This window comes from Trachinotus anak, unplaced genomic scaffold (assembly GCF_046630095.1).
Source record: "Trachinotus anak isolate AG129_WGS33_773 ecotype Australia unplaced genomic scaffold, CSIRO_AGI_Tana_v1 ptg000011l, whole genome shotgun sequence".
Lineage (NCBI taxonomy): Eukaryota > Metazoa > Chordata > Actinopteri > Carangiformes > Carangidae > Trachinotus > Trachinotus anak.
In genome coordinates, this window is record NW_027273862.1 from 14,536,622 (window position 1) to 14,679,191 (window position 142,570).

The window sequence follows — 142,570 nt, forward strand, 5'->3', positions numbered from 1 at the left end:
AACACTGGTTGAACCACAGTAAACACCTTACAGTACATGGAACATGAAGTCCTGCAGAGCATAACGCAATACGTGTCCAGTGTGGGTCATGCAGCAATCATACTGTAAGAACTGTCATTCCCATAGATCAAGGCATTTTATGAAAGAAAGAGCAAATTCTCATAATAATATTGTATTTTTGAGGCCATAATGCGGACAGTAACTCATATCACTTCCTGTCCGTGTAAACTGATGCACAGACCGTCGCATGATGTGTAAGATGAAGATGCTGAAAATTTAACGTCGAGGCAGTTTAAATGATGTGTGTTCAGACCTAAGCGCCATGTTTACCTCTTTAATATGAGCAGTCAAAATCTAACTTGTAGCCCACTTCACTGTTCAGTGATTTCAGGGATCTCGGCAAACCTGAATGTGTTTGGTATTTTTATAGAATCTTTTTCATAAAAACATGAATCACTGGAGTCATTGGTGCTGCCTCTTGCTGGCTTGCTTTCATAAAATCCACCTGTCACTTAAATATAATATAAACCATCATAATTATACATAAACTATTATGATTATTATATAAACTTTTTTCTCCTAAACCTATTTCAACTTAGGATATACCATTGATAGACACAATGTCAGACAAAATATTAGAAATTGTTATTTTATTTTTGCAAGAGCTCACAACCAGAAATCTGAATCGTAATTTTAATTCAATATAGTACATTAATGAGAATAAAAGACTAGATTCCATCAGTAAAAAACCTGCCTTTACTTCTAGCTGTATTTTTTTTAGATTTAATGAAACAAAACAAGAGTTACATGCAGTATCATTGCTGTCGAGTGAAAACTTTGTAACTCTTGTTTTTGTGATTTTAATTTTTAATTGAAATTAAGCAGATGGATATTCTCCTTGTAGCTGAAAAACGTTCTTTCAAGACAAATTTCCACAGTGAAATGTACAGTCATCAAACTGAAAACTTGTTTAGAAAAAAACACGGAACATTTTGGAGATACAAGTTTTCATTCTATGACAGTGACAGTGTTTTACCTGCCTTAATTAGAAAGAAATCAGTACATCAAGAATTCAATTTACATGTGATTTTCTTCATGGATTATCCTGCATATCACATCTGCTTTATCAGCTGAAATAATACTAGATGCACACACATACTGTACATGCACATACATCCTCAGGACAACAGTAGACGGCCCTGCTGAATGCTGCTGTTTTCTGTTGGTCGAAAGTCTTCGCAGCATAGATGATGTGAAATAAATTCTGGTCCTGAGAGGTAAATCACTGCAGCGCTCGGGGACTGCAGCTATTCTCTGTCACCTCGCCACTTTTAGCAGACCGTAGCTGATTTCCTTCCTTGCGTGACTCCGGAGTGTAAACACACAGCCAGAGTGACTCATCACTATTTCTCACTTCCACGGTCTGATATAAACACATGAAGGGGTCAGGGGTCATTTTGAGGTGGTGAGTGGGTGGGTGGGGGGCCAGTATGTCTCCCCATAAGACATCTTCCATTCTCCAAAGAATTCACAGCTTCCTGTGGCCAAAGCCGCACGCCTGCCCACTCCAGCCTAGAGGAAGGAGAAAGAGAAACACAGTTAGAAATAGGGAGAGAGACGGACGGACAATTTGGATGATAGATTACCTTTGCTGCCACACTGCTCTTCAGCAAAATGGAAAGAATGCGGTCATGATGAGCCTGTATCTCTTTTCACCCCAGAAAGAACAAGAAAAAGAATGATGGTTGGAGACAAGATGAAGGGATAAACTTGGATTCAAGTGCGTGGCATAGATTGGCAAATTGATTTTTAAGTAATGAAACCTTTGTTATATGCGCCTGCCAAATTGTCTTTTGGGCCGACTCATAAGAATGTGATGTCTAAGTCCTGATCGGCATTCTGCCTTCTTGAGCCCTGCGTTATTGCAGGGTAGTCGGGGTGGAAGGGAGGGATAGCCACTTCCTTTCAGGCCCCAATCTGAAGACGGATCCAAATACAGTCCAACATCAATCACTTTGCACTCCACAGCTTTCCCAGTACCATTGTTATAGAGCAGACCAACGGAAAGAGGCCGGTAGCAGGTGGAAATAAAAAGCCCTTTGACAAGTATTGGGTAAGATTCCCTCCCAAGATCGTCACAACACTTACACAAGCCAAAGAGAGCGGGACACACACACACGCACGCAAATATTTAGTCAGCAACATTCTCATATGCACTGATACATGAACACATGCAGCTATGGGCAGACAGATGCACAAAACCAAAGACATAATACAGCCATGGACACAGGCCTACATATACACATGTGCACAGAAAAAAAACACAGAGACAGACAAACTAGACTCCTAATATTATTATTATTAACAAATAAAATTACAAGTATGGTGTACAATATTATATGCTGGATCTCTCTAAGAAGTTACATTACAATGTGGTTTATTGTATGTATCAAATATGCAACTCCCTTTGCAGAAACATGAAGATTTTCTTGGAGGTGAATGAATATGAATACGATTAGAGAATGTGCTCTGAACAGACACAGCACCTCTATTTTTGCAATATTTGTTTTAGGGTTTTTTTTTCTATCACCCAGTTGACACGGTTTGCCACAAACGTCACACCCCTTCCTCCCACAGTCATAACTCAGTCAAATCAAAACACACACAATACACCACACATCTCTCTCTTTATAGTTGTGTCCATTGAGGTTAAATGTCCATAAATCATGTGAAAAAAAAAATTAAAAAAAATAAAAAAAAAATAGGCACAAATCAAGGTGATCATCATCTGTACTTTGCAAACAGGAACTGCTAATAGCTGAAGCAGCATAACTTTCCATGTTGTGGATCTGCAAAAAATCAGACAAATAGTCCACAGGCTAAAAATACTGAGGTGTGTAAAGTTCGACATTCAGACATTCAACAAGAGTCAACCTCAATAACTTTTCATAGGTTTCAACCAGATTTGTTTTGAAGTGCAGGATAAAGTTTAACTGATGCTGCAGAGGTGTTGTTTTGAACTCATGATCCAATACATGGCACTTTGGTGTCTTGACGGTAAAGTGATGAGCTGAAGTTAGGAACTGTCTCAGAAATGTATGCAAAATGGCGAGGAGAGTTTTTTGTTGATAGCTCTCTTATTTTTTTCATAGAAACAGTCTTTATTTCTGATTATATTGCCAACCTCCAGTTTATATATAAAATTATGCAATACGGCCCAGTGCCATTCTGACATATTTTCTCATGGTAATATCCTCTGCTCAGTGTCCTTTATTCATTTCCACTGGACCATTAACATTTACTGATTATATTTAGACTCAGTTTACCCTTTCTAAAAAAAATTGTTTTGAAGGTTTGTTCATGTTTTATCATTTGATTATTATGGTACACGATTAGAATATTAATGATATTTTGTGTGTTTTGTTAGCAGCTTAAACATATGTGTGTGAGGAGTATAAATGGCAAAAATAAATTTAACACAGAAAAAGAAGCAACCTAGACAATTTCTAACAATTTTCAGGGCATGCCTGGCATAAACATATTGAAATGTTGTTAAATAAACATACTGACACAGATACAGTCAATAACTTTCATCTCTAATTTCTTCAACCTTCCACTAGGCCCTGTGACTCATCTTCATTCTCACTCTGTCCTCTGCTTTCTTTCCCTGGCAATGCCCACTGCACCCACCAAACCTCCCCCACAGCTCAACTCCCCCTCACTCCTCTCTTCACTTGGGATCATAGGCTAAAACCTGGCAGGATCCCTGTCACATGATGCCCATGCGTGTGATGCTTCGCTGGGACCCCCCTCCACTCAGGAAATGCTCTCGGCCTTTTTCCCACCCTAGTGTTCCGCTGTGGAGAACCGGGCATTACAACCGAATCCAGTTACCATCCCAAAGCATTCCTGACTGATTCCAACCACTGGCCTGGCTATGGGTTCCCACAGACAATGAGAATATGCCCTCATTTCAAACCGGCTGAAGCTCTGGGTATCAAGTTGTGAACTACCAAAGCTGTTTATGGCAGAACAGAGGAGTTTGAGCTCCACAATAGACAATTACCATACCCACTCATCCCCCTCCCCTTCATTCAATTTGTGGTTTGTCTGTAGGTGGGTTCAGTTCTGCGCAGATTAAAAATAGCCAGACCATTCCAGACAAAAACTGCAAGGGACATGGAACACACATTGCACAAAATGATATCTCCCATTGTGGTGTACTGTTTGGGAATTCTTAATTGCTTTTTCCGATGCAGCTTGCCACAGGAAAATCCCCCTTCAGAGTAAAGAAAAAAAGAGTTGGTGAGCTGTGCGTAAACACCATAGATATTATGTAAACATGCATGTAAACACATACGTATAAACCCATGTCGCCCCATGTGCACCCATCAAACTGCCATCAAGGCAGTATCAAAGGAGCTAACCTGCAGCAGAGCCGGTTGTGGCCTGCGTCTGCCCTCCCTCTCTCTTTTGTGTTCTCTACTGTGGTTTCTGCTTCAGCTCTTATTATTGATGTCTCTCCCTGCATCAGACAGACCATGATGGACTGGCCCTGGGAGGTGTGCAGGGCTGCAGGGTGGGGCACCAAACAGGCTCCCACACAGTGTGTGGGACTGAATCTCAAAAAGGCCACAGCAGAGCAGAGAGGAGCAGTGATGCCGAGCTCCAAGGAAGCGTCTTAAGGAAAATCTCTTTGTGTTTTTTGGCCTTATATGGGAGCGGATAGCAACGTGCAATGTGTTTTTATCCATACCCATCTGTTGTCATTTATGCGTGATATATGCAGAGGTGGTCACTGGGATAAGAAAAAAAAAACATGAGTGCTTTCATATGGGCAAAACACATCTTCACATCTACACATAATAAATGTAATCCATATTAAATTTCAAATTTACTTTACTGATGATTTATATATTCTACATTATGAGAGTATCATAAAAAAAAACTTTAGAGAAATAATGATCCCTAATTACTCTTAAAACATCAGTTACACAATCATTCAACAATCCAAGATAGTCCTGGTTTAAATATTCAACATCGAGTTTAAATGAAGCTTTTATAAAATTACATCAAGCATTAGAAAACATTCAAACTGGTAACTGGTTTTAAGGTTGTGGCTGATCAGAGTATACAAGTTCTTCACTTAACTGGATTTAAAGACCACACACAATCACTAAAACACTGGAACATAGGGAAACCTAATAACTTCAGGGATGTCAAACATTGTCATTCAATATTTAGCTAAAATGACTTGGTGTCAAAAAAATTCATTAACTCTGTTAACCAAAGAGTGGAAACCAAAGAGTTGAACTTTTTCATTCTATCCCCGACAAAGTCTGATATTTTTTTTAATTTTAAATTAGAATGTTGTCAATAAACCATAAACAAATATCCTGAAAATCAGCATCAATTTCATTGCAAAAATAATTTGAAATATTGTTATATAATTTTTGTTGTATTATCATATCATAAATTGAGCTTGACTTCAAAGACAAACCATCTGTCAACTAGAACCTGCACTAAACCCACAAACACTTTTTTTTGTGCATTAACCTTGAGGTCTAAGCTTCAAGTAATTCAAATCAGCTCATATTTTTTTTATTATTTTAATATTTTTCTCTATGCATTGTATGCCTGTTTGTCTGTCCTGTTTTACACAAAAATCAGCTTGCCACCTTGCTGAAACACCAATTTTCTGCAAACAGGTATTTAAAATTATGGAAGATTTTCTCTGCAAGTGCTAACCGCATTTGGACAGTTTGGAATTTGTAAAACCTCTGGACCTGCCAAATCCTCCCCACTGCTGTCCTTCATGTCAAATTATGTGGTACTGCCTATGATCACAAAGTAAACCAGAAAGAATTTTACATATGCCTTTTTTCTTTCTTCATTGTCTGAAAGGCACGTCTTCTTTTCAGTGTGAGGCTGTCAAAGGGAGATGACTGAGAAAAAGAACCTAATCTGCTTTAGCATGTGACAAACAAGTCAGTAGGCTACAGAAATAAGAAAATGGCAATCTGGCTATTTGAGTGGGCTATCTTTCATTTGACATTATAGGACACCAGAGACTGTTGCGGGAAGGCATGTGAGGTTTCGCTGAGGAGGCCGGGGTTCTCACAATCACGTCAATGACTCATGTGTTTTGGCATGATGGGCTCTCTCTCTGTAGCGCGTTGGCTGTTCTTAACAAAATAAAAAATACTTTGTGTCGAATGCTCCATGATCTTAGATACAAACGTCAAAAGGCTACCAGACGACTTCCAGCTTAAAGCCCTCGACTGATAATTTAATGATCACTGCTGTGGAACATCCTAACGAGGTCTGAGATCGGTTTAAATGACCAATTTCACACTGTGACCTAATATCTAACCACGATTTTCAGATATAGACACTAATAATTGCATTCGTTGTCCAATCATGAATTGAATTTGATTAAAGGTCTGCAATAATCAACACGGTCAATTATCAATATCGCTACTGATCACTGCATAGCTTTTACTGCAGATGTGCTGCGCAGACAGACAGGTGAGCCTTTTCACGTGTGTGAGATGTGACGCGTGATTTCTACTAACCAATGGGAAACAGCATCAGGGACTCCCAGCCAACTATTTAGTTCTTCAATTAACAATATTAGCGTTTTCTGCAACATACAAAGGTTATTAAAGAGAGAACATATAGCTAGTGATAGGGGAGGTAAATGTAAGTTAATAGGTTTGCAACCTCCAGTCCAAACATTCCTAGGAGAAAAAAAATTAAAACGCCCAATTTTTTTTTTTTTTTTTCTATTTCAATTCCATTATTGTAACAGGTTGTTATCAGCCGCCCTATGTGATAAAGTCCGCTGTGAAACTTGATTAAATCAAGCTGTTATATATATTATTATATATATATTACTATGTTCAATTATAAAGGCAGTGTATGGATATATCATCTACTTGAGTCGCGTTAGACATTTCAGAGAAATTCAATTAAACGAAAGAACATCTTACGGTTCCCATCAGACTGCGACACCTGCTACCTGCGAATATGAACCGATTTCACAGCACTTAAACTCTACTCAGTCAAACAGCTGGGTCCGTAGTGCTAATATGGCCTATTATAGCTGGTTGGGGCTAGTGTCTTGCTCAAGGACACTTCAGTAGAGAGGGATGTTTGCAGACCAATTCAAGTGACTTTGCATATTTCCATAGGCTGCCAGACATGGACAGCGCCGTGCTGTGAAAAGTAGCAAACTAATTGACATAGAGGGAATTCTTTACTTCGCGCCTTCACACAGAACACGGCACGGTGCAGATAGCTCGGCGAGAAAATTAAAAAGTCATATAGCGCACTGCTGCTGCTGCTGCTGCTGCGGCTGATTACTGGAGAGGGTGGTGCCTATCCAACACGCTTCAGATCCATGCAGCGGCCCGGTGCGTGCAATCAGCGGTCTGCTAGCAATCCCGTCCTTTCTCCTTCACATAAACACTACTTAAACGAAAATATACACGGCCACCTACAGCGCAGGGAAAGTGATCAGGGGGTGCCCACCTCGACATTACACTGTTTTCAATTAAAGCGACAATGCTGAGTGAACTGCAGGCGACACTTACAGGGACGAAGAGCCAGGAAACCAATTAGGATGCCTCCCAAAAGAATTTGTTGGACAAATAGTCGGTGACACTAAAACGTCTTGTTTACACTTAAAATGTCGACAAATTAAAATCATTTCAGAATTTAGTCTACTTGAGATTAATATTTTCAGAATAGCATTTTTAATTCAGGCTATCAATATTAGCTAATCAAAATAAAAAAAGAGTAAAATGATGAACATCACACTTGTTTATTGCAGAATATCTCAGAAGAGATAAACCAGCAGCACAGGTTTGTTTTCACTCCTTTTTTATCCTTTGTGCAAAACTGACAGCTTGCCACTTGTATGTGCAGAACACAGATAGCTGCTTCCATCGTTTACATGCTGGTCCTTCACACTTTAACTCCTATATAGCGTGGGAGGAAAAGTAGCCTAAATAAAATCTGTCAAACCTGTGTGTTATTATCAATAACGAATCTATTCTACTACCAAACTACGAATCATTTGCAGACTCTCTGACTTTATGTTCATCGTTTGTAATTCTTACCAACATGGCTATACTGTTTGAATTTTTTCCTTAATCCTTATGGCATGTTTTAAAAGAATATTTTAATATTCATCTGTTTGAAATAATATTAATAAAAACGTTTTGACGTTTAAACATTCATAATATAATAAATCTCCTTTTTTAAAGAGCTTGCTTTAAAAACTTGATTCAAGTTCAAGTCGGATGAACTTACGACCAGCTGATCGATCACTCCGTGGCACTGGCCTCCAAACAAAGTCCCTGCGGCCTCTCGATGACCCTCTGCGGCCCTCTTTCACCACCGAGGAGGGGAACTGTCTTATTTCTCACAGATGATCGTTTGTAAAGAAAATGCAATCTGAGTTTAACACTTAAAATTCTCAGAATCGCTTTGGACCGAGCCTCATCTCTCCAACAGTTTTATCTGTTGCTGTGAGGCCAAATCAAATTATAGGCCCACTGATCACCGCTGCAACTGCTGGATCTATAATCCGCCGGGTGCATTCGCCTAATTGGTACGAATGAGCAACAATTTTGAAGTTAACCATTTCGTGTCTTGCTCTGATGAAACAGGACAATGTAGCTCTATGGGGTCTGGGAGAACACAGCCTGTGATATCAATAAGATTTTAATGTACTAATATGAAAATCAATCCTTACAAGACAAGCTGAACGCACGGAAATACGATGTTCAGATTACAGGCCTACGAGAAAAAGGCCTAAATTATATGTTTTCTGGCCTGTTGACATAGGGCACCAGCATTGTATGAGACTTTAAGTAAAATGAAACCAATAATAAAACATTTACAGTGTACAGTCCTGTACACATAAATGATTTTGAGGGGTCCAAAACTGGTTTCGGTGCAGTAAATAACGGTAAAACGGTCCGGAAAGGCTGTCAGGACTGTTGCACTCTGCGGTGTACCTCCACCTAAGTGGCCGAGCATTCCTGAGGATGCAGCGCTGTCAAATATTTCATGATGGGACGTCATGGAAAAGTGCATGACTTCGTCTGCGATGGAGCAACAGGGAAGCTCTGACCTCGGGACTCAAGCCTCAGTAATGACGAACACGATCATTGCCACCGATGCTCTAATTGCACCCTTTTATGTACGAAGGAGCAAAATGTTTTTAAAATATGAAGGAGAAACATGTTTTTAAAAAATATGGAGAAATCAATTGGAAAACATGGATTTTTCTCTTTGATTTTTTGTTGATGCAAGTACATTATGATATTATGAGGATACCTGTTATTTTCGATTTCGATTGGTGAATTGTGCCTACTTCAATAGCTTCAATAGTATGTGAAACAATAAAAAAAATAACAGATTTTGCTGCTTTTTACTGAGGAAAGAAGAATGCAGCAGGGAGGAGCGCATCACCGCCCAACACTGATGGTTTGCATAAACATTGTAGACACTTTGGATGGACGTGCAAGTTAAAAAATATACAGGTCTATAAATAACAAAGAAAGAATAACATCGCATGGGGCGAATGAGCTTGTGAGAAGAAAAAAGCGCCTTAATGGAATGAAGTCATCAGCGGTAATTAAATGCAGTGGGCAGAGGGAGGACGGGAGCGCGCCTGCCCCTGGTGCGCGCTGGGTGGTCCCTTGCGCTGATAAATGTATGGCCCTCACTCCAGGCGAGTGGCCGAGCAGGCACCGGTTAAAACAATACTTACATTCATTTATCCATGGCTTCAAATCTCCCCTGCAACAGCAAAAGCTAACAGTGGCACGTCTGTCACCTTTGGGTTGACAAAGAAAATTTGACAGTGAATTGTTTTCTCGCTTCCTCTGTGGCAACGAAAGTCATCCATTTGTGTTTTGGAACTAGTCAGTTCCGGTAAACATCAATAAACCATGTAATATTTCTGTTATATGACATTTGATTTAAATATGCCTATTTAAAATTGAATACACAAATGCTCTCGCATTATTTTACTCAAAAAAAAAAAATAAAAATACTGTAGGAGCTTTACGCACAGGCAATGAAGTCGCCAAATATTCTCTGGTTACGCACAGCCCAAACTTTGCAAAGTTGCTCATCCACTATTTCCTCCGGTATTATATTCCACAGTGTCAAAACCAACAGTCATCATAAGCATCCACTAGAAACAGTAAGGCAGAGATCAAAAGCACAGCAAGCTCATCTAACTGAACCCGCGGAGAGGCAAAAGGTTGCAGTCAGCAGCTATCGAGATCTCCAGGGAACAATAAGCAACCTACTGTCAACAGTTTTGGGTTATGGACTGATCGCCTTTCAGTAGCTCCAGCACACAGCTGTACAAAAGCCAGTAAATCGAGCTAAAATGAAGTATTTCGATTTTGGAAACACAAACAGATAAACAAACTGGTGCGCATGCTCTTCTGACTGAATTACAACTTAGTTTCAGCAAAAACATTCTGCAGAGCTTGAGGCATAATTTAGGCTTCGCTGCTCTAATTAGCCTATAAAGGCATCATGTCACATTAAACAAACCAAGCATCTCAGACTTTCCAATGTGGCACTGAACTAAAGCGGCCACACTTCTGCTGCTGATATTGGAACTGAAAAGTGTTAAATCCACCTTACTTTAATTCCTGGATCATTCGATGGTAAAACTGCCTGCAGGAGTCGATCTCAAGTCCCAGCCCGAGTTTCTGTGCTCAGAGTTCGGCAGTCCGGTGTTCACTCCTCCTGCGTCCCTGCGTAAATATTATGACTGCATTACACAAACAATATTCACGTGTAAAAACGTCCAGTATCTACACAAGACGCTGCGAACAGGCGGGCATATCGCATCAGATTGAGTATTAGCGGATCTAACGGGGCTTTTGCTTGATTTTTTATTTAAAGAAGGCCAGGGAAAATGTTTACATTTTGCTGTATAAACATCCTGCCCATGTTCCTGTCTATCTTTTACAGAAATCAGGAGGGTGGTTTTGAATACGAGGCGCATGTTCTCTGGCAAATGCTCCACGCGCTAAAAAGGTTTTATAAAATATTTCAGGACTATAAATAACAATAGGTATATGACCTATATGCCGTGCTGGTGCATCAACCGTGTTGGCTTGAAATGGAGAGAATCTGTTTACACTGCAAACTTATGAATATGCACTGTTTATATCACAATAGTGTCAAAAAAAAGAAATAATAAATAATAACAATAAAATAAAATCTTATTAGAAAATTGGGCAATCAAAATCAGCATCTAAAGGCCCTCCCCAGTGAAGTTACTATCAATACTGTATGATCATGTGATACATTGTAATCCATTTGAATATCTTAATACATTATTTCAAATTACACAGATAGTTATTACAGACTATACGGGATATATATATATATATATATATATAGCCTATATATATAGATATATATATATATATTTCCTACATAAATGCAAGGAAGGGAAAAAAAACATTTCCCTGAAAAGTGAACGCACACAGATGTGCATGCTCACAGCCCACCACTGGAGTAGGAGGGAACTGGGCGGGTCCCAACATTAGGATGGCCAAGACATCCAGCTTCCAATGGCAACAGATAAGTAAAAAGTGAGGTCCTCGGACGCACGACAACACACCAACTGAAGTGGAAAGCGGCTCCTGTTCTGCTCTTTATCCCATTTCGGACGCTGCGTACAAGGCGGTCCGGCTTCAGACTACTGCAGGACTGAATCAAAGGGAAGAAGACAGAGTTAAGAAGACAGTCTCGCCTTTGGCTTGCGCGTTAAGTTTGCCTACGTTTAATTTTTTTTTTTTTTTCTTGGCTCTTTATGCCAGCGAATTAGTATCCAACTTTGTTGTGTTTATAGGTGGAAAGGTGGAAAGCAACCGTTTTTGTTTACTATCTCGAAGACTAAACTCAACTAATGACGGCAGAGGTCCAGCAGCCCCCAGCGCAGACTCCTGCCCAGAGCAGCCCAATGTCTGCTCCGGAGAAGCCGCACGGACAGACGGCGGTGATGGAAACCGCCTCCTCCACGACGAAAACCAAAAAGACAAATGCAGGGATCCGTCGACCAGAGAAACCCCCATATTCATACATAGCTTTAATAGTCATGGCTATCCAGAGCTCTCCAACTAAGCGCTTGACGCTTAGTGAAATATACCAGTTTCTACAGAGCCGCTTCCCGTTTTTCAGAGGCTCGTACCAGGGATGGAAGAACTCCGTGCGTCACAACTTGTCTCTGAACGAGTGCTTCATCAAGCTGCCCAAGGGCCTCGGCCGGCCGGGGAAAGGCCACTACTGGACTATCGACCCGGCTAGTGAGTTTATGTTCGAGGAAGGCTCCTTTAGAAGGAGACCCAGGGGTTTTAGGCGCAAGTGCCAGGCGCTGAAGCCCATGTACAGCATGATGAACGGGCTGGGATTCAACCACATCCCCGAGTCCTACAACTTCCAGGGGAGCGGCGGTGGCCTATCCTGTCCGCCTAACAGCTTGTCTCTGGACAGTGGGATTGGGATGATGAATGGACACTTGGCAGGTAACATGGAAGGGATGGGTCTGTCCGGGCACTCCATGTCACACTTGTCGACCAACAGTGGACATTCCTACATGGGAAGTTGTACAGGATCCACTGGGAGTGACTATCCTCACCACGACAATTCCGCCTCCCCCCTACTTACTAGCGGGGGAGTCATGGAGCCTCACCCCGTGTACTCGAGCTCAGCCTCGGCGTGGGCTCCTGCCCCCACGGCCTCACTGAATAACGGGGCTTCCTACATTAAGCAGCAGCCTCTGTCTCCTTGTAATCCAGGGGCGAACCCGCTGCAACCAAGCTTGCCGACACATTCCCTAGACCAACCTTACCTGCACCAGAACGGCCACAGTACCACAGATTTACAAGGTAGGCTCAATGTAACTATTTCACCTCTGATTTCACCAATCATCAAAATGTTGAGTAAAATAGCAACTGATTTTATAAAAGAGACTTGTGGGGGAAAGTGAAATTGCAGGGACAAATGTGAAGCATGGATATTTATTTCCCATTTATACCAAACCTTTTAATTAGCCTATTAGATAGCGTAGTTTAATATTCACTATTTACTACATATGGTCAACCCTAGTGGTATTCAGATTTGTAAGCAATTTGTCAAATTGGGCCTAATGGAAATAGTGAGCAGCCCCGGAGTTTTTGAATTGCGCTGTATTTTGCAATCGCTGACTCACAGGCTTATCTCAGCTGTACAAAACGGAAGACAAATTCAAATTAAGACCATTAAGGAAAATGATGCAACAAAACATAAAAACACGCACATTTTCTCTCAATAAAATTACCCAAGCTTAGTCACTGTCCTGCTCCCAATTAAATAGAACACAGTTCTCCTCCAAATAAAACTAGATATCAGGAGTCTCAAACTCGCTCGGTTTAAATTTCTGGAAATGGTAAAAAAAAAAAAAAAAAAAAAAAAAAAAATCTGGGAGAGTCTGCCGGGACAATTTAGAGCAGTGCCAATCTCCGGGCAAGAAAAACAAGCGCGGTTACATCCAGCCTGCCTTGCCCCGCGGCCCTCAGTCCTCCGGGACTGGCGTGCAAGAGGGCCACTGTCAATTAGCCCTGCAAGCCCGCCTCCCCCTCTGACTATCTTAATCGTGCTTGCTAAATAGACTTCGGGTCTACAAGAAATATAGCCTACACATGCATTCGAGTCAGTGAAAAAGGTTGAAGCTCCAGAGGTCTGTCTACAAATTAAATGCAGGCCCAAATTTTATGTTAAAATACAAATGGCACACTAAAAATATGCTAGACTGGTAGGTTATCAGGCACTCCATTTATTAAAGCACTAATAATACCACAATTCTATTGTTATTGTTATTATTATTATAGTAATGATAATAGCAATAATAATAATAATAATAATAATAATAATAATAACAATAATAACAATAATAATAATAATATGCTATGAAAGTGAAGGTAAAGGCTCTCAGAGGAAATGTCTAATATCTTGGTTAATTGACAAAAATCAGAGTTAAAGTTTAAAGTATTTAAATTACTCTATTATTTTGAGTAATTTTCTAAGAAGTATCTTAGAAACCGAGATGATATAGGGCTTATGTTTTTAATTCATAGACAAAGTGTCAGTAAACCTACTTGTGATATTGCCGATGATCATGTTTCTAAATACCTTTGTGCAGGTATTCCTCGGTACCATTCCCAGTCTCCCAGCATGTGTGACCGGAAGGAGTTTGTCTTCTCGTTCAACGCCATGACGTCCTCGGCGATGCACTCACCGAGCAGCAGCTCGTACTACCACCACCAACAGGTCTCCTACCAGGACATCAAGCCGTGCGTCATGTGATGCCTCCGCGGACAATCTGCAGACCAGAAGACGGTGTCACAGACTCGAGCCGCGCAGCAGAGTGAACTGAAACGAGAACAAACGAGTAAATAACCACTGAGAGACACGAAGGCCTATGCCCCGGCCCTGGAGAGTTGCTTACTGCTTCAAGTAGACCGGACTACTTTTCTGTACTGTTTCACACTGCGACAAAGACACGGAGACAGGCCCAATCACAAAGCAACCACATAATAATAATATATAATAATAAAAACTTTTCCATGCCATCGACATCGACCAGCGGGGAGAGACTGTGCGTATGAAACCCTGCTGCTGTTTGGTACTTAGTCCTGCAGAGCGGATGACTACCACTTCACACTTTTGTTCATGTTTATTCTTCTTTTTAAAGTAGGCCAATGTAACAAATGCACACTCATTTTCTTCATCTGAAGTTTTTACTTTTCTTTTCTTTGACAAATTAGACTGACGCTCTATTTGGACGTACATACCAGCGTTGAATTTGAAATGAACAATTATGGACATTACACATATACTGTAGGTCCATATATACTGTGTAAAAACGATGAAGGCACTTTTTGAATAGCCTATAAGCGCAACTTTTTATTTATTCTGTAGGCCTGCATATTTTAATTTCAGGCGAATTGGCCAAGGAGGTATATGCTTTATTGGCAATATTTGTCAGAACGCTTAATATTTGTTTTAAAATGAAAATTGAGGATATATTGTAAGCACTGTTATGTCGTTTGTGGTAGATATATGTAGACCATTACTTTCAGCACTGTATACTTATATATTGTTAGGAAAATTAGCGAGGGTCCATCAGTGAGGGCTAATCTTTTGGCTATATTACAACAAATCATTTGTTGGACTGCTGAAGCCTAAATCCACAAAAAGAAGACACAATTTCGATTTTATCACACACCTATAATCTCTGGCTTTTTTTTTTTTTTTTTTTTTTGCAAACAAATATGCCACCACAAATGTAGATGTCAAGACAGCGGCCATTGTTACACACTCAACCCAAAAGTAAGAGTATTTAAAGAAAGTGAGACAATTTCCTGAAAAGAAAAAGTAACACAATATTTATAATAACTCGGCAGGATTTTTCATAAATGTATAAGCTTGTACTTAATAAATCTTAGTTTATTGGGTAAACTGAGTTCTTGTGGGTCTGATCTAGGCTACATCTTTGGTGATACCGAAGCCAAAAATGTAAAGAGCATTACGCACAGGTCCACAGTAGGCTACTATTACAGTAGTAATACAGAACAATGTAACAGGAATGTCACGGCGGTGTCTGTATAATGCACTTCTGACCAAAGCCTGGCAGTTGAACCAATCAGCGCAGCAGGAGCAGGTCGCGCCTGTTGTTGTAAACTGATGTTATATGAACATCTGACCATGAAAGTCTGATTTTCCACAGAACAGTGATTAATTGATGTAGATTAAAAATAAATGGTTTGAAAAGTTATTTGTTACACGCCTTCTATGTGGAGACCACAAGCGGCAGTTGGGGAGTACAGAGATCTCGCCCCTGATTGGTTACAGGATGAAGACCTGCAGCTCTCCTGTTGTTCTGGTTATTGTGCCGTTGTGTTCCTCAAAAGCATTTTTCGCGTAATACCCTGATGGAAATGTAATAGATGGTGCTGATCTAAATGCATGCTTTACCTCCTGTAATGAATAGTTCAGGGGTGTCAAAGACGCATCAATCTCTGGAAATCTGCAGAAAGAATGAGCTTTGAGAAAATAAAAATCCCAAATTATCAATTTATGAAGAGGGGAAAAAAAAGTTCAATAGGTTTTATATAAAATATGAAGGGATGCTTGTGCAGGCAAAACATTTTACTTCTTAAATATTAATCTCAATATGTACAACAAAGGCACAGGTATAAAGTGCAATTAAATATGCATACAAATAAGTGAATCCCTGAATGTCTTGGAAATAGAACTTTTTTAAAAATATAACAAATAGCACATAAGCTAATTTTCCTAGCTGCTCTTTATCAGATTCCTAATTGTTCATCCTGGCTGTTGCAAAAATCATAGTTCTACCATGTTAACATGATAAACTTGCTGCATATAGTTTAAGGCTAATGCAGGCACAAGTAAAAAAGAGGTCTAGATATCTTTTAGAACTTGAATTGTTTTAGTTTCAGAAAAGTCTGTGGTGTTGGAAACAACAGTTGCTCCTCATGTTGAAAAACATGGCAGGCTGAAGTATATTGTTTAAAATCAACATAGTTCTCTCAGATTACTCTGATCTACCTCATCTAAGTTGGATAACTGAGCCGTAATTTAAGTTGTCATCTTGTTAATGCTGTTGAGGTTTGTGTGCAGACGTACGGTACCTCTTTATATTAAGGTGTATTACATTCTGTTTCGATACTTGTGTAGCTTTGTACCCTCACAACAACATTGACCACTGACTGAACCCCAGTAAAACCAGCATACCACCAAGTACAGGGGTTGCAGGCTCAACAGCAGTGGAACAGCACATTAACAAACTGATGACATTTGCTGAGGTTCAGCACTCTAGCGGGGCTGAGGGAGAGAGATGGGGCTCTACAGCTGTTCCCTGGCCAGGCTTGGATGACAGCTCCATAAAAAGCCTGAGGCCTGCCCTGTGCAGACAGACACGCTGCGTGCTTGTCTCAATACAATCAAGACCTCAGAGAAAACAGGACAGTTCTCTGGCACTACAGAATGACACGGGAGGGACCATTTATCAGGTAATGCCTATGCAGAGGGCTATGCAGAGGCTTAACCTGTTGTCCTGCCTGCAAACCAGCAGTACTAATGCAGACAGAACTGCTTTAAAAATAAGCGTCATGAAGAAAACCTCAATCTCTAACATTTGCTTAAAGTCAGTGCTTATACAGTTATGGTAATTCAAAGTCTATAAGTTGACTTTTAATGATTTGTGTCCAATTATCACACCTCCAAGTTTTGTCAAAATTCAGTGGTCTGGTGTACCATGCTGAAGTTAAGCATCCAACCTTAAATCACTGCCTCGTCAGTACAGCGATCTGTATCTTTTTTTACATTTTTTTTTATGAGAGTCTGAGGCAGTAACAGGCTTTGTTACAACTAGTCTTACATCTAAGGTCTTACAATATTGAAACTTCAGAGGTTTGCAGTCTGGTCTCCAAATAGTGCAATCAGTGATTCTAGAGCCCCCAAATATTTGTCAAAATCAAAGTGAGATACAATTGTTTAAAAAAAAAAAATAAAGACAATAAGGCTGAACAGGTACAGTCAAACAGTTTAGTAGAGAATGTTTCTATGTAACATCTTACAAACATTCAGGCATCTACTATCCATTAAATGCTGGCACCATACCCAAAATAATCAAACCAGATGTGCCATGAATAAGTCAGTAAAGGTACAAATATCACTGCTTGAATGCACAATGTCTACTTCCAAAATATTCAGAAAAAAAACTTAGGGTGCAAAAAACACAGAAAACAGGAAGAAATAAAAGGCTATACAAGCCTCCAAATTTGTTATTTTTAAATAAAATAGCTTTAGAGGTTTATAATCTGTGTAACGATATTTTTATATAATACATTATGGCCATTTAAATGTATTATATTGCTGTAGTCTGTGATATGTGTGTATGTTCACATCTAAATTTGGTTGAAACTGCTCAATATGTTCAGGATTTATTGTAGTTTATGTCAATAAGACCACAATTATTTAGCAATGAAATAGAAAAGAAAAAAAAAACATGCCTTTAGAGTGATTCAGATGTTACAGATGTGGTGAGAATTGGATGGAATTTGTAGGAGTGGTGAAAAGATGTGCTCTGCAAGAACAAAAAAAAAAAAAAAGAAAGAAAATTGCGGAAAATCTTTGTGGTCAAACATTGTGGCCTATATGGATACATAAATGTTAGACTAATGAAGTTTCAATTTTACTACTATGACTCATGGGTCTGGGACAATCAGGATTGTATAAATTGTGTAAATGGCCACATGTTGGCGCTATCTACAACCAAAACTAACCAGTTCTGTCTTTGGCCCAAGTCCTCAGTTAAAATGTTTTTTGAGATAACTAACAGGACTTGACCTTCTTTGAAAAGGTAATTATTTTGTATTTTAATGAATAGACTGTATGTACAGTCCATGATTTCAAAGAAAAAAAAGGAAGTCTATTTTTAAGAATCACTCAAAAAAGCACCTCCAATGTACAAAGGGTCTTGAATTAAATGAGGCACATAGGTGTATTAGTTAAGTATTATGAAATGGTAAGAACTAAAGACTAGCATTTCGCTAAAATAAATTTCTAGTGAAATGCTTTATGATGCTGTAATTCAGCAATGATATTTTTAGGTATTGCTATTGCATATTTTATTCATTTATTATGTCCATTAGCAGTCAGAGCCTACAGTTTATACGACTGAGGTCCTCTTGTAATAAATTCAGACATATTAAAAAAAAACAAAACAACTAGTCTTCTTAAGGCATTAAAGGTTGTTCCACTGTTGCCTATTACTAGTACTGCTCCGTCTTTTCATCTGTGTCAGCCTTGGTACCTGGTGATGCCGTTTTAGATTTTGGAGCTGCTGATGCTCTTGGTCTCCTATTGGACTGTCCAGACCTCTTGCCTCCTCGTTGGCTCTTGGCCAGTTCAGCCTGCAGACTGTGACCATCCAGACTGAGACCCTGCAGAGCCTCTAAGGCCTGCTCTGCAGCCTGAGGATCACTGTAGTCAAGGAAGGCCCTGTGTTGAGCCCCCTGCCAGGTGAGCCTCAGTGGAGCAGCCTCTCGCTCTCTAAGGGCAGTTTTCAGCTCACTAACACGCAGCCCGGCAGGGATTCCCCCCAGGTATACTGTGGTCACACTTATAGGAAGCTTACGTTGAGACATGACCTCACTTCCCCTTTCATCTGGGCCCTTCTCCTTTATGTTGCCTCCACTTTTTCCCTTTCCTTTCTCATTGATTTCTCCCTCTTCACCGCCTTTGACATCTCCTCTGCCTTCTTTTCTCACTCTAGCTGGGCGCAGTCTGGCTTTCTGTTCTCCCTCTGCTCTTTTCTCCTGTTTGGAGTCCTGCATGAATACTCCCTCAGCATCTTGCTGCATGTTCTGCCTCGGCCTCCGTCTGGTCTGCTTCTTGGGTTGACTGATCTGCAGACCAGGCTCTGCTGCAGCAGGCCCCGCCCCCAGTGTTACATCCTTTCCAACCTGTTCCTCCAGAGCACGCAGCTTCTTCAGGATGGGGATCTTCTCCAGCTTTTCTGTGTCCAGCTGAAGACACAAAACTTGACAGGCTCAGTAAGGCTGAAAGGGGAGGGGTGTCACACACAGCAAACAAATAGCCCTGCTGAGAGCCAAGACAGCATACCGACAGAGGAGTTAAATTAATACCAAAGCGAAAGCTGACAAATTAATTGGTATTATTCCATCCTGCACAGCCCATGCTATAGTAATAACTTTCTTTATAGCAGCAGGACATTTCATTTCCCAGGCAGTTAAAAATAAAGACCTCTCTTGATTTGTTGGGTCCTCAAGTGTCTTGGCATCCTTTGATGCTGACCAGTCCTGTAAAGGATATACAGGGCTATTGTTTTTACAGTGGCCTGTTTGACCTGTCGTTCCCCTGCCCCTGCAGAGCCAAACTGGCTGGGCAGAGGAGCCTTTGATGATCAGACATGGCCTTCCTGCCTGTGAGTTCACTGGGTCCTGTTTACTTACATGCGTGTCTGAAGGAAACCCAGAGGTTACACACAAACTCTCCACATGGTAAGAAGAATATCTCCATCATGTCTAATTAAAGACAAATTATCAGGTGGAAAAACACATGGCATCTCTCTGCCAGCGTCAGTAAATAAGGAGCAGTTTAAGGCCCAGGTTCTCATTAATATATGGACAGATGATGAAGAGCAATTTTAAAAGTGTACTGACACAGTTAATCATTTATTTTGTTTTGTTGGCTTTCCTTGAGATGATTTCACTCTTTTGTGTTTGACAACTGATTGTTTGTATGTCTTGGTACAACACACACACACACACACACACACACACACACACACACACACACACACACACACACACACACACACACATATAGGTACTGTATATAAAAACTAAAATTTTAACTCATATCATTATTATTACGGCTGATTAAAAAAGTGAATAGAAAATAAAGAAGAGGAATGACAAGAAAGGAGTAAGTCATTAGTACATAGTAATAGTAATAGTAATAGTGCAAACAGAAACAGAATGAATGTAGGGGTCCTCTGATGAGGTGTGGTGTCATTACATGTCCATTAGAGGGCACTGTTTCTAAGGAGCGGAGCTTAACATTTTGATAGGACCATCTTTGTACAAGCCCACTTTTTAAGGTTAATGATCCTATTAAAGGGTCATGAAGATGTGTGTTTGTTAATCGAATCAGAAGAAACCTGAAATGGAGGACTGGGTTAGAATAGCCGGTCTAGAATATAAAACATACACTCAATAAACAAAACAATCTGCTGTTTGTAATAGGTTTTATTTTCAGTGGAATAACTTTTGTTTTACTTTTGTTTACTTTTGTTCAACACAAAGTTAATAAATTTTAACATCACAAACATTATCATATTGTGTTCAAAACAACCCAAATGCACCTGTATGTTGGCCCATAAAAACAGTAATTACATAACATTTCAGTTATCACTTCAGTTTTCATTGGCAAGGCCTTTCTCACAGCAGATATTTTAACTGGTCAAGACATTATATTGCTGTAGTCTGTTATATAACCTAATAGTGTAACCATCATAAGCCAGCACTAGGACCCTGAAACTACAGCAGCTAAGTCGAATTCAGCCATCATTCATTTTATTGTTGACACCTATGATTTTCCAACTGTGACTTCCAACTTCAGATTTTAAGATTTGTTTAATTTTACATGTTTTATTTGTCTCAAGTTATATAGGTTGAACCATTATATTAAGTACAATAAATGTATATTTAATGCATTATTTATCCTTATAAAAAAAAAAACCCCTCCACCATTTTGTTACACCTCAAATTCATGCAATTTGTATGACTGATCCACACAAAACACTTAATCACTGAATCACTGATAAACTAAATTTTTTCCTCACTGCATTTTTCAGTTCAACTGTTTTTTTGTTATGTTTTTGGGGCATTTCATGCCTTTGTGGGATTGATGGGTCAGACGCAAACTAGGGAGGTTTTGGTTCATGTTGGCGTCCCTTTGAATCAACTTCACAATGACATAACTGTATCGTGAACTTACAGTAACACTTAAGAACAGAAAAAATATTTAAATTTACCTTGGTCCAGATGATTCCCTGTGGCTTGGGTAACTGGCAATTTGTTTTAATAACTCTGGTGGGAGTGAGGATGTAGTCCACAGTCAGGTCATGGCTTTCTATTAGCTCCTCTGGAATGTCCACCACCTGAAAGCACAAATATCCAAATTAGCCATGAAACAACAGCTGATGTCTTTCATCAAACGTTATAATAATTTAAAATCTTTTTGAGAGAAGGAAAATATTAGTTAAAATGATATTTTCTAGTTAAAAGGATTACTTTTGCTACTTACAACTTCTAAAATATGAGCGTACTCACATCTGTAAAAGTTTTTTCTAAGCATTTGTCAGGTTTTCAATTGATAAAGTGAGTCAAACTGTAGAAACTGCAGCTTTAATCAAATAATATTTCACCTGTGCTTGACGACAGAGAAAAAAAAACAAACAACTGTCATATAAAACAGCTGGTTTGTTAATTTAGTTCAACCTAATCAAACTAACCTGGCAGTCATGGACAACAGTAACCACAACAGTTGCCTCGCTCACAGCTCCCATTGAAACCATCATGCCATACTCCATGTCAGCGAAGCCCTCTCCTTTTCCAATCCGGAAGCCTAGAGGAGGAGGCAGAAACAAATATTTTATAGGTAGGTTTTACTTTATGTGAAAAAGACAACAGCAGTCTACACCTAATCTTTGGGGTAGCATTTTCTCCCTTGTCCGGTATCACAGATTTACTCAATGTGTGTAAAGCCGAAATAACCAACATCTGCATTACATTCAACCTGTTAAAAATAGTGCAAAAACAGAGGATTTTAATCTTGAAACTGCACTGAATTATAACATGCTGACTTACATGTTAAAGGCAGCTGTAGTAATGTTTTCAATTCATAAAAAATAACTTAATTATATGTAGTCTGATGGGAACATGGATGAACCAATGCATAGAAGGGAGAACACAGCAGAACCCACAAGGAGCAAAATGGATCTGATTACACACATCTGCCCTCATTTTCATTTCTGTTCTGTTTCTTCGTCAAATCTCCCTGACAGGATGTCCTGGTGCTGCAGTGATCCCAACACAGTATTTTGTCCAACAACTTCCCTTAAGTCTTTTGTCATTGTCTACATTGTAATGAACAACCCTCAAAGCATATAATGTCTAATATTCAAAGTACTGGTTATTAGAGTCAGTATTTAATAACAGACTATAAATCATGGGTCAGTGTCAACATGTTCTGCACCACAGTATTGCAGGAAACAACGTACTAATTGCTTTTGCCTCTCACGGAGTCTTATCAGTCATTAACACATCATACAATACATACAAACAGAAATACGTCCGTAAGGTGAAAGCACTCACAGCACTGTTGATCTACTGTAATTATAAAATAATCTAAAGCTCCACACATAAATAGATACATAGGTTTGTGCTAACTGATCATCTACTAGAATTTTGCAATATGTTAAGGCCCCCACATTGGCGGAAATGCCAACTGACAGTCACCTTTCTCTGACACCGCCACCGAGCCAACCACCACCAGGTCTACCTTCACTTTTGCATCCAGGCCAACAGGCACGCTGAAGTCTTTCACACCCTGAAGGAAGAGGACAGAAGACAGGAGGAGAAAAAAATAGGAATATGCTAAATGTCAAGGGCTTGTGAATCATAAGGAAATTATGTTTGAAAATGAAATTATGTAAAATCAGCAACTTCCCACCTGAGAGGAAGAGCATATGCGTAGCTCTTCTTTGCTGGCCCCCTGGGGAGGAGTAATCTTATTGAAAAGACCAGTTCGAAGACGAGGGGTTGGCACTAATAAAGTTTTCTGTGCCTGCAAAGATTATCCCAAAAATTATCCAACAGACATTTGCAGTTATTTAACACAACTGCAGATTAATATAGGATTGGATTAAATTCAGTGAATGCTGGCGAAAATAACAAATGAGTAGGTTCAAATTCAGCAGATACAAAATATTGATATCCCTAATATGTCACTTTAGGAAGTAAAACAAGGGACTTTCTAACACTGTTTCAAATTTAAACCCTACATGTAGGTAAAATTGACATAGGCACAAAACAGATAAGAAAAAATAAAGAAATTTCTGTGGTACAGCCTGAAGCATTATGGTTTTTAGTGCTTTTTTCCACAGTGCAGTGCTACCTGTAGCACTGCCAGTCGGACACCCTCCAAAGGTTTATCAGGATCCACCTTCACCTCAGGTGTCTGGGTGAACACCTGCAGCTCAGACACCCTGGCACAGGCTGTGAAAGCACCCTGTTTGAAAGGAGAGGGGGGCACAAGGGCAGATATATTTGTTTTTACTTTCTATGAGAGTTAACTTACTTCCAGGGTGACAAAACGCGCCTGCTGCTGAGGTCTGTCTGGGTTTACTTTGACTGTCTGGCTGGACTTGAACTCCTGCAGGTCTGCAAGCCTGTTGCAAGCTTGATTTGCACCCTGGCCATTAAGTACACAGTTAAAGAGATGCATAGCTGTACAAACGGAATAGCCATTAATCATTCACAGTTCAAGAAAATCAGTCAAGAGCTGCTGTGCATACCCTTGTGTCATTATTGTAACAATTATTAGACCAATTTATTTCAGTAAACTTCCTGTTTATCTAGTTAATTAACATGTTCATTTACTTTCCAACACATGGAACACAACACAGTGACTTGAATGAGTGTGTAGTTTGCTATGTCTGTCACTTAGGAGAGACCGTCACTGTTACGGTTACTGTTAATTTACATACCAGTTGAGGGAAAGATTACTTTAAAATAAATCATAAAATCATAAAATCAAGCTCTGGAAAGCTTTTATATTTTGCTTAAAGCAAAAGTAGAATACTAAAATGGACCATCTCTTCTTCTTTTGATTTTACAGTCCTCCATTAACTGTACTTATGAGTGATATGAATGAATGTGAATGAGTGATTCTACACAATAGGCCTGCTATGCAATTTCACAACCTGTTACTGTTCTGTAAGTCTAGCTTTTTAGTCTTGCTATGTTTTATTATTTTATTTATACTGAAATTTGTAATATGTACTGTCATTAGCCTAATTTTATTTTCCAGTTAACACTTGGCCCCTATGCAAATGGCAGTTAACAAGTCTAAGTGAAAGAACCAGCCTGTATGAGTAAAATCTGAATGAATAACAAATCAGATAATTGCTCAGGGCCTTAGTAACAGCCTTTAGCGACGCTTACATTAATGTCATTCTGTATTTGAGTTAACAGTTTAGTTGCTGCTTCACTCCTCCTTCACTTTAATTGGTTTCACCTGCCTTGAAATTTGGGATCCTGTTGTGAACAGGTCTTGGGAAGTTGGCCAGATTCTTTTCTTCGATGTAGTCCCAAACTCTCTGACGAATGTCCCATTTGGACGCTCCTGAAGAGAAAACGAAGCAACATTAGCCAAAAGTTACCAACATTTACATCTGCTCCACTTTGGCATGTGTCGACATTCATTTTAACGACAAAACAAACGACACAACCGGCATTTAACCTACCAGGACTTATTTTTATACCAGGCTCCATTATGTTATCCTTGAATACAAATTAGTCTGTTCAACAGCGCCTCAAGCAGTAAAATCTTACACGTGAGTCCTGTAACATAATACTGAAGGAACAGCTGCTTGTCATGTTTATCATTGCTACGGCGGCTCGGGAAGGACCGTATTTACAAAACGCGAAAGCGACAGCAGCACAAAGTGGCTCGCATACAGAAGCATACGGGAGTACGTTCAACGAAAGGTCATCTGTACTAAAGGTGACTTTTTTTTTACTTCACTGTTTTACCCCTTTCTCTAATAATTACGTGCTTTGGAGCGACACAGGGATGATGTGGTTTTGCAGGCGAGCCTGGAAGTTAGCATAACCCCGGTTCCCTTGACAAAAAGCCAATGGGATTTTTGCGTTGGCTTTTTGATTATTGAAAAAAAAAAAAAAAAAAAAAACTCATATAGTTTTTGACGTCTAAATACATTCAAACTTCCCGATTCAGTACCTCAGAACTAAAACGTTGTTTGGGCACAAACAAAGCCTCTTTCCTATCGTGGTAAGGGAGACAATAAGCTACAACCCAGTTTTAACTCGAGAAATAACATCGACTTCAATGAGCAGCCGGCTGTGGGACGAGTAAGCAGGGACCGTCTACAAAGTGCAATACCGAAAACACTTACTACATAAATATTCAATAACTTCCGTCTTATACACTGTAGTGTTACAAACATCATGTCAGACATTAATGGGCTGCTGCTTGTTATACTGCAACACTTACTTTGGAGAAATGTGCTTTTATCTAATTTTGGGGATTTTTTTATTGGGAACATTATTCAATAACTTACCTCTTATACACTGGTTGTGTCACAAAAAACATGTCACTCACTAATGGTTTCCCTATGGTTATACTACAACACTCAGTTTGGAAAAATGTGCTTTATCCTAATGTTATTTTTCAAACTCTGATTAAAGCTAGGTTGTAGCTTATTGTCTACCTTACCAAGATAAGAAAGAGGCTTTGTTTGTGTCCCAACAACGTTTTAGCTCTGAGTAATTGAATCTGGAAGTTTGGATCCGTGAATATCTTTCCAACTTACCCCAAGTGTAGAATAAAGTGTCAAATTGAGCTTGAGCTTGTGTTAACATACCTTATTTCAGGCATCTAACCAAAAACCCATTCAGAAAAACTTAAAGGCTGCAGTTGAAAATTCAAAATAATCTCCTAAACAAAGCAAAAGTCATGAAGTCAAGGAAAGATATGAAGGAGAGCTCATAAGGACTTAGGAAAAGACAACTGCTGTGCTGAGAGAACCCAACAGCACTTACACTAGGGTTTTTTTTTTTTTACACATGCACGATAAATAGGCTACTCCTTTCCAAACCACAAAAACATAGCAAACAGGATTGAAACGTTAAAATAAGATGATATGGAAGAAATACACAAGTAGAAAAAGTTGGGCCATTCAAAATAATTCAATAAAAATAAGGAACTGAGCAAGGGATCAGAATAAATTATATACAGACATAGAGTTTCCTGGCATTGGCACTTTTAACATTTTTATACATTTGTTAACTGGAGAAAATTCATTTTAAGTGCATTCCACAATGGGGGGGGGATTCAGCGAAACAACACATGTATATAGTATTTTGCTATGATGATGTTAACATTGTTAACTATGTACTCACTATGCTTGTTCGTCAAGATGACAGATTTGAAAGTGAAGGAATATTTACGTATGGATTTGGAGCTCAGTCAATCATCGGGAATTTTCATAAGTGTTGGAAAGTGTCTCTATATTTATGTGGGTCGACTGTGGTGAAACTACAATGGTACGTTGCTTTAAATGGTGCAGCAAGGAATTGTGGGACGGCATTTTCTCCTTTCCCTTCGGAAAGGAAAATCCAATGTTTCCTATGTTAAAGGAGATGAGATAGGAAGCAGTGAAGCTCTTTTACTTATTATTTCCAGAATTCGACCAGCTTATATCATGGCTACCACTCAGGTACTTCCGGGTCGCTTCAGTCAGTTATGAACCCTCCTAAGCAAAAAAGACTTTTCGACCGTAGCCATAGGCCCACTCCCAATCTGGCCTCAGAGACCATGTGGAGTTACACTGGCACTTCATTAAGGTGGAGGGTACAAATACACTGGCAAGCTTTGGAACACTCTTGCCTTTCTCAGATGGAAGCAGAAAATTCACTGTTACCCAAAATCACTCAGAAAGGATATAGTAATTACAAGATAATCTTATACACGGCACTGTCTGTATTTCTTAATATTTAGAGACTGAGCGGGAATAAATAATTGCCCCCTGACTTTTGATGTAGATTGGTCCAGTCCAGTTTTTCTCCTTCATTGGATTTTGTGTGAGGAAACTGTATAGATCTGAGCTGATCACACAGACTTTGAGTAATTAAAGTACCGTAGCATATCAGAATTTCTGATGAAACCAGACCACAACACAAAGCTATACAGCATTAGCCTGCTAAATAAAACTGGACTCACAGGGAGCTGTAGTCCTGAACCCACTCTGCTGCTCTGCTCCTCCTGCAGAGTTACACCTGGACCACACTGCCTGTGTTGCAGGTCATGTCCCCATCTATTTTTTCCAGGAGCTGCATGCGTCAAGTGTTATAGAAAATTAGACAAAAGGCAGAATCTCTCGATCACGTAACGCATATGTCACACAGGCAGTGTGTCCGCTGTAACCCAATATCATGGGTGCAGAATTAAAAACAAATATGTTCTGCAGCTGCTGTGGCCTAACAGAACCACAGTGTGCCACGCAGTCTGCCCCACTGGACTGACCACCACACAGCACAATTAATCTCTCTCTTGCTCCCTCCCTCTCGCCCTCACAGCCGAACAACCAGCTTGGCCAACCAGGAATCTTCCTGTGCCTTCCACTACATACTCTGGTCACATTTTTGAAAATGTGACATTAAAGATGAGTCATTTCACCACCCGCAACCCATCAGCTCTAAATCAAAAGGGAGCTGTGTTCAGGACCACAGCTCCCTGTGAGTCCAGCTCCCTGTGATTTTTATGGCCCAACCTGCAAATTAACCGCAGTGCCTGTGGGATAACTACTGTCCACATACAAGCTATGTTAACAATCTAACAAAAAAGACCATAATGATTTATTGAAATTGTCTACATTTATGCTCTAGCTAATTTACTCACACAAAGCCAAGGCACCTCCTACAGGGTTAGCTAAGAAGCAACATTACTAAGCAGGTGGTCACGGTTTCAATTCAATGCCTAATGAAAAAACACACCCATTAAAATTTGTTAAGTTACCCTGGACTTAAGATTTGAAGGTCTCTCAGTGGTTACTCTGTTTTGTTTAATCAGCACAACATATTTGCAAGGTCCTGCCAGCAGGCTGTGACTGAGGGGTTATGAGTTTTGCACCTGAACATTCGTCTCGTGCTGAGTGATAGTAACTATAGTAACACGAAGAGAACACCCTCTCCATTGTAGTTACCATTCAGCAATGGTTTAGTTTGTCATTTGGCAAATGATTGTTTAATAGCAAGAAATGAAAAATTATAAATATCCTTTTGTCCCAGGTCAGATCTCTCACATTTTCTATCATTTGTGGGACAACAGGCTGTGGTTGGTCTCGAGACCTGTTTGAATTGTTTGTATGCTGTTGGTAGTCATGACAGTATGGTCTTGCAGGGAGCAGGGAGTGCAGGAAATATATATTGGATAACATACAGTATATTTACTACTAAGATGAAACATTTTCAATAACAGTAGCTGCTAACTTTGGCCATTAAACATGCATTTTCTATTACAATTAAACCTTTTCAATAATATAGGGTCAATGACAAATAAAGCTTTTAAAAGGTATTTTTAAAAAGTATTTTCAAAATGGATATAATGCATATTTTTGAAACTGGAACAAAGCGTTTCAACAAGTCTTATTTGTGTAACAACATTTCAAAGTTTTTTAATTCATTTTTTGACTGTATTTTTAACTTCACCACCTGAAAAATGTCAGGTGGCGGAACCAAATGTTTATAAAAAATATATATACTTTCCTTCTATCTATTCTAAGTGAAATTTTTGGCAAGTATACACTGTGTCCGGAAAGTATTAACAGTGCTTCACTTTCCCCACATTTTGTTATGTTACAGCCTTATTGCAAAATAAATAAAATTCATTTTTTACCTCAAAATTCTACACAAAATACCCCATAATGACTAAGTGAAAAAAGTTTGCAAATTTATTAAAAATAAAAAATATATATATAACATGTACATAAGTATTCACAGCCTTTGATCAATACTTTGTTGGAGCACCTTTGGCAGCAATTACATCCTCAAGTCTTTTTGAGTATGATGCCATGAGCTTGGCGCACCTATTTTTGGGCAGTTCCTCCCATTCTTCTTTGCAGAACCTCTCAAGCTCCATCAGGTTGGATGGGGAGCGTCAGTGCACAGCCATTTTCAGATCTCTCCTGAGATGTTCAATCGGGTTTAAGTCTGGGAAGATGAACCTTTGCCCCAGTCCGAGGTCCTGAGCACTCTGGGGCAGGTTATCATCAAGGATGTCTCTGTACATTGATCTGTACATTCATCTTTCCCTCGACCCTGACTAGTCTCCCAGTTCCTGCTGCCAAAAAACATCCCCACAGCATGATGCTGCCACCACCATGCTTCACTGTAGGGATGGTATTAGTCACATGATGAGCGGTGCCTGGTTTCCTCCAGACATGACGCATTGGGACCTTCAATGCTGCAGAAATTTTTCTTTCCCTTTCCCCAGATCTGTGCCTCGATACAATCCTGTCTCAGAGGTCTACAGACAGTTCCTTGGACTTCATAGTTTGGTTTGTGCTCTGACATGCACTGTCAACTGTGGGACCTTAAGGTGTGTGCCTTTCCAAATCATGTCCAATCAACTGAATTTACCACAGGTGGACTCCAATCAAGCTGTAGAAACATCTGAAGGGTGATCAGTGGAAACAGGATGCACCTGAGCTCAATTTTGAGTGTCATGGCAAAGGCTGTGAATACTTATGTACATGTGATTTTTTTTGTTTTTTTATTTTTAAATATCCTAATAATTTTGGAATAAGGCTGTAACATAACAAAATGTGGTAAAAATGAAGCACTGTGAATACTTTCTGGATGCACTGTAATATTGATAATAAAAGTATCAAGGCAATGAGACAGGAAATAACCCAGTTTATGGGTAATATGTAACCCAGCAATACAGTTAATTTAATTTACCAGGTTGGGTCAAATGAACAATCCAGCATCTGAAATCTGGGTCTCCAACCATGTCTTTTGGTATTACTCATAAGAAGTTACAGGTTGATACACTTCTCAGTAGCAACCCTAAGTGACAAATCTGGATACATAAAAGCCCCCACAGTGTTTAATGTGAGTATACACTTATTGATTTATTGCATGTAGAAACTATCGTTTAAAAATCCCTTTATGAAATGAGTTCAATAACATAGGTCCTTTGTTTAAAGGCATCGGTTAGACAAGTATAACCAAGGAATATAGTTTGATTTGTTGAGTTGTTAATTAGTTTGATGTTTAAAAAAGTAAAAAATAATACTTCACCACCAATTTAAGATTTTTGATTTTACAGTAACTCAGTTAAAACTGGTCTAAACTAAATATATATATATATATATATATATATATATATATATATATATATATATATATATATATATATATGAGGGCCGTTTTGCCATCAATCAGAAACGTCAGCATTTCCGCGGCCAGGGCAGTCACAGGCGGTCTCCGGGCTGCCTATGTCGCCCCTATGTGCAGACTAATAAAATATATGGAATATATGACCATCCATCATCATCCCTTCAATTTTTTAGGCAGTCTGCAGGTATTAGCTATTAATATGACACTGACCATTAAGTCCTGTGAAATAACCCAATCTCTACACAGTGCACTTCACCTCCTTTAAATTACTGCATTAAATCTCTGCAAATGTATCCTCATGGAGCTTGAGTTATGTTTCCCACAACCACCAAGACTGAGGTTCCAGTGAATAGCTGTGTTTGTGGTGGTTTTGAAGTAGTTGCAGATGGTCTGAAATAGCCTTTTTAGGACAGAAGGCTTTAAGAACCAGAACTGTTTAACATTTTTCCTCCGATGCTGAGAGCCTTCCTTGAGAAGTTGATGAGTCCTCCTTCGTCAGCTCTGTCTATGTGGGCAAAAGATAAAAAATGTTTGTTTTATAAGTTAAGTTCACTTTGTGTTTACATTTTTGTTATTATTATTCATTGGCTAAGCGGGCTAAATTGAGCTACCCTTACCCTTTCATAATAAAACTAATATTCAGTAATGTAAGATAAAAGGAAATAAAAAGACAAGACTTGCTATGGCATGTCTGCTCTTTCCTGTCACCTATCCATTTATGTCTGTTTGGTTTTTGTCTTGTGCATTGGCAGCTAAACTATAGCTTCCCCTCAGACTAATCAGACTATTTTGGGGTTTATTAAAAATGTTTTATGACTAGACAGGGGTTTCAATTACTATTTGTTTTTTTACTACTTCTTGTGGTAGACTCTAATCATAGAAGCAGACAGTTTACGTTTGTGAACCTACTCTGCTGATGGTTGTATAGTTTGTGATTTCTGGTGGTTCTCTGGCATGACAACATAATCTCATGACTACCTGACGGTGTCAGAATCCACCACTAGAGGGAGAGCTCTACTTGCAGATTCTTCTCACCAGAAAGAAGCACCATTTCCTGCTTTTCTAAGGGTGCAGAATTCAGATTTCCATTAAGCATCACAGGCAAGTAATGATGGGTGAATTAGTTATTTGTCATTCCTCTCTTAAATTGCACACTCAAATGTAAATCCTTAAACTGTGTTTTTAATTATATATTTCTTATTTTTCTTTTAATCATTTGCCTTTCTGTCATCTAGGCACCATTATTTACTGGGTATGTTTGGGATGAACCGCCCCATCATCAGGTTTAACAACCTGCCTATAAGTATATCTACACATTGTTATGCCACATTCATGCATACACATACACACAAGGATACTCATTCACACACACATACACACAATTCCCCCCTCCAGTGGTCCATTACCCTCCCTGACTCCCCATTCTCTGTCTCAGTCTGGGCAGGCTGCCAGCTCGACCCTCCCTCCCTCTCTCTCTCTCTCTCTCTCTCTCCCTCCCTCGTTTGCTCTGGATCTCTCTCTCTCTCTGTATTCTGTACATATCAAGCCAAGCCCCACAATGCTGCGCTTAGTAAACCAAGTGGCTTAGAAATGTGAAGTGATGTCGCTGTTCCCAGACCCCCCTCATTGTGGTGGAATCGCTCTGTGAGGCAGTGCAGCACTCAGACAGCTCTGATGGCAGAGTGGAGCAGGTGGACTGTGCAAGAGCAGAAACCAACATCACCTGTGTGGGAAATCTAGAACAAGAGAGGACAAAAAAAGGAGGAGCAGACTCTTTGGAAAGCTGAGGTCTCGCTGTATCTACCCACCCCTGCTCTTTCTCTCTCTCTCTCTCTCTCTCTCTCTCTCTCTCATATGCACACACACAGACACACTGTCCCCCTTGCCTCTCCCTTCTTCCCTTCCCCGTTTGTCTCCTCCACTCTCCAATGCTGGTGTGGTGAACAGCAGGACACTCTCTGCTAAGCTGCATGGAGGCACAGGGAGGGGCAGGGAGCCCAGGTAAGAGCCATTTTCTGTTCTTTCTTTTATATGTATCTCAGCCTTTGTCACATTACAAGAGCATGGCATGGTTGTTGCACTGTGTCTTTGTCTTTTGAATGACTTGTGCTGTGAATTGCCTGTCTGCTGGAAGTGTCTCGTTATGTTCACAATGTTTGAAATATGGGAGACCCCATGAATAATGATTGTCATAAGAGTTCTTTTATGTCTGTCAAGTCAAGAGTTACTGATGTAGATTTAAATATAGCAGTGCACTGGTACTCTATCTTTGATCATTTCCCCCACCTGGGATCCAGTTGTAAAGAGTTCATCTCTGCATTTGAGCTTCATGTTTAATCTCTTGCCTAGAAGTACAGCTCTTTCTACATCTATACACCATAGGTCAACCACAAAAGAGCTGGACTGATAAAATACAAATTGCAGAACAACAGTGGATGCATATGGCCTTTGTGTAAAGGCCATTCAAAGAAGCTAGTGCTGTGTGGTAGCACTACACAATGCATCAGTGCCACCATTGTACTGTAACATTTAAATATTGAAAGGGTTGATAAATTTAACTGTTTAGATAAATTGTAGACTAAGTACTGGCACCTATCTAAGTCTTTAGTTTTACTCTATTTGTACCTTGGGGTAAAACAATGTCCTGAAGCCACTACACATTACAAGTTTTTGTTGGTTTTTGTTGTTTTTGTCTACCTTTTGCTTATATACAGTATCTGATGCTGAGGGCCAGAATGACCTGCCCATGACAAATTGGGATATTACTTGTCCATTAAGATGAGATTGAATTATTGTGATGTATCACAGAACAGGGTCACCGAGTCTGACTTCTGGATAGCAATATTTGTATTGTGGTAGACACAACTATTCAGAACCAACAGACGTGCCCTATACCTGTGAGGATTAGAGTTAATACTAATAGATATGCACCAAACACACAGTAAACTGTTACGATAAATGATGCAAGACAGAGAGAAAGCAGCAAGCTTGATGCCCTGGTGAAAAGGGTGTTGAGAGAGCATGTTAATTCCTCCTGCCTGGGCTACACAGTCAAACCCTGATTGATTTATTGAACCAAGACACTGAGTTTGATTCAACTTTTGGCAAACGTACAGTACCTCACTCTCACCCCCCTCTCTCTCTCTCTCTCTCTCTCTCTCTCTCTCTGTTTGTGTGTGTGTGTCAATATCTCTGTCAACATCTCTGTCCATCTTAGGTGATTCACAGACAGTCATGGCTGACAGCTCAAGACATGGTCTGTGAAGGGCACATGTGTGATAGCTGACTGTCCTTTACCAGCAGTAACTTATATTCTCATTGTTTACTTGATTCTTCACAGTCATTTCAGCAGGTGGTGACTACATGAGACCATCTGTGTAAACTTGTCCTCCTTTACATGTGACTAATACTCTCAATTGCTTGAAAGCTATTTTCTCCTATCACTGTTGGAGCCAGTGTGGCTACATAGACATTCTTGAGAGATTTATTTAATCCCAAGTCTAATATCTTGAGCATATATTGGAAAGTATGTACATCTTTTGTCACTGAAACAATGTGACATACAGTAAAAGCATAAAGAAAAGTCATGTTAAGTCATTTAGTCTGTGCTACATTGACAGAGTGTCTTTAAGTGTTTTGTTTTTTTTGCATTTTCATATGAAGCAGAAATAACTGGTGACTCTGGAACGCTGCACGTCTGATAGCCCAGTCCTCTTGTGGGAGCATTCAACTGGGGAAAAATGGTTTTAAGGTTAATGAGTAGGGTTTGGTCATAGATGGATGGATGGAAGGTCAGGAACAATAATTCAGCTGGATCTCTTCAATGACTGTTTGCTGAGGAAGGTTATGGAAAGGGAAATCAAAGCTGTTGGTAGATAGTCTAAATATTGAACAAACACTTCATTATAGCAGCTGAGGTGAAGGTATAGTCTTTCAGTTTGTGTGGCTCCTCACTGGAGAAATCAATCAATATCTAGCAATGAGATTCTCAGGGTGAAATCAAAATCTATCATGTTCAGGCTTGGCCTTGGCTTTAACACACATTTCATCTGAAATGAGAATTTCAACTGTCTAGGAACATATTGCAAGTAGAAACACTACCAGCCATCTGGTGAGGCTCCTCAGGAAGCCATGCTGTGCTCCCACACTGCTTTCCATCAGCTCTGCATGCTATCATAAAACAGCCATGCCGCCATCATTTTTGTTGAATGTTTCCCCATACACAGTCTTTCTTTTCTGGTATTTTTTCTTTTTAAATGTCAATGCTTTTTATACAACATGCTTGAGTTGTAGCAGTTGAATAGTCTGTCATCATATCACTAAAAAGAATTTCAGTTTGGAAATTCTAGGTTGTAATTGTAATTCTAATTTTGAGGATTTATTTTTAATCAAATGCGCAGTGCTTCTGTATTCCTCTCCCTTCCTCACGCCTTCTCGCACATCCCACTGTTATTTTTTCTGTGTCAAAAAGGCAGATATTTAACCTTGATCAGGTTTAACCAAATTAGAGTTTGTGCATACTCCTGCTTTTGAAAGGATATTTTAAGTACCTTCTATTTTCAGACTTTGTTAATAGCCTGTGTGAACATGGATTTCTATTTTGAATGGATATCTGAGATGTTTTGTCAGCTGGCTTGAGTGTGGAGCACGACCAGGCTCTCCGAATGCATTTTCTTTATAGAAACATTAAAATGACAACACTGTGACAACTGTTGAGTGAGATATCTGTCCACACCCATGTAAACCAATCTCCTTTCAAGGAATCAGACATTTAACACCATCTATACAAGGACAAACGGATAGTAAAATGGAGATATTAAAGGGTTATGGACAGTTGGGAATTAATGTCAGGTTTTGATTTGGTAATTGAGTGGGAAAACATAACATACAACAAAGATAATCACCGAACATTACAGACAGACACTGGCCTAAACACTGATTTCTTTCAGTATTTGGGATCTCTTAAGTAATTTGTTCCTCTTCATTACTCCAATATGTGTCTTTGCAGATTTACAGATTAGCCAGTAGAGCAAATAAGCCAGCGTCTCTCTAATAAATGTTCTATTAAAAAATCTAAAAACCTGTTTCTGTGTCTGTGTCTGCTTATAGAGCCCAATAAAGACATTCAGAAGCTGCTGAAGCCCTCCAGCTCAGGCGACCTATCCAAGGAGTTGTTCCAGCACCCAGCAGGGGAGGAGGAGGGCAGCCTGTCAGGGCACACCGCTAGCCTGCTGCACATCACTGAGAAGAGACGTAAGTACCTGGCAAAGGGGTAAACAGAGGGATATATCAACAGTGATGAATATTCATTGGTGGTAAAGAGGTGTTTCAAGCTAATTATAGGTGGAAATGCTTTGAGCAAGATCCCTGATCAATAGCAAGAATCTTAAATAAAGAAGGAGATAAGGAAGGAGGGCAGAGGATATCCTGCTTCTGGTAAAGAGAGTCTTATCAGTGACAGACACCACTGGATCAATCTACAGTAAAACACAGTAACACATAATGAATGGATGGTGGGGTCCATGTTGATCTTCTCTGATCTTGAAACCCACTGGATGATCTCTGCCTATCTTAGGTATTCTAGTCCCACATTCTCAAAGACCACTGCGGCTTAGCCTTGGTTGAAAAGACTCATTGTGCATCAGTCCTATACAGAGGCTTCCCTGTACGTGCCAGACTCAGAGACCAGGGCACAGAAACACAGAGACGGATACTGGGGCTACATGGGTGACAAGGCAGCCTTTATCTGCTTCACTAACTAAACACTTTTTCAGGGAGACAGCTCATCCAGAGGCTAATGTCTGTCTCTCTGATTTAATGTGACCCACTAACTAGCCATGCCACCTGCCAGGTCAGCTAATAGTATGTGGCGAGAGAGGGAGAGAAAGACAAGCCAAAACCGACATAAGGAAAAAGAGCATTGCTGCTTCAAATATTTGTAAAATGCTATTAAAATCCCATCCTGAAAGAACATGATGTCAACAAAACTATCAGCCCTCTTCCTCAGTCAGTGTCATCACAATATCACCAAGGGACCAGGAATCAAACTCAACATTTCACCCACTTTCTTCTACATTTTCTGGAGACATTCATTAAGGTTTTGCCCACAGTGCCACAGAACCCACATTGCAGCTTCAGTCTGAATGGTGCAGAAACAAATTCATTCCTAGTGCTGCAGTTTTAAATTCAGGAGGGGGACCGGAGTTGCTCCTGAGTCATCTGCAACACTTATTTTTAGGCCCAGAGTAAACAAGCTACCTTAAAAAGACATACATCTTAATATCCCAGAAATGAGAAAGTTGTCATTTGGTTTGTGGCAACTGAATCACTGAAAAAAACACAGTACTAGTACTAGTAGAACAAATAAATACAAACCCATATAAAACTGAAGAGCAGAGAAATTGCATTTTGGTATTGTGATTGCGTACATGTTCAGAAATTGGAGATTGAAAATGTATGGTGACTGCTGTGGAGTAGTCAGAGAACACTGACCATTGCATTAATCTTCAATAGCAGAAACTGGGAGTTAAGTTAAATCCTGGTACGGCTTTTTTCCCTCAAAATTAAAACATGTCCTGCAAATTTTTTCCAGTAAATTGCACTTTATTCACCAAGCATTTTCAGCTAATGTGCCTTCTTCAGAGCGGTGAATAAAGCATGATGTACTGGAGAAGGGTTGTGTGACATGTCTTAATTTTGAAGGGCTTGCACTGAAGCATTCATTGGCCTGCAGCGTCCTGTGTGTTCATTCTCAAGGTTAGAAACTACAGCTGATTTACCTGTTTGGAACCTGTTACAATATTTATGTCAAATAATATATGAAGAGCTGCCTGTATGCTCAGTGAGTAAAATACAAAAAATCAACACATGCAACAGAACATATTCTTTAGAGAAAATATATTTTGGCATTGCATGTTTAACATTCAATCTCAGTAGTTCAGCCTTGTCTCAATTGTCTTCACTCCGTCAGAGCTCAGCCATCATTAACAAGTGGTTCAGGCTGGATTGATGACCTCAGAGCCCTGACGGGCCAGAAGAGAGGGGAAGGGATTACACACATCTAACATGCAAGGCACATCCCTTTTGCTCTCTTATCCCGTCTCCCAAACATGAACTCCTCCCTCCTACCCATCCTCCCTATTCTTTGTTCCTTCAGTTGAATCCATCTGTACCTCTCTACACACAGAGAGAGAAAATATGGGAAAAACTGAACTTAACTGGACTTAAAATGAAAGGAAAACCTTTTTAATAGGATTTCAAATCTTAAAGGAAATGTTACTTTTCAGTGAATTGAAATTACTTAACTACAAAGGCATGAATATTAAGTCTGTTTTCAAGGAAGAGAAACAGATCACACAAATTAGACTTTATGGGCCACCAGGCTGTACGCTTGCTGTAAGTAGAGGCAGTCGTCTTTTACATCATTCATCTGCTTTAGACACACAGGCCTCGTTTTCTTCTCAGCGTGAATTCTCTCTTGTCAGTCCTCTCCACTTGGTGTCTCAGAGCTCCTCTGATTGGCTTTTGAGATGGAGGCAGTTGTTTCAGTGTCTGCCTGGGAGAGAAAACGTACTGATCAATTATTCAAGGAGAAAGGGTGTGGGAGAGGAAAAGGGAGATGGGGGAGATGTGGTTAAAAAACAAGCCCAGCAGAATGGGAATAACCTTGCAACCAATTCAGAATAAATGACAGAAAATGATGCAGGAAATGTTTTCTTTTACAAAATGCCTTACTTCCTCTTCATCTACTCTTCTCTTCCTGTCTTGTTGTTTTACATTTACCTTCCCACCAAGCTTCATCTCTCCCTCTTCTCTCATCCTCCTCCATCATCTCTCTTGCCTCTTCATCTACTCCTCCATAATTTCCAGCCTCCCTGTTTCACTGCTTTCCATTTCTTCACTCTTCCTGAAAAGGGGGTCAAAAAGACTGAGAGCTGGAAACAAGCACCTTGCAGCCTGAGGGGAAAGTAAAAATATATTCACAGAAACATTCAAGCAGCAATCTGAAGTATTAAAAATATTAAAATGAATATAAAAACAGGTGGTATATAATTCTTGTTAACCATATTACATATTGCAGTGTTTGAATATAAAACCACTATCAAACATCCAACACAGAAAAATGGCTTGGGATGAAAAATAGTTGTAAATGTTGACTGCTGGTCCTGCCAGTTTCGGTTGCTGCTGTTTAATTATATGTGGCATGGTGTTGAGTGGTGTAAGGATGGAAACTGGTTAGATTAAGCCTTTAATGAAGTGGCATATAGTTCCCAAGCACTTTAAATAGCTAATAGGTGAAGTAATGTTAGAAAGGCAATTTTTTCCTAGTCCAATATGCACCTTGGATGTCCGAATTGTATCAGGAGCAAGCTTTATTATAAATTATTGGTGATGAAATGCTAAAATTGGAGGCTGGTAAATATCTTTTAATTGCAGGATAATTAACCAAGCAGATGCAAGAGACAAATTGTGAATAAGACAGGGATAGATAAGTCAAAACCTATGTGGTCTAACCACAAACATTTAACATCAAGGACAATTGCTTTTTTGTTTTTTTTAAATCTCTTTCTTCGAGCTTTACGTTGCAAAATCTTAAAACAAGATTTCAGCGGTTATAGAGCAAATAGGATTCATTACAGATTTTCTTCCATTATGTTTAGTGACAACCAACAGTCATTTTCTGGGATGCAGGTCTTTAAAATCAGGACAGAAATGGACATATTTGTTTTCCAATATTTCCAATTTGGAACACATAGAGGAAAAAATAGATATTGACTAAAATGGACCCCTGAGGGATCCCACATGTGATTACTGCAAAGGAAGAAAAGAAATCACATGTTTTAATGGAAAATGTTTTATTGAGAGGTAAGATTATTGTTAGTTAGTTTGTCTTAAATGTTTCAAATATAAAACTGTTACAATGGCAATATCACTTCCATTCCTATCTTTCTTGCATCTTTCTCTTATCCTAGTCTTTCCTCACCTTAACTGTTATTCTCTGTCCCCATTTCTCTCTTTTTGTACACAAAAAGTCATGGGCTCAGGAGGTAGAGCGGCTTGTCCACTAATTAGTCATCCTCCAGTCCACGCGTCAAAGTGACCTTGGGCAAGATGCTGAACCCCAAATTGCCTCTGATGGTTGCTCCATCAGTGTATGAGCGTGTGAATGGTAGAAGTGCTCTATGTGTAGATGTAAGTCCTGTATGACTGAATGGGTGAATGTGGCTTACATTGTAAAGCGTTTTGAGCGGTCGATGAGACTAGAAAAGCACTATATAAGCAGTCCATTTTTTACCATCTAATTACAATTTCTAATATTATTTCGCGTTTATATGCTGGCCACATGCTCACTGGCTTTGTAAATATTCATATATGTCTTATCTACCTGGATCATGGCCAGCCCTGACCCAATCCTGGTTCTGAACATGACATTAGAACTGGTACTGACTGTACATCTGGAGTAGAGCACAAGGTTTGTGGATGAAAACAGGTGAGGTGGGTCTTGGAGTTTAATCGCCTTTAGTTAAAGATGGTTCATCAGGACTTCAAACTCCAAAGTCTCTACATGTTCATTGCCCGTTTCTTATTTGTATTCTGTCATAGTCACTGCTTCCTTAATTTTTCATTCCACGTGTCTCGTGGAATTTCTGCTGTTAAGTATTTTTAGTATATTTGAAACATGGGACAATGACCAGCCACTGCTTCAGCACGATGATCAGCCCTCTTTAAATCAATATGTGCTCTATCAAGAGGACAATGCTGGGAATTAAATGTAGCAGCAGATGAAGGGCAGAGCAGCAGGAGAGTGGGCTCCACTTCTTCAGCCTGAAGCGTTGCCCTAAACAGCCTTGAAAACAGCAGGCAAATGAGCTGGGATAATAACAGCTTTCAACCTGTCGCATAACCCATCGTTTTCTTCACAAAGTCACGCCCACAAACAACCAGGGAAGTGTTTCATTCAGACTTGATGTTGCACGGCAGACGGACATCCACTGATTCATGAGGAAATACAAACGCATTTCCATCTGTCTCAGTGAAATCCCCAAATCCATTATATACCACTATAATGGTAGATTAGTTTAGCTTTATTACGCATAATTTGTTTCTAACTTGGGCGATGTTCGGACAAGCATATGTTCTTGGACCCTTGCTACAGTCTGTGAATAAGTTTCACTTTACATACATTACAATAGTAATGTATTACATACATTACAATAGTAATGTATGTAACAATGCTAGAGTCTGGCACGGCGATGCAGAGCACGTGTGATATTGACCCTGTTGTGTGCAGTAGTAGGTAGTAGAGCACTGCCTGCTAAAGAATCAGATATCATCAGAATCAGACTTGTGCAAATATTTAAAAAATGAGATAAACGAAGGTCACAATGCTTTAAAGAACTAGTTTTCATCACCACTGACTTTTGCTCATTTTTCAATTCTTCAGTCACTGCCTGTGTGAACTCTCTAACTACAGTGACAGGCTCAGAGGCAGATTTAAGACATTCACCTTGAATGAAATATTTCTGAAGAAGAGAGCACTCAGCTTCACGAGATGTGCAGATATAAGTGGATAACAGAGTGAAAATTATATTTGCTGAAATCGATTTTTACAATAGTACCACAAGAGCAAGATATTGATCTGATTGTGAGCATGGTGGAGAGTCAAGAGCAGTACTACACGATGGTTTGAAGAGCTCTGTGCTCATAAAAAGGGCAGTTTATCCTCCACTTTTCTTCTGCACCGTTAGCAAAAACAAGTGGATAATGTTAATCTCTCAATTTACCTCCAGACTAAAATTAAGGTGTTTTCTCTCTCTGTTTCGTAGAACCACTGAGCAGTGTATCTTCTTTAGAGGTGCACTTCGACCTCCTGGATCTGACTGAGCTGACTGACATGTCTGACCAGGAACTGGCTGAAGTGTTTGCTGACTCTGATGAGGAAAACCACAACGAGTTCCCAGCAGGTAAGGCCTTTTGAAATCCATATGTATTTAAACAAGTATAACAAGTAGTCTGTGCATGCCATGTGGCATTAAAGAGTATTCTCACAGCACATTCTCACTGAATGTGGACTATTACAGTAAGTTCAAGCTATAAGTTATGAAGACATAAAAACAACAGACTAATGTATTAACATTTTAAGTTTGGTGTTAAGGTGTGCAAACAGATCTGCTGACCCATGGTCCATGCACAGATTTTGATTTATGATTGTGCCAACAAGAATGACTGTGAACAACTGCCTTTGCTTACATGATGGTTTTGCAACCTTTTAGAGTGTGTGTGTGTGTGTGTGTGTGTGTGTGTGTGTGTGAATAGGAGAAGGACTTTTATATCATTATAGCCCAGCAGGGTCCTAAAAGGCCTGCTGAGCTATAATGATTTGTAATGTCATGACTTTCCCAGAGCATCATGGACAAACAGCTCCTAAACTGAAAGGGGAAGTTTAACTTTTTAAATTGTCTATGTTATGATTCTTATGAGAAACAGTCTTATTTAGATTAGATTAACTAACAACACTTAGAATCACATTTCATTATGGAAAGGAAACAATGAGGTGTCACTAGTCTATAACAGTCAATTAGTCAGATTAATCAGTTACTCTATAAGGGCCTCATGCATATATGCATATTAAAGAGGTGAGACAGTTCACTGCATGTGTGTCACAGCGGCAGGTACAGAATAAAGGCTGGCACATCTTTCTCCTGAGTTGCAAAAGTAAGCACAAAATCTTTCCCATGTTTTATTTATGATCTGTGAGCCTCATCCTGCATGCGGACAGTGAACTCTCTCCTCCACAAACACTCCTGCGTCTCACCATGCACACAGGATTTCATGGCAGCTCAAGATTTAAAGGTCTACTGACACAGTTTAGACAATATTGTATGTTTTGCACATGGATTGTTAAAAAAATTGTCAGACCATCATCATCTAGGGGTGTAACCAAGTGTCATACTTTGTTTTGCTGAGAATTCATAATAGGTTCAAAATAGACATTCATCATTCTGGTCTTTTAGAGGGCGACAGTGGTGACAGTCACATAACACAGAGACTGTCATCTTAAAACTTTATATAACAGGGTTTTCCTCATATTCATTCTACACGCTGCCTTCACTCAGATTTCCTTGTACATTTCTTATTATAGCATCTCCTCCATCTTCAATATCATCTCTCTCTCCCTCCATTCTCTTTTCTGTGTATTACAAATGTTCCTTATCATGGCACAGCTTGTTAAGTGTGAGTTATGGTCCCAGTGGGCCATCTGTACTGCATGCTGCTGTCTTTAGCTCCACAGCTGATTAAATTAAACATGTTATACAGCACTTAGTGCAGAGGTGCATCTTATATCCAAGAAAGTACAAATAAATAGACTACTCATGTAGAAGGCTTTACTAAAACTTAAAACAGACTTGCTGTTTATTATACACACAGAGGAGATTCTCACTGCTGCTAGTGTTAAGACAACTGTAGTGTATGACAAACCGTGGTTGCCCAGATAATCACCATTATGGATTTACATTACTAGCTGGGCTACACTAGATGGATCATAGCAACAGATTTATTTAAAGTGGATGGAAAACAATTATCAGTGTAACTTGGCTGCACCTTCTTGTTTTCCAGTGCAGAGATCTTCATTGTCCCTCAAGGGAAAATTTGATTTACAGTAGAAGGCACACAAACACAACATACAAGCGGACATCGAACATGAGTCACAGTAGCTACAGCAAATAACACAATACAAAGATGTATCTGTTTGTTAAAGCCATAATAAAGTGCTGCTGAGCAGTGCAGTCTAGGTTTACTGCAAAGGAATATTTAAACCTATTGCTTTCAACACTGGGGGACCTGTATCTCCACCCAGAAGGGATACAAGATGCCAGATCACTACTGCCTGTCACAACTCGCACAGCACCATGAGCATCAGTTTCTAATTTAAGATTTAGATTTTATTGTCTTCAATGAAACTCATGCAGGTGAGTTGCTAGTCCAGTTGCTGTTCAAGAATAATTAAATCAATCACTTATAGTTGGTCTTGATGTTAAATATATAAAAATGTCAATCAGTTACTTGTGACATTGTTTTATTCATGACTTGATGACTCCACTCTTATGATTTTAAATGCTTTAATTGACAACCTCAGATCTATGAGAAAAACAAAAAACCCAATGATGATGAAATGTTTGCACTCTGAGAATGACATATTTAATTGTTCATTAGTGCAATTGACAGTTTCACAGTGAACAGGGTGTCATTCACTCTTCTATTTTTACCTGCACATATCATGAATAAAAATAGATCAGTCTTCTGAGAACGTGGGAAACATTTCTTCCTGCTCAGAGTCTTTAACCTTTTGACATGAGATGTAGCAGTTTGTGCTGTGAATTTCTTCAACATGCTTCTGAAAATCTCTCACGTCTGGAAAATCTCTCACACCACAGACACAATCCTCCTCACTCTCATGCTCTGTGTCTTAGCTTGCCTTTATCCTTCATTCCCAATCTCTCTCTCCATGTCTGCCTCAGATATAGCTCTTACAGAGGGAGGATAACAATGCCAGATAGATGCAGTCACCAAGATGGCTGCAGATGACTTTGAGTCTGCAGATAGATACTGTAGAACAGCTGCAAAGTGTTTTGCATCATATGATCATATGATCATGAAAGTCATACGGTACAAGCAGTTTCTACATATTGTTTTCTGGTATGAATAAATCATTTGCATTGAGGCCATGGAGGAAGAAAAGATGATGTACATGATGTTGCACAAACAATTGCTATTAAAAATGTTAAAACTAAATGTCATCAGCTAATGATATAACAGTACAGTTTAGAGCATTTATTTGTCATTTATTTAACCTTTGTTTATCCAGGAAGTCTATCAAACTGTGTTGTGTCTACCCGTACGTGGTACGTATGTTGGTGAATCATACCTACGACTGCGAGGGTCATGGGTTTGACGTTCACTGGGTCTGAATGTGCAAGCAATCGAGCTTTGGTGTATTTGGATAACTGTTGTAGTGTGCAAACTGAGAGTGGTGTGTGTGTGTGTGTGTGTGTGTGTGTGTGTGTGTATGTGTGTGTGAAAAGGATTTATCCAGACCTTACTGCACAAATCTCAGCTGTGAGAACCAGCTGTTCTTTTTCATCTGGATTCCCTAAAATCTCCTTCATTATTCAGCCTTGTTACTTCATGCATAGCAATTTTTTTTTCTTGAACAACCTTGCTATAACTATACTTTGACAAGGGAAGTGTAATGAAAGATAGTTGGTTTATTTGTACATAACATCATCAGTGAGTCCAAGGTTGGGGAGGAAGAGAAGGACTTTGATTTAACTAATCTGCATCAAAGTTTGCATTGTAAATGTGGGTCAGGTAGTACTGAGTTGTGCTGTGTGAGCATTAGGCTCTATGGGAAACTGCTGAGTGTGTACCAGTGTGTGGAGGCCATGTAGTAGTTGAGGGAGAGGTTAAAGGAAGTACAGAGAGGGGAGGGGAGAGGAGCATGAGATGGGTAAGTGAGTTCATGCTAAATGTAGGTTACTGAATAATTCACTTTTCCCTGCTAGAAACAAGGTCCTTCAAAAGCCATTTGAACACTTATCATAATCTGAGTAACTACACTAGTGCGTTATTTATTGATACTTGTGTCTTGTTTGTTTTTGTTGTGCTGCTGTCTTTCTTTCCCATTTTCCCATTGCCCATTCCCACGTTCCTCTCTTTCTCTTTCAGCTATTGGCAGCTTACATTTTATCCTTTCATGGACATTACAAACAAAAGTAGTGAACATGATCAATTGCACTTCATGACTAGACTCCAGAAAGCTGGGAACACAGAGTAATTAGTGTTTTATCAGGCGTCTCTTTCTAGAGCCGCTCCAGAGACCAAACAAAAGCCTGACTTTGTGCAGATTGCTCTTTGTTTTAAAGCTCAAATAAGCTTAATGAACCATAAAGTTTACCCACAATCCTGAAAAAACTACCAGAGCCATGGCTTTTGCTTTCTATTCTTTGTCGTTGGAGCACTAACAAGGTTTCAGCTGATGACATTGCAAACCATGACCTATTGTGCTTCTGTTGTTCATGATCAAGTAGTTTTAACTGTGTATTAGAGTGGATATGTGTTTTAAGGATTTGGCCAAAGATTTCTTTAGTAGACATGTGACAGGGTGAAGTCATGCAGAAAACAGGGAACAATGAGGTTTGGAGACAAAGGGTGAAAACAGGAAGCAAATTCAACTGATTGTCCATAGTTTGTTTACACCACAGCATATCCATATCACTTTCATTTGATCATTGCAGTAGACAATTTTGAAACATCTAGTGTGGTGTCAGCAGTGGAGCAGAGAGACAGAGAATATTCTCCTGGAAACACAATCCCTCATCATAGCGAAAAAACTACGGCATTAGATAAACCCTGGCAAAAATACAATGGGCCTAATCAGTGATGTCAAAGCCAGTGTTTCCAGTCTCCTAACACCTGCAGTGATGTCACTGCTTTGGACACAGCCAGGAGGTGAAGCATGTTTGAAGTTTTAGCCCACAGAGAGGCTGTGCAACAGCAGCAGCTTTCTGTCTCTGTGGTGATTCATCTTTTAAGAGCACTAAACCACATTTTATAGCCCCTCTGTAAAAGTTCCTTTAAGTATAAAAGGTCAGGCCCCGGTTTAACCTGCTGATCTTTGGGGCTGCTCCAGGCTCTTAATGATCAGTATCTTTGGAAAATACTTGCCCCAGCTCACTAACACTGAGTTGTGCTAGGATTAGCATGTTAAATGAGTGTTGTTTCCCTTAAATGAGTTCAAAGAGATGGGCATTGTCGTTTGTATTGTTAGTTGTATGTGCATGTGCACACATAAAGACAAAGTTCTACAACAGTTGTTTTGCCGATTCCTTTTACGGGTTTTCTGCAGGAGAGTCTAGTGTCTCAGTTATGCAGCAACATGCTGACTGAAGAATCTTAATGGCTGCTAGCCAGCAGCACAGAAGGAAAACAGCACAGTACCACATAGCTTAGGGTATTCTGTGAACGTGACAGCAAGAGAGCAAGAGACAAACAGGAGGAGAGAGAAGAAAGGGAAAATCCATTAATGTTGCGAGAAGGCATGTAATTACTTTGGCTCTTAGGTGTACAAGCATTCCTCACTGAGTGTGTGTTTCAATTATTTTGCTGAATTAATTTTCATCAGTCTTTTGATGGGATGTCAGGGCAGAAACAGGTCATCAGCAATCTGAACCATGCACACAATGAATGGAAAAAAGATAGTCGTGCATTACACAGACACATTTAAAATACATAAATACAGTATGTACAAATTGGAGAGAAACATTTATCTAACTAAACAACAGTCATCAGTAGGTGATTGTGACAGTCATTGCAGCAGACTCCTTCACGCTGCTGAGGAGGTTGTTGTCCTGCTTAGTAAAATCCAGCGGGGACGCTATCAATCTTCTAAAATCAATATGTCTTTTCTCCCTTCCCCTCTCTCTGTCTTTGTCTCTCAGTTTCTGATGTGTGTAAGGATATGGGTGTGGCTATCAGGAAGACATATCAGCCAGATACTGAGTATAACATTCACTTAGGAGACCTAAGGTTAGACTGATATGTGCAGCATATGTGAGAGGCAGAGTGAGTTGTCAGCTTTTTCATCAGTCATTTCTGGTGCTGCCTTGCCTTGCTGCCTCCTGCTAGGTTGGACATCACCACCAAGTGGTGTAAAGTGGCATTGGCCACAAAACTGGAAGAATGTTCATTTTTATGCCTAATATTAAAAGTACCACAAAACAAACATTTGTCGTAAAATGGCAAAGTTGTTGTGAGTAGCAGCAAAAAGATTATATATGGTATTTAAATGTTTACTGGTTTATACAAAGAAAAAGAAGAAATATGTACAAGCAATACTCTTGTGTATCATTTCAGAGGCATCAGATGATATAAAAACTTTTCCCCATCTGAGATGGTCATTATCTCACTTGCCCATTCTATAACAATCCCTTAAAATGCAAGCAGCGTGATCCTGGTAATCTTGAATGAATGACAATGTGTGGCCTGTCTAGAAATGGCTGGTATGTATGTTTGTGTGTGTGCATACGTGCTTCATAAACTGGAGGCTTTAAATGGCTGGGAGAAAAAGCAAGAAGCCACTGTATCCTGCAAGGCTTCTGTTGCATTTTAACAGCTGAGTTCTGGAGACTTTAGCAGGTGTGGAGCTATATATACTGACGCCAGTAAACATTGAGACAATTGTATTTTTTCAAGCTCAAACTGTGAAATATGACAGGTGAGCAGAGTGAGTTATGTCTATTTATATATTTAATAAAAACATTGCATCTGTATTTATGTCTGCCAAGACTGTGGACTCCTGTAAGTAACAAGTTGCTTTGTGTTTGGTTTCCAGGTTCCCAGCAGCCTGTGCTGCCCAGAGGTGGGTACATGCGCTCCCCCTCATGGACACGCTGCAGCAAAGTCGAGTCCCCGCGAGAGAGAAAACACCACAGCGACTCAGACACCGCAGAGCCCTTAATGAAGCTCGAAAGGCCAAAGCAACCATGATGTCTGATGTGAAACAGCCGAACCGCAGAGAAAGAAAACCCGGAGCCAGACAGACACAGCCAGAATGGGAACACAAAGCGGACCAAGAGGCCCCCCCATCTACCACCGTCCACTCACATAATGTTTCATGGTGCTGAATAGATGAGTTCAGGTCGAACTCTGGACACTGTGCTCTGTACTCTAAAGATGTTGAGATGTGCAATACACACTCTCCTTCTCTCTCCCTTTCCTCTCTTTCTTTCTCTCTCACACACACAAACACAATTATTGTGCTGTTCATGCAAGGGGTAATCAATGCACTCCGGGCTGCCAGAAGATTTTCAGTTTTGTTTTTAATGATAAGACAGGGTACGAGGTCAGCAGAGTAACAGGACCTCTGTCCTCACAGCCTCTCAGGGTGGGAGATAGTGGCTGGACATTGAGATTGGCACTAAAAGTTGTGTCCACAGCATGAGGCCAGACCTTCCATGTGAAGTTCAGACGCTGGGATTCACATTGAATTACCGGGACATGAGCCGAAACATTCATCAATAAAGTTTTTTCAAATAAAATATCACACCATGGCTGTTACTTAATGTGCTGCTTAAAATTGTTGACAGGGTTTTCTGTTGCCTGTAAAGATGGTAACTTGAACAGTAGGTGTCAGTGAGGCCAAGTTTTATCCATCAGACCTTCTCCATCTTAATGAAGAATGTGTGTAGTTATTTTAAATGCCTAAAAAAAACATTGCACTTCTCTCACTGAACTGTATTTACAGTGACGTCCAGAATTATTGGCATTTGGTGCAGATGACTAAAAAGATAAACAGACCAAGTAGCAGTTTGGACTTTTTAATACTCAAGTTAGTTTTTTGTTTTGTTTTGTTTTGTTTCAAACATTTGTTTAGATTAACTTTTTTCTATTTTCCTTATCATTTTGAAAATGATGGCCGCCACAACTGCTGCTGCTAATCTAACTGAAGTTGGTAATCCAAAGCTGGTAGTCAAACTCCATTAACAGACATGCATTACCTAGATGGGTAACACTTGGAGCAGTTAGAAATAAAGGTAGAATTGCACCATAGTTGAGTGAATTTGCATGAATGCCAAAAATACAACAAAGTGCCAACAATTTTGTAATCATCTTTTATGAGATGAATTTAACTTATGATGCAATATTTCCCATCTTTCTAAACAAAGGGAATAGCTGATTTCTTGATTTATTTATCTCATGTTAAGCTTGTCTATACCAGGAGTGCCAATAATTCTGAATGCTGTGACACGAGCTTTGGTGTAAGTGACACTGGGAAGATAGAAGAATAAATAAAAGCCTTGAAAAAGTGTTTGTGTGGTTTATCAAGTTACAACACCATGAAGGAGTCACATTCTCTAAGGTGTGCCATACACAGTGCATACTGTAAATATTTATTACATATGATTTAAGTATTCAGTAACTAAAAATGATTTCCTTTATATGAAATATCAGTGATGTGGCACAATGGAATAGGACAAGCTGCAAAAATTGCATTGGATTCAGTGCCAGTGGGAATGGGTTTACAACTAATCTTGTGTCCACAGTAGATACTGTGTTCTGGTAATAGCAAGGAAAAACCAGGCTTAAAGAGTGTCTGTTATTGCAGAAGCGGAGTGGTCTGTTCAAATTTTCGTGATGCATCTATATTTCTCGTGTTCAACGTTTTTCATTCATTTCAATTTTGTATTAACATGAATTAAGGTTTCACATAAGACTGGCGCACACTAACACCACAATAAAATGTTACAACTTTACAAGAATCATGACATTTTTAGTGAGTAAATTATCCCTTAAAAGAAGCTGGTCTAACACATTGGAATGAAAACACTGGAAAAAAAACTAGACAAAGCAGTGGAGTATAAAAACTGTTTAATATTGGTGTGATCCACAACAACCTCACATTTCATATTTTTGTTTGTCTTCACATCTCAATGTAAAACCAATAATCCTTGCTGACATGTAAAGAGGAATATTCATCAAGCAAAAACAGTACAGTATCAACCAGGCACGAAACACATAATATTTATTGTACACCCTGATATACAACCAGCTTGCTCATCATTTATTAGTTTTTTTTTTTTTAAACTCTGGATGACAAATGATGTTGCAGTGTCAAGCTGGTTCAGGTCTTTTAACCATCTCTCGGACAAACTGATTCAAATTTTTAAAAAAGCCGACTGCTAATACTGCAAAGCAAGAGTTCAAGTATTTTTTTTTTTTTTTTTTAAATTAAACCTGTTTACTCAGCACAGGAGCATCTGGCCTAATAATTAATAGACTATTAACATTTAGTTAACAGCGCTACAAGCCCTTCAAGGAGTGGTTCTCAAATACAGCAAATGAGAATGCTACATGAATAGTTATCTAGCTTATCTTGGTTGGCTCATAATTAGGAAATCATTCAAACATTGACTGAAAGACTGATTTCCTGAATAGGAGCAATTTGTTGTCACATTAATAAATGTTGGAGGAGGGTTTCAATGTCCTAGAGGGAGAGGGCTGCATTAATGAAAAAGCCAATTAAGCCTCACTTTATTTTGAACACTTACTCTTCTGTTTTATCCATATTTAACCCCCATAAAGCACAGCTGAAAGTCTAGCATAGCTAGAGTGCAGTGTGACTATTGAAACCAATGAATAGTTCAGAGGATATTTTATGAGGCAGTAACACACAGACTGTGAGGTAGTGTGACTGAAGAGTTAAAAATCTGCAGCAGTGTGTGGTATGCCATATTTAAATATTTGATTCTTCCTCAGCTTGTCTCCAGTGCTACGTTTAACTATCAACTCAAGTTACTGATGTCTACATCAATACATGTGATCCAAAAAATATTTGTAACGTGTCATATGTGCACAGATTTAGAAACACTGACCTCTAACAGCTGCCTTTACTGATAAATTAATGATAACAAGGTGGAGGAACGTTGAAGTCTGCAGGAAGACTATGCAGGAATTAAATGTATTGATGAATGGAAGCTGGGGAAAAATCCAAGAAGTGTAAGAATGTCTTCATTGTACTTCCGTGTAAAGACAGTTTAAAAAACACATACTACATATTCAGCCACCAACATAACGAAGTGGTGGCTGAAACTGGAAGCATCTTCATTAGATTTATTGTTTTAGGGAAATTTGTACCACAGGCTTAAGAATAAGCACCTACTGAAATTGAAACTAGTAAAGTTGAGAACCCAGCCTCAGAATAAAACGTAACTCTATATGATGCCATCATATGATACCAGCACGGTGTGTTGTCCAAGTTACAAATGTAACTAATGTACCTTTCACATAAGGTCAGGTGAGTCCTTCTCTTTCTTTTCAAGAACTTTCCTAACCATGACTGCCAACTGTGGCATGTTGGTCAGGGTTATTGCATTAAAGGACTGCATCAGAGTGTGATAGGGGAGTATAGAAGGCACCTCTAGTGAAATGTAAGCCACAAAAGGCACCGTTCAAAGGGCTTTACCTCACTGGATTTTAAATGTCCTAAAATTAATTATGACTTTTTGGAATTCCCGTTGGAATATAAAAACTACAATAAACGTTTTTCAAATTGCATAATTTTGGTCACTAAAGACCTGTGCAACACATCACCATGCCTCCTCTCACCCGACGGTGCTGCACTTCAGAAATATTCAACTGAATCCAGTGGAATATTTGTTTTGAGGCAGCATGTCCACCTACAGGTAAAGGGCTGATTTGTTTTGCTGATTCTGCAAGTGTTTTTCATCACCTTTGCTCTTGTTCCAGTCCTTTAGCCCTTCAGGAAGAGAGGTGTCCTCTTCAAATTCCCCCAACCCTTCAACAAACTCCTCATATGATGACTTCTCTTGAAATGGACGCGGTCCTAGCAGCTCCACCATGTCAGCCTTGTCTAGAATCTCCTTTTCTAGAAGACGTTTTGCCACCTGCAACATGTGTCAAAAATAGTAAACGATCATTTTAATGAATTAACAATATTAAGTAAAGCAATAAACAGGATGTGTTATTACTAAAGACGTACTTTAAGAAGAGTTTTCTTTCACCCTCAAGACACAAAACAGGCTGTGAAGCAGCAGTAGCAGTAATAGTTGCAACTAATAGTATTAGTAATAGTAGTCTTTTTTAAACAATGATTTTTATTTTAATAGCACAACTAGTTGTTCAACTTTAGGGAGCTGATGTTGCCCATCTTACTCACAATGCTGATTGTTTTTAAAAAAAAAAAAGGTCATTTAAGCAAACCACAAAGGAGCTGTCAGTTGCTGCATCATGCTGTTTGGTGAGCTGCTTTGGCGGACGGCACTCCTCGTCTCTACCTCTCTCCAACAGTTCTCACAGGTAAAATAGTTCTCACCTTCTCCACCATTTCCTTCTTGTCAGTGACAAGCTGAAGTGTTCGCTGGAAGGCAGCCTCTATGAGCAAGCGCACCTCCTGGTCTATAAGCTGGGCTGTAGGTTCACTGAAGGGTTTCTCAGTGACTATGTTGCCCTGCTGAGGGAAGTCAAAGGAAACCTGACCCACCGCCTCATTCATTCCAAACTGTACAACCTAAAATATGAAGATAAATGGGCACTGTTAAGAGGGAACTGAACAGTTATAGTCTGTAAACACTGAATAAGTTTAGTGACTTTTAACTGAGCACCTGCACAAAGAATCAGGACTATATACTAAATCTGCAAGGCACTACTTGCTCTTGGAGCTCCACTGAAATAATAATGAAGAATACACTGACAGTGCTGCTATACTTTTGAGAAAATCAGACCTAAAACTTACTAATTGTTAATCTTCGACTGTAGTCTTCTATTTCCTCTTTTTTAGGCATTCATATTTGTCATCACTGCACTATTAAACAACTCTTTGAATCCAGAATCACATACAGTACCTTACAGCCTTCTGCTTGCAATTACAGCAAGCATGGCCATGAGCATGCTCGCTGTTAAATGTGTTGATTACCTGTGCATAGGCAGACTGTGTGACTTTCCTGAGGTCATCTTGCGCTCCCGTGGTGACTCTATGAAGGAAAACCTGCTCAGCCACTCGACCGCCCAGCATCATGCACATTCTGTCAAACAGCTGCTCCCGGGTGAACAGGTACTGTTCCTTAGGCAGATACTGGGCATAACCCAAACCTTTCCCTCTGGGAACAATGGACACCTAAGGGAGTGCATTATAACCAATCTATAATCAATATAATCATTTGGTGAGATCCTACTTTGACTAAAGATGATTAAAAAAAAGATTATACAGGTAGTCACACAGCACTGCAGGAGAAAACAGGTAGGAAATGGTTTGAATACCTTAAGTAGGGGGTCTGCATGTTCTAGGAACCAGCCCGCCACAGCATGTCCGGCCTCATGATACGCCACAGTAGTCTTCTCTGGAAGCTGCAGTACCTGAGTCTTTTTCTCTAGACCTGAGAAAAAGGAGAATGTTTTACAAAACAGCACTGTGTGTGTGTTTTGTACAAGCGGTAACTTATCCTGGTTTATGTGTTCCTTAAACATACAGTAGATGTCTTTGGGTTAGGACATGAGCTAAAGACTTTATCTTTGAGAAATGCATGAAATCACACTCTAATATATTAGGATATTAGGATATACTGTAAGTTACTACATTAACAGCCTGTATCTCAAATCAAAGCATCAAATTCACATTTGTAGATCAATATCAAAAATGAATCAATATAAACTGAGAGTATAAAGTTTATCAAAAGTTCATATTACAGAAATGTTTAGCAAAACTTACTGTTTCAAGACCAATTCTTTGGTGTATAACATACACCCAGCAGTCATTCTGTGATTACTGTTATAATATTAATGTGGCTGCTAACTTACCTCCAATAACTCTTTCAATTGCCTGTTCAAAGTGATTAGTGTTGATATGCTGCTTGAGGTGGCGTGCAGCAATTAGAGCTGCCTCGTTACACACATTAGCAATATCAGCCCCTGAGACACACAAGAAGACACCACAATCAAATCAGACTGTGAATCTAAAGACCGAGTTGTGTGTACATATGCAAACGTAATCACATATCTCTTATTCTTACCAGTAAAACCTGGGGTTAGTGCAGCTAGCTTTCTGGCCAAAACCTCGACTTCTATACTGGAGTCCAACTTCAGAGGTCTTAAATGCACCTTAAAGATTGATGCCCTTCCTTTAATGTCTGGTGGGCCTGTTGAAAAAAAAATGCCTAGTGAATGTTCTGATGTTTACAAATCTTTTCTTAAACTGAAAGCTGGGAATGACATAAAAGGTAGAAGAGTGTGTGTGAAGGAGCATTTGAAGGACCAATATGATCTGAATCTTGAGGGAATGGTTGAACCTGTTGCCTGATAAGAAGATGTTAACACAATGCATTATTCATGCAGGCTAAACCCACATATTTTTTAATGAGTGACATAATGATGTTAGAAGCTATGTAACTGATTACTAATCAAACATTAATTAGAAATGTGACTGCTTTAAAGCAACTTTATCTCAACATTACTGTTTCCATGGAACCACAGAAAGACAAAGGGAGAAGTGAAAGTAAACAACACAGAGAGGATCGGTGTGTCCCATCCCTGATGCTGGCCTCCAGTTATCTAATCCTTCCTTTATAGAAAGCCAGCACTCTCATTTTGACCCAGTTTTCTTTGTCTGGGAGAAAACTGCCCTGCCCACCATTGTCCAGCACTGCTGGCACAAAGCAAATTAGATCTTAGCAGGCAGAAAAAGATCAACCATTTCAAAGAAAAAGATAAAAGCGCACAGCCTGCAACACAAGTGAACAGGTGCGAAAAACAGAACATAAGCAAATCTAATAGGCTTGAAGCATATGAATGATGGTAAATATAAACCATCTGAAGCAGGCAAAAAGACTAGAATTACCACCTCACGGCTGTATGCTTCTGCCAAGTTGCAGGAAATCTCCAGTTCCTGAGTCACAGCATTGAATAATGGCCATCATTGTTTTTGCAGAACATTATGATTTGACAGTGAAGTTGATCACTTCATCATTAATACTGGACATTTGTGTTAAATTGTGTCATAATTAGTGTATGGATTTGTGAGTTATGGCCAAAAAGTCTTGTGTGAGGTCAATGTGACCTTGACCTAAACTAATTCATCCTTGAGTCTAAGTGAATGTTTGTGCCAAGTTTAAAGAAATTCCCTCAAGGCGTTGCTGAGATACCTCGTTCGTGAGAATGGGACGGACAAATGGACGGACGGAGAACCTAAAAATATAACGCCTAAGGCCGTGGCTGTCGCCAGTGCAGAGGCATAAAAACTAGTGAAGTTAAATCTGGGTCTGCAAGCACATTAGTGCCACTGAATTGCACTTGACTACTGAGGTGGCATGGTAATACAGCCATGCATCTACATGGAATTATAATACACCAGTGGGAAAGAATAGGGAAAATAAGAATAAAACCCCAGTCCAAGTCCAAAGAAACACAAATAGGATAAATAAAGGATACATGTCATTCATGAGCCACTTACCAGAACAAAAAAGAGAGCCACAAATTAGTGGAAATACTCAGCTCAAAATACTGACAACAGACAAGTGCTACACTTATGTATGTATATACCTATGTATATATGTCGATCGAAGCGTCCAGGCCTCATCAGAGCTGGATCCAGGATATCAGCTCGATTGGTGCCAGCCATAACAACGACATTGGTGCTACTGTTGAACCCTGTAAAGAAAAGAGGTGTTCTGAAATTTTACACCAGGACTGGCAGAAAGCTCCAAACTTTGAAAGAAGTAAAACTACTGCCTACCATCCATTTCCACAAGCAACTGGTTAAGGGTGTTTTCCTGCTCGCTCTGGTCGCCAAAGTTCCCTCTGCCTCTCTTCCTGCCCACTGCATCGATCTCATCAATGAAAAGGATGCAAGGGGCATTTTTTCTAGCCATGGCAAACATATCCCTTATCTAATACCATAGAGAGCAAAGAAAAGTCAGAAAAATGGTTTTAACATTCACAAAGAAAAGGTACAGTGGCCTGTATATATCCTCAAGACTGTAAAATGAAAAGAAATATTGGATTACAGATGATTTAGCCAAACACAAGCACAGACTGCATGTGAGCCATCATTCAGTTTCCAGACTCCTTGACTAAATCCTGCATTCAGTCCAGTACTGACCCTTGCTGGTCCCACACCAACAAACATTTCCTGGAACTCTGAGCCGCTGACGGTGATGAAAGGGACATTGGCCTCCCCTGCAGTGGCCTTGGCTAGCAAGGTCTTCCCAGTTCCAGGTGGCCCTGATAACACTGCACCCTGAGAACAAAGATATTACAGTATGTGAAATTTGAGTTGTATTTACTATATACTATATAGCACACTCTCTTGTGCTATGTACTCTAGCACAAAATGAAAACAACAGTGATAGTGACCTTTGGGATCTTGGCTCCAAGGTCCTGGTACTGACGCGGATTCCTCAGGAAGTTGACAAACTCCAAGATTTCCAGTTTGGCTTCTTCACAGCCTGCAACATCCTTGAAACGCACACTGATGTTGTCTTTGATTATCTTAGCTTTGGACTCACTCATTCTAAATGGGTTTGCTCGCCCCCTGCTTCCACGTCCACCTGCCATCGGTCCCTGCCGCATGGCAAAAAGCAAAAAGCCCACCAGCAGCAAGGCTGGGAGAACACTAAAAAGAAATGTCCTGTGGAGAAAGAAAGAGACATTCAATTATACCAGGATCCACAGGAGCAAACCCAGTATGCACAGGACTCAAGTTGCTTTAATATGAAAATTCTGGTTTCTCACCCGTCGCTTTCAGTGCTATAGAATACAGGTACTTTGTGTGGGGAGTCAAGACCCATTTCCCGCTGGGCCATCTCCAGCTTATGCTCAAATGAGTCAACGCTGCCAATGTTGAACCACAAATAGCTCTGAAACATTCAGACAACGCAGAACATGTAGTAACATACAGTATATAGAGCTATATACTTCCAAAATGTCATGTAGCAAGTTTTGTGCTTTTTGAGTATAAAGCAAAGTCTTTGAATTTTTATTTGAACAACAGAAACAAATGGGAATGTGTAAAAGGAAACATGCATGTTCTTGATTATTTTATGTTTCAGCATTTGTTAGTACCTTTCTTAGCATTGTTCCTGGTTGATACATGCAATTCATTTACAGAGGAGAGGTCTGGTCCAAAATCACATATGTTTGTATTTGTTCATTATGGTCATATTCCATTATGATCATTGCCCATAATACCTGGTTTTCTCTACTTGGTTCATCTCCCACGTGCACATACGTAAAGAGGACCGAAGTGATATATAAAAGTGTGCAGACCTGTATATTTTGGGGGAAGCTGTAAGAAAAGTAAAACTAAACGGATTTACTCTGCACTAGAGCCTGAGATCTTACTGGGAGGTTACATGTAATAGATGTTGTTCCATCTAATGTAAAATGGTAACACGAAATGAAACATGATTTCTACTGCTGATAAGAATCAGTCATGCACGCAAGCTTTCATCTTAATATGGGAAATCTGTCCTGCTACATGTTTCTTCCAAACAACCCCAAACAACATTATTTACAGGATTACTGTAATCTCATTATAACCCGGGCAGTCCAGACCCTGTCACAGTTAATCTAATTTTATTAAGTCATTACAACACTGTTGCAACTAACCACTTCTGATGTATTCACTCCGTGAGCAGGAATGACTTTGACATATTGTTTGTTGACAACCTCCAGATGATCCACCTGTGTAGACAGCACAAGATCCAATTGGCCCACATGGTTGCAAACACAAACATAGAGAGATAAGAGACACTCAAAGTCAGAGGATATTAAAACACAAATCTCTTCCCCTTACCAAGCCTCTGCCCAAGTAGTGATGCACAAAATCCTTCCAGGAGATCTGGACCCCCGTCTCTCGAAAGTAAAAGTACAGAAAAGCTGAGGCCATGCCTGCTGCACCGATGGCAAGATTCCGTATTAATTTTTCATCCAAGGGAAAAACTTCCTGTAAAATAAAGAAATGTCGAAAGAGAGAGAGAGTTGATGGACTGATTAGTTGATTCTGCAAGAGACTCTGTCAACATGCAAATAAATAATAAGCGACTATTCTCACACTGTGGCAGAAGTATGCTGCCTCTTGAAACAATGAGCTTCCTTTTCATCCTAGTCACTGGTATGGTACTACACAATTTATGAAAAATATCAATTTCAACATCAGAATTTTTAAAAAGGCTGACAACAATAAATCAGCTTACACTTATTTGTGTTTATTTTTTTTTATAAATTATGGAGAATGCAACTTGCACCAATGAGTAATATGAGCAAAATCTGGCTTAGACTTTACATTTAAAGATCTCAGCATTTTAGTGAATACATTCCACTTTATTGGTGTTTGTGTGTAGTGCGTTTTAAGAAGCTGCACAATGTGAAGAAAAGACAGTTATTCGCACTTGAAATTGTGTCCACCAGTGTGATTCTTCCTTTTTTCCTCCTCTCCGTCTTCTGTCCTCATCGTCATTTGGGTCCTGCCCTTCCCCTCCCACAGACTCTTTAGTATTTTCATCTAAAGAGTAACAGAGAACACATCATACGCTGCAGCAGGACTGGGATGAGAGGACATAGACACAGAGCTTCCAGTAATGACACACTTCTCACCTTCAGATGATTTACTGACACCAGTGCTTTCTTCGCTCTTTGGGAAAAACTTTTCAAAACCTAAACAAATTCAACAACGAACTTAAGTGCAAATGCCGAATATTGACCTAAAAAGATTTAGTTCATCATGTACTCTCATTTAGCTACATTATACAGAGTAACAGCAGTAGGAGGTACATTACCTCTTGGTGGTTTGTTTGAGCTAAGTAACCGAGCAAGTGAGAAACTGTGTTGATAAAGTCTTCCACATTTCCTTTGGATTAATGATGTCTTCTGAAAAAAAAAAAAAAAAAAAAGGTACAATGAATATGTTAGCAGTGAAGGCAGAGAGATATGAAATCAACTTTTTACATGTAACAGATGTTGTTACACCTAATGTAAAATGTTAACACAAAATGAAATGCAAACATGATCCAATCCAATCTCATGGTTTCCATCATGCCCTATAGCTTTCATCTTAACATGAGAAATCTGCCCTGCAAAATGTTTTTTCCAAGCAACTCCAAACAACATTATTTACAGGATTACTGAAATCTCATTATAACCCAAGCACTCTGGACTCTGTCACAGTTAACCTAATTTTATTAAGTCATTACAACACTGGTGCAGATAACTCACTTATACTTGACACTGAACGGGTGCTATACAGTTCACATGGTATTTACTTGTGTATCTGTCACCCTTGCAGATTTAACATGAAAGAAAACTGTCTTAAAAGTTACACACTTTATCATTAGAATACAACTGGACCTGGATTTTTGAGGCCAATACCATTACTGATATTTGAGAATGATAAAAATTATGTTAGCTGATCTTTTTTTTTTGTTTACAAATCAACATACAGACAGGTGACAAAGTAAAGGAAAAACCAACATAAGGTGTCTTAGTAAGGTGTTGGGCCACCACAGGCTGCCAGAACAGCTTCAGTGCTCTGTGGCAATGATTCTACTGGAGGGATGAACACCATTAAAGACATTCCCGCATTTAGTGTTTTGATGATGGTGGTGGAAAGCACTTTCTTAACACATATGACTCACATTATTTTCATAATCATCAAACATTTCAGTGACTCTCTTGTGCCCTATGGATTGGGGGCATTGTCATCCTGGAAGAGGCCACTCCCATCAAGTTGAAAATGTTTCATGATCGGGTAAACGTGATCACTCAGAACAACTTTGTATCTACTGCCATCCGTGCCCCAACTATGAACTCTCTTTCAAAGTCACTTAGATATTTTCCTCTTGCCATCTTATGGTTCTCCACTTATTTATTCAGGTTTTTCCTTTAATTTGTTACACATCTTTAAAAGTTAAGTCTTTAAGAAACTATTTTGAGATAGTTTGAAATATGGACTAAATAAAAACAAAATAAATTAAGAAAACATTGAGTCAAATGAACATAAAAATGCTGGCAATTTCTGCCCATATCTGCCCACATAGAAACCAACACCAGTATATATGTAATAACCCAATAACGGTGAATAATATCATCCTGTCAGTGTGTCAGCTGAACATTTTCCCTTGCAAAGTCCAGCAGAGAGAAACAAATCCTACAAAAATTGCACAGTGCATGGACTGTGTTAGAATAAAAGAAAACTCAATGCACTACATAGTTTTGTTTTAAAAGAAGTGTGAGCGAATTAAAAATATTGTTCATCTGATACCAACAATATACACTACCTCAAATACATTTTCACTCAGACAATAGGGTTTGGAGCACAGTACTCAGTTTTGAAGTGCAGCTCTTTATCTGGTGATGATCAAGAAAACATTCACAGTCAGAACTTTTAAGTTCCTCTGATTTGATTGTTCTTTAATAAAATAACACAAGGTGTACTGAAGCAGATCAGAAGTGTAAGATACCTCATCTCAGCCAGTGAACCTAGACTACCTCTTATCTTCAAGGTATTTTTGAAACTCCTGTCACTGAGAAATCCAACCTCCAATTCAAAATGTTCAATACTTTTAGCAGCCAACTCACGCACAAGCAACTTTCAATATATATTCAACTTATAAGCAGGTCTGCAAATATTTGCTTAACCCATTTTTAAAGGTAAATGCAATTAAATGAATGACTGAATGAATGAATATGACTGAACAAGCATGGGCCCCCTCCCCAGCAAATAAACCACGCCTCCTTCAAAGAAAACATGACACTGAGGAAATCGACTTCTAAACTCAGCATTATCAAACAGACACATCGCGAGAATACAAACAACTGAAGAATGTCACACAAACATTGCTGCAGTTTGTTTATTTACATTTCTTTAGGGGGGCAGGGGGTCTGCTGTCTGCACGCAGGAACACTTTGTTCTTTCCCACGACAGACCTCCAGCACAGTTACACAACTCCTGCAATAGCCAGCTGTCCAACGCATATAAATACTGTAGAGACAAGTTTGCATTCAGATACTTTTTAGAAGACAGTAGCAACTTTATGTAATAAACCAATGACAGTATCACCGTACCGACGGGAGAGCGCTGCTGCTGCTGCTGCTGCTGCTGCAAAAAGTCGCGGAAATTGTCGATAAATCTCGGCTCCACGTCCGAACCGTCCTCATGCGGTTCCGAAAGGGCCCGATACTGACAGAGAAGAGGCCCATTGTGTCAGCTTCGTCCCTCCGCTTCACTCACGGGACTGTGCGCCGAGCCATCAACAAGTACCATGCACCCACAACCCAACCATCACCGCAGTATCGCGAGACTTTGGTTATGAAAGTGCAACGAGATTTCGCTTGAGATCATGGATGTGTTATCTGTTGAGATACCAGGGGGCCCCTCTGACGAGTTCGTTTCTGATTTTCTAAGGTACATGTTAAACTGACTTTATGAATAGTTCATAAAGTCATCATCATGTTGCAGCTCACTGATTTACAAAAAGAACAGGTTACACTAATTCTGCCATAGCGGATTATGTCGATATTGTCTCAATATTGTCCCAACACTGATAGAATAGGTGAAAACTGAACATGACTATAACACAATACTGCCGCCTTAATGAACTTCATTACTTTATTCATGCTGTACTCCACATGCCTTTACAACAGGACATGGGTTTAGCCAACACCATGTATGTCCATTAGTTTGAAAAAAAAAAAAAAAAAAATACAGTACATCATGCTGACAGATATCACAGCCAAAACTCATTGAACAAGTACTTAAGAACAACATTTACACATTACCAAACGTGTCACTTAACATATTTGTCATCTCTGGCTGGACAAAATGTGGTACAGATACTTCAAGACTGAAAACCATTAACATGAAGGTTAAGTGTATTAACACGTTTGGATAACAGCTGTATATTACCTGACAATCTGAGGCACACAATGTTCATGAATATTCACATCTATTTACTACACACTGCACTAAACTGAACCAGATTAAACACAGATTAAACCGTCTGAAAAGAGTTCACAGTTTTGAATAAATGGAAAAGCATATAACTCCCATATTCCTTTTCTTTACCAGTTAGACAGTTCTCCCTACAGGAAAATGTATTGGTAATCCATGCTTTAATTATGTAACTGCTGCCAATACAAGTATTTATATTTCAAATTATGTTTTTATTGATTGTATATACATCTTTCTTGTCAAACAATTACAAGCTATAGATTTTTTTCCCCAGTATCCAGGGTGGCTAATTGAAAAATTAACAAATTCAGAGCAGGCCTATACTGTGTGGTAAGGTGGAAACAGGATGCTAAAAAGAAATATTGCTTTAAGGCCTAGAAATGTTTTTAAGACATTGTGAAACAGATCAACAGAAAAGGAAAACAGGTATATAACACAGGTATGGATGGCTTTAAGGATAGTACTTGTGAAATAAACTGATGATGAAATATGTGTAAGTAAGGGGAAAAAGAAGTTCCAGTGATATTATGACCACGCAGTCTCACAGCTTTAACTCATTTCTTATTATAAGCTAATTAAACACTATGCATTTTTAGTGTAAGATTATCTTATATGACCTAATAAACTTGGAAATGACTGCTCAGTACATGGTTACACATGTATCCTGGGCAGTAACAATTAATATACAACTCCTGTATGCATAATCAGCTAATTACAAGGTAGCTTTTCTCTGTAGGGCATTTATTTTGTACATTTATACAAGCCACACACTCTGATGTGAATACCTCACAGGAGCACTCCTGCACAGTCTTCAGTACATCTAGTTTTAGTGTGAATTAAAAAGTTTGATAAAAAATATATATATATTAATTTCCAGATGGGTTTCGAAGTACCCTGCTTCATAATGTAGTGCACGAGAAGATAAAGACACTACAGTATAAACATATGCACAAAACAAACCAAAGACGAAGATGAAAAGCTAGTCTTCTCTCAGACTGTCTTGATCGAGTATAACACAATATGAGGAAATTGCAAACATCCAGTAACATCATGTGGTCCTCCTCAGAGTTATGCATCTTTCACATCCAACACGTCGTCCTGCTTGCGCTCAGTCATTCGGGCACATCGTGGACAAGTTGTGGAGTTGTCATAGTAACAATCTCTAAACAGACATACAACAGAGAGAGAGAGAACAACGACCAAAAATATTTGTTACATAATACATTTTAGTAATGGTGTCTTTTTGAGTAATGCATTGGTCATCCTTTTTAAGTGATAGTTTGCTGTCTGAGAAATTGTGCTATTTTGCTACTAGCAAAGTGGGATAAACTCATTACTGCCTTTCTTATGTCTCTGGATGCAGTTTAAAAGTACAACCCCATTTCCAAAAAAGTTCGGACACTGTGTGAAATGTAAATAAAAACAGAATGTGATGATTTGCAAACCATGTAAACCCATATATAACTGAAAATAGAACAAAGACAACATATCAAATGTTGAAACTGAGAAACTGTATTGTTTTATGAAAAATATATGAATAATTTCAATTTGATGCTAGCAACACGTTTCAAAAAAGTTGGGACTAGGGCATATTTACCACTGTGTCCAATGTTGTCCCATTCTTGCCTGATACAGGATTTCAATTGCTCAACTGTTCAGGGTCTCCTTTGTCGTATTTTTCGTCTCATGCGTCAAACGTTTTCAATGGGTGACCAGTCTGGACTGCAGACAGGCCAGTTTAGTGTCCAGACTCTTCTACTACGGAGCCATGCTGTTGTAATCCATGCAGATTGCTGTTTGGCATCATCTTGCTGAAATATGCAAGGCCTCCTCTGAAAAAGACGTTGTCTGGATGGCAGCATATGTTGCTCCAAAACCTGTATATATCGCTCAGCATTAATGGTGCCTTCCCAGATGTGCAAGCTACCCAAGCCATGGGCACTAATGCCCCCCCACACCATCACGGATGCTGGGTTTTGAACTGTGCACTGATAACAAGCTGGATGGTCCCTCTCCTCTGTAGCCCAGAGAATGCGGTGTCCATGATTTTTCAGAAACAATTAGAAATTTTGATTTGTCAGATCACAGGACAGTATTCCATTTCACCTCAGACCATTTTAAATGAGCTCGAGCCCAGAGAAGTTGGCGACATTTCTGGATCATGTTTAGATATGGTTTCTTCTTTGCATGGTGGAGTTTCAACCTGCATTTGAGAACGAAGCAACGAACTGTTTTCACAGACTGTGGTTTTCAGAAGTGTTCCCAAGCCCATGCAGTGATTTCCACTATAAAATCATGTCCGTTTTTAATGCAGTGCCGCCTGAGGACCCAAAGACCATGACCATCCAGTATTGATTTTCAGCCTTGTCCCTTGCACAAAAAGATTTCTCCAGATTCCGTGAATCATTTAATGATATTATGAACTGTAGATGCTGAAATCCCCAAATTCTTTGCAATTTTACATTGAGGAACATTATTCTTAAATTGTTGCACTATTTGCCCACACAGTCTTTCACAGAGTGGTGAACCTCTGCCCATCTTTACTGCACAGAGACTCTGCCTCTCTTAGAAGCTCTTTATATACCCAATCATCTAATTGACCTGTTGCCAATTAACCTAATTAGGTTGGGAGATATTCAACCAGGTTTTTGCCTTTTCCCCTGTCCCAACTTATTTTAAACATGTTGCTGGCATCAAATTCAAATTGATCATATATTTTAACAATAACAGTTCAGCATTTCAACATTTGATGTGTGTCTTTATTCTATTTTCAATTAAATATGGCTTAACATGATTTGTAAATCATCGCATTCTGTTTTTATTTATATTTTTAACAATCACATAGTTAACTGGTTGGTGACTAACCTGTGGAAGACAGCAGAGCAGTCGTGGCAGACTGAGGTGTGACTGTCAAAAGGGAACAGGATGTCTCCCTCCTTACACAGCTCGCACACAAAGCCTTTGGCCTGACAACGCTGCACATACATGCAAAACACACGAAATGTGACAGAATGTCAGAGTTTTGGGAATGTTGCACAATCACTACAATCTTAGCTAATGACACTGACAAAGAGAAATCAGCAGTGTCATCAGACTTTGTGCTTTGTGCTTTACATATGAGCTCACCTCACAATCTAGTTTGATGTGTTTAGCAAATGTAGTGTGGATCTCTGTAAGGGAACAGCTGAGTCTGCCACTGGAGATGTCAATCAAATCTTGTAGTGAGTACATGTCATCATTCTCCACAAAGTGCTGCCGATCTTGTAGCTGGAAAACAGAAACACAGTGGAAAGCTGTTTATAGAAACCATATATTAAAAAAAATAGATATATATGCAAGCAACTAGCATGCAATGAGACCTAACCTTGCTGAGAGAAAACAATATTCAACAATTTCATGAGGTCATACTGTAGTGGCCAACAAACCAAGATTAAAACATTCTTTTTACCATTTTCTGGTAATTTTTTCACTTTCCTGTCTGTTGGAATTTAACAAATGGTAATGCACACATTGCAAGGTTTTGACCTGATACTAAACTTTAAGTAAAAATAGACAAGTCAGGTTTATTTGTGTAGACTGACTAAGCCCACCCAGAGTCTCTGTGTTTTATACCAGCATATGTTAGGAACACATTTCTCGTTTCAGTGAGAGCTCTCCACTTCCACCACATAGTGGTGCTGTTGTAACAAATTACTTATGGGTTACATATGTCAGTGTAGAGGACATTTCACTTGCACAAGTCATTTTAAATTGTGGTAAATAGATATTGTAAAAAGATGCCGACCTGTAGTAGTAGCCGAGCCTCCATTGCCTCTTTGCAGGTAATAAAATAGGGTTTCATCAAGAGAATATCTTGACGAAGTTTCTGTAAAGGAAAACACATATTAACACACATATTGCTGTCAGTCTCACCTAATGCACACACCTGCAGTTGATTTCTTCTTTCACTGCATGAGCTAGCAGTACTTGATACAAAAGGTGTCCGATTTTCATCATAGCCACACCTGATGCAAAGCATAGTGACAAAGTTTTATATAGGCCATATAGCCTGAGAGTATCTTTAGTTCAAACTCCACAATTTCTTGCTGGGTCTTTACCAGTGCCTCCACAAAGAGTAAAGCTACCCACCCTGATCTCAACCAGTTCCTCCACAAAGTTGAATAGCAGCGGGTTGATTTCTTTCAGCTTCAGAACAGGTCGTGACATCATCAGGGCCAGGTAACGCATTGACGAACGACAAACCTGAAAAGGAGACATACTGTCAGACCCAAAACTGGCTGAAAATGCCCACAAGAACACATAAATGCACCTTTCATACTGACTCGGTGTTACGTGGCTTAAACATGATTTACTGAACAGCCTGGATGGTCCAAGCTCATCATCTGACCTGGATTCACCACACTCCTCCTGACCTGGGTTAAACTTCAAAGTAGGTCAGATGCTGACTGGCTTTTATAGACAGGCATTTCTATTAAAGTTTGAAATGCAATTAAATGTATGATGATATTTAAACAACATTTAGCTGACTGCCCTTGAGTAACTTCTTTGAACTTGGCAAAGCTCCACTAGGGCAGAATACATGGTTTCATGGGCTGAGTAGTACTTTTTATGATTAGTACATTCACTTTGACATGTGATATTGGTGGATTTCCCCCTAAAGTTTATTTGGTACTGTAATATAATTGTGTGTGTAATTCTATCATTGACCAATACTGCATAGGACTACAGCTGCAGATTTGAGTCTCTATCAACAGTGACAAACAGAGAATAACATACAGTATGACTGCAGTCTCCTGAAAGGACATAAAATCCTGCTTAAACACATGTTCAGTAAACCCACATCTCCTGTTGTAAGGGTTATAACTTGACAAGAACTCTCATAGATTGATATATAAAAGATGAAGGGATGGTTTTTCATGTGGAGTGTATGTTGCTATAGCTCTTGAGGATACCTTGCGTGGTTCAAACTCCCAGTTGTGAATGACACGAGCTGGGACAATAGCCGTGTCATTCCAGTGGCATGTGCTGCAGTAATACTGGCCTGTGTAGTCACACTGTCTGGCCTCACTTGGCACGCCCCCTACCAGATAAATTTTGCACAGTACAGTCAAACAATGAAACAAAAGACAGCTTGAAGTACTTAAATACATTTATAAACAGCCTCATTAAATATGTAGTATTTAGATATGTACTAGATACTAAATTTGCTGAAGATTATGTCCTATGTCAAATGTGTGTGCATATGTCTATCAAGCAAACTTTGATCAGTTCAAATTAGTCTACATATTGCTTTTAGATCACCTGTTTCCCCCGTTTCAACCTGCCAAACATGAAGCAACACAGTCTATTCATACTCACTCAGTGAAATAGGTGTGCGACATTCTGCACAACGGTAGTCTTGCCGGTCTAGTCCTATCTCAGGGCAGATGCTGAGCTCATACTCCGACTGGTGGCTGACCTTTGACCTCACACAGGGCTTAGTGATCAGGTTCATACACTTACTATGGCAACGGTAGTAGCAACCTGAGAGAGGAAATGGATAATCACATGACACGACATTTATTTTCTGTTCTAACCAGTTAACTCATTATTAAGTCAATAAAAATTAACACTCGGTCTGATTGGCTGAAAAAGTGGCACATTACACTTTATAACTTCATGTTGTATGCATGTACTGTATTGCACTGTGTGCACCAAAAACCCAAAACTATATTGGATATACTGATATATTGGATAGAGTGTCTCACCTGTGCATGTATACCATGTCTGAATAAGGCCCCAGATGATAGCGCTACACTTGTCACAGGTCTGTTTCACGCTCTTGCTCTTTTCCTTAGAGAAACGGTGCTCCAGCAGGACCCTCAGATTGGGCTCATCCTCCTCAGGGTCCTTTCAAGGGACAAAGTGCAAAAACAAAATTCACCAAGTGTAGTAGTAGTAGTAACACAGTTCATGTATGGTTGTTAAAGTATTGGTATAATGTAAATTATGTAGATTGAAACACTCACAACACCTCGTAGACTAAATAAGATTTTCATATTATTATTATTATGTGTATTTTGCCTACAAATTGTGATCTGATACAAACACAGTAAAATAGAAATATGCTGTATTCCATCTGTTCTACTCTACAAATTTCTATCCCCTAGACAAAACTTGTTCAACTCTGTTAGACTTAAATCACATGGGAATTTAACATACAGCTGTGTTATTGTACAACATAAAGTGCTCTGGGAAAAATTCCATATAGTTTACAGCATTGGACACGAGATTTAGCTGCTTCACATGATGTGGTTCAAAATGACACCACCTAAACCCTCTATATAGAGGATGTGGATGCTCAGAAAAAACTAAATGATTTGAATTCTTTTTACTAATCTATGGTTGCTGACATCCCTTAATGGTTGTGGCTTCATTCGTGAAAAAGCTCCTTTTATGCATCAGTGTTACCACAACATACTGTAACATTTCTAGTTGGTTACAGCAATCAGCCTGACACATTACCAGCATGCCGTCTAGATTGTTTTATCAGTGAGGTTTCGTGAAGGCAGAGAAATTGTTGGGTCTCGAAAACACTAGGGCTAGGCCTGGCTCTTAGGAACACAGCTCCAAAACGAAACATAAAATAAAAAACATTCTCTTTTCTATAAAATGCATTCAACTAAATAACCTACTTACTTTGTGCTATTTAAATAAAATCCAGAGAAACAGAAACTATGCTATTTGAAACCTGAGGAGGTTTTGCAGGAAGTTGTTGACTTTCATGAACTTGTTTATCAACCTATAATTCTACAAGAATGTCTGCAATGTTCGCTCTCATTTATCTCAGAGGGCAATAGCTAAGAGCCCAAAAGTGATATGTTGATCGATGAAGAAAGGCATTATTTGAAATGTGTTGTTACCATTCATTAACCACTTTGTAGTTACTCCAAACTCCAAACTAAAACCTGTTGCTACCATTAGAGTATCCTTAACCCCTAAATTCTACATTTTCCGAATTCACTTGAATACAGTATTAATCTTAAGAAATGCCTCTCCAGAAATACAGTAAAAAGCCATGCTTTACATAAACATAGCATACACACGCACAGCTGTTCATTCCACAAACTCAAAAACATGCAAGTTAAATTAGCCTCTTAAGAAATGAGAATTAATTCCACCTTAGCCAGCACCAACAACTACGACATCATGTTATCCATTCATGTATTCACTCCTCAGTTCTAACCTTCAGCTCCTGCAGTTTGAGGCGAAGGTGTATAAGTTTCACCACAGTGTCCTTCTGTCTCTCCGAATGTTCTGGTAGCTCCAAGATCAGCTTCTTACACTCTTCTATGGCCAGTTTCAGCTGTTCAATGTCAGATGCCACAAAAGAACCCTGACACAGATGAAAAAGAGCAAAGCATGTCTAAACATATAGTAAATAGAAAATGAAGGTTTTTTATGTGTAGTGCTCTAAGTTTTTCTTTTACTTACCACAGGCCTCGAGAAGTGGTCCTCAGCTAGACCAAGGTCCATTGTCCGATCTGAACTGTGGGTCCTGCTCCCAGAGAACAGCTCAGGTCTTGCTTCTAAAAAAAGAAAAGAAAAGAGGGCAACGTGGTATAAAGCACTGTTCTTCTTGTAAGCATTCAAACTATGGTCTTTTAAGTGCACTCAGTCATGCGTGCTAATTTCACGCACATGACTGTGGTCACTCAAGAAAATTCCCACATTCAAGACCCAACACTCAAGAACTGTTGAAGGACAAAACCATTAAAACGGACGACTGAGGGAATCGCAGGTCTTATGAGTTCTGGTAATGTGTAACCAAGCCAGCTGACAAGACAGACACCTACAGTGTGATTCTCACTAAGTTCAATTAACTTTGAAGTGCTGATATGCTATACAGACTGCTACTACTATCCATTATTTTCGTACAGAAATGTGCTTCATCTGTGGTACCACACAGTTGAAGGGTATGACTGTGTATCTGCTCTGATCTAGCAAAGTCCAGACAAATGTGAAATGACTCTGATCCTCATTCAGTGTTTTCCACAGGTTGAGAATGAACACAGAGGTGACCGTGTTTCCCGATGAGCCTGCAGAGACTCGGGTTGCGTCCACACTGCTACGTTTTCATGTTAAAAAGCATCTCTCTTGCTACGTATTCACCTCCCGTCCGTACTACTCCGGAGTTTCCGAGCCTCGAAAACGGAGCGTATAGGAAACGCTGCTGGTCCCGTTTTAGTTGGAGAGCTCCGGGGTTGCGCTGCAGTCTGGACGGACCAAAACCTCCGTCTTATTACTGTCGACTACTACAACTGCAACTACAACTAATACAACTGAGAGGAGACAATCCGCTTCCTGTTTACACCGGCTCAGGCGTGCCCGGTGCAGGTGAATGGTCACCTGTGCGTTTTCAGGTGTGTCAGTGTGGACGCGGATCGTTTCTGATGCGGAGCTACAACAGTTGTCTGGACGGAGATCGAAACGTATAGAAGTGTGGATGTAGCCCTCATGTAGTTACAATTTACAGATGTCCTCTAAACGCCTCACATGCAGACTGTGGGTAGTCGGTATAATTTTCTGATATTTAATAAAAGCCTCACATGCAGGCTATTAGAAAATGCTGTCTGTCTAGACAGCTGTGCACAGAGAAGCTAGTGAGTTACTGAGGCGCACACAACTCAGACAGCTGTGTAGCCAAAAATCAGTAAGTGATTTGATCTACCCAGGCAGGTCTTAATCTGCCCAAGTTTACCTACTAGGTCTCAACAGTGCATCCTGAAATGGACTATGATGACTGAAATTTTAATTTGGAAAATTTAAAAAAAAATGTGAAAATCAAGCAAAATTGAATTCGGGAGTCAAAAAAATCAGGGAGGAGAGAAACAAAATTTGAAGAGTCAAACAAACCTTTGCTTTATCATGATACGTTACAAATGATACATAATAAACCATGCTCATCACATATTTTACCAAACCTATTCTCCATCTTCCTGAAAAAATGTAGACAAATGCTGTTGTTACCTGCATACACCTCAAACGAAAACATGTTGACTGAATTGAGCTTCTCAGCGCCAGACAGACAGAAGCCACCGAAGCAGAGAAACACAGACGACACCAGTGAAATTAGCTCGGCTAGCCTTGTGTCAGGCTTGCCTGTCACAATGATTGTAATCAGACAAAAGGTTTTATAATTCCTAAATCCTAAAATACAGGAAATGTGAGTATCGTACCGCTTGCACTTATGCTTTTCATTTCCTCTCGTTCAGCCACAGGATTTCCAACTTCCTTTTCCATAAGCTTAGAGTTAGTCACGACAGCCCAGTGTTCTTGTTCTTTATGTGTCTGCCCCATAAAGTGAGTGTGCCACAGTGACATTATCTAAGCAACGAGCAGGCTCACATTTTTGGCAGATAACAGATAAAGCACAAAACACCTCCTACGGCAGCCCCTATGTGTTAAGTAAGAGAAATATAGATAAAAACTTTAAGGTAGCTCTGTAAGGGGGCTTACTAGACCAGCTTTCCACCCATAGATCAATAAAATGTTTTATCTTTATCCTAATGTTCCTACAACAAACTCCTCAAGGAAAGCTGAGTAGTTTATCCTGCTCAGGACAGACCACAGGCAGGGGACATTTGTTATTTTTACACAAAAATGACTGATAAAATTCCAAATCGATTGGCCTCTTTTCACAAACCAGTCACCGTTTCAGAGCATAACAGAGCACTGAAATGAAATAAAAGCAGACTAAACAGACTTCCTTCAAAGCCAAGGTAAAGCAAAATCAAGATAGGAATGAAAGGTGTTTGTTTCTTATCCTCACAATTTTATCAGCTGCACATATACACATCAGAACTTCATTTGAGGTGGTTCCCAAAATACACCTGAAACTAAAATGTGGTCAGAATTGAAAAAAGAAACAGAATTGTGCTGTGCTTGAGTCCTACTTCATGTGTTTTGGTAGTTTCTTATAGTGTGATGTAGCGTTTCAGGTCCATTTTCACGCTTGACTAATAATGCTCTTCACCTGCGAACCAGCTTTTTCTTCAGGATCAAAATAAATGATCCCATAAGGTGTGGGAGAATGCAGTATGTGTTGCTATCAGTCACCAAACTGCAATTTGTTTTCATTTGTCCACATGGGTCATTGTAGCGCTGATGTTGCAGGACGACAGTCACCAAAACTGTCCGATGAATTAGGTCCAATAAATGATGTCCAAATGAGTCCACATTTATACCTCTTGCTTCATTAGCTATGAATCAGAGTTTACATAAGACAGACTCAAACCCAAAGACAACAGTGTATATTTTTTCATTGAACTGAACTACATTAGAGGTGTGATGGCAACCTTAAAGTGAGGTCATACTCTACACTTAAGATGGTTGTGAAACGATTTGCCAGTAAAGAACTTTGGCAGACTTTACCGTGCTGTGGGGGCGTCTTTCCTCCTTGAGGACCATCTTCTTCCTCTCCCCGATCAAAGGGATTGAGGCGGGTTTGGCGGAAAAGTGCAAGTCTCTCATCATACTCCATTTCATCGGCTACATCTAAGGAAGACAACATGCATTACAGTCTCAATGAGAGGTTTGTTAATTTTTCTTCACTTGTGTTAATAATTTGAAGTAGGAAGAAGGCCATCTCTTAATGGAAGTAAGATACATGTCAGCATGGTTATTGCTTAATGTGCAGTGTTTTCCCTATTCAGATCCCAATTAAACTGCACGGCTCTTAAGTGATCAGGAAGCTGTACAAGGACAATAAAACCTCAATCAGAGGACCAAACAAGTGTCATGAAGTAAATGTATAAAATACACGTTGCATGGAAAGCAGTGTATTATTTTACAGTTGGTTGAAAAGCTCTGGTATGCTCATTGTGCTGCTTTGGCACCTGTAAACATACCAGGGAGACTGTATCATACACATGCCTTTTACCTGATTAAAATCAGTATGTCCAAAATCAGCAATGCAGCAATTTAGTTTTATATTTGAAAGTTGAGGAACTTGCATGAGACAGATGTTAAAAACAATGGTCAAAATGTTATGCAGCAGAAGTTAAGATATCCTGCCTTTTAGTCCCTACTTCTCAGCATAGGTCAAGCTTGAGAAACACTGGATCTTTCACTTCCTAAAATGCAACCCCTGTGTTATAAGACAGCCTTTCTCTTAAAAACTGTACCCTCCAAGGAAACACTTTACAAAGCTACTCCAGAGTCACAGAGGACATTATACAACAGTATACCAGTGTACACTGGCTGTGTATTACTCCCTTTGCCTAGTCAATCAATTTTGACATGAGAACTTGGTGGCGTGCCCCTTTAATTCTCACTGCCACCTCTTTTTTTTGTTTTTTGTTTTTTTTGTTACAAATGCTAAAAAAATTAAATAATGTGTTGCCATGTCCAGAGGATCAGAAACTGGTCCACAGCCCATGTGAAAAAAATGCATTATCAAAAATGGACAAGTAAGAGGCAACTGGTCTGCAATAGACCTGAGAGGGTTAAATGATAAAAGGGAACCTCGACACACACTGCACTGAGAAAGCATTTAGTCATGCAAGAGCAAATAAACAAGCTCACTGATTGATCTGGTTAGCCTTATACTAAAAGTGTTTAAATTAATTTTTTCCCCTCATCAATCAATACTCAATACCTTATAATGATGAGACAAAGCCCTTTTTTGCAAATTGATTATAAAGGAAAAATGAATTACATTGAAATATTCTGAACTTACTCAGTATTTAGTTGAAGCACCTTTAGCAGCAATTACAGCATTGAGTCCTCTTGGGTATGACATGACAAGCTTTGCACACGTGAATTTGGGGATTTTTTCAACCATTTATCTCTTCAGATCCAGATTTCAAGCTCTGTTAGGTTGGATGGAGACCATTTACAGGTCTCTCTGGAGATGTTGGATTGGGTTTAGGTGAGGGCTCTGGCTGGGCCACTCAAGGACAATCCAAGAGTTGCCCCTAAGCCGGTTCTGCATTGTCTGTTGACTGTGTGTTTAGGATATTGTCCTGTTGGAAGGTGAACCTTCGGCCCAGTCTGAGGTCCTGAGCTCTCTGGACTAGGTTTTCATTAACAATATCTCTATACTTTACTCCATCAACTTTCCCAGGTGTAACTTTAAGCTAAATTTCAAGTGTCATAGGAAAGGGTCTGAATACTTATGTCAATGTGGTATTTCAATTGTCCCAGTTCAATAACTTTTCATTTTGTTTTGTCATTATGAGGAAAAAAAATAATTTGAACGATTTTAGCATGAGGTTGCAGCATAATAAAATGTGAAGAAAGCGGAAGGGGTCTGAATACTTTCTGAATGCACTGTGAAAACGTCAAAAAGCTAAAGAGCTTTGGTATATGAAGAAAAGTTATATACATCATCCTGGTGTTGTGAGGAGGTGTATTTACCAAAATAGCATAAAATCTAAAACTACTATGAAAATCACTGTGCTCTCTTCAGACGAACAGTAACAACGTCGATAAGCAGGCTGCAAAGCTGATTTAAAAGACTATGTCATTTTTACCAACACATGGAGTCAATAACAGAAACACTGCAAAGACACACCAACGTTATAAACACAAGTAAAAGCACTGAAGCCTCAACTCAGCAACTATGGGTTGCCTTTGAGATTCCTCCTCTAGCGACCTTCATTATGTTGCGAGTATTACTGCTAAATATGTACAGCACAGGAGAAAATCAACCCCACAACACCATCAACAGACAGATTTCAAAAGCCAGCTAACGCTAGCTAGCTAACTACCCTTAAAACAAACCAATAATGTGTTGGTTTGATGCAGATTTTAACAAATGTTATTTCTCGGTTTTCTTGGAAACTTACCCCGTTGTTGACCTTATTTATGATAAAGGAACCGGCCCTTGCAAAATATAGTTTATGGCCGAGGCGTATGGTTAATTATGTGCAGTGGTGCCCGTGTTGTTTTGTCTCTGTCATCAGCAGCATCACAAGGCAAAAAGTGTCAAGTCATAACACACCGTCAAAACATCTATGTCCGGTTAATATTTTCAAAATAAAAAGCTTTCATTGCAACCATGCAGTAACTTTATATGATTAAGAGAGAAACTAAAGTGGAATAGAAGACTGCGTTTGATACGTTTTTGTGTTCAGTAAGAAAATTATGCTTCTATCTCTTGTCCTAGGGTTATCTTATTAAGAAATTAATAATGTGTACTTTTACTTTGAAAATAGACTGGCGTTATATTCTTTTCCCGCCAGCGGAATATCTGAGAAAAACATCACCTTCAAAGTGTTGGCTACATGACACGGTGCGACTTTTCGTCCCCTTTGATATCGCTGCATCCGATTTCTGCGACATCTAATAATAAGCACTGACTGACTTAGACTGCACTTGTGCTGGAAATTTCACATCACAATGTTCATGGTATTCAGAGGTAGGCTATATGCAATTAAAAGGTTTTAAGAGGATGGGTGTTAAAAAAAAAAACAAGTGACATTTGATTCCTCAGTTGCATCAGTTAGGCAGATGCCAGCGACTTAAAATGTTTACATATCAACTCAATGGCAACAGCAAATACAGTAGGCCAAGTATATATATTGAGATTCCAAAAAATTACACCGCTCTGTCATTCTGCCTTCTTTACCACTCCTGCAAGGCCTGGTTTTTCAGCAGACAACACACACACACTGGAAACTGACAGTTTCTGTGTGTGCTGGCTTGAATTTGAATGAAGAATCAGTTGAAGCAGTATTAAGAAATGGAAAAGAGGTTGAAGAATGTAAAGTGTTTTATAAGCACTGAACAAAGTCTAAAGGTGTGTCATGTTTGAGTTCAGGTACATGCAGAAAGAATGAGCTGCACAAGTGCAGCCAAACTCTAAAAAGCTAGCTGGCAGAGGAAGAACTTATCCCAGACACCTATACAGGTTCAATTAGGGTCAAAACGATTTGACCTTGTAAAGTAATGTTTACATATAATTCCAAGGTTTGTAGTTGTATCAAATCAACCGTTGTAAACCTGTAATAAATCTGCATGAGAAATTCAAGTTTTGAAAAAATTGTGCTTGTGCCGAAGAAATTTGTCTTTGTTAAAAAAAAAAGACTATGTGAATCAAAACTGAACAAAGATCAATGGTGAGGTTAGACAAAAACATTGAAAGACCTCCACCTCCAGCATGCAACATTCACAGTGTGTAAATACAGTGTCGCACACCGTTCGGGAACAGAACTTTTTTTCTGCTCTGTATCTCCTCACAGATTTTGACAAAACCATTTCTTCTTTTACAGTGTCTTTGTGTCTTTTTTTTCTATTTCGGGGGGACTGGCATGATGAGGAGGAGGAGATCAGACTATTAACTTACTGACTGCGGCCTGTGCTCAGAGCCAGGTACTTTCCCTGCGGCCATCATGCTTTTTGCCGTCCATATTTAAAGGAATGAAGGCGTGTTTTCTGACCATTCCCTGTATGTGGGCAGTCCATAAGCTAGTAGCTGTGCTCTGCTTCTTCCCTGCACGCCCCATTTCATGTTCACCCTACTCCCGAAACTGTCCCAGGTGGCCGGTTTCTGCTAGTGATGATAAGATGAAGCTTCTAAAGCACTGAACCAGTCCAGCAAAGTGGTTCGAGGTTCATTTGACGCTTCATGTTAACAGAGTGGCATCTACTGGCCAGAATTTAAAACAGGCAAATACAGATGCAGGATGGAATCAGCTCTTTTATAAAATGACACATTTACACAACACGAGTAGTCCTATTCTCATGGACAAACACAGAGCAAGCCACCAAACATGAAGCAAGAGTCCAGACACAAGCTCAATCCATGAAGCACTAGCTTCACGGTGCGCTCTCACTGGTCATCATGATGAAGTCCTCCATGACGTAACAGACAATCTACAGTCCCTAACTAGTGTTTCCCAGCTTTCCTGCCACACACTCGACTCCTGAACCATTGCTGCATTCTGCATCAGTCCAGTTTTCTTTTTCAGTGTTCCCCAGTTTTTCGCCAACAATCGGTCACGTATAGTTCCGCTCAATCACATTTTAGCTTTTGTAATGGGTTTACTTGCAGTTAAAGCAGCTCAGGGGGCCACAGCAAACTGGAACAGGGGTTCTTCGACTTGTAACTTCTACTCTTTTCAGCTCCAAGACTCAGGCCACCCCGAGCCAATCCAACAACTCTTCACTATCCACTTCTCCAGATGACCCTATGCAGTTGGGGGAGCTCGACTCACTCCTGCTGAGCCACAGCATCACATGAGCTTAAAACTGTGCCTTTACTGCAGCCAAGCTGATCATTTCCTCGCCTCCTGTCCCCTTCAGACAAAAGATTAGGCTCATCAGAAAGTACTGATGAGCCTAATCTTTTATACTTTTTGATACTGATGAGCCACGTCTCCACCTCTACCAAAACCCATCATCCTTGTGTGCAGTCTAATGCCTCCCTTCTCGTGAGCAATGAATCCATTTCCCTGTTGGCCCTGCTGGATTCAGGTGCAGACGACAACTTCAGTGATTCCAATCTCGTGTCTCAGACAGGTATTCCCCTAGAGCCCTTAAACGCCCCTGAGGATGTAAACGCCCTGAATGGAAAACTGACACACCGCGCTGTATCTCTGAGTCTCATTCTGTCAGATAACCATTGTGAATCTATTCAACCTTTTGTCATCACTTCTCCCCATGTACCCATTGTTTTAGGACAGCCTCGGTTAAAACTTCACAGCCCCGGGGGTGCGCCTTGGTGGCTCACCTGGTAGAGCGCGTACCATGAAGGCTTAGTCCTAACTGCCCTTTGCTGCATGTCATCCTCTCTCTCTCTCTCTCTCCCCAAATTTCCTGTGTCTCTCACTGTACCTATAAATAAAACCCTCACATAGACTGGTCCACCGCAACATTTGTTAGTTGGAGTGCATTTTGTCACTCTCACAGTCTTCAATAAGCCTTAGCTCCCAGTGCAGCTCCTGCAGCTCCTGCAGCTCCCATGCCCGAGCCCCCAGACTTCTCCCTCGTCCCTCCTGGGTACCATTATTTAGTTGAAATCCCACAGACCATATGACTGTGCCATTGTAAGTCACTGTGCTTTGGTAGTCACATTGTGTCAAAGAGGACAAAAATTGACTGCGTTCTGACAAAAAAAGGATGTGTGTAGAGTGAAATTTGTGGTTGTGAGTACGAGTTAAACAGAAGTTTTTCAGAGCAGTGGAACAGCTTCTCCCCACTCTGTCATTCACTCAGTTGTGAACATTCCACCACGTACACACTAATGTCAAAGTCTGAAAAGGTCCAAAAACTCTTTTCTGAACATTTTGACTTTTGAATGGAGTTTCTACTTGAAAGTATGAATGAGTAGAAAGGGTATGAAAAGATGTGTAAAACGAACAAAAAAGATTTTGAACATTCTGATCATTCATCTTAATGGGGAAAAATGTCAGAAAAACATTGAATATTTTGCAAGGTATGAAATATAAAAAAAAATATGATAATATTATAATGTCCTAATTGAGATGAACATTTCAAAGTTTGAATGGAGTCTCTTAGTTGAAGTATCTAGAAGGCGATACAAATCAAAAAACTGTGGAATAGTAATGACTTTTGAACCTGAGACAAACATATAGTTGGGATTTCTCACATGAAGTAAAATACATTTGGCTCTGTTGATTTCATGCTTTCATTCTTATTTAAAAAAAAAAAATACAAACAGTAGCCTATAATTGGAGTGTATATTTAGAGCATTATGGAGTAAGACGGGGTTAGGATGTGCATTAGCTACAGTAATTATGTTGAACTTCTTACCTGCAGTAAGTTTTTTTCTGTTAAAAGATGAGAGCAGCTTGAATAGTTACTGCTTTTTAAACCTGCTTTGTCAGTTGTCCTACTGGTCTAGCTACACAGGTTGGTGTATCAGTTTGTGTCTGCCACACGGGAGAAAAAAAAAAAAAACATGTCAGGTATAAACAGAAACAAAAAGTATTGCACATGTAATTACACTGTGCAGCCTAAAATTAACCAGATAATCAATTTCTCCAAGTTTAATGAACAAAAATGCCTTTGCTCAGGAGAGATACTGTATAAACCGCGTTCTCATGAATAAAGAGATCTTCTGTTCAGTGATGTGAATGCTGTTTGACAGAAGCATGTGACCCACTTCGGGAACGTCACAAATATCATTTTGTATCATTAATATGGTGGCCGAGAGAGTTCATGACACGACAACTTAAGAAAACGCATAGAAATAGACACAACACAAGCAAATTCATATAACACCTTCATGATTTTGACAACACGTGCACAGCAAATACACACAAGACTACCACATAGACAAATGTCACAGGCTGGGACACACTTCCCCAGTGCTTTGTGACTTTTGAAGACACTGAAGTTGGCTACTCTTCAGTGGTGTTTGGAAAAAGGGCTAAAATGTAAGTTCTTTTGTCTTTTTAAGCATTGACAAAGCATTGAAAAACAAGTGCGCTTCACATCCCGGCCAAGTTCATCACTTTTTTTTTGAGTCCTCTGGAAACACTTTCGCTGTCATCTGCACTACTTGCAGTTTGTTTTCGTAGTTGGTTGTATTATGAACATTTGCAGCATACACGCTGATAACTTAATAAGGCATTTTCTTAATTTGTTTGTGTTTTGACTGCTGAGATAAAAAAAATTAAGAGGAGAAATTAAAAAAAACCACAAGAAGATAACGGTTTATATAAGGTAAGATAAGGTCTATATACAATATAAGCTACCGTTATGAGCACTTGTTATCTTGAATGAGACTTTTAAACAGTGAACATGGTATGATGGATTGATAAGAATCTAAATTGTAAGATTTAAAAAAGAGAAAAGTTAAGTAATTTGTTTTCATGGTCACAAGATAATCGGCATGATAAAAGCAACCACTGCCACTCTTGGCTAATTTCATTATATTCTTTCATTTCAGCATTCAGTATTTGTAATTATTTGGCAGGCGACATTTATGCCTCGAGAATTTTTTGGTATTTGTATCAAAGTAAATCTTACTTTGTTTATATACTCTATTTGTGTCCTTCCCTGAGGGTTAGAGTCTTGGTTTCTAGCCATATTGAAAACCCTGAATCATTACAGCTAGAGTGTGTTGGTTGTTTGGATGGCAGCTGTCGAGGTTTGCCTTTGCTGAGGACAGAGCTGCTTTGTGAAGCTAAATGAAGAAAAAAATCATTACGCTAACTGTAAACATGGTGTTCGCTGCAAATTATACATACTTTGGTCATGCTTTGGGCTAACCAGCAATAATTACTGTCAAGTGAGTAGCATTCCATGACATATCTATGTCTGCTTCCCTATATAATATATTTATTAATATGTACTATGCTAATATTTATTATGGTAATAATCTATGTTATTAAGCACATCAAGTCACAAGACATGTCTACTTTTCTGTCTCCCTACCTCTCATAATCACCAACCTATTCTAAAAAGTTCCAAATACAAGTTATATAATTTTTGCTATTTCACTCTTGAGATGCTAAAACTGCAAGAGGAATGATTTTATTTAATTATTCCCAAAGAAGCACATGTGGCTGAATTAAATTAAACCTAGAAATTTTTGGAATAACTGAAAACGATTAAGATTTTTAATTCCTTCCTTGAGGACCGGATGAAGATTTATAGTTTTTCCAGCTGGAATTCCCCTTCAGAAAGAAAGATAGACAGATAGATAGAATATACATCAGAAACAGGTTTAAGAAAAGTTGGAGATTTAAGAAAAGCTGGAGTGGAATAAGACCTGTGCAAAATGGCAGTGTACATGGTTATTTACAGCAGAGCAACAGAACTTGATCATGAGTTTAAAACTGGAGCATTTTAAAAATGTTTCTGTTGTTTGTGTTATGTATCAATGACACTTTTGTCTGCTGAGAGCAAATGTTGCATTGCATAGATTTGTCTATGAAGCAGAAAAAGGAATTTGTGTTGCATGTAAATATGTTTAAGTTCAATGACATGTAGTTAAGTTGATGTCTGCTATCTTGACTTATCTGCAGATAATGTAGAGATACATGTAAACATGTAAACAATTGAGACTTTTGAAACCATGAATAAGAGCAATGATTTGATAACCTGTTTATCTATCCCCTTATTTGATGCCTCTGACACATTCCAGGGTGCTATCTGCACAGCCAAATCCAAGAGAAATTGCAGATTCTTATCTTGTTAGTGTGCACGACTGAAAACTTGGATAGGCCGATTGGTGTTCAAATAACTAAAACAACCTTCCAACCAAGCACAAAATACAATAAGTAAGTAAAATTACGGAAAATATATTGGAAGAGTGATCAGTAGTAATACTGCTGTATGATTGATTGATTGATTGATTGATTGATTGATTTACCACAAGCTTTTCTTGTGTTGGCCCCTTTATTTGAGACAAATAGATACATGTAAACAACTTCAAGGCTTACATATAACACTTCTATACAATAACTGTACAACACAATCTTGTTTCACTCCATTTCGAGTTACATGGGATGCATGTTCCAGTTTTTATAGTTACTCCCACAGCATTTACAGTAGGCTATGTGTTCAATTAGGTTTACTTTAGGGGATATACCGAAGCACTGAGCAACAAAGTCTTGTTACGTTTATAAGGGTTTATTCGGATATAGCAGATACCAGACAACCAATCCTCTTTAACGAGTCCCAAGCCAAAAAATAAAATAAAATTATGGTGTTAAAAAAATAAGACTAAAAATACCACAAAAGAAAAGAAAAAATCAGGTTGAAGTCAATTATAGTTCTAATTCAATAGTAAAATTGTATTGAAAAATATCTAGGATTTGGATTAAGTGATAAAAGTGGGGACTGTGTACATAATATATTCCCCAGCAGTAAAAACTCTGGCAAATATTATTCAAGAACTTCATTGAACAACAATCTACATTATTGTCAGTATTAACATGCATATTTCAAGCCGCATGGTTTCGAAAGCAGTAAATGAAATCATTATTTTAGGCTTTGCAGACAAGCCTGACCATAAGATCTGGGAGTCTTTTTCCCTTCATATGGAAACAACTGTCTTTGAGACCAACCCAAAGCATTTATACCCAGCACTTCATGGCTCAAATGCAGATTTATGACGACTTTTCAGTTTTTCGAAAGGAAACCAGGTCAGTTAGAGTTTTAAATGTTGGTCCTATTTACAACAAATCCGTAGGATCATAAAAAATATATGATAAAATATCGTAGTATGAATAAAGTTAAATTAAAAAGAACAATAAAATTGCAAGCTTCTTGATTTCGAGAGCCATATGTTACATCCTATGGCACATTTTATGACAATTTCATCTAGCCTATTGAAATTGTTAATAAACTGTAGGTTGTCTCAGGGCTGTCATTTTGTTCTGTATATTTGCTGGACTTTTGCATCTGCATCAGCAACAGAGCAAATTTCAGAGAACCACACAAACTTCCAGAAATATAACTTTGATATGCCTTCTTTCATAAACCCTCTAACACCCTGGGCCTCAGGCTTACCATCATACAAGGCCATCATGTGATTTTGCATCTTTTTTTTTCCTTTAATCATCCGGACATTTATTTTTAGAGGAGTGGCCTAATTCCCACACAATGCCACAAAGTAGACTGCAACAAGCCCTTTTTTATAAGTTGCATCACACCATCTAAGGCTAGCTATAAACTCGTCTTTTCATATTTCATTGATTTCCTGCTTTGTTTCACCATCTAGGATCCATGATATTGGTCAGTTTATTCCTAAATGAAAAAAATTGTTTTAGCAGCAGTTATTCCAGCATTATTCTCATGACGCTTAATGCTTCTGTTCTTCAGATGATGGGACGCACAAATATGGCAGTTATTTTAAAACAGTAGGAAGTGGACACATGGAGAAAAAGTCCTAGGATCTGGATAGGAAAACAATCAACTACTAGACTTCATGTGGTAATTACATCTCTATAATACATCACAATATCTTTAAAGCCTTGCATGTCAAAGCCTATATCAAAGCGTTTTAGTTAACTTAACCATAAATCCAACTTTTGGTCTAACACAGAGACTTTTGTTCAGGTTAATTTCAAGTGGAAATAATCCAATAACACTGATATTCAGTTTTAATGTAATAAAGAAAGAAATTCAGCTCAGAGATATAATAGAACACATTTCCATTATGCAAGTTTTTAGTTTCTTTTCTTGATTTCTCAATAGCTTTTAAAAGCATAGTTAAGATAGGAAAGATAGATCACATATTTCAACCAACAAAAAAAGGTATTTTATATACAAGAAAACTCAATTTAATTTTGGAGGTTGGGGGTTGGGGGTGGCATGAAAAGACTCTCTTCACAAAAATAAAATGATCAGTCACTATAATTCAGTCTGGTGACCTTCTGACTAAGACAGTCTCAGTTAAGAGCTTCGGCATTATCAGATTAAATATCCAGATGTTTTACAGTGCATGAACCTGAGCCAAGACTGCTGTATTGCAACAATAAATAAACACAAATAAAAGTGAAGCAATGCGTAGGAATAAGTAGTAAATCCACGACAGAAGTTTTAATCAGAGATACTGTCTTGGTCTGTTATGTGCAGTGTCAGGCATGAGCATGAAGTGAGCCGCGGCTTACTACAAATGTATTACAACATTATGTTTCGTTCAATATTTCATTATCAACAGATCATCATTAATATAATAGAATAGAATATTTTAGTCACAATTTACTAATAAAACTGTTTCTTTTTCTTCTCCCCCTATTAACATGAAATGGCTCTGACTAAAGAGTTCATTTTTTTGATTATTGTGAAAAAAAGAAAAATTGAATTCTTTACAATGATAAGAATTCAAACACTGCAATTATTTGTCCACATAATGATCATTATATGAAACGAAAACAGCCTGTAGTCTGTACTGGATGCTCGATTTGGTGACCATTTGACATGTCCTCTAGCACCACCAATCAGGCTTTTTCAATTAAATTTGGATTTTGTTTTCCATTTCCACGTTTACAGCTGGTTATTTTGTAGTATGTATAGCTACTTAGTTCACAATTCTCCTGCAGATTTTATTCTTTCATTTGCTATCATTCTGTACATCAGTGGTTCTCAAAGTGGGGACCACAGACCCCCCGGGGACAGAGGTTCTGTGGGTCCCCAGCAAAAACAGGGATCATTTATTTTCATATAATTCTATCCAGTGACACAAAGATGGAATGTATGACTATTTGTGTCATGGGTTTCAAATACTTTATGTAATAAAACATCTAAAAGCAACTATCCTATCAAATGGGGGAAAAATCTTTTCAAATGGGGGTCCATGGTCTACTTTATGTCAGTTTAGGGGTCCTTGATGTGAAAAAGTTTGAGAACCACTGCTATAGATGTTGATGCTATTTCATTCTAATTGAAGAGGTTAATGTATATTTAAGTTATATTTATTTTAAGTTATTCATTTATTTAGGAATTTTCCAATCAATAATTGTTAAAAATTAAAATTAGGCCTTTAACACGTTTCAGTTCTGCGTCAAATAGTGATCGGTGCATAATGTTGTACGCATGTCTGCAGTTTTCAGTGTTGGCATGGCCTGTGGTGGTGGGGCCCAATGTGATATCTTTTCATGTAGCCCATAATCCCTGGCGGCACCCCTGAGGAAGAAGAGATGGCTGACATGGTTGATGACCCGATTTGCCCCGTTGTTTTCTTCTCCTATGCACTTAATGTCACACGCCGAAGCACCAAGAACACATGACCAACTCCTGTAGGGTTTTGCGCAGCTCCTGGCTCCGGTACGCGTAGATGAGTGGGTCGATGAGGGAGTTGCAGATGATGAGGATAAGGAAAAGGTTGAAGTTTCGGAAGAAACAGTTGCAGAAGGGGCTGGTGGGGCAGGTGAGGATGAGGATAAGGTGGAGGAAGAAAGGGCCCCAGCATAAAATGAAGACCCCAAGCAGGATGGTGAGGGTAATCGCCCCCTTCATGCTCGTAGATTGGCGCCTACTTTTGTGGAAAGCCGTGATTCGCCGGGAATGCACATGCGCCAGGAGGAACATGTGCAGATACAACACCGCGTTAAACACCAGCGTGGTGCAAAAGAAGGTCACCAGGCACACGATGACGGCGTTGTCGGTGTGGTACACGATGAAAAGGATGCTGGAGGTGATGCTGGCCAGCCACACCACCACGATGATGGTGATTGCGCGCTGCGTGGTCATAATGCTGTGATAACGCAGCGCGTAAAATATGGTGATGTAGCGATCCGCAGCGATGGTGCACAGAAAGGAGAGCGAAGACACCACGGAGCTGCAGATCATCACGTCGATGACGTTGTCCAGGTGGCGCAGCATGCCTGGGTGCACGTCCAGTAGGCCGTGGTCGTGGAAAATCATGAACATGGTCTCCACCACGTTGCTGACACTGACGAGCATGTCGGACACGGCCAGGCAGCAGATGAAGTAGTACATGGGCGAGTGCAGATTGCGGTTCTTGATGATGGCCAGGATCACCAGGATGTTCTCCACCAGGCTGATGAGCCCCAGCGCCAGGAACAGCTCCTGAGGGATGCGGATCTGTACGCATCCTAAAGAGTGTCGCTCACCGCCGGTGGAGTTCGTTTCGTTCTCCTCCAAGAAGTCATTTATAGGGCTGAGCTCCACATGCAGGAGAGATGGGTTATGCAGGGACCCGTTGGTCGTTTCCATACCTGACTTCTGTGTGGTGACTGTATGTTTACAGGCTGTCCCGATACAACTTACTGCAGCACATTCAAACTTGGTAAGAAAGTTTCATAAGTTTTCGCCGTGATTTGGATGATGCTCCGGCATCAGCTGTTGCAGTCACGCGTTACCCTACAAGCAGCTGGAAAAATCAAGCGATTGGTCCGAGCAACCGTTCACTTGTTGGACCAATCGACACGCTGACTGTTAAATATCCACAAAGCGCAGGTGAATGAAATGTCATCAGCATTCATCTCAGCCATTGAACAGCGTCCACATTAACGCACCACGACGGGTCGGACAGCTGGCGCGTTTGTCCGTGTGAAAAGTAGGTGCACGTCTTCTTTTCTATGGATGCAACTTGTCCAGCGCAGAGATCCATAAAACGTCTGTCTCCACTAAAGCGTTGCGCTCACATTTGATGTTTGTTTCACCCTCATAATGCGCCCGACCCGCCCTTCTGCAAAACTCCTTGAATCCGTTCAGACTATTCTGACCATCATGGTGACGGCCAGCAGAGCGTCTTTGGCATCTCGGGAATAGGAGACTGCGACTTGCTTGAACCTTTCTCAGAGTGATGCTGGATCCTCGAAGACTTGAGGCGACTCCTCCTCTCACGGAAACGTCAGCTGGGCCGCGGTCCTGTCTCTGGAGCCTCGTGTCTGACGGCCGCGAAAAAAAAAAAAAAGGAGGTTTCACCGTTGTTGTGTCCATGTTTCATCTTTTACCTTTCTGAGACGTTTATTATATTACATTATATTATATTATATTACAAAAACAGTCATAGAGGCATGCGTAAAAGTGTAATCTCCCCACCTGTCACCCCTCTTGGTCATTGCTCACTGACAAAACTTTATTTCTGTACATGACCTTTAAAAAGCACTTCATTTTAAAATCCTGTATCAATCCTGTTGAGACCAATCCAGAAGTTAAACCATATTTATGGGTAGGTTCAGGCTGAAGACTGAAAAGGCTGTTGGCTGCTGTAACTGTTACCCATGTCCATAGTACTGCAGAGACCCCTTCCTCAGAGGACAAAATCCACAGACCTAGTTCTGTTTAAAACTAATTAATGTGATGCTTCAACTGTCTGACTCAGACAAATCAAGTGGCTTTCTTCCAATATTAGAAAACTCTGAACAAGGTTCCCTCTTTGTGTTTCATTTCAGTGTTTGTCCTGAGCCACAGCAGAGGGACAGTGAGAGAATTTTGTACTAAAAAAAGACAGTAATTTTGGAAGACGTCCACTTCAGTTATTCAGACTGCTGACGCCTCATATTTCCGTTCCTGGATTTTGGAACGCATTTTTGTACATAACTTCCAATGTGTCCCCAATCGCTTAGACCGAAAACTGGAACAGGAGAAACTAAAAGAGCAAATTAAAAAAAAAACTGGGTGTGTTCATGAAAAAATAGGACCCCATCCTTTAATGCAATTCCGCATTTGAGTTTGACTACTTGGGTTTTCTTGGCACTACAGATGTGCTGTTTACAGCAGTTTGATTTAAGCAGCTGTAACATGTGAGAAGTTATTTGAGTCAAATTCTGCAGTAAATATTGTAGTCATAAACAACAAACTCGTGGTTGCTTGAAGAAATCCTCAGCTGAACGAAGCATGGTAATCACACATGGACTATCTGTCAAAACTTGTGACATTATGTGGTGTTACTGAACCAGAGAAACTAAGTGGAACAATCCATTTGATGTTTTCAATTTGCCTATAGTGCTGCAACTATTGTTAAAGGACCGTAGAGCAGACTAGTTCACCGTTTCCTTCCACCATTTAAGGATATATTAGGGGAAATATAAAGAATATTTGAGTATAAACTGTAAACAGATATCCTAAACTGTCTTGTGCTGCAGTCCAGACATCACAGCTCAATTTGAGCAATATATTTTTGACCATTTTCTGGCTTAAAAGATGTCTGGGCTAGAGTGTCTAGTTTAAACCTTGTCTAAATGAGGTTGAAACGTCATAAATGAACTACCATTGTATCAAAATCATTTGAATGGTCTCTACTTGCTTCATAGGGAAATATAGTCAGTTCAACGCCTTTGACACACTGATTGAAAAAAAAAAAAACTCTCACCGGACTTCCTCTGACCCCCAACAACACACACACACACACACACAACCCCCCGACACCAAACACACAGACACAGCTCTTCTGAGGCGCTGATATGAAAGCCTTTCTGTCTTGCCGATACATCACATGAAAAGTTCTCACAGCCTCAACCATAGCTCCAGGTGAACTGGGAACAATGACATCATTTTAGCATCAAGCGCAGTCACACATCATGTGGCTCACTGAGTAAAAAAAGGTTAGTGTATAGACAGTTACAGTTTGTGTGGAGGGTGATTTGTTCAGTGCCCCAAGAATTTATGTCCCCTGTGTGACTGTGAAGCCTCTAGGTTGAATCTTGTTCAATAGCTTGTATTTTTAGTAATAAATTAATATCTAATTAAGACAAAGATGACAGAAAAGAGATATATAAAAGTAAGGGCTCCAACTGGTATTCTTATGAGACCTCTGAGTGGTTTGACTGAAAAATAAAATAAGCACATCATGAGACAGATCCTTCCATCTGCCAAATGAATTGTAAATGGACTGCATTTGTATAGGACTTTTCTGGTCCTAACAACTATTTAAAGCGCCTTACAGTACAAGACACATTCTCACACACACACATTCATATAGCACATATCTATCACACACACTCATATACTGATATTTGCACTGGATATTTTGCCCAAGGACACTTCCACATGCAGACCATGAGGAGTTGGAGATTGAACCAGCAACTTTCCCGTTACTGGATGACCCGCTCTACCTCCTGAGCCACAGCTGCCCCATGAAAACCATATTAACCATATTGACTGAAAGTACATAATATTTAAATCAATTTAGGCAAAATTTAGAAACCATTTGTCATACTCTTGCACTGGATATAACTTCATGGACAGCAGCAGACTACTGAAAAATTCCAGCCAATTCTCTGTTCTGTTTTATTGGGTGGCATAAGCCACAAATAATCAAAAACTGGCGAGTCAACTCAAACTGAAATGTGAAAATCAGTGTCAAACACAGCAAGAGTAAGGCAGCACAACAAAGCAGGAAACAGCAGACATGCTGCAGTAATGATAAGATTTATTTGTTTTTTTTAAATTTTTGTTGTTTTGCTTCCAAATATGTATTTTCTTTACCTTATTCCCTGAATTTTGAGGAATTTGTCTGTATGTTTGTTTGTTTTCTTCAATGTTTGTTTTAATCGATGATTTTAATAAGAGCTATATAAATAAACATAACTATTATTATTATTATTATTACACAAGAATAAAAAACATGGCCTGGTAAGTGACTATTTATTAAGTATTTCTTTTTAGATAAGACCAAAGAACAAATTCCAGCATTGGGATAGCCTGGATTTAGTAAATGCTCAAATTAGCAGAAGACCAGGCTAAAATTCAATTGTGTTCATGGAAAAAAACTGAATTAATCATGAAGGCTATAGAATGAGAGGTCAACTGAGGATCCATCCATTCACTGACTGAATGCATGCATGACTGGTCAAAGGAGAAGCATGTTATCAGTCCCAAAAGAATCTCACTAAGATTTGCTTGTGATCATCTGCCCAATCAGGGACAGCTTCATTTGCAACAACATTTCCTAAAGCACTGTGATGCAGTTCATGCATCACTTTTAGTAGTTGTCAAATAATTAATGTTTCATCTTCTTGTTTACCCTAATGTGTTTGCTTCCATATTTGGAACTTTTTTTTAGCAAATTATTAGGTAGGAAGTCACAGAAGTCTGAGGGGAGAATACAGTTATTTAAAAAAGAGCTTCACATACATTGATTTTTACTTGATTTTCTTCACGTAACAATATACAGCACGCTATTGGGCAAAAGTTTTAGAACACCCCCTTTTCCATTTTTTATTGAAAATTCAGCAGTTCAAGTCCCACAAATAAATGGCACAAAGGTAAATGGTAAACTGCCTAAGGTAGAAAGTTTAGTTCACTAAAAACTGAAAAATCATGGAACTCGAATAGAAAACAGGTCTTTTATAGGGATTCACTTACAGCTTTGCTGCAGCAATGGAAGTAAATTAAGTTAGTGCCCAACTATAGTTGGTGACTTACAACCCTCTGTCTGTACAAACATACTGTTTCACTACACCCCCTGATGCATTATTAGGACAATACTGTACAGCAGGAAGTAGTATTGTATATTGTTGTCAGAATGGTGAGAAAAGGGGATTTAAAAAAGGAAGACAGACTGGTTGGTCAGTGGTTCATCCCACAGCAAGATAATGAGCAATAACATTAGAAGAAAAGAATAAGACGGTGTCTTCAAATGATGGAAGAGCAGCACAGTCTCCGGACTTAAACCCCATGGAGCTGGTTTGGATGAACTGTACAGAAGGTGAAAGTAAACTACAAGTACAACATACTTGTGGGAACGTCTGCAATAGTGTCGGGACAAACTTTTCAAACAATCTTTAATCTCCATTGTAGAAAGGATGTCACGAGTGTGTTCAGCTACGGGTTATGGTAGCTATGGGTTAAACATTTAGATTAAATTTGGGATATAAGATTCCTTGATTCCTTTAAAAAAATCCTATTTATTCTATGCTTTAAATTCAGAAACACTAAGACACTGCACTATGTAAATTTCAGCAATAACTGGAAAAATAGAGGTGTTCTAAAACTTTTGACCAATATATATGTATTCCTTTTTTTTTTTTACACATTAGAGTAAAGTCTGTACAAGGTGATTATGGTTACAGCATTTCAAGCAAGTTTCTTTCTATGAAATAAAGATGGTTAAAGATAGACAGGAAGCGGATTGACTTTACTGAATACTCTTTTGTAAAAACAAATTTATCAGATTAAAAAATGCTTGGCTCCAAATTAAACCATTAAATTTTTCCATATTCAAGTAAAGCAAAAATGTGTTTAACATTAATAAGCCTTCAAATTTCACCCCTGCAGCAGAAGTCATTTTCAATGATGCATTTTAAGACAGGACCTTGTCTGCTTAAGTCAATGAGAATACAAACTTTCTCTCTGATACTGTAGCAAAAAAAGTGCTGCCAGGCAAAACTAACATTGTCACCTTTAGTGACATGACAAGTTCAACTAACCAATGTGTTTTCTGACTCTGAAGGTTCCCCAAGATCACAACTGACTGAATTACCCCTGAGTAATTTTCTCTTTTGTTTTATCGATGCCACTAAGGCGGAGAAGTGGACAAGCTCCAGACACCAAGTCATCTGTTTCTTTCACTTCAGTTGTCTGAAATTGTGACAATCCCTTAACCATTTGTTATTAATTCTTATAAACATCATTAAACAGTTTCATTTTTCTTAATGACATCCATTTTTGAAAGTTTCTTTGTCTACTTGGTTCCTCTTCATGCTCCTCAACACTCAACACAATTATTGCACCTCGTCTCTCTCTTCTCAGTCCCATTCCTCCTCATCTCTGTAGGGGTTGTCCTCTCTTGGTGGCTCTTGAAACCTGATGTTTGCCAGCATGTCCCTCATTGCAACCATAAGACGATTCACTTCCTGGTTCAGCTCCTGACCAGCACGCGCCACTTCCATTTCATCCTCCTGCCTCGGTCCACCCTTTACAAGAAAAGAGACGTAAATTAATATAAACATGCTTAGAGTTTAAATCATTTCACTGTTGGCATTTGGCTTTCTGAAAGGAACCATTATTCTGTTTTCTCATCCTTGACATGGAATTCATTGTTAGCGTTTCACTCATTTTCTGACATTGCTATGGCACATCATTGGCATATCTGATCATTTTATTACATTTTATTATTTGTTAAATGTATTTTAATAAAATCCTGCAATAGTTATCACTGGTTCAACAGTCTCACCTCAGTGGAACCACTTGATGATGTTGAAAGAAAGGATTTGTCGTACAGATTTTTGTACTGATTTTTGCTTTTTTGGAAAATTATTTGGTAAGTTATTAAGACCAATGATCAAACACAAATAACAACACATCGATACCAGGGCTTGTGTTATATAACATTATGTTCTTTTCATACATGTAACTTTAACAGTAAAGACGATATATCCCCCATTGTCTTAACCATATTTGTTTTATCCATGATGTATCTCTTCCTCTCCATAAGTGGATAACACGATCAGGATGGATGGAACTGTCTGGATGGAAACATGCCTTGGGCCCATCTGTTAACATTAAACATGTATAGCTGATCTACAAGATGTTCTGTGTGTGGGTGTACCTGATACTGTGTATGTATATAATATACATATCACAGACATGTCAAATAGGAAACTTTCAAATTATGGCAAGCTTGTTTTAGTAGAAGAATATAATAAACCAGGGCAAAATGGGTTCAGTATATTTGCTTCAATCAGCCCATTCAACCAATACCACTTACATACAGGAAATGCCCATATGATGTGAACTACATTGCTGTTTTTTGTTGCTACCGCTGAGGTATTCTGAAGTCAGAAATTTTTTATCTTTTACGACACATTAAATTCATTATCTGACACCATCCCATTTGGATTACAATAAAGTACATGTACTTATCAACTGAGATTACAATATTAAGATGCATCTATATACAGTCTTTAGCATGATGATGATTTGACATGATAAAGCCTCCCTAGTCAAACAGCTCTGCTGTTGTGAGTAACAGCTTCTGCTTGAAGAGTGGTGCATGCTTTCGACAGACAGACAGACAGACAGACAGACAGACAGACAGGTTAAGGCAAGAGAAAGATTAGATCAGTTGACTGTTGAAAGGAGATAAGAGGAGTTTACGTTGTTGAAGTCACACACTTGTATACTACAGTGGTCACCCCACAACAACTCCAGATAATTTCTATTTTCTATATCTAATGAAATCCTCTTTCAGATAATGGTATATATCAAATCAAATCTTTGTCAAATAACAACATTATTATTGTTAGGTGCAGTGCTACTGTACAGTGCTGTACTCCGCTAAGATGCTCTGAGAACTGATATGTTTACATTAAAAGGCCACAATACTTGGACTGAAATGAATGAAATGAAATGATCATTCAACATTTCACTGTCCTTCTCGACAGCAACATGTGTTTGTCACCATATGGTCTCTGAGTAAATTTGTCACACAACCTCGGCCAAACTCCAGTCTATTCTGTGGGGGTGAGCAAATAATGTGGAGTAAATGAGTGGAAAGAGCAAACAGTCATTTGGTGCTGAGGACAGCATGGACCAAGAATGACTCAAGAATTGTTGCAGTTTAATTTATGTAATACCAACCACAAAAGGAATAAATTGCTGACATTTAAAATAATTATGACACTGGTTAATCTAGTGATTTTTCTACAATTTAAAATAAGTTTGTTTGTTTGAAGTCAACTGGACTGACTGGGTAGGCATTTTCAAAGTAAAATCCACTACTATGACAAAAAGATCTCAAATAATCAACTTCTTCCAAATATGCACTCTCAATACAAAGTACTTTAAAATCTCCTAAGCACTTGATATGAGTCCATGAGACAGAAGTGGACACAGATAAACCACAGATTCTGTGTCTTTTTTTCCACTTAAAAAAAATATTTCTCTGCAATTCTGGCTGCGGGACTGTCTGACTAACACATTCTAAAGACAGAGGTTGCAATCAAGATTGATAAAATGTGCCATAATAATTAGGGGAAAGTAAACTCTGTAACTTAGCCCTATAAATTAATATAAGTATCTAACTTCACTATTAGAGAGGAGACAGCCAAGCCAAGGCAACAAACAACTTTGCACTCATGAATGTTGTTATTGTTTTGTTCCTCTATGACACAGTTAGAAATCATGGACAGAATTAACTGTAACAAGGTCATATGCCTTCTTTGATAATTTTCAGTTGTCATCCCCTTAGGGTAACCATGAGTCTTTGGAGGAAATATTTCATCAGTCAAGGATGTGTGATTAAGATTTTTCCCAGATGTTCCACCAGTTCAGATGTTTTGACCAGCCCTGGAGGTTCCTGCTACTTAATGGGTCTATCTGCGTGGTGTATTAGTAATCGATAAACAGGAAAGCCAACCGTCAGCTGTGCTCCTTCAGTGACAGTAAGCTCTACAAAAACATACTCTCATGACATCTCGCAGGCAATCAGAGCACCATAAAGAGAATGTATTACTTCTGCAGTTGACACCCTTTGAAGCAGGTCAGTTCATCGTGAATTATTCACAGACTCTGCGAACTCACACAATTTGTTAGAGACAAATTAATTTTATCTGAATGTAGGGCTTACAGCTATTAATCACATGACGTCCCCACATGCACACCATGGGCTCATTCATGTCCAAAAACATTTTTCTATTGTTCCATAGCGGCAGCACTGTGATTTGGCTTTAGATCACCAACGTTGATTCTTCAGCTTGAGAGGAGACTTTCTAAAATTCATGACTAAGATGTACAGCATAATATACATACCATATATGAACTCACGTTTTAGGGTGCACAAGTTTAGGGGAACGGGGGGAACAAGTTTATTCATGGAAGATATCTGTAATGTGTGTCTTTCATAAGACTAACTACCAACTCCAGATTTTAATTTGCATTAAACGAACCGTGCTGTTTTAAATACTATATAGTGATTTTAGTTTGTACACATTAATGACAATTCCTCTATGCATGCAAAAGTTAGACACAGAGGTCCACAAGGTTCTGTACCTTGACCAATTCTCTTCACCTCATATATGCTTCCTTTAGGTACAACACTCCAGAAACATTTGGATAATTTCAAACAACATTGTTTTTATCAATGAAGCCAGAACTTCAAACCTTGAGGACATAAAAACCTGTTTTCTGCTGTTAAACTCAGACAAAACTGAAGTTATTGTACATGGTGCTTGACCCATCAGAAATACATTATCTAAATATATAGTTACTCTGGATGGCATTGCCCTGACCTTCTGCACCACCATATGACATCTCCTTGATCACGGTATGTCCTTTAACTCCCACAACAAACTTCAAGGACTGCCTGTATTCAGCTATGTAACATTCAGGCACCTCCTCTCTCAAAAAGATCCACAAAAACTAGTCCATGCATTTTTTAACTACAACAATTATTGCAATTCCTTATTAACAGGCTGCCTCAACAAATCTCTAAAGATTCTTCAGCTGACCCAGAATGGTGCAGCACCAGACTGACAAGAACTAGGAAATAATATCCTATTTCTCCCGTGTTAGCTTCTCTGCATTCGCCCCCTGTAAAATCCAGAATAGAGTTTAAAATCTTTCTCCTCACCTACAAAGCCCTTAATGGTCCGGCATTCAGAGCTAATCATAGTAGTAATAATAAGATATGAAAAAATTATATAATTCATTAAATAAAATAAAATAAATAAATGGATAGACAAAACAAAATGGCACTGATTTGTGGTTGGAAAGCAGTGATGTATGAGGTTGAACAGTGTAACTCTCTTTATAACTCTTAAGTAACTCTCTCTGCTGCTCTCTCTCTCTCAACCCAACCAGCCAAGGCTGATGGCTGCACACCCAGAGCCTGGTTCTGCTCAAGGTTTTCATACCACTGTCACCAATTGCTTGCTTGTGGGGGATTGCTGGGCCTCTGTAAATGCTCTGTGCCCAGAGATAACTTTTGCTATGATTTGGCTCTGTATAAATAAAATTGACTGACTCCTTTTGCCCCATGTACTATTAAAACCAATAATCAGTTCATTTTTCTAGACCTACCTGGCCTGATCCATGAAACTCACCTGAAGGTTGAAATTTGGCAGCAAAGACCGGAAAAACAGCGACAATGTACTTTCATTGGACGCACCAACATGCTGCCTATATGCAGACACACAAATGTACATCTCATTGAACTGCAAAGCAAATTAAGGATATAAAGCCTGTTTGATTGAAAACCACAATATTTGCATTTTCTTTGACTCTACAATGGAATGTATGGGTCCTCCATTACCTCTCTGGTCGTGTATATGATATCACTGAGTCCAGTGGAGGTAGAGGGTCAAAGCCCATCACAGGCTGAGTGGTCACTTCCTGAGAATATCAAACAAATAAGCCAGATTAGAGTCACTTCCTCAGGGGTGCATGAGTTCAGACACATGAAGACTCCAGCGGTGATGAGCATTTTATTATCACCATTTTACCATTTTAAAGCCAAATGTGGAACCACATCACCGGGCCAGGTTCCACGAGGTTTGCAGCTACAACCTCACTAGAGGCTTTGTGAAAATCTTCTGTATGGCGCATGTACGTGCACATGGGCATGTAACTGTCTTAATGTGTTAGTAATGGTTGTCTTTTGGTGTTCCTTTTGTTATTTTGCCCTGTGTGACTTTAATTTTGATTCAGAGACACAAAAATATGTGGGATCCAATCAATTCTCAATTAGACATAACATACACTTTGACAAAACTAACCTACTGCTACAACTTTTAGTTTCCAGTAGGACTATTTGCAGAATGATGCTCTCAAACCATGTGGTTAGTTATGGAAGACTTCATCTGTGAATTTTCAATGTGACATCACTGACATCTCAAATTAGATCCCAAGAAGACTTTGCTAGCGTGAAATCTGATTTATAAACCAGGGACCATCGCAGCATGCACTCATATAAACTGTATTAAGATGATCTCAGACTGGGACCTCAGAGTGAGACCACATGTTATGTGGTGAAATTATTAATTCATTATACTCATGTGCCTTGTGAAAATAATTGGAAAATCCTACACAATAAAACTGACAAAATATCTAATTTATTACAAGACAATAAATACTGAAATCATTAAAATCATATTGATGCTGATGCTGACAGACAGTCTCTACCGGTGAGTGAATTGAGGACATTGCAGATACAGTGAATTGCGTTGAAGTGTTGTTGCTGATCATTTCTTACTAGAGGCAGACTTGAGGTGGCCTCCTTGATCTCAGAGAGGAGAACGTGGCGATGGATGTTCCTCGGTGCACTCTGATACCTCTGCTTTCTCCTAGGACAGAGTGATGAAGGTGGAGCTTTGAGAACAATTATCTCAACGATGAAGGCATTTGAAGCACAGTGGTAACTCCCAGTTCACTGGGTAACAAATTATTTATTTCTTAAGCCACTTAAACTTTTTCCAATGCATAATTTCTTTACACTTTCGGACGTTTATTGCACATTTATTATACTATTTTTTGCTTGCTCTAGTGTGTAATGTCATTAATGAATGTCTCTATCGCTGAAAAAACAAAGCATGGAAATGTAAATAGATCATTGAGATCTAACTTGTTTTGGCAATCCTCCAATAAAGGGTCTTTGGCATCAACTCGACGCAGCACTTCCGTCACAGACTCTTCCAACCAAAGCATTACTGCTGCCTCCCTCCACACATTGTAAGTCCTTCCCACATACAGAGCTGTCAGTTCAGCCAGAGCTGGGGGCTGCCTAGAAACAGAGAGGACAGGGTTACTTTTTAAACACAGGGTTGAAGAGGTGGAGACAAACAGAAAAGAAAAACAGATGCAAAATAAGGTTAAATATAAAGGCCATTACAAGATTTATAGCAATAATACAATGTATTTGTTGTAGTTAAAGGCTAAACAATATTGGACGTTAAATGATAAATGACAGCATGATATAATAATATAAATTAATTTTCATGGCAATACATGCTGGATTAAGAAACGCCTGAGGAAACAAAGGAAGCATACATTACCCTATCTGACTCTTTGGGCCAAAGAAGGCATGTGAGGTGACTGTTGCATCTGGCTGCACAGTGCACAGATCCAGTAGAGGCATCAAGACTGCAGAAAATACATTTACAGCAACACAGGTAGGTAAATACAAATTTACAACTTGCTTGATGTGATTAGGAAGTTGGCAAGAAACCCCTACTATTATATAGAAATCAATTTAGCCGTAACATAAACAATGTGAAGAAATGAAGGGTAATTATTTCTAAATATTCATATGCTGGTGGTCACGTCCTTGCCGAACCTCCAGGGAACATGATGAGAGCATTCTGCAGCATCTGGTCAGCCTTGCGTCTCTGTTTGTCACTCTCTTCAGGATCCATGTCTTCCTGCTGACTGAGATGGAAATGGCAAAGCGCAGTGGAAAATGCAAAGTTTGGCAGCTGGGATAGATTTCGGTGCTCCTGAAACGCAACAACAAACCATTTCTGTATCAGACTGAAAAGTTGACTTTAAATTTCAGTTTAAAATCATATGTAAATACACACTTATGCACATGACAGCACTCTTTACCTCCCAGTCCTGATATAACTGAAGGAGAGACTGGTACTCTCTGGTACGCAGCATCAGGAAATCAATGAGCAGGAGCATGCAAAGTGGGTCAGAGTCTGGGTCCAAACTAATAAAAGAGTGACAAATTAAGATTATAGGCAAATGATTAATACAAGCAATTGGCCAAAAAACAGAAAGACCAAATATCTGAATCCAAGTGCAAGTCTCATCCCATGGTCCAGGGTGAAACAGAAAAACAAACTCTTAACCTCCTGGAAACATTGCTTGGCCCTTATTAGGCACTGTTGTTTAGCCGATATTCATCGCAATCTAATGTTTCCACTTTTGTGTGAAATGAATAACACATCAAAAACCACTGCAATTTGCCTTTAGTGTAAATTTTGAAGCCTGGGCCACTGAGAAAGAGAAGTAACCATGTGGCGCCTTTTCTCCAACTTGTCAGTCTGTTGTAGCACAACTGCTACTGACAATGACAGTGAAATGGTTTCCTTCAATGCCCAGCACAATATATTTAATACTAACTGAGCATGCATGATGATACACAATATAGTTTGTGTTCAAAAAAGGGAATAAAATTACAATTATTGATTCTTTTCTCCAAAACAGCAGATTGACAGTATCAATCATATCATACAGTAGAGGCACTTCTTCAAAGAGGGCTTTTTAAGATTTGTTCATTTATCAATCACATTGCTGTTTTAAGCAGTGATTTAATCACTACTGGTTGGAGGGGCCATCAGCATCTGGTCCTTACAAAAGGACCAGAACATAGTTGTCATGAAGCCAGGGAGCCAGAGTTTGATAAAAATCATTGATAAGCATTGATCATTATATGGACAGGCTGTAAAGTTCAAGCTATGGCAGACTGATGGTAGCAGTGTGTGGGAAAACAGCCCTCTTTGTGTGTATAAAGCCTTATGTGAAGTGATACTAGCACCACCATGACATGGGAAGTTTTATGTTGAAATGTAAGATTTAAACACTGAATGTCCCCAGATATCATTATTATATTATTATATGGTCATACACATTATCTTACATTTGTCTGTGTGTCCCTTTTATATAGCGTAATAAATACTGAAAAACATTAAAAAAAACCCACCACCATCAAAACAGCACATATTGGGAACTTGGAAGATCTTGCCTCAAACACATGTTCAGTAGCTTTTCACCTTCCAAATAATGTTAAGGGGTACATTGGTACATCAGTATCAGTATAGTCACAATCATCACCCAACAGACTAAATGTTACATTCTGACTTCCCCCTGTCCCTGAACTGGATAACCACTGGCAGAATATAAGCACAGTAGTTGAGCTAACAGTCTTTGCAGAATATCTAAGGTCTGATGACTGCTCCCGGTGGTTACTTTATTCATGGAAATAAGAGTTCTTTCTGTTTAGCTAGTACACCATGTGATCATATGTGATACTTTTCATTATGATGTCAAATAAAGAAACTAAAGACACAACAGAGAGAAAAGACTGTCTGAACTACCACCTTCCTTCTTTCTGTAGAAACAGAGCACTGGTCAGAGATAATAGAGTATGTAGGTTAGTCATAAAGAGAACAGGGATGTAATGACTGTAAGTGAGGTAAAAGCTTCGTTAATGATTGACCTTTAAATGGAGAAGCATATGGTTTTCTGTAATCTCATCTAAAAAAAAAATGTACTGTTTCCCTTTAACTCTATAACTTGTCTTTTCCAGAGCGTGAGCTTTTTCCTTTGTACCTCAGAATGAGTTTGCAGTACTCCAAAGCTGTCCGTGGACATCCTCTCTTCTCCAGGAACATCATGTGCTTATAAAGAGCAAGATAAAATGCCCTGCGAACAGAAATTATTGAATTGTTAAATTCCTTAAAACACAATTTAAGCTATGAACAATAATGTAAAGTTCAATTTCAACAAAAAGCAAAAATAGAGGAAAAAGGAGTAACCAACCTGTTTTCTGGTCTCAGATAATCAAGTCTGCTGGTGCCTGAGGTCAGGCTGAATAGAGGGTGACAAGCGCACTCAAAGCTGTACAAGGCCCTTTCTTTAAAAACAAACAAAAACAACCAAAAAAAGATAAGTAATTATAGTTTTTATTTATATCTACAACATCCAAAAATATATTCCTTTCACTGATGCAACAGCACACTGCACATTGCTTAATTTATGGAGAACAGTAGTAAACATATTATGTTGTTCTTACATATAACCACCTAACCAGCACGATTTTGCAAACTAATAAGAGCAGAACTTACTTATCTGTATTCTCTTTAAGTGCAACTTCTTTGCTGGTTATTAAATTAACCAGCAAAGAAGACAAATGCCCCTTGTTAATTTATCCCTCTGGTCTTCTGCATAAACTATTTTGGCTATCCAGTTGCGGAAAGGGCCTGTGATAATAAATCTAGTATTGTGCTTTGCACGAAGCATGAACTTGTTAACAACGGCTGTTTTGTTGACTTACAGTTTACAAAAGTACTTCACCACTAAAATAACCACGATTATTCAACCATATAATCTGACAAAAATTTGGAATCATCAGTGAATGACAGTACTTTTTGCAGCTCATATCACTATCTTGAGACAATCTAACAAGTAAACACTTAACTAACAATACACTGACCAAACTAACATCCAACAATGCCCACAGTACCAAAGTTCATAGAAGCAACATCTGAGAACTTTCATATATAATATATAACTGAGGAATTTGATTTGGTTGCCATTACATTATTGCTATCAGCTAACAAGAAAATATGTAAACAACACCATCAACAACATTACTACAGTAAGAGATTTGGTACTTGATATTTATGTGATATTTTGGATGATGATGTGTAGTTCAATAAATTTAATACCGCTATAATTAAAATGCATTAATGATAGGATTCTACTGTAACATAAAAATGCGTAAAACTGTAAGGGCAAAGAGACTGAAAAGCTTAGAGAAAAGAGATTGAAATTAGGTGATGAATTATTAATCTAAATGTACAGAAAATGCCTGGTCCTCTTGGCTATGATGAAAAACAGACTTCGGCTTAAAAACCATAATCATGTCTGCGTAGGGGCTGTGTTATTTCACGTCTATGCCAAAATACAGTGTCCATGAAAAGCATAAAAGAAAGAGCTTGCGTATCAAACTGTCTACAATGACAAATCCACATGTGCAACTCCGAAGTTCAATAAATTTGATATTGATGTTGTACACCATCTAAGCCTCTTTCTGAGCCAGGAAAAACTTCCTCTTCAGCTGATTCTGTTAAAGTATAGTCAGGCCAAATTGATAAACAATGCTTATCAGTTTGGGGAATAGGCACATTTTCAGTTTTGTCTTTGGTTTGTAATCTATGGAAGGAGCTCATGATCCTCACCGATGAGATCCCTGGCCATCTCCTGATCCTCCTGTATGCGGCAGACATCAGACAGCTGGAGCAAGGAGTCAATGTGGTAAGGGTTGAGCTGTAGCAAGGCCTGGAGGAAAAATGGGAGACAATGTTGAAACTGAAAGGGATGGACAGACAAAAAGTCAAAATAGAGAAAATGCTTTCAACAGAAGAAGGCTGATTAAAAATAGAAAACATGGATCAAGTCTTAATAAAATGGATACACTGTACACTATCTATGCAAGATTGTAAATTTGTCAATACATTTTCTCACACACGCAGACAACCTGGGTTTTAACTATTATATAATACACAGGCATGTATCAGTGTGCATGCAGAAAACACAAGAGTCCTAATGCAACAAATTAGGCAACACAATCCACCAAGTACAGATGCATGTTGATGATATGGTCATTGGGTCTAAATATTTTGTTTCTGTCATAGTTTAAATACAGTATATTCAGATTTCTTCATTGTGGCATCCAAAACTAGCATGAGCCCCGTAACTAAATCCAAACATGAAATAATTTATTTTGCTCAATTAATAGAAGAACTACAAGGGTCAACATCTAACTTCACCACACTAGAGAGGATGGCAACAGAACTTTAAGCTTGAATTCAGCTGCAGTGCTGCTTGGGATATTTTGAGTACAGTTGTCAGTTGAGCAGAGGGTGAACTTATTTACCACAATGTTGTTGGGATCCATCGATTCGACAGCATCCAGGAACTTGAACTGTACTTGTTGGTAATCCCGGCTGTGCTCAAAAGTGAAGTACTGAATGCCATCCTTTGACTGCAATAAAGTCATTGAGATTCCTGTGAAGACATCACGCAGAGTTAAGAATAAAGACACATAAAGAAAGACGCAATAAGGTAATAAAAGGTGAGGATACAGTCCAGACCTTGAGTTTCCCTGCTTAAGCGCATTCAAATTGAAACAAAATAATGGATACTATATTTAAGTGCCAAGTCTCAGTTTTAATTTGAGTAGGTTTAGAAAGAACAGTGTGTCAGATGTAGCTCTTCTGACACATACTGCCCAAAGTTTAGAGTTCAAAAGAAATTAGACAGATACAAATATTTTGCGAAAAATCCTTTGCAGTCCATGACTGTCTGAAGTCTTTGATCCATAGACATCAGAAGACACTTTATACTTTTCCTGGTGATGCTCTCCCAGGCCTTAACTGCAGCCTGCTACAGCTCTTGCCTTTAGTCTGGTCTTCAGCAAATGGAGTGCTCCTTAATCAGACTGAGATCACGTGATTGACTCAGCTAGTCGAGGATATTTCACCTCTTCACCCTGAAAAGCTCTAGATTACAAGCCATTCTTCTTTTTCTCCACACTATCCTCTTTCCATCATTTTGATAGAGGTTGATTTTTGTTTTATCAGTCCAGAAATCTTTGCTCCACCACTCTAATGGTTTCTTTTTGTACAATTTTGGCAACTGCAGCCTGGACATTCTGTTTTTGAGGTTAAATTCAGGTTTGCATTGTGTGGTAAATCCTGAGGTTATGCTCATGAAGCCTTCTCTTAATCGTTGACAAGGAGACATGTCTGCCTACATCTGGAGGGCATTCTTGCCTTGCTGTGCAGAAAAAAAGGAGTTCTTCTTCACCTTGTAAATGATTTTACACTCATCCACAAGATTTGTGCTCCGTGGTGTGCCAAGTCATTTGCCTTTTTCTGGTTTTCCTATGAATGCTTGCTTTTTTTAAAGAATGTAACTAACTGGTGATTATGGCCAACCAATTACCTTTGCTATCTTTCTGATAGATTTCATTGAGTTTCAATATCATCTTCTTTACTTGGAAGGTCCCTTCTTTTCCCTTCAAGCTGAGAGACAACTCCCCCTCAATCTAAATGGCAACTCTCAATCAATTTTGAGAAAGCGTGTGAGCTCTTTTATGCATGAACTAACACTGAAGCAACACACACTGCAGCTGCTCGAGAAACATTTAGTAGCCAAGTGTCCAATTACCTTTGAACCCTTAAACTTGGACAATTATTTGTGTAAAGAGGTAAACAAAAAAAAAACAATCATGATTTATTTCATATTACAGACAGTGATTATTTGTTTCCTGTTTGCATTTTGTGCATACCAACACTTGTTGACTGGACTAAATCAGTAAACAGTAAACAATGGCTTCTCATGGTATGCCATGGTTGACTGATTTACACAGCGCGTTTGATAACAAGACATGCAAGACAACCTATATTTGTTTGCTACTTCAATAGCTACCTAAGTTGACCTTTGTGGTACAAATCAAATTCAAACCTAGCATGAATGACTAAGAGAAAAATTACACAATACATCAATAGTGACTTTCAGTAAAGACAGTCTTTATGATGACATCAGTATAACAAAAGCAAACATAAATCTGAGAATATTTATTGTTACTAAGGTCGTTTAAGGCTCTCACCATTAAAAAACCATTGTTTATGCTTTCTTTGGTCTATGAGATGCAGAAGCCTCTATACATGCTTAGGGATGTTTAGGTTCTTATCAGTTTGAATTATGTATTATATAAACAGAATATATAAAGTATACTATGTTCCTATCATTTGCTGGATGAAAGGCTAAACACTGATATGATAATTTAATGTCACTAAATATGCCAATTAAATTTCAGTTTGCATAGAAAGTGGCCTGCAAAGGGATAGTCATCATTACTTATTGTGTGTGCATTTGTGTGTGTGTATAAATCTTAGACCATTAGGCCGCCACAAAGCCCAAAGAGTTTTCATTATTAAACAACATATCAATGGAAAAGCAGGAGTCAAGTGCGGTTAAACTAATTATTATTGACAAGGAATACAAGTAATTATATCAACAAAGGACAATCGTTGCAACTGAAAGACACTCCATTTCAGTCTGAAATTAAACATTCACAAAAGGTGTAAGGTATAATTTAGATGATGAAAAAACCTACCTGGGCGGCTGAAGCGAGGCCAGCTGTCTTTGGGACTGGTCATCCAGGTGCTACGGTGAAACTGTCTGTTTCTATGTCGGGGTCTGTCAAAAGAAAAAAAATAAATAAATAAATAAATAAGACATGGATATACTGTATATATACAGAGGACCCAAGCCACCTAATTCCAAGCAATCTCATCAAATGTTTCCTTTTCTTTTTACCTTTGATCTCCGAGAACAGCTCGAGCCCCAAAATATCTCTTCAGCTCCGTCTCTGGGTTGAGATTCCTAATGAATTAACACAGAAAATAATGGGCTAATTGACAATATGGACCAGTTAAGTCCAAGGAAAAGACAGGGCCTATTTGATTTAGATGTTATAGACATGTGAGTCGATGTCTGCTCTACAATGCAAATGCAAACAAACCAAAACATATTTCTGAAATTATTTTCTTATGATTTTTCAAGAGGCAATACTGACAAGTTAACTTGTAACCATACTGAACAAATAGTAAACATATGCTTGCTCACTTAATTAAATAATCATTACGAGTGAGGGCTCCCATCCAAGCCTCACAGTTTGTGGAAATGGAAACACTTTTTCTGCCTGTTTTGATGTTCTAAAAGTCGATTTTTAAATGTTTGACTGTCTCCTCTGTCAATGTCAATACTCCACCAGTGATATGATGGCTGAGCAGCGTTTTCACATTTAACTGAGACCATCCAACTTACCAATATGTGAAAAAAAAACACATGCTTTCAACACAGATGATTTGCCTTTGATGGATAATGGTCTGCATTACCATCACTATTTGGTGTTTGATCAGCTGTGCAATATATTTCAACTTATTTTAACATTTTGTGATTCTGTGTTGATTCACTATATCACATCACCTGAGATTAACAGTTTCCAAACGGTTTGGAGACATGACATCACATGGTGTCAAGCACCACCCCATGGTGGCAATGAGGAATCACAGAAATTTATATTATAGCAAGTAAGACTACTGACTGGACCAATAATCAAGTCATGTCATCAGTGTGCTGGTCAAGAGACATTTTTGTCTACATGAGAGATTCTGGTCTTCTCACCTGTGCTCTACTTGTAGCACAGATCGTCTGTCAAAGCCTCCACAATCTTCATTTTGCAAACTCAGACCATTGGGCTGCTCCAAGTTCTCCAGCAATAAATCAATGTTATCATCTGGTACAGCCCTCTAAAAAAACCCCCCAAAAACACAGACAGAGGTCATAACAAAACACAAGAAACAATGAAATAGAACAGTGCCAACAGCAGCTGAAGTTTTGTATATTGTGTGATTAATGATTGCAAGACACTGTTCTATTGATGTTGCCCATACAATTATTTTATTATTATATGTAATAGATTCTAAAAAAAGTGTTACTAATTAAGTGTTCATTAATTCTATGAATATAGGGTGCATTATCATTTACATTTTACAGCCATCTTGCCAAAGCAGACACCAAATCCCCTCTTACAAATGTACCTGTCCATCCTCTGACATCACTTTTGTCTTTTTCTTTTTCTTCTTCTTTTTAGCTCCATCTCCAGACAAAGACTGTTAAAGAAAAGAGAGATGACCATTCGATATATGCAAAGATGCACATATAGATCAATAAAATATTTAAGTCAAATCAGAGGATCATACAAAGACCCCTTTCTCACTTTGCTTTATCTTTACCTTAGTAGACGTTTCCTGGCACTTTTGATCTGGTTTGTCCATAGCTCTGTTGTCATTCTTTTCCACGCTTCCTTTTTTATTCCGATCTGGTTTCTCTGCCTCTTCATCAGGTGAGATTTTCTCTGCCTCATTGTCTACATCACATATCTAGTAAAAATGTAAAATTGGCATTAATGTGTGTTAGGAAAAGCAGTGCCAGATGTGAGTAAATCCCCATAGCTAGATAGATCACTGATAATAACTTTACCCAACATCAAGACAGCCTGAAGATATGTCATGGTTACAATAAATCCAATACAAACCATTACACATGGGCAAGGACTCTCCTAAGCTGGAGATGGAGGGATAAATTGGATCCTGTGTACATTTTTATTAGCTATATGTCTCTATTTGGTGATATAATTTAAAGGCTAATAAACATGTCTGTTGTACAGTGTTTTCTTTCAGCTGGCGCCGTGGACTATATCCCAATGATTTCCCTAAGTCATAGACAAAGTGATGACAGACTTTAACCTATAATATAATATATGTGCGTTAAAAGCAGGGTTAAATGAGGTGAGACATGAGCCAACGCCACACGGCTAGCCTGCGTTAGCACCGGTTATTACCGGAGAGCTCGCAGTACACAGGTCTAAGTAGCGAACTGCTGGTTGTATTATTGCACCGTCACCTTACCAGCTCATAAAGGTTGCTGAAGTTTTTCTGAGCTTTGTTTTTCTTTGCCTTTCGGCTGTTGTCTTTCCTGTCTGGTGGGTCAGAAACATTAGCCACGTCCAGCTGCTCCTCGTCAGCCTCAGCCAGCTCCTCCGGGCTGTCACCCAAAGTTAGATTCCCGAGGTCCAAGGCCTCCTGGCCCCGCTGTTTGCCCCGAAGCCTTCGCAGAGCCCGGGTAGACATTGTCCACTACTCACGGGACACATACACTTTACTATTTGTGATTAAATTGGTTTTTAATTAGGTGACAGCCACAGAAGACCAATAAAATGACGGTCTGTCCCATTGGTTTCTATATTTTCTTCTTCTACTAATTCTTTTTCTTCTTCAACGTCTTCTTCTTCTACTCGTTTTAACGCCTCTGGGTGTATTACTGCCCTCCACAGGATGGATGGCAAACTGATAAAAATGTCTATATCGCTCAGTGTTAAGGAAACTGGCTGATCCACACAACATAACTCTTTTACCAAGTTTGGTGCAAATCGGTTCAGTGTTTTTTTTCTGCTGACAGATAAATAGACACGAGTGAAGTTCCTTTTACTGTATTTTTGCAACAATAAATGCAACTATTTGCAGCAATTTTCTCTCTAAGGTTAAATATTAAATTAACTATTAAATATCAATAAAACAGTCAATATCCAAAACCAGAAGAGGAAGGGTAATTTATACATAAAGAAGCTAGACAGAGTGTCAGAGAACAAAGAGTTAAAAAAAAAAAAAAAAAACGTGTCCCACCCAGTCTCTGTCTTGTTAATTTAGTCATCTCAGTCAGTGTATAGTTCTCTCATGGAGCAGGAGGTGGCAGAAGTACCTTGAGTAAAACTGCCTGAACAAGACAGGCAAGTTTTCAGTCACTGTTTATTGTATTTGTTATTGGAAAAAAAAATAATAATAATTAAAAGGACTATAAATTGTTGTGTCTCAGCCCCATGAACCAAAGTAAGGAAGTGCCATTGTTAGAGTCTCTAGCTGCTTAACAGGTCAGCTATGATCATCCAAAAAAAGCCCTGAGACATGAGGCAAGATCTGATACCAAAGCACAGAACTTGTCTGACAACTAGCAGTTAAGGCAAATGTTTTAATTGTACATTCTTTCCATCGTAAGCCAACAATAGATGGCAATGTGACAAACAATGCCACAATGATGAACAGCATCTCAAGAAACACTTGAGATGAGAAGGGGAAATTCTGGTGTTTTGAAATTCAGTGTGTTTGCAAAAGGAGGAAGTTGCAAATGTCATTACTTAAAATAATTTTCAAGGGAAACTTGTAAAATAAGACACATGAAAGTACAAACCTAAGGCAGGTATAATTCAGTGGGTACAATGGATTTATTTACAAGACTTCAAAAGTACTGGAAAAAAATTAATATATGGCTAATATCAGCCTGATATTGCCAAAAGTTAACACAAATACATAAAGGTTAGACCAGAGTGTAATACAGTGTATACAGTGTGTGAGTGAGATCTATGCATGGCAACATAATACAGTGGATGCAGCAAAGCTTGAAATATATGATGGATGGAGCAGAAAACAACTATTGGTTTGAATCTTTATCACAGCAGTAAAAATACAGCATGAAGTCTGTTGACCTGACAATATATATATATATATATGGTTGCCACTTAGCAGCTACAGCGTTTACATTTATCTCCTGTGGCATGTTTTTTGTTCAAAAGTAAAAAATGATATTCGCTTTACCTATCCTCCTTTGAATTCCAAGTTCTTGCTGAGAAATATTTTCTCTATTTTCAAGAAATGTCTCTGCAGGTTGAGGGATAAAGGCATGGGCGATACAAGTTGTCCAGTGACTGGCTTCACTGGACTTCAGAAAACTATTCATTTGTCCAGAATCACAGAACCTGGTTAATTGTTCGAAGAACTCAGACAGACACTAGAAGTGATACAGAGAATGGGACACTGGACTGGTTACTCATCAGTCACAGAGATGGGGTTGTCATAAGCTGCTCCCTCCAGGTCATCCACCTTTTTCCTTCGCATCTCTGGAGGAGGTCTTGGAGGTGGATTCTGAGGAGGATTCTTCATGCTATCTGCTGGTTTTCTGATGTCCTTTCGTGGAAGAATGGGCTCCCAGTGCTCACCACGGATAGCCGCCTACAAAAGCAAAAAGGTGACAAGGAATACAAGTCAGTAATGGTTGGCTACTGTATGATGAAGTTAAGCATGACTAACTTGATTGGTTAAAATACCAACAACAATAATGGTATGTTGAGTAATGGTGGGTCTTATCTTGTACACTCACAGCTGTATGTATAAATATGATTAGATAAACTGTGCAGCCCAGAAAGCTTTATAACTTTGGTTGCCACATTTAGAACTGTTGTAGAATTCAGTCACACCCCTGACCATCAGCTTTCATAACAACAGGGCCATGTCTCAACGGAGGCACCTATAATGAAACAATCTCTTCCTTGTTACCATTTCCTTGTTTCAATCAACTGCCCTCTTCCTGCCTCAGCTAACAACTTTATCAGAGTTGACAATATTTAACTAGACTGGAGAATAATGTGGTCAATGCTAACAACTTACCGCAAGGTAGATGAGGCTGGCAATACCAAGGCATACACATCCGAGAACAGTGGCAAGCATAAAGCCTCCAGGTACGCAGATTCTAAGAAAGGTTAACAGACAGAAAGATTTAGTGGACAGGAAACCATGACAAGTCATTAGTCTTTTGTTGGAGAGACTGATTGTCAGTGAGAGGAATGCTGTTTAGCAAAGGAAAGTGGCTGATAGAGTGGACTCACGCAGCATGTAAAAATGCTCTGACATAGTAGTTCCTTGTCAATGGCCCAAATGCTTTTACACACACAGTGAAACAGTATTGGCCCCTGAGGGAAAACAAGACACAATATTGACCAACAGGCTTTGCTAATGATCATCACAGAACATGTCCCTTAAACTACAGCCCATATGTTGCAAAAACATTAAATGATAAAACATCTCTTACGTTCTCTCCACACTTGTGCCCCTGGACCTCTTGCTTCTGGGATACTCAAGAAGACAAACAAACACTCCAGCAGCACTAGTTATCTGTCAAGGCTGTTTCATCTTACATGATTCTCTCAGTCTAATAATAATAGCTGTGATAGGATGTCAAAGTGAATTTAAATTAACACTGGTATCCCCGAAGTGGTTCAGCAGGTGTAGGAAAAATGGATGAATGGACTGATTGTTTCTGATATATAAAGGAGAATGTAGAAAATGGTAAGAATTCAAGGGGAAAAAAACTCCTTCCGCCCTTGGATGAAACTGCACTGCTTTGGTTTATGCAAAATATAAAGGATACACTGCATAAGCAGCAAACTGCCAGCCCCTGAACTGTCCGGCCACCCCCACAATGCCTCCTGTGAGGAGAACTGAAAGAAGGAAACAGGAAGATAAATTTAAAAATTCAAAAGACAGCACACCTTTCATGACTCTACACCATGAGACAAGCCCATATCAAATTGCACATTTACTTGATTTGTAAATGCAGTTTTGTTTCTTATTAAAACAGAGCTGAATTTACAGATTTTGGAATTATTTAAAGTTGTAATGCTGTAATAAAACCACTGGCATTTACTCTGTAAGCAACCTGGCAGCTAAAAACACAACTTCAAAATATGTTTATGAAAGTATACTAGCTGAGTTAAACTGTTCATATAAATGACTTGGACATTCATTTCTATGAAACTTAATAAATAAGTTTCTCCATCTTTTGACCAAGTTTTTATACTCACTGAGTCCCGAGGCCAGAGCCTGCTCGTTGGCCCACATCGCCCACTCTATCTTCCCCATCGTGTTCACCTTCACGGCTCCTCTGCAGACAACTGACTCTCCAGAGAGCGACTCACGGCTTTGATTGTCTCTACAAGGAAGATGCATTTACGAGATGTGAGGTGTGTAAATATGCGCGGCTGGGGGGAGGGGAGGGGCTTATCTTAGCCACTCCCCCTTTCAGTCGTCATGTCCGAAAAGTTACAGGACGACGGCGAGAGACAGGAGGGGAGGAGGAACTCAAACAAACCAGGAACAGGTGAATTACCGATCAAACAGCTAGTGAATGGATAAACCCTTTCACAGAAATCAGATCTGTCAATAGATGAATCATCGAGTTTATAGATTTGGCTCATACAGTTACGGGACTTGATATTTTATAAACACGTTATTGCTATGTTAACAACGGAGGGCAAATCAAGTATGACATATAATTTCAATTTTTTATTATCATTTACCCCGTCACGGAAAAACAGACACACAATACACGGAAACAAAGCAAACTATGATCTGGAAATATCATCTGTGCTGTTAAAAGCTGTTTCAATGGCTGCCCCAAAAACAAGAAGCAACTTCATTTATATTGACTAAAATATACTTTATTCAGTTTTAAGATGGAACATCACTAAAGTTGGTACAGCATGTTTTCACAAGATGAAAAGGAAAACTAAATTATTAAAGCAACATTTCAATGTCAAATGTCATTAAACATATGGAGGTGGTGAAAATGCACTGTTAGCAGCCCATACTGTATCTACCAACACATACTCAAGTCTGTGAGCAAGCACTTTAATCACACTCCTCAACTCTAAAACAGTAACAGCCTCCAGATACTGAGAACCGTGGAGAGCGATGCAAAAACACAGAACAATACACTGTGATGTGAAGAATGAGAGACACTCTAGTCCAGTAGAAGAAATGAAAGGAGAAAGATTAGCACGTAAAATAGCAAAAGAGGTGCCTGGTGTTATTGTGATTTGTAAAAATGTATTTACATTTGTCAAATGCAAATTTATATCTCTGCTGATTTGGCTTCTTTATTGCTCAGTGGAACTGTTTCTTCAGGGCTGCAGGGCATCATGTAGTTTTCTTAGGGAAACCGTCAGATCCAAGCAGATGCTGAGTGGGATCCTCCACAACACAAGGGCCTGGTCCAACCTAAACAACAAAACGAGAAAAGATTATCAGTGACTCATATCAAAGAACGGATAACATCTAAAATGAGTGTGTTAACATCTAAAATGGATCTAATTTGAAAGTTTGCTCCAATGACATCTAAATCAAACATGAATAAAATAATAGTGATAAATAATAATCATAATAATAAAATAATATTGTAAGATAAAATATTAAAAAGGTCAGAGACTGGATTAACTCTCTAGTGTTGCATCAGTAAAGCAGGGGAACTGCTGTATATCACAATATGTGCTACAATATTCAGCCAAAGTAATGCAACACAATGTTACATAAAAGCATATCTGAAAGAAATGCAGACATTTTTTGTGTATGTGAAATTTGTGTATGTGTGTACCTTGGTACTAATAATGTAGCTGATTCCCTTTGGCATGGGCTCTAGACCAATAGCCTGCTTCAAGTCCTCAGAAAGAGAAGCATGTTTAACTGGAAGACCTTTAATAAACCTGCAGACAAAGAAGAAACACTCAGTGACACATTTCAAGGGAGGTGACAGAAAACACACCTTAACAGATACATAAAATTAATTAGATGAAGTGACTCTGCAGCGAATGTTGCAGTAACGCTTAGTTAGTCTGGTAAGTGTCAACTCACTGTCCTCCGTTGGTATCCGAGGGAAAGAAATGTTGAACCAACTGGGCAAACTCAGGAACATGCTGTTGTAGAGTGAAGATCACAGCATTGGGCCCTGCATCAAAAGTGTAGGCCACCTAGAAGGAAACAGGCGGTGACTGTCACATAAAGAGAGTTTTTTTTTCTCTTCCCCAGTTTGAAAACCACCCCAGAAGTTTCACATCTTCATTACACAATCTCAGAAACTCAGCTGCTAGAACTGACACACTCTCAGTAGCAGTGATAAGTAATAGTAAGTCAGGCGGCTTCAGTTATACATATTGGATGAAAAACATTATTATAAGACAAAGACACCACCACATACAAATGTCTGTAGTTTGCATGTTTTAGCTCCATTAACTTCCTGTATAACTGACATGACCGCCAACCATTTCACAAGGCATTTCATAAGGCATTTTGAATGGTTTTCCACCCTTAGCAGCAGCCATGTTTCCACTTATTTACTGTACTTCATTATGCAGTTAACTGAAACTTAATCTTAATCCACTGGAAATTAACAATAATTAGATTTTCTTCCTTTTACTGAGTTGTGTTGTCATTGTGTACAAATGCAATAAAGTAAATAAACAGCTGTCCAAATGGATTAATGGAACACTAGATTAAAACAACATACCAAGAGGAACAGCACACAGTTATTTTCTGCGCTTTCTCAGGAACAGAACTGTGAAGTCGCCTACCCTTGTCTCCCCATAGTGCCTGTTATACCGATGCACCAAGCTGATGACCTGTTGAGACACACTACTGAGGTAGAAGATAGGAGGGTATGTGTCAAGGCAGGTGGCATGGAACTGGTTACTGTCCTTCATGGTTAGTTCAGCAAATGCAGTGAAGTCCTTTTTCTGCACCGCTTCAATCATCTCTGCCATCCGGCTCGGGACAACAGAGTCAGCCCGGTGCTACACACAGAGTGAAACAATGGACAATGTTCCTCTTGTGATTATCAGACAGTTGGATTTAAATGAAATCTAAACCAACATACCAGTACTCTCCACTCCCAACAGTTTTGACAGTAATGTTAGTACACTCAGTACTGCATGCTGCAGGGTGAACAAATTACCTTTAAGAGACAGCTTGTCTGTACACTGGTTTGCATTCCAGAGGTGCTGCCTATTGGCTTCCGCTCAGCACTGGCCTGTGAGAAAGCACATGAAATTACACCTGGTGTAACTTTTTATTATTCACAATTAAAGGGTGCATTCGGTGCACAGGTCAAGACACTTATTTACATGTTACACAAGAAATTGTCATTTATGGATGTAAAAAAAAAAAAAGTATGTGACTTTCACAATACAGCACTAATGTGCCAACACATCACTGACTTACATTCATGCCTTTAATCTCATTTCATAGTCTCTCACACACTATCAGACCTACCACCAGTACAAGGATTCTGAGTTCAGGCCAATGAGTCTCTGGCTCCACCTGCTGGGCCAGACTGTCCTTCCCATCATCTTTTTTTCCCATGATCCACTGCACAAACCCTCCATACATACTCCTGCATGCGCTGCCTGAGCCTTGCCGAGCAATCCCCGACAGCTCCCCCTCGACGCCAAACACTCGAGCCAGAGTGTAAACTGCAACACAGAGACAACAGAGCAGAAGAGGAGACAATGTTATTATTTTGTAGCTTTATAGTTATAGCTGTAGTTTTATAGTTACACTTATCTTTAAATTATATAAAAGTCTGTGCTACTATCCATTTTGAAGAATGGGCCAATCGGAAACATAACGTAGTTTGAACTTTTTTTATTCTGTGCTAAAAAGTAGCTGTTGGAATTTCAATAAAATTAGTACTCCGGTGTCATTGGTGTAGTTTCAGCCATGCACTGAAACATAGCTTACACTCTCACCTAGGCAAGCGAATCCAGCAGCTGAGGAAGCGAGTCCAGCAGCAGTAGGGAAGTTGTTAACCGAGCAGATGTGGACTTTGTGAGACAAACCGGTTGAATCCAAACCAGGGTCTCCATCATTACGCCTCTTCCGTGCTAATCGTCGAACTAAATTCAGAACACAGAAAATAGACACTGTACCCTGCACTCTCTCAAACTCACAGTTTTTATCCCTTCTGCACCTTTTAGGAGGACGAATAAAAACAGAGAGGACTCACTCTCTCTGAGACAGGACTGTAGTCTTGGATGGGTTATGTCCTCCTCTTTGCCGTTGAGCCATATTCGATCCTCCTGAAATGATCTGCTTGTTGCAACCGTTGTGGTTGTTTTCAGCTGAACAGAAGAAGTAAGACAAAGTGAATCTATAACAACCTGTTAGCTAAATTGTCAAATTTGAAAACTTCAGCCTCAAGAAATCTGTACTTCATATGAAACTATTTATGTCACCCATCACTCAGATACACTTCAAAGACAAGGTCAATAGTTTCTATCATCAGTATCATGTATCTATGCCATCTTGCAATGCTTCAGCTAAATTTTGTAAATAAACCTTTTACGGCAGCATTGTCACACAGATGTTGACACTATGCTGCATTCCCAGTTCTGCAACAATGTTTGTTGTTAGATATTTCAAGACTGACCATCCAAACTGAAACTAGCAGTGTACACAAACATGCCATGAAAAATTTGACTGAATTAACCACTTTTTTTAAACTTTTGTTTATGGAGTCTTTATGTGATGGCAGGAAAATACAGCCGTTCACTGTCGCATCTCTGAACAGGAGCAAAAAAATGACAGCTGTAAAGTTTTCTTACACACACACACACACACACACACCCACATACACCCACCCACCCACACACACACACACACACACACACACACACACACACACACACAAAGATTCATAATCTGATTTATGACAATGTTGTTTACTTAAATACCTGGTCTTGATGCAATGTGACACTCAAGGAGGAGTTAATTGGTAGAATTAATTCTTCATTCCTCTTGCCCCCTGAAAAGTAAGTTTTATACACAGTTCATAACCGAGATATTAAACAATATAAATATGTTTGACCCAAAATGCACACCATTAATGACCAGCTTTTAGTGAGACATGACACACAAGTCACCAGTCATGAAACACGTGTATAGTTATTCAGGTAGGATTCAGTTTGCATTGCGTGAAACAGCTACAAACCTACAACACAAGGCTAAACATACATACTCACAGTATTTGATGACAGCTATATTCACAGGAGCGGTGCATGTAACTACGTTTGGCTTGTCCATACTGTTCTCAGGCTTAGCTGTGCATGTAAACCGAGGTTTGCTGTGATAAAACTTTATCTAAAATGTCTTAAATACACTGTTCACTGCACCTTTCGTCTTTAGCAGCTTCACTATCGCTAACTCAACCTTTACTGAAGCTTTCTCCTCATTGGCTGGTATTGAACATGTGGCTAATGCCGCGGCCAATCAGAGCCGAGCCGTTTTGACGAAACAGTCGAAGTAACCAATGAGAAATCATCTGACCACGGTCGTGCGAAAATGGGGCAAGACAGAGACCGTCCCACACAACGTTTGGCTCAGTGCAGAGTTAATTCAATTTCATACTACATATTCTTGTATTATGATATGCAGTCTAGGGAAAGGAAATAGCCTAATTGTAAAATGAAAAATCAAACTGACTGTAATTGTAAGTGGACAACTGAATACAGATATGTACAAGATAAACACTTAAGATTTAGTATGATACACAGTGTATCAGGCATCAGGTACCTGTATCAAGTACTTCAATACAATTTTGAGGTTATTATACTTGAGTATTTCTATTTGACACTACTTACTATTTCTACCATACATTCCATTACAATCAATTGGTAACTATACTGGCAACATATGATAAATACAGTATGATGACCTCATTAAATATACTACAAAATACTATATATTAAACTCCACCTTTACCAGTTACATTAAAATGCTTCTTCATGTACTTACAATCCAATAGGACAGCAATGGCAGGGACAACTCTGTCTGCATGAGTCTACGACTTTTGATAAGGTGCATGTTGCTGCAACGTTTACATACTTTTATGTATGTAAATGATGAAATACTGGATGTTAACTTGTCATGAATAATGAATAATGTCAAGATCAGGTTTACAATATAAAAGTTAATTAAAGTTTTACTGAATTGTGGCATTGCTGTACCAACTGCAGCTAACTAATTCAAGGCAATACAACAATTATAAAAGTATTTCCTTTGGTTATTCAACTGTCTCAATACTATATGTTGAATGTGGAAACAAACCTTTTGTACGAGCCCTAGTCGTATTGGACTTGACACAGAGCATTTCTTACATAAAAGATCAGGTCAAGTTTCTACTTCATTTTTTATTTTAAAAGTAGTTGGACACATTTGGTAATCTTTTATCTCTTGTTTCTGAAATGAAAACCAAAAACTGAAATTGATTCAGCAAAAATAGTCCATCATACAAAAGCGGTAACGTAACTTATTCTGTGGTGGTGAGGATGTAAAATGTTTCTGTTGAAATTCAGTCAACGCGACTTGCATAAAAACCCAAAATGGAAACATTTTTAAAGGGGTTGGTGACTTACTCATATTATAACTGATCATTTTAGAAAAAAACAAACATGCGGATTTAAGGCTTTTTTTTATTTTTATGTAAACCTTTGAGATACATGTCAGCAAAAAGAAAATATCCAAGTGCAGCTTTCAAGGCTAATGAAACATTGGCCCTGAATAGAGAACGATGTATTGTATTCACTGAGAAGTCTAGATAAAAATGCATCAACAGCAATATGTTCTGCATTTAGTCTAGCCTCTTATGTTTGAAAAACAGAAGTCAACCATGGAGAAATAAAAGAGAAAAGAATAACTACTGAAAAGGATGAGAGGAGTCACACAGAGTGCCATGAGTTATCAGGGGTACAACACCAGCAGTGCAAATTTGTAGCAACTTTACCGAGAAGTGATCACAAAAGAACACCTTATTTGACACTGTCTGTATTCCACCCCCCACCACTTACGCCACAATGTCAACTTCACATCCTTTCTTTTTCCTCTTGGTATGTAGTTTCCAGAGACACACAGAAGCTAGTGTGACATCCCAGGATTCAGCTAACAGGAATATGCTGGTCAAAGATGCTGTCAGAGTCCCAGTAAAGCATATCTCCTGATTTCTTGGCTCATTCCAAGGCTCCTGTTTAAGTGTTAGTAATCGTCCTCATCGTCTGAGTCCATCACCCTCTGTCTGTTGAACTGGCAGAGGATAAAAAATGCAAGTTGGACAAGAGACTGAAAATGCATCAAACATATGGGACATTTCAGTGGAACTTACTTTGACAGTCATCTTTTTCTCTGTTTGTTGACTGACTTTTTCTAGGATCTCAATCAAGCCTGACTCCGAAATCTGACAAGAGAGAAAATCTGTTCATTGCACTGTTGCCATGTGGAAGAACATAAACATAAAGCCACGCATGCAGTGATTCAAGCATCAGAGGTTATTTTCTTACCTTTCCTCCTAACTTCCCAAAACGGGCCATTTGAATGAGATAGTTTTCCACTGCGTTGGCCTTCTCTGGCTTCACCAAAGCGAGATTGCTCACTGAGAAAAGAAAATAAGAAAACATGATTAATTTCCAAAGGAAAAAATTTCAACATACAAGATGAATTTGAGAGCACACATACTTACATCTGGCACGGGCAGACTGGTCTAGAACTTGAGCCAATATAGAGTTCCTCATGTCTGATTCTCTGTGAATAAAAAGTTGGTAATATTCCCACATCAGCTTTACACACTACTGTTTGGATGAAGACTGATACAGGTTTAAAAAAAAACAAACAAACAAACATACAAACAAAAAAATGCAATTATTAAACTGTCAAGCCACTAGAGTCACACCACAGTTACATTTATTAAATCACATAGTTGTCATAGCTTTCCAAATATACTGTGACTCTAACAGCAATCACCTCACAATAGTTTGCAGATAATTCAGTACACAGATGTTGTTCACTTTAAGAGCTGTTTGACTATTAAAGAACAGTAGAGAAGTAAAGGTAGTGTATTAAAGTAAATATTAATCACTATACGTGTATGCTTTTGAAGGAATTACTCATCTTACCTTTGTTTGGCCTCCTCTCCTTGCTGATTATTTGAAGCATCCTGAAAGAATATGTGAGACAGGACCATCACATATAGGTTGGAGGAAATAAAACCTACCATCAAAGGATAAGGATTTCATACCAGTCAGTATTCCCTTAATTTATATAACTAGCTTAATAACTGTCAAAATGAGATTTTAATACAACATCATTATCAGTATCATACTACACAGATATATTAGCTTCACCTTAATATTGATGAATAACATCATGTATTGTTTTTAGGATTGTGTTAACTTACAAGAAGAAAAAAAAATCTTTAATATATCACAATGTATTTGTTTAAGTCTGTGAAAAGAAATGAAAGCTATGGAAAGGAAGAGACCAGGTGTCCTAAACACTAAAGCACAACCAATACTAGTTTTTGAAACTTATACAAGTTAAGAAATCCTATAAAAATATATAATATATAATCTAATTATATTTTTTGTCACTTATCATTACTTATATGTACTCCAGCACCAATACATATGTGATAAGTTACTAAGACCGGAAATATTGGTCATCCATCGGGCTGTGCTGAGCACTGTGGTTAGATTGTGGTCCAGTAAAGTAACAACATACTATGTGCTCAGTGAAGTGAAACCTGACAGCACTGATTGGACAACACATCATGGTTTTATCATAATGTTTATTACAATCACTGCCCTCCAATAATGTAGTTCCGTATTCCTGTTATGTGCAACTGTCATGACTTCTCACTTCACATAAAACTAGACAATCTAAGAAAATACCCGCCCTCCAAACCAAGCCAGTCAGTCTATTGCCTGCTTGTGTATTTAGCCAAAATACTCTTAAATGGGTTAACTTTTTATGACTCATTGTTCAGCCTTGCTTTCATAACGCTGTCCTTTATTAGAGCGCTGCCTCGCTCGGTGGAAACACAGCCAGCAGTGAAATGATGCTGGTTGTTACTGTGATTTATCTCGCTCCCTGCCGATTATTCACTGATTACAGCTGATCTACATCGAGCCCCGGCTCCGGTGGCGAGCTGTGCGTGCTCCCTGCGCCACAGCCAAGCGCCTGCAGCTGTGCCGCCTGGTTTAGCCGCGCTAGCTGTTAGCACGCCGCGCTCAGCATCTCCTTATAAGGTGGGCGCAAACACGCTCCGCAGCTCCCGTCCTGCCTTACCCCGTGCTTTGCCTGCAGTTCCGCCATCCTCTGCCGCCTAATTGCCTCTAATTCGTCGTCCGCCATGGTTTGCGACTGAAATATTACCCCCAAAGCCTGGAAAAAAGGGATGAGATAGCGCACTAATGTCCACACTAAACTCCCATCAGGGGGTGAGGCCTTTCTTCTTCCTCTTCTTCTGTCGGGCAGACTCACCGATGTTTAGTGCTTTGCTGCCTCTCACTGGTGTAATAACGCCATTGCTACTTTAACCCTCTGAGACCTATATTTTGTGATATAGATTTGTGGTTTTGAGGAAGTGTATACTTCCCTAGCTTTGCCATTGTGAAGCTCCCCATCGTCTAATAGAAAGTTTTGTAATACCCAGTTTTCCTAATTCTATAAAAAAAATTGTCCTTTCTCCAGCATAGAGCGGGCAAAGCATCAAGACATGTTGTAAAGACTCCAGGACCCCACAGCTCTGTGCTTCCCCACAAACACTAACCCACTTGCTATAGGCCGCAGTGTCTGAACCATAGCCCCGTCAGCTTGAGCTTATCTTTCCGAGGCAAGTTGCAAGATTTAACTAATGGCTATACTGTATGTTGCATTGCTTCCTTCCTCTGCTTTACGCATCCGATTCTTACTGCCACTGATGATTCCGTCTCTCAGCGATGATGCTGCGGCACTCCATAGCAGCAAATGGCACATGCACAAACACACTATCCCTGCCTAAACTTGCTGTAGTTACCCTATCTGCCATCTCATTACCCTCAAACCTTACAGCACCTATAGAAAACCAACACTACATCCCTGCCTATCCAGTTTAAACACCATGTCTGGTCTAGTTCTGCCCCCCCTTTCTGTCCAACAGGTGTGTTGATGTTTTGAAAAATCATAGCAGGTGGATTCATATGAATGGTTGTTACGAACCTCACAAAGTTTCCAAAAGTGAAGCCCCAAACATACAGTAACTAACAGAGCCAGACTGTTGTAGTTGAAAAGAAGATTATTTATTTTCCCAAACAAAACAAATCAGAAACCCAAAAAAAAGTAAACAAAAAACTGATGGTCCGGCTAAAATAAACACGAGCAGGGAAGCCACTCAGGCCAACCCACAAAGGGTCGTAGGAGCTGGTGGCTTCCCTCTACTGTAAATGATAAGAACCCAAGTCTAATCTAACCAAAACCAAATACACAATAAGAGGACTACCGGACCCATCAGTGCAGCAAAGGCAACAAAAAGAACAAAAGAAAAACACGTCTGAAAGTAAACACCTTAATTTATAATAACTGTAGAATATGTGTTAAATGTTACTCAAACCAAGTACACTGTATATGAGTAATATGGGTTATTTAATTGCAAAAAAGTTATATTGGTAATTATAAAAATCATCAAAATGGAGAACATCTTGTCAGTGTGTGTGACAGCTCAGCTGGTGCTGACATGAAAGTCTGTGGTGGGGTTGCATCTGCCTGCGGTGTGTTGGACAGCTGATAGATGGAAGTAGCCTTAGGAGCCCACCATGTTTGATCTCTAGCTCCCTCTGTACGTACTGTAAGAGAAACGACTCAGAAGCAGAGGGATGTGGTACTTTTGGCCAGGGTTGTTTATAGTGAAGACAATCTGCAACAAAACAAACATAAAAGAGATCAACAATTACAGTCTGACTGGCTGACTTGACTGTCAACATGAGTGATTAGTATCATAGGCATAACATGAGTTAAATGAGGATACAAATTCACTACTTAAAAATATGGTAGCACAACAAGCAGGTAAAGCAGCAGGACACCTGGCAAAGGCATCTGAGGGTATTAAGATACAAAAACCTTTCCTCACCTCAACATAGGGGTAAAAGCAGGTCTCTCCCATACTCGCCCAGTACTGAGCAGTCTCAAAATGGATTTTGTATCCACCAGGTGTAAACAGTTCTTTTGTGATGAGTCCTGGGCAACGCCCATCATCATTAGTGGTCCTGTTGAGACATTATAGGATTGAAGATCTGTGAATGAAGATGTGAATCTTTCAAGAGTAATGTTTGAGATTCTGAAATGATTGTACTGTGTGATCTGTTTTTCAGGTTATTACCCAGTGGTTATCAGACTCCAAGCATTAGTAAAGGGATCTTGTCGATAGAGGCTGAGGGCCATGTTCGATCCAGGGATGCCCAGTGCAGTGTTCAGCACATGGGTGGTCAGAGGACTAGGTGAGCCGGCCATTACAATGCTCTACAGAGCAAGGAAGTAAGATTTTAAATGGATCGAGTAATCACAAAATTTTAAGTCCACACACAGTACTTTTTTGAATGGGCTACTGGCAAAATTATATTCATGGCTTCACATGGCTTTTAATTGTGTTTAGGAGTGCATTCGACTTGACAGATAAGCACTTAAACATCCCATCATAAACTCATGTAGGACAGCTCTATCAAAGTTTTCAGACTATCACCAAGTTGACAGGAGCGTTTTGATATGTACAGTATATGAATTTTACTATTGTGTTTTCTACTTCTGTCATCTGTAATGAAAAGTTAGTCAAAGAAGGAGCACAGAAAAATAATCCTGCTACAGAACACCACAGACAATAATGTTGGTTTCTGTCTGTTGTCTATTGAAAACTGAAATTTTGAAAAAAAAAAAGCAAGTTGAGAATGCAAGTTGTGATCTGTCACGTATAAATCCTCAGGATAATCTGATAACAGGACATAGTAGTTACCCCTAATACCTACAGTATAAGGTAGTTGTTAATACTAATAATAACACCTGACTGTAAAATGTTGGGATTTTACAGTCATATCTCCAAATGTTAACAATTATTAATCAAATCATTTGTTATTTCAGAGGTTGGACTGTTGACAGCTCCTGTTGTCTTAGCTCTCACAAAATGTCTCCACAGCCATAGATTTCATGTCTATATAATTCAAAACCTACATTACTACATGTTGAATGTATAACACTATATCCCTTTACATGTTTAATGATATAATTACTATAAGATTTGTGCTTACCTTATTTCCAGGCAAAATATGACCCTTTATTTGCTGCAGCCTGTTCGCACTCATGAATGCACTGATGAATGAAATCCAAAGTGGGTCAGCAGTTTTAACTGAGAAATGTGATTTTATGGTTTATTTAACAACGCCACAGTTCTATCCGATCACCCTTGCAAGGTTTTGCACACTGCCCTGTTCAGCTGACATGTGCTTATCTTTTTGTCAACAGAAGACTCAGTTGTGCAAGAGCTCCTTTTGTCACAGTTTGCGTTCAGCACTTTGAACTTAGTAGAAGTGGATGATCACAGGACTGCTCTGAGGCTGTGGCTCATGCAGATGAACACGATTAATAAAAACCCTCAATAAAAAGCCTTCAGCTTCCTGCTTCAATTCTACAAATTCATTAATTGACAGATGTGCCATGGTCCCTCCCCACACACCCCAACCTCTAATTCTAATGAAATTTAAATTCAGTGTTCAGTACAATAGTTTCAGATTTGAGGGCTCATTTGGGGCTAAAAGTTGACAAGGACAACTTTGTATTTAATAATGGTGACTGTGAAGTATTCTTATGGTTTCATCATCAATTTTCATGCAGCCTACCAGCTCTGGTCTTTTTGGCACATGTTGGCTTTTTAACCAAAGATAGCAATGTCCTTCAAGTGGTCTAATGTGCATTGGTCATTATTTTATCATATGGTAAAATTAGAAAAAACTTTGAGCCCGGCATAAAATGATCTGGCTGGGTTATTTGGGTGCCTGCTGTACTATTTCTGAACATGCTTTATGAAGCAACTTGAATCTCCTATGTTTAGATCATTTTTCTGGCACAGAGAATAATTACAGAATAATTTCCCCTCCCAGATTCAACTGTCAAAAAAAATGAGTGACACGAACTGTATGAACTGTAGGACAGCTGTGTGGTAAATATTCAAAATGCAAAGTCCACTTTCTTAGCTATTACCAGAGCTTTCGACCATTGTCAATAAATAATTTGCCCTCAGCAATTAACATGAATGATCCAAAACTGCATTTCTTGATGCGATTTGACACAGTTCATGTTTTTCAAAATGAAATGACATCGCACTTCTTCCTGCCTTCATTAGCAGGAAAACATTTGGTGAATACAGCTTGGTGTTTGGGAGAAGAGTTGTGTGACTTGTTTTAAATTTAATGGGTTGCAGAGAAGCTCACACTTGTCTGCACCTCACCGTTTGTACATTCTCTGTTTTATGTGTTTATCTGTTTATACTTATCCAGTTATGTAATGACTTCAAAGATGTATATTATATATTATATTTCTTCTTTCGACTCCATAATAACACATAACCATCTTAAATCACATCTTCAGATTTTGTGCTACACCATAATATTATGTTAAGGATAATAAATAACCTGTGTGACTGCCATGTTACAGCTGGATTATGACACTGACAGAGGTTTAGAGTTTGGGGTCTCTTCAGTGCTGCATGGTAAATGGGTTTTGGGTGGAAAATTCTGGAGTCTTGAGTCTGGTTCGCATTGCTGATATTACAAACACCAGACCCCTAAAAGTAATGCACACAATACTACTGTGTGCTAGTCTTTGTGAGGGTCAGACTGATCTTTGGTGAAATCATCTGAGTGCTGTGGAAAAGAGGTGTTGTAGGTTGAAAGAGATATATGAGCAGCAGATCCAGTGCTCCACTCTGTGTCCAAGCAACCAAGGTGATATTTACCATTACCAGCCTTCCTGTCGACTCCCCAGTTCAATTATTGTAAGATCTATTTGATTTCAGATTAGTGGCATCTGCAGTATTATTTATATTTCATGACTTCATGTTTGTGTTTGATTTCTAAGTGATTGTTCCTGTTTCTCTTGATCAAGCTTGGTCTTTCAGAATAAAAACACGTCACCATGAACTGCATTACAGAGTCAGTATGAAAATACATTTACTAATGTGACAATGAGTAATTCTACTTGGCTTATCTTAAGATTGCAAACAAAAACATGTGACACCATAAGAAGTATAATAACATCATTGTTATCTTAAAAAAACCAACCAAACAAACAAACAAAAAAAAGAAACATATGAGAAGTCCTAAAACGAGATTAAAATCAGACAGCTGAACAATTACATTAAAGTTTTACAATAATACACAATATTACACACTGACCTGGGCCTTTGCACATATTTAAGTGCCAAATACACAGGGGAAGAGAATTGCAACATTCCTCTAAAACATTTAAAGTAGAGAGACTACTTATATTTCTAAAAGGTGTGACATAACAAGGTCATTTGTACAGCATTTCTTTCAGAGAAGTAGCACACCTAGACTTACAAGCAGGAAAACAAGCACTTTGTCTCTCCTGAATAATCCGTGGGACTATCCAGTCTCTCAAGGATGACTATAATTTACCTAGAATAGCTAAATTCTGATATCGTAGAAGTATACAACAAAGAAAAAGCGTTCAGTGTCAACAAAAAGCCCACTTTCAAGATTAAATTTGAGCGGGTAGCTACAAAATTCTTTTGCTTTCACCAGATCCACAGAGGTGATTTTTCATTTTATAATACATGCACACAATATTCCAGCTTTACCCTTATTCTGAAATTGACACAATATTAAATTAAGCTATCTACGAGGTTTATGAGGGATCATGATTCATTAGTACTTCTGACTTTTACATGTTTATGCAATGTCTAATTAAAAGTCCTTCATAAACAGAAATATGTTAATTTTAAAATAGAAGAGTAAATGCTTTAATTTTCATGTTAATGTTGTATCCCTTTGTTGGAGCAGCAGAAATGTTCTCACACCTCTAGCAAAACCCCACAAATAAATTATCATTATACTTTATATAGTCTGATACTGGCATATGCTGCATGTTTCCAGAAGAAGACTTCAATGTGAATAAGATAAGGTGGTAATCCACTTAAATAATGTTTTAATCATTGTCTCATTTGGATTAATACGACAAAATTTGGATTAATGCTGGAATATTGGTGTTGAATGCACTGAATACAGTAGAACAGGCTGAATTCGAAGTCAATTAACCTGCTTCCTGTTGTATTATTTTCGAGATAGGATCATGTCTTCTCCCTCTCTCAGGCCAACCTAACAATTTCCTGTCAGTGAGATGTATAGTGCGTGTATGTGCGTGTACCAGACACCTGTGTCAGTGTTTTTGTTTCACGTTAAGGTACAGGCAACTGTGGCACAATTAAATGTATTGTGTTATCTGATATGTACGCCCAATTGGGGAATGAAGCCTCTGATGTGAGTGTTGGCTTGGTGGTGGTTGTTGTTCTCTTCCTCAGTGTTTGGCACTTAAGCCACGTCTCCTACGTCTTCTCATTTTCCTTCCTCATATTTCCTCCTCAGGGTCAGAGCTGTGGTTGCTCATCTGTGACGGACAAAAAAACAGTGAGACAGGACAGTGAGGGAATAAAACAAAGACACGTTTCATCAAACTGCAAGCTCAGAATGACTAAAGTAAAATTTCATTATGTAAGTATGAATTGATTTCACAGTAGCTTGCACAGTAGTTGCTCTGTCATTGTGGCATTTGTAACAAGACAGGAACATCTGGTTGTATCGTTACTTTACAACCAAAAAATAACATAACTGTAATTCATTTAAAAATTCAAATATTGTCTTTGGACATTTTTAGTTTCTGTGGAAAAGTGAGTTTTCCTTTTTTCTTTTGTTTTAACATAAGGGAAATTACAGTTATATCTTTTTATTCACAAAACAGGGCCAAGGCAGACAAAGAACTACTGCTTGAATCAAATTAACCATGACCTTTGTCATGGATCATAATAATATCACCAGAAACTAGGCGGGTGGTCCCTCACTTCTGCACTTTTCAGTCATTCCTGAAAAAGTAATCTTATGGCGCATTTACCGTGTGGTGGTCCTCATCAGGCTCCCTCAGGTCAGGGCTCTCCCTGTGGATTCGATGGCGGGAGCTGGGTGGAGAGAGAGAGGAGAGGGAGTGCTCTGGGCTGCTGGCTGACAGAGCGTACAGGGAGCCAACTGGACTGTCCTCTCTCAGGGGAGACCCTACAACACAGACGTGAACACATGGAGTTTATGGAAAAGGGTTCGGTTTGGATCTTAGGTTCTGAAGAAAATACATGTTTACTGTGGGTCAAAGGCAAAAACGTCTGTGCACGTCCCACTGACTTTGTACCAGATGACAGAAAACAAAAGTGGAAGTGACGGAATGAAGGACAGATGAGGAGATAGGGAGAGGGAAACAAGTGACAGGGGAATCAAGTAGAGCTGGAGACAAATTAATATGAAGATGAGTGCTATCAATCGCCCAAGGTCATTGAAAGTAGACAGGAGAATACACACATGCATACACACTCTTCTGTAGTTGTACATTCACAGCTGCTAACCTGCATTAACCTCAGTTGTCACATTTGCTCTGATGTTATGAAAATGACATTTAAGTTCAGGGATGACACACTGTCTTTGTTTTTCTTTTTTACAAGAACTTTTTTGTGTACTAACAACTGAGGACATATAGAGGACATGGTGTAAATTGTGTTTCAGTTTACGATCAGTTTAATTAAGACTGCAGTAAAAGCAATTTCCCTGGGAGGGATAATAAAGCTTTGTGCTGTTCATTCCCTGAACTGGTTGTTACTGTATTGTGTTCAAGTGTCCACATGAGGGCAGCAGCAGTTCTTGCCTCTGCTGTCATCGTCAGTCGCTGGTATCTGTGTGTTTCCTGAAGCTTCATCAGTCAGTAACTTCAACCACACTGTTTGTTCAGCATATTCCATTATTTGCTCATGACCATAAAACCAGACACCCCTACTCCAGCTGAGTTTGCCTTTGATTTAACTTAAAAAAAAAAAAAAATCCTGACTGGAGGAAAATAATTGATTTGTCAGGTATAACAGGAGTGGCTCTGCTGGTGCAGAGCACTCCCACCCCCAGTCGCCCTGCGGCACAGATGCTGAATCGTTTTGATTGGGGTTGCGACTGGTGGAGCTAATCAAGCAGAAATCTGAAAGTGGCATACCGCTGGAGTCCAACTTAAAATGTTTTTGATGTGCAAATAGATTATCTATCATTCATTCCCACACCTGCCTGCCTCCACTGTCTTCCTGAATGAGTGTCTCACCTTTGTGGTCATTCCTCTGTGTGTCCATCCTGTCGAGACTGTCAAGCAGCCCATCGATCTGTGTCTTTATCAGAGTCAGCTCCTTTTTAATCACCTGCAACTCCTCCATGCCCACTGCAGGGACACAGAGAGAGCAAGTGTGCGTGAATGTAAGGGACATTAGGAAACCTGAAAATATCTTCTGAGAGAGCTTTAAAGGAGTAGTTCAACATTTGGGGGAACACACCTAGTCACTCTGAAGAGTGATACTATTAGTACTGTTCTCATATCTGCATGATTCATACTGTATGTGAGTGAGTGGCTTATTAGCTTAGCTTAGCATAAGGACTAGAAAAAACAGAGGGAACAGCTAGACAGGCTTTGTCCAATGGTAAACAAATCTACCCACCAGCGTAGAGGACTAAGACTCAATAATTAACATGTTATAGCCTGTTTTTAAGCCATACAAAAGAAACTGTGTATGTAAACTTTTTTACAAAACAGCTTTGAGCAGTTTAAGTTCAGTCAAATCTCACTTGTCCAGTCATATTACTCACACTTGGCTGTGGTTGAACTAGTGGAGTGGGCTCTGGAGCTTTTGGAGTGGGTTCTGTCTCGACTGCGTCTGTGTCCGGAGTTGTAGGAGGAGGAGGAACGGGATCGCTTGGCCAGACTGGGTCCCAGGTGTAAAGGAGAGAGGGATGCTGGCACACGCTGGTAGTCATACATCCTGGAAATTCAGCAGATGCAATTAAAAGAAAAAAAAAAAAACTTTAACAAACTTTTCATGCATCTAGTTTTGCTTTTATTGAATTTGTAGGAAGCCGGTGGGAAGTGTTTTTCTGAACTCATGATGAAAGGGAGCCTCCTCACAAGGAGCTGGAAACAATGTAATCAGCATATTGATGAAAATGACTAAACATGAGCATGGATATGGACAGCAGGGATGATGATTATTCTGCAGGTAGTTTGAGCTGTCCACAGCCTCTGTTCTCTGTGAAGAAGCAATGCACAAAGCTTTTAAAGCCATCTGCAGGTGGCCAGTGTATACTCAAAAGATCACTTTAATCTTCATCCAGATTGATATAGAGCATGCTGTAATGCTTAAACTAGCACAGAGTGTGTAACCTTAATGCTTTTTTGGTACAGAAAAATGTGTCTGAAGCACAGAGTATCAAAATGTGTACAGAAAACTGGAATGGAACACCTGGTAAGATTAGTCTTGTTTACTTAGAGGACACAAAAAATATATATATATAGGTTAGTTTATGACTTCAATCAAAATTTACAGAATTTTGAATTAGACTACTTAGACAAAGGTCTTATGTGAGTGCTTGTATTTAACATTGAAGATTTTGTAAAACTATTCTTTTTTAATTCTTTAAATAAAGTGTCTGTGCCAAAACTCAGGTATCGTACTGGCAGTGGCACTAACAAAGGAGTGATCCAAGCTAGCAACTGAAATGAAAGAGAATATATGTATACCATGAAGAAAAGCAGCTGCTCAAGCATCTCATGGATAAATATGGTTGTTGATATTTTATGTTCATTTGTCTTTTACTGTCTATCTCTGTTTCTCTCTCTCTTGTGCGCTGGCATTGCCTCGTCCCTGTGGACAGCTCCATGTTTCTATCTGTCACTGAATGTAATTGGTTCTGTCAGGGCCAATCAATAGCTCCCCGGCAAGCTAGTAGTGCCGGTGACAGGAGGTGTATCACAGTCAAACTCTATAGTGGTTACCGAAACGCCGCTGTGTGTTTGTGCATGTGTGTGTGCTTCAATAGAAATACAGATGATGTGGTGATTCACTGCCCCAATGAGAAGGTGAAACACAGGCACAGGAACAAAGCTAACCAATCATTACAGGGAAGAGCTCCAGGAAGGGTTGGACCTGGGGCAAACAAGATCTATAAATTATTTTACTAAGGTTTCTGTGCAGTTGTTGTGAAGGAAATTTTCTTCACTTCCAGTGTTTCTCTTGTTTTCCTAGGCCTCACACACACTCCGAGAGTCCAGGCGATAACACCCTTCCATGTTTCACTGTTTAGCTTCTATTGCGACTGTTTGTTTAGCCTTATTTGAAGGAAGGTGTGGTAAAATGTTGCAAGCATGTGATACCTGGGAATATAGGTGTCAGACAAGACATCTTGAGGAAACTGGTGTGGCACTACTCTGATTCACATGCTGACTGTGTAGTGCTCGTCATTTCCTCCTTGGTGCCAAGCTTACAATAAATACTTCTGCCAAAGTCATCTGAACTCCTGGTGATCACCTTTTTTTCTCCACCACAGTTGTAGCACCCACAACTGATAAACAGATCAGGTTCACAAAAAAAGCGATCACAAGTGCAATAAATCTGACTGCAGATTCAGAATAGACACTGTGGTAACAGCAGTCCAACAGAATCTAGTCACAATCTGGGGACAGTCTGAACACAGCCTAAATGGTTTCTACAGAGCCAGGAGAGGGAAAAGTTCCTCTGCTGTATATCACAAGCCAGCAACAGGGAGACAAGCTGTCAGCTGCAAGGACTCTGAGGCTTACAGTAATGTAGATTTACTGATTGAGCTGTTAGCCAGTCAGTCAAAGCCAGCCCAGCTTACTGAAAGGTTTTCTCTGTTGTTTTCTGCTGTGTTTTATTCAGTGAAGCCTCTCTACATGATACAGGGATTTCTGCACAGACTGTGTTCTTAGCATATCCACAATACTCACATAGACACACAGGTATCACAGTGTCACATAAGGATGAAGTGTATTAGGCCACCATAAGTGTGTAAGATTAGAGGCTTTGAGCATTGTCCATGTGGGGAGACACAGAGACCAAAGACTTATGGGAGTTTAAAGTCCTTTAGAGCAGTTTGCAGGGGCACATAGACAATGTGTTGTTTCACCGGCTTTGAAGTGTCATCTCAGAGAATGGAAGCTCAGACAATGAGAGACTGTAGACGAGTGAGGATTACAGAAAAGTGTGGGTGTGTGTGTGTGAGACAGAGTGTTTGTCTCTATGGATTAGACCCCACACGAAAAGCAGCTTTGTCAGCTTGAGCTGTTATCTGTGCGTTGAAAGACACTTTTCTTTCGTGTTCGCACAAGAGGACAGCGGACAAAAAAAAACCAAACCAGTCATTTCTCTCTTCCCCACACACTGATGCGCCTAAACAACAAACACAGAAACACAAATGCACGCACACTCTCCATTGCACTTGCACCCAGAGGCAAACACAAACACGCACAGCTGTCAGTAGTGCTAGCCAACAGAATGGGGAATAATCATGCACTGTGTTAAAAACAAATTAAAAATCAGTGGTGAGTGTTCCCCCCAGAGCAAAGATGGAAAAATGCGGAGCAAAGCAAACCAAAGAAAAAAACAAAACAAAGAAAAGATGACAGTTAATACTCAGAGCAACAGAGCATTGATAAGTGTGAGAAGCGAATAAGGTATGTGTGTGTGTACAATGTGACTGCCTGCTTTTATTCAGATGTGCTGAGTGAAGTGTTTATGAGTGAGACCTGGGGGATGTAAGAAGGTCCCTGAGCAATTTCATTGAAGGACCAATAATACAGAGCTCAGTCTAACTTCCTCATCCACACAACCACTGCACTTAACTGTACACTGCACAAGTCTGTATTCTGCACATTCCATCACATTGCAAACTGAGTCCCAAACAATATGTTCAGTTTCAGTGTTTTAAGGGCATTATATAAGCCTAATGTACAACTATGTTATGTAAGCCTAATTTTTACAGCAGACGGCATTATGTTCGGCATTTGGCATTTTCATTTTCATTTTAGAAAATTAGCTTTAATCATCTTTAGCTATCTGTTATAAATTACTAACTTTTAGTCAAAATATGGTCAATCAAAAGTGAAAAGGTCTTTTAGTGACATTCATGTTTTTAATTTTGGTCAAATACTGGTTGTTTTTAGGCAGAGATGGCGAGAGACAGGTTTTGGTTACACTGTCAAAAAACTGACAGAGACCCGCACAGTACAAATTGGTAACAGCAATTTAAAATAGCAGTATAGACCAATACTGTCTCCTCTTGAATATTTGGCAATAAAGCGATTATTAGCTTTCATGCAAAGGTACACAGATTTACAATGAACTGAGTTTGTACTGATGAACAAATGCATCAACCCCTCTCGTTAATTCAGAAAAACTGAACTTACGTTATCTCGTTAGTTTAGAAAAACAGGATCTATCTTATCTCGTTAATTCAGAAAAACAGGATTTATCTTGTTAATTCAGAAAAACAGAATTTATGTCATCTCATTAGTTAAGAAAAACAGGATTCATCCTGTTAATTCAGAAAAACAGAATTTATCTTATCCTGTTAATTCAGAAAAACTGAACTTATGTTATCTCGTTATTTTAGAAAAACAGAATTTATATCATCTCATTAGTTCAGAAAAACAGGATTCATATCATTAATTCAGAAAAACAGAATTTATCTAATTTATTCAGAAAAACAGAATTTATCTTATCTCATTAATTCAGAAAAACAGGATTTATCTTGTTAATTCTGTAAAACAGAATTTATCTCGTTGATTCAGGAAAACAGAACTTATCTTGTTTATTCACAAAAACAGGAGTTATCCAGGATTCGAATTATGGGGGATTGGGGGTGTCTGACCCCCCTAATTAAGACTTGGACCCCCCCAAAATAGTGAAAAACAACAAATTGGGGTTGGGGGGTTTGGGAGGGCGGGGTTGAAACATTTATATATCCTTCTCATATTACAATATCAAATATTACAATATATTTCCCATATAGATGCCTGAAAGAATCTTGCAATATGATTTCAGACACCCCTAAAGTGGACCGTACCATTTCTTAACCTTACGTTAGTTGAACGCCTCGTCTACCTGCCTCACTCCATCAGTGGCTCACAGGACTTAAATTGGGCCTGAGCCTGTTGGAGTTGAGCTCCGTCTCCTTCAACATCATACCATCACATCACACTTGTATTTTTTTTAATCTCCCAGAAAACCTGTAAATTGTAGCTGATACAGTCTCTAACGGCGCATGTAGCAAAATTAGACACTCTGTAAAATAATTTTGTTCCGTGGTAAGTTTAAGGTTACTCACAGCGCACAAACAGATGAGACAAACCATCAGAGCAAAGTGAGAAATATCCACAGTTCTGTTATTGTTCTGTTATTCCATGCTGCTGCTCCTCTCATGCAGTGCGCATGCAGCAAGATGTGTGAGTGGGTTATTATGGTTACACTGACGCCGACCCCCTGATTGTCCTTGTATAATTCGCACTCTGCCTGCACAGATACAGACTGATGACAAATTAAAGGAAAAAACCTGATTTCAAAATAGCAAAGGTAGATGTTTCCGCAGCAGGGGTCCCGGAAACTGTTTGATGAGTATGAAGTATTCACAGTCACGACATCTCAACCCAGTTGTGCACTATGGCAGATTTGGTCTTACACATCATCAAAACACCAAATGAGGGAATATCTTTTGGAAGAATGGTGGTCTTCCCTCAAGTAGAGTTCAGAAACTTGGAACTTGGAGAATCTATGCCAGTGAGGAGCAGTGAAGCTGTTCTAGTGACTTGTGGTGGTCCAACACCTGACTAAAACATGCTCATCTGCATATTATCGTCATCTAACACTATATCACACAATAAGAGCTTGTGATATAACGCAGACTGAGGTAAACACTTAAGATTTAGTTTGAGTATCTTAGATTTTCACTCATCATGAATCCAGAAACTGAGTGTGTTTAAGTGTGCACCTGTCTATGTACGTGGTAATATGGATTTTTTTTTGAGTGCATGGACACACATTTCTATACCAGCATGTGTGTGAATGTGACGAGCGAGCTCCTTGCTGTTGAGGAGTAGCAGGCAACATTGTAAGCAAAGACTGGATGACTGACAGCTGTGTGGCAGACAGCGATGGGAAGCGGAGACTCCTGGAGACAGCAGGGATGAAGAATCTGCTTTAGCCTCATCCCTTTTAGCCTCCTGTGACACACAGACAAGCAATACAGTGTGAGAGCTGCCATGCATGGCTTTCTGACAGTACCTGTCATAGTAGTCCTCGTGATAGCTGTCATAGTCCAGGTCAAACTCAGATCTGCAGGAGAGGTGGAGAGAGAGACAAACAAGGAGGAGGTGGTTGGTAAAGTATCTGTCAAAACTACATGATATACTTTTACTTGGCTATCACATATATGTCTTAACAAACAGCAAGCTTGGTTGGTGTGTCAGGGTTTAAAGGGTGTGTGTGTGTGTGTGTGTGTGTGTGCGTGTGTGTGTGTGTGAGTGAGTTGCAACAGAGTTATATAGTGCAATCACTTCATCTGGAAAGAATACAGTGTTCATGATCTCCAGCCAGCTGGAAAAAGACATTGGATTTGTTCTGCTGCAGCATCAAAGGTGGAAAATCCATAGAAATTGTCTCATGCTTCAACTGTACTACCCACTGAACACCTCCATGTGTGCCTGTGTGTGTCTGTGAGAGAGGGAGAGGAGAGAGAGAGAGGGAGAATCAGAGGCAGGTGAGTGATGTGACAGGAGTGGACTTGAATGGGCTGCTGGTCTGATGTGAACCTGTGGAACAAACCAGAGGACGTGCAGGAGAGAAAAGTGACACTAAGCCAGAGCGAGATCACATTTTGGTGTGTCAGACCTCAGCATTCCTCCCTAATCCCCACACAGAGTCGCTAATAATCCCTCCATGTTGCTCACCCTCCCTCTGTCTCCCTTTGTCTCTCTCGCTGACTCACTCTCTCTCTCTCTATCTGTCTTTGTCATTCTTTCATTCGTCTGTCATGCTTTCTCTCTTTGTTTAAACTGACCTCACTCTCTCCATTTCTCTCTAATCAATCTTACAGTTCAATTCAATTCAATTCAGTGCAGTTCAATTCACTTCACTTCACTTCACTTCAATTCAATTAAGTTCAAGGGCTTTACTCACAAGATACGCATTTATTTGCATTGTAAACACATAAAAAAAAGACTCCTGCATACTGTTCTTGCATTGAAGATGCACTGGATCAGTAAACCATTATGATCACTTATTCTTTTTCTGAGTATTACATAAACCTGCAGTAACAGTTTTTTTCTTTTTTTTTTTCCACAGTTTTTTAAATATAACTCCAATATTCACAACAGCGTCCTGAAACTCACTGTAAAGCTCTGGAAACACTGAGGAGATCTGCATATTCAGGTGGTAACTGTCTTGATCCTTTCACATTGCCATTTGATACATTGTTGTTCTAAAAATAACAAAAGGTAAATGAAGGTGTCAGTGTGCTTTAAAGACATGCTTGTCGAATAGTCAAGCAGTGTCAAAAAGCTTCCCCTCCTGAAGACCTTTCCAACATCAAAACTGGAAACGTTGATTCTGATCATTTTTGTCACTTTCTGAAACCAAAACTGCAACAATCACAACCACTCCAAGCAGCAATTGGCCAGGTGTGTGGAGGTGAGACACTGTGCAGGATTTAAATTTCTCTTTCACGTTGTCTTTTTTCATTCCTCACACAGCTTTCCTCATTTTTTGGGTGTAGTGCTGAGGGCAACAAAAGTGTGTGTGACTATCCCCATTTGTCCGAATCATTGCTTCATGCTCCTCTTAGTGATGGCTGGCTTTTTGGCACGCCTGCGAACAGGTATCAACACTTTCAACACTTTTGCCTTTAGATGAAATTGGATGACCCTTCATATGAACCAGATAGTTTGAGGCACACCAAACTCTTTTATGAAAACTGAAGGAAGAAGGGACCAAACTGATCATTTGACTGGATAAATATCTTGAATGCAACAGCAGCATGCATGAATCTTTTATACGAGGTACTGAGCTCCTGCCCAGCATCTTTTAACGTGCAAGTCTTTTTTCAAATATGCAATGACACAAGACACAACCTTGTTAGGAAACTGTTGCCTATTTACACATCTATCAGCATATTCGGAGCAGCATTAGCATTCATTTGGAGTCATGTTTGTGTCCGCCTGATGAATGCAAGTCCAATATTCTCTTATCTGCTATTTGTTTTTGGCCTCCACTAACTCCTGAGGGAAATATCTGGCCCTTCAGCTACTAATTGCTCCACTATGTTCACCAGCTAACATTGCCAGGGCAGGTGGGGCACAGTGGGTTTACCCTTTTGGTTAAAAATGAGAGTGGTGAGAGCCAGACAGTAAACCTGCAGGGAGCAAAATGGGCAACGAAACCAAAACAATGTGCTGAAAGACACAAAACACTGTGGTGCTTAGGGGAACTGCAGGGTCAGATTATATTTCTCTGAGATTGTCACTAAGAACAAGCCCTGTGATTCTGATTTAATAAAAGAAAAAAGTGTATATAGTTTAAAATAAACAGATATGAAAAGATGCAACAACAAACCATAGATAATAAAGAATTTAAAGTCATTTGTATTCAAAGATCTCGGACATAGTTACCATACATTCATATCCAAGTAAAAGCCCATGTCCAACAAAAATTATGTGATTTTTCAGGACACTTCAACATATTTTGGGAAACCAACACACCCACAGTCCTTGCCATCTGCTTATCTGTTGCTCAGGGAGGTGGTTGTGGTTGCAGCTCATCTCCTCTTTGAGATGAGCAGCAGGGGACTTAACCAAATACTTTTACACAGTCAGAATTACACGCGTACAAATATACACAGACAAACATGACGCGTTTAGAAGCATGAGAAGCACAACCCTCTCAGCCTCTGTGTGCGTTCATGTGGATCTGAAGTATGGACTTATTTTGGAGTGAACTGTAATCACGTCTCCACCAGTGTTACTCTCATGGACTCCTCTCTGTCTCATACCAGCTGGTTTTCAGAGCTCAGGAGACATGAAATCTCAAAATAATTTAGAACAAGTGCTCATGTCTGAGCTGCTCACTTGCCAAAATTCAAAGCATAATTTCCATCCAATTTACAGAGTGCCTTCTGTTATCCTGTTAGAAATGGAGGAGGTCCACGTATTGTTTTAGCTCATTTTGTCAAACCAGTTAAGACATCTGGATTCTTATGTATTGCAGGACACAAGAGAAAAAGAGAAGCAGTAACTCAACAGCTCCTCAGCTGAGCTGGGCTTTCTGTTCTCTAAGTGAAGTTAGCCTGAGGAGAGACAGAAAATAACATAAAATCTTAACTGAGGGGGAACTAAGCTGCTGTTCACTCTCTGCTTGTTTCTTTCACACTGGCGTTCACTGGTTTACCTTCATCACTGTGGAGTCTGTACAGCTCAGACAGAATAATTAATATTGTTCAATCGCTTCTCTCAGTAAAGACACTTTGTAATCTTGAGCTTTTATTCTTTTATCTCAGTTTCTTTGTTGTTCCTTTAATTTGGCTGCATAGTTTGTACTTTAGAGCTTTTCAGTTCTACTTTACTGTTTATATACATCACTTAGTTGCTGTGAATGTTGAATAACAAATATATGGTCATTCATTTTGTAATGATACTTGGGTCATTGAAAACGTCACCATGGCGGAGTAATTACACAACATAAGCAGGTATTTCCATGCACATGATTTAGTGATGATAAATCTGTGACAGCTAAGCACAGCCCATTTAGACTGTATTTACATCCACAGTGAGCAGCCAGGTGCCTGGGTCACTGTGTATTCTTAGCCGTGTGTGTGTGTGTGTGTGTGTGAGTGTGTGAGAGAGATAGAGAGAGAGAGAGAGACAGATGGACAGCAGGGTCACTAAAGGCTAATTAATTTATTTTCATAATTTCTCAAGTGCCAAAGCAATCCATTAGACACGGCTGGCTATAAATCATCTCAGCCTCAGCACGCCTCTGTGTGTGTGTGTGTGTGTGTGTGTGTGTGTGTGTGTGTGTGTGTGTACATTAGGCAAAGGGTTGCTTTTTTGTGAACAAAGCATCCCTGAGATTTCCAAAGATTTTTCAAAGGTGTGTATCTGTGTGTGCGTGTGTGCTGGAGAGCGAGAGCGACTGTGTGAGATGAATTATTAGAGATATAGTTCAATTGGCTTTGAGCCTTGACAGATGCAATTTAAATCTCACTGACAATAAATCAAAGTGTCATTTTATGCAAGCTTCTTGTTTTCTTGACGGTGGTGACATCCTTGACAAATAATCATTGATTTTTTTTTTTTTGTCCTAAACTTCTGTTCAATCACTTCACATCATTGTCAGCAGCTCTTTGTTTAGTTATCAGACTGGATGATCAAAATAATATTCAATTTAATACAATATATACAAAATATGGTACAAACAATAATGGCAAAATTTCAGCTGTTGCCTGAACGTAACTACATTTATAGAGAAAATTTAGATGTGCTGCATTTAGCAACAGAAAAAAAAGGCAGCAGCTAAGTTTAGGCCCTCCTCCCTCTGAACAGTCTATCACAGCTAAAGTAACAAAATGTACCCTGAATGAAGAGCCACACCGTTTCATCTTTGAATGTATTTGAAGGTAAATGTTGAGTTTTGATTTGGAGACTGTCCCATTTTTCCTTTTCAGTAGCTAATGACAAATTGATTCTTTATACGTATACATTATGTTCCAACACGTTCATGACTGCATGAAATGAGGTGTGCACACATACACACAACTGCCCTCAGGTATATTACTCACACAATTCATGAAGCAGTGTGTGTGAAGCCACGTAAAGCATGCTTGTCTCAGGAGAAGAAGGAATTAGTTCCAGTTACTTCATTTCAGCACCTATTATGAACTCCCTCTCCTTCTCCTCCAAAAATGTGATGGTCATTGATTCACTTTAGCATTTGGAATGAGGTGAAGGACAGACATGTTTAATGACTGTCTTGTACTTTGAGAATACAAATTTATTCTAACAGTAGAAGCCATCCCTTTATCAGTTCTGTGGGGTTCCTGGGGAAACAGTCGATCAGTGCAGCAGGTGAAGGATGATGGATTTCCAGATCATATAAAATGCAGGTGTGAGTAGTTTGTATTCATCAGTAGTGATGAACAATGAATGAATGAAAACTCCACAACCGGATTTGTTTCTATACAAAAAGTCAAGCTTTTATTTTGACTGATTTGCAACTTCTAGTGTTTGCCTGACATGGCCACAAACCTCACTGCTTTCCTATCCCACCAAACAAAGCCACCACGGCACCACAGGGCTTTGAGCAACGCAGTCTAAAACCAACCAGCGGGAGCACGAAGATTATTTCATTCATCTGACAAGAAAACTTAAATCAGCAACACAGGATAAAACGCGCTCACCAGCATACAGATGTGTTTGGAATTTATGCACAAAAGAGACAAAATAATTTATGCAAAGCTGATGTAATGTTATGGAATATAAAATGTCTGTGTTTGGAAAAACCTCCCAGCATGCACTGTGGCAACAGATTTATGAACGTTCTGTTATGTGTGTGCTGACAATTTTATTAGTGTTAATACTCTCCTCATTGTTTTCACACCTCACCTCTTGTGACATTATTAGTCATATGAACAAATGCAGTCAGACTGCAGATGATGTTGTGTATACAGTTGGTCATGTTCTCCCCCCTATGTTGTTGCTGCATTGATAGTATGCCTGTTGAATCTGCTGTTCAAGTTTTACTCTCTTGAATTCTGTGGGTTTTTCAAATGTAAACAGAATAATAAACAGGAAAGTTGTTAGAAATAATGCATCGAAACAGAGTGAGAGTCATAAGACCAGATCTTACAGGACACCACCCCCTCCCTTTTCCCTCATATATTAACTAACTTGTTCAGTCATGCTTTTTCCTGTTAGGAAACAATTCTCGGCTGAGACATATTCTCTCCTTTAGAGTGCTGAGACATTAATCTACGCTTTTGTGTCTTCACACTTAGATTAATGCAATTCTCCGTATGCCTGCCTCAGCCAAGGAGTTGCAGCTTGGTTTAAATTAACAAAGACAAAGCACAGCGGGAACATTACTCCTGCACTGGCTTCTCTCCATTATCTACTAGTGGAGTTTAGAATTAAATATAAAATTGTGGTGATAATTACCTATCAAGTAGTAGCACAGGGTGAAGTACATGGACGCATTTCTAAATTGCTTGGGCTTTAGTCTAAGTACATCTGGAAACCATTTTTAAACCTATTATTTGGAGTAGTTTACCTCTTTTATGAAATCCCCCAATTTAATGGACATTATTAAAAAAAAACCCCATAACTCATTTTTATTCCTTCACTTTTCCAGACTTATGTATTTCCTGTTATTCCTGGATTAGATCTAATTCTTTTGTGGCTGCTATGAACCTGCTTCTCTGGCTTTGTGCATAATGTTTTTTTTATAAGTGAAGCACTATGATATTTATTTTGACTACAGAAAAAAAAAGTTATTGTTTACTAACTTAAGATGGGTCTGTATGGACTCGATGGGTACACTACTAGAGCAAATATCTCCTAATTCATTTTCCTGTGCTTATATCAAAGCTACAAAATCCTGAATTCTGAGACAGAAGTAATCAAATCATACCCAGATGAAGGTCTAGCAAATACGACCTAATAGCAGAGTTCAGCCTTGCACAGAAAGCTTTCCTGTCTTCATTTGACAAACATAATGTGGTGTCATGTGGTCTCATGCTGTGATCCAATATTTGTGTGACCAAAAGCTAGAGAGTAAATCTGGTTTTTCAATAATTGTGTGGATGGTTTGACCTTTTTTCATTTGTGGACTTCTTCCTTGTGGTATTGTGTAGAAGCTTCGGTAATATACTTTATTAGGCAAACATTGAAAAATAGCCAGCAAGAGGATAAGTGTGAGAGACGCTGCAAAGTAGGAATAATGAGGGGGATTTGGTGACAAGTCACGATTCGACTTGATTTGAATAACAGACCAAGACACAAGCTGGTTATTAGCCTTTCCATGTTCCCTCTAGGTTTCATTGCCCCTTAAATCCCGGCAGTGACTCCCACAGCTCCAAATCTTTTCTGATAGCAAGGCAAAGGTCAAGAGAGGATGTTACACTGTGTATGTCAAAGTGGGGCACACTGAGACATGATAAAAATCCAGCAAATTAAACCTTAGGACAGATGAGACACACAGAATCGAAACACAGGCCAAAGCTCACACTAAATAACAACACAATTTCATTGGAAGTGAGCGTGAAGTGTCACGAGCAGCTCACAGTCACACTTTGACGAATTGTTAATGATGTTTCATTGGAGAGCTCCTGGCTTTCTGTCCTGCCTGCACCTGCACCTAACTTCTTGTTGCCTGCCTGCAAATTTTTGAGCCTCGCTTGTTGTGAATTGTCTGTATCAGAGTCCAGTTACCTGAACTATATATACATATATATATATATGTATATATGTATATATAAATATATCCTGCTGTTTTATTTGTCTTGGGATCTGAGTTCATGAGGACATTTTTCAATCCCATATTCATTCTTTTCTTTTTTTTTTGTTTTTGTTTTAAAGGTATAAACTATGTAGCCAAGCTAAAATCTGACAGATAGCACTTGAAATGGTGTGTATATGAACACAAGAATACAAATTCAGATCATGATTTGTTGACTAAACTGTCTTTAATCTGTGATTAAACTATTGTACCTTCATTTTCATACAGTGTACACACACCTGCTAGCCAAATTAAAGGTAAGTGTTTTCAGTGGCTCAGGTATTCAATGAAACTGCATAATCTCTGCAGCATTTAGCACTGAGAATATGTTCACTCGTCAACATGCCCCCCCACTCAGTCATAGTGCTACATATGGAAAGCATAAGAGGACATTATAATCAAGAGAGAACACAGTGGAGTACACATCTACACAGAAAGACTGACAACAGCATGCAGCCAAGCAGAAATGAGATTATTGTGCATAAAAACTGTGCAGTGGGATTTTCCTTCTTGCCCTACCACAACACGAGAAGACTACATTTGTGTTCATGGATTGACAATTAGGGAAGAGACAGGGAGGGAAAAAGAAGAGAGAGAGAGACCAGGGGACATTAGGGTGAGTATGATTAAGATGAAAGCACAGAAGCTTTGATGGGGGACGAGGGGAAGATGAAGGGAGTGCTGGCAGCTCGTTCTCCCTCTCAGACACTCTCTGAGGACAGACTCCAAGCTAATCTACTCCCTCTTACCCTTTCATTTAATCACTGTCGCTGTTTTTCTCCTCATTTCACTCACATTCATAATTTCTTCCTGTCTTTCCTGTTTTTATTTTTTCACAAAATCCATGAGCGGTGCTCCATTTACACCCCCCTGCACTCAACATGTATATAAATATGTGCACATGGACACAAAGAATAAAAATAAAAACTTGTATATTAGTTCAGATGCATTCATATCGATTATGTTCTTTGTATGCCACAAAACATATCATCAGTTATCGCCAATTATTTTTAGCTACACACACCAATTCCCTCTAATGGGGTTTCACACACACAGAGACACATACACTGTCATTCATACTGTATGTGTCAACTGTCAGAGACCTTTACTGTTTACACTGCGGTAACTGCACTGTCCCTCTGGTGCTTCTTGTTCCATTGCAGGCAATATTGCAAATCAATGAGCATGACTGCTTTGTAGTAGGGTAATACTGGATTTACAGGATTTCTGTAATGAAGTCTCTTGATTTTTCCACAAGGCGTTATTTGACATTCCCATCTGGTTGTTTTGTCAATAAAAGATTTTTTCTCTTGAATTATCAAGGTATATGTCAATATCATTCATCAATCATTACTGCCTCACACAACAGCTTCCACATCTCATCCTGAGG

At 39.1% G+C, this 142,570-nt stretch overlaps 12 protein-coding genes and 2 long non-coding RNA genes across 17 annotated transcripts in view; 3 read left to right on the plus strand and 11 right to left on the minus strand.

Moving 5' to 3' along the window:
* Window positions 1-633: 633 nt before the first annotated feature.
* On the minus strand, window positions 634-10,909 carry LOC139627486 (uncharacterized). The gene is made up of 2 exons (XR_011692577.1): window positions 10,678-10,909; window positions 634-1,572 (listed from the first exon to the last, which is right to left on the minus strand). It is a non-coding gene; the product is annotated as an uncharacterized lncRNA (long non-coding RNA).
* A 719-nt stretch (window positions 10,910-11,628) lies between these two features.
* Window positions 11,629-15,530, plus strand: foxf1 (forkhead box F1). The gene is made up of 2 exons (XM_071488266.1): window positions 11,629-12,935; window positions 14,228-15,530. Exons 1-2 carry the CDS (start codon window positions 11,957-11,959, stop codon window positions 14,389-14,391), a joined length of 1,143 nt encoding a protein of 380 aa, XP_071344367.1. The 5' UTR covers window positions 11,629-11,956; the 3' UTR covers window positions 14,392-15,530.
* A 2,114-nt stretch (window positions 15,531-17,644) lies between these two features.
* On the minus strand, window positions 17,645-25,316 carry mthfsd (methenyltetrahydrofolate synthetase domain containing). 2 transcript variants are annotated; one of them, XM_071488263.1, is made up of 8 exons: window positions 25,172-25,316; window positions 24,947-25,050; window positions 23,821-23,934; window positions 23,377-23,490; window positions 23,163-23,253; window positions 22,157-22,269; window positions 21,677-21,802; window positions 17,645-19,643 (listed from the first exon to the last, which is right to left on the minus strand). In XM_071488263.1, the coding sequence occupies exons 1-8, from the start codon at window positions 25,197-25,199 to the stop codon at window positions 18,888-18,890; spliced, it is 1,446 nt and encodes a 481-aa protein (XP_071344364.1). In that variant the 5' UTR covers window positions 25,200-25,316; the 3' UTR covers window positions 17,645-18,887. The 2 variants fall into 2 exon arrangements, with proteins under 2 accessions (XP_071344364.1, XP_071344363.1); XM_071488262.1 differs by lacking the exon at window positions 23,821-23,934 and adding an exon at window positions 24,004-24,117.
* A 30-nt stretch (window positions 25,317-25,346) lies between these two features.
* Window positions 25,347-32,375, plus strand: LOC139627487 (uncharacterized). The gene is made up of 3 exons (XR_011692578.1): window positions 25,347-25,431; window positions 32,084-32,100; window positions 32,284-32,375. It is a non-coding gene; the product is annotated as an uncharacterized lncRNA (long non-coding RNA).
* Window positions 32,376-32,417: 42 nt separating this feature from the next.
* On the plus strand, window positions 32,418-49,714 carry dbndd1 (dysbindin domain containing 1). Its single transcript, XM_071488268.1, has 4 exons — window positions 32,418-32,849; window positions 35,958-36,101; window positions 41,675-41,812; window positions 48,241-49,714. The coding sequence occupies exons 1-4, from the start codon at window positions 32,819-32,821 to the stop codon at window positions 48,393-48,395; spliced, it is 468 nt and encodes a 155-aa protein (XP_071344369.1). The 5' UTR covers window positions 32,418-32,818; the 3' UTR covers window positions 48,396-49,714.
* Window positions 49,715-50,259: 545 nt separating this feature from the next.
* On the minus strand, window positions 50,260-61,712 carry LOC139627478 (mitochondrial inner membrane m-AAA protease component AFG3L1-like). 2 transcript variants are annotated; one of them, XM_071488260.1, is made up of 17 exons: window positions 61,479-61,712; window positions 59,195-59,282; window positions 59,013-59,072; window positions 58,808-58,920; window positions 58,213-58,362; window positions 58,026-58,100; window positions 57,150-57,274; window positions 56,772-57,045; window positions 56,518-56,655; window positions 56,152-56,305; window positions 55,959-56,066; window positions 54,434-54,559; window positions 54,222-54,332; window positions 53,685-53,800; window positions 53,341-53,541; window positions 52,741-52,935; window positions 50,260-52,312 (listed from the first exon to the last, which is right to left on the minus strand). In XM_071488260.1, exons 1-17 carry the CDS (start codon window positions 61,611-61,613, stop codon window positions 52,085-52,087), a joined length of 2,397 nt encoding a protein of 798 aa, XP_071344361.1. In that variant the 5' UTR covers window positions 61,614-61,712; the 3' UTR covers window positions 50,260-52,084. The 2 variants fall into 2 exon arrangements, with proteins under 2 accessions (XP_071344361.1, XP_071344360.1); XM_071488259.1 differs by having other exon boundaries at window positions 59,195-59,285.
* A 285-nt stretch (window positions 61,713-61,997) lies between these two features.
* def8 (differentially expressed in FDCP 8 homolog) lies at window positions 61,998-75,335 on the minus strand. Of its 2 annotated transcripts, XM_071488264.1 has the most exons (12): window positions 75,195-75,335; window positions 72,778-72,900; window positions 69,838-69,932; window positions 69,590-69,739; window positions 68,112-68,253; window positions 67,723-67,887; window positions 67,317-67,444; window positions 66,493-66,606; window positions 66,149-66,229; window positions 65,491-65,631; window positions 65,230-65,339; window positions 61,998-63,526 (listed from the first exon to the last, which is right to left on the minus strand). In XM_071488264.1, exons 2-12 carry the CDS (start codon window positions 72,884-72,886, stop codon window positions 63,433-63,435), a joined length of 1,329 nt encoding a protein of 442 aa, XP_071344365.1. In that variant the 5' UTR covers window positions 72,887-72,900; window positions 75,195-75,335; the 3' UTR covers window positions 61,998-63,432. The 2 variants fall into 2 exon arrangements, with proteins under 2 accessions (XP_071344365.1, XP_071344366.1); XM_071488265.1 differs by lacking the exons at window positions 72,778-72,900; window positions 75,195-75,335 and adding an exon at window positions 70,516-70,687.
* Window positions 75,336-84,906: 9,571 nt separating this feature from the next.
* On the minus strand, window positions 84,907-86,131 carry mc1r (melanocortin 1 receptor). Its single transcript, XM_071488267.1, has one exon. It carries the CDS (start codon window positions 86,002-86,004, stop codon window positions 85,027-85,029), a length of 978 nt encoding a protein of 325 aa, XP_071344368.1. The 5' UTR covers window positions 86,005-86,131; the 3' UTR covers window positions 84,907-85,026.
* Window positions 86,132-89,828: 3,697 nt separating this feature from the next.
* On the minus strand, window positions 89,829-107,345 carry tcf25 (TCF25 ribosome quality control complex subunit). The gene is made up of 18 exons (XM_071488261.1): window positions 106,944-107,345; window positions 106,269-106,415; window positions 106,074-106,145; window positions 105,658-105,782; window positions 104,788-104,853; window positions 104,585-104,667; window positions 102,338-102,468; window positions 101,640-101,739; window positions 100,219-100,312; window positions 100,009-100,101; window positions 98,278-98,383; window positions 98,009-98,168; window positions 97,728-97,815; window positions 97,298-97,456; window positions 96,929-97,019; window positions 95,990-96,069; window positions 95,781-95,856; window positions 89,829-91,652 (listed from the first exon to the last, which is right to left on the minus strand). Exons 1-18 carry the CDS (start codon window positions 107,163-107,165, stop codon window positions 91,485-91,487), a joined length of 2,061 nt encoding a protein of 686 aa, XP_071344362.1. The 5' UTR covers window positions 107,166-107,345; the 3' UTR covers window positions 89,829-91,484.
* Window positions 107,346-108,294: 949 nt separating this feature from the next.
* On the minus strand, window positions 108,295-110,883 carry cyba (cytochrome b-245, alpha polypeptide). Its single transcript, XM_071488874.1, has 6 exons — window positions 110,726-110,883; window positions 110,293-110,362; window positions 109,954-110,028; window positions 109,751-109,834; window positions 109,533-109,614; window positions 108,295-109,097 (listed from the first exon to the last, which is right to left on the minus strand). Exons 1-6 carry the CDS (start codon window positions 110,868-110,870, stop codon window positions 108,912-108,914), a joined length of 642 nt encoding a protein of 213 aa, XP_071344975.1. The 5' UTR covers window positions 110,871-110,883; the 3' UTR covers window positions 108,295-108,911.
* A 310-nt stretch (window positions 110,884-111,193) lies between these two features.
* mvda (mevalonate (diphospho) decarboxylase a) lies at window positions 111,194-115,911 on the minus strand. The gene is made up of 10 exons (XM_071488873.1): window positions 115,712-115,911; window positions 115,424-115,494; window positions 114,697-114,811; window positions 114,440-114,586; window positions 113,964-114,163; window positions 113,647-113,721; window positions 113,267-113,485; window positions 112,551-112,666; window positions 112,294-112,402; window positions 111,194-111,920 (listed from the first exon to the last, which is right to left on the minus strand). Exons 1-10 carry the CDS (start codon window positions 115,770-115,772, stop codon window positions 111,840-111,842), a joined length of 1,194 nt encoding a protein of 397 aa, XP_071344974.1. The 5' UTR covers window positions 115,773-115,911; the 3' UTR covers window positions 111,194-111,839.
* Window positions 115,912-117,142: 1,231 nt separating this feature from the next.
* Window positions 117,143-119,988, minus strand: pdcd5 (programmed cell death 5). The gene is made up of 6 exons (XM_071488875.1): window positions 119,805-119,988; window positions 118,634-118,674; window positions 118,201-118,262; window positions 118,022-118,113; window positions 117,847-117,918; window positions 117,143-117,767 (listed from the first exon to the last, which is right to left on the minus strand). Exons 1-6 carry the CDS (start codon window positions 119,868-119,870, stop codon window positions 117,720-117,722), a joined length of 381 nt encoding a protein of 126 aa, XP_071344976.1. The 5' UTR covers window positions 119,871-119,988; the 3' UTR covers window positions 117,143-117,719.
* Window positions 119,989-120,774: 786 nt separating this feature from the next.
* Window positions 120,775-122,993, minus strand: uraha (urate (5-hydroxyiso-) hydrolase a). The gene is made up of 4 exons (XM_071490076.1): window positions 122,792-122,993; window positions 121,873-122,012; window positions 121,624-121,759; window positions 120,775-121,410 (listed from the first exon to the last, which is right to left on the minus strand). Exons 1-4 carry the CDS (start codon window positions 122,843-122,845, stop codon window positions 121,321-121,323), a joined length of 420 nt encoding a protein of 139 aa, XP_071346177.1. The 5' UTR covers window positions 122,846-122,993; the 3' UTR covers window positions 120,775-121,320.
* A 1,686-nt stretch (window positions 122,994-124,679) lies between these two features.
* Window positions 124,680-142,570, minus strand: part of LOC139628261 (heterogeneous nuclear ribonucleoprotein C-like) — a 37,167-nt gene continuing 19,276 nt past the window's right edge. Inside the window, exons 3-7 of the mRNA XM_071489767.1 lie at window positions 133,921-133,971; window positions 128,435-128,607; window positions 127,899-128,012; window positions 126,666-126,823; window positions 124,680-126,164 (exon numbers count right to left, since the gene is read on the minus strand). Coding sequence (XP_071345868.1) covers window positions 126,126-126,164; window positions 126,666-126,823; window positions 127,899-128,012; window positions 128,435-128,607; window positions 133,921-133,971 — 535 coding nt within the window. The 3' untranslated portion in view covers window positions 124,680-126,125. The remainder of the gene's footprint in view (window positions 126,165-126,665; window positions 126,824-127,898; window positions 128,013-128,434; window positions 128,608-133,920; window positions 133,972-142,570) is intronic.

Coding starts and splice junctions, on each gene's coding strand:
- foxf1 (XM_071488266.1), top strand. CDS start 11,957: ATGACGGCAGAGGTCCAGCAGCCCCCAGCGCAGACTCCTGCCCAGAGC. Junction 12,936..14,227: donor CAGTACCACAGATTTACAAG/GTAGGCTCAATG, acceptor ACCTTTGTGCAG/GTATTCCTCGGTACCATTCC.
- mthfsd (XM_071488263.1), bottom strand. CDS start 25,199: ATGGAGCCTGGTATAAAAATAAGTCCTG. Junction 23,935..24,946: donor ACAGGATCCCAAATTTCAAG/GCAGGTGAAACC, acceptor CCTTTCAAACAG/GGTGCTTTCACAGCCTGTGC. Junction 23,491..23,820: donor TCCGACTGGCAGTGCTACAG/GTAGCACTGCAC, acceptor TAATCTTTGCAG/GCACAGAAAACTTTATTAGT.
- dbndd1 (XM_071488268.1), top strand. CDS start 32,819: ATGGAGGCACAGGGAGGGGCAGGGAGCCCAG. Junction 32,850..35,957: donor GGGAGGGGCAGGGAGCCCAG/GTAAGAGCCATT, acceptor GTCTGCTTATAG/AGCCCAATAAAGACATTCAG. Junction 36,102..41,674: donor GCACATCACTGAGAAGAGAC/GTAAGTACCTGG, acceptor TCTGTTTCGTAG/AACCACTGAGCAGTGTATCT.
- LOC139627478 (XM_071488259.1), bottom strand. CDS start 61,613: ATGGGCCTCTTCTCTGTCAGTATCGGGCCCTTTCGGAACCGCATGAGG. Junction 57,275..58,025: donor GAGTGAATACATCAGAAGTG/GTTAGTTGCAAC, acceptor TGAATGTTTCAG/AGCTATTTGTGGTTCAACAT. Junction 56,306..56,517: donor TTGGTGTGGGACCAGCAAGG/GTCAGTACTGGA, acceptor CTATGGTATTAG/ATAAGGGATATGTTTGCCAT.
- def8 (XM_071488264.1), bottom strand. CDS start 72,886: ATGGAGTATGATGAGAGACTTGCACTTTTCCGCCAAACCCGCCTCAAT. Junction 66,230..66,492: donor AGGAACTGGTTGAGATCAGG/GTGGGTAGCTTT, acceptor TTTCCTTTACAG/AAACTTCGTCAAGATATTCT. Junction 65,632..66,148: donor AGGCTCGGCTACTACTACAG/GTCGGCATCTTT, acceptor TCTGTTTTCCAG/CTACAAGATCGGCAGCACTT.
- mc1r (XM_071488267.1), bottom strand. CDS start 86,004: ATGGAAACGACCAACGGGTCCCTGCATAACCCATCTCTCCTGCATGTG.
- tcf25 (XM_071488261.1), bottom strand. CDS start 107,165: ATGTCTACCCGGGCTCTGCGAAGGCTTCGGGGCAAACAGCGGGGCCAG. Junction 97,457..97,727: donor GGCCCAAAGAGTCAGATAGG/GTAATGTATGCT, acceptor CTCTGTTTCTAG/GCAGCCCCCAGCTCTGGCTG. Junction 96,070..96,928: donor CCACCTCAAGTCTGCCTCTA/GTAAGAAATGAT, acceptor TGATATTCTCAG/GAAGTGACCACTCAGCCTGT.
- cyba (XM_071488874.1), bottom strand. CDS start 110,870: ATGCATCTTCCTTGTAGAGACAATCAAAGCCGTGAGTCGCTCTCTGGA. Junction 110,029..110,292: donor CAGTTTGCTGCTTATGCAGT/GTATCCTTTATA, acceptor ACAGATAACTAG/TGCTGCTGGAGTGTTTGTTT. Junction 109,098..109,532: donor CCAGCCTCATCTACCTTGCG/GTAAGTTGTTAG, acceptor TTGCTTTTGTAG/GCGGCTATCCGTGGTGAGCA.
- mvda (XM_071488873.1), bottom strand. CDS start 115,772: ATGGACAAGCCAAACGTAGTTACATGCACCGCTCCTGTGAATATAGCT. Junction 114,587..114,696: donor ACAGTCCTGTCTCAGAGAGA/GTGAGTCCTCTC, acceptor TTCTGAATTTAG/TTCGACGATTAGCACGGAAG. Junction 112,403..112,550: donor TCGGATACCAACGGAGGACA/GTGAGTTGACAC, acceptor CTTTGTCTGCAG/GTTTATTAAAGGTCTTCCAG.
- pdcd5 (XM_071488875.1), bottom strand. CDS start 119,870: ATGGCGGACGACGAATTAGAGGCAATTAGGCGGCAGAGGATGGCGGAA. Junction 118,263..118,633: donor GGAGAGGAGGCCAAACAAAG/GTAAGATGAGTA, acceptor TTTTATTCACAG/AGAATCAGACATGAGGAACT. Junction 117,768..117,846: donor AGAAAAAGATGACTGTCAAA/GTAAGTTCCACT, acceptor ATCCTCTGCCAG/TTCAACAGACAGAGGGTGAT.
- uraha (XM_071490076.1), bottom strand. CDS start 122,845: ATGAGTGCGAACAGGCTGCAGCAAATAAAGGGTCATATTTTGCCTGGA. Junction 121,760..121,872: donor TGGAGTCTGATAACCACTGG/GTAATAACCTGA, acceptor ATGTCTCAACAG/GACCACTAATGATGATGGGC. Junction 121,411..121,623: donor GCTTTTACCCCTATGTTGAG/GTGAGGAAAGGT, acceptor GTTTTGTTGCAG/ATTGTCTTCACTATAAACAA.